This window comes from Dipodomys merriami, unplaced genomic scaffold (genome assembly GCF_024711535.1).
Source record: "Dipodomys merriami isolate MVZ:Mamm:240054 unplaced genomic scaffold, mDipMer1.0.p SCAF_75, whole genome shotgun sequence".
In the NCBI taxonomy this organism is placed as follows: Eukaryota; Metazoa; Chordata; class Mammalia; order Rodentia; family Heteromyidae; genus Dipodomys; species Dipodomys merriami.
In genome coordinates, this window is record NW_027206346.1 from 3,670,104 (window position 1) to 3,814,282 (window position 144,179).

The window sequence follows — 144,179 nt, forward strand, 5'->3', positions numbered from 1 at the left end:
TAACCCTAACCCTAACCATAACCCTCACCCTCAGCCTCAACCTCACACCAAACTTAACACTAACCAAAAAACTAACAATAACCCTAACCCTAACCTAACCCTAATCCTCACCTTAACCCTAACCCTAAACCTAAACCTAACCCTAACTCTAAGCCTAAACCTAATCTTCAGCCTCACACTCAACCAAAACCCAATACCTAACCCTAACCCTCACCCTAACCCTAAGCCTAACCCTAACCCTAAACCTAACCCTCACACTCTCCCACACCCTAACCCTAATCCTAAACCTAATCCGATCCCTAGCCCTAACCCTCACCCTATGCTTCACCCTAGCCCTCACCCTAACCCTAAATCTAAACCTAGACCTCACCCTCACCCTAACCCTAATCCTAACCCTAGCCCTAAACCTCACCCTAACCCTGACACTCAACCTCACCCTCACCCTCACCCTCACGTTAACTCTAACACTAACACTAACAATAACACTAATCCTAATCCTAAACCTAACCCTAACCCTAACCCTAACCCTAACCCTAATCCTAATACTCACCCTCACCCTAACACTAATTCTAACCCTAACCCCAAACCTAACCCTAACACTCATATCACCATAACCCTAACCTTCATCCTAACACTCACCCTAACCCTAACCCTAACCTAAACTTTACCCTAACACTAAACCTAACCCGCAACCTCACACTAGCCCTCACACTAACCATAATCCTAACCCTAATCCTCATCCTAAACCTCACACTAACCTTAACACTAACCGTCACATTAATCCTAATCCTCATCCTAACCCTCAACCTAACCCTAAATCTCATGCTCGCTGTAAGCCTAACCCTAACCCTCACCTTAACCCTAAACTTAATGCGAATCCTAACTCTCCCCCTAATCCTCACCCTAACCCTAACCCTCACTCTCACCCTCACCCTCAGCCTAACCCTAAGCCTAACTCTAACCTTAACCCTAACCCTCACCCTCACCCTAACCCTCAACCTAACCTTAAATCTAACACTCACCCTAACCCTAACCCTCCCCCTCAGCCTCACCGTAACCCTAACTCTAAACCTAAACCTCATACTCACCCTAACCCTAACCCTAACCCTAAACCTCATCCTAACCCTAACCCTAAACCTTATCCTCACTATAGCCCTCACCCTAACCCTAATCCTAAAACAAATCCTCAACCTAACCCTCATCATAAGTCTAACCCTCACACTCAACCTCACCCTAACCTTAAACCTAACCCTCAAACTAACCCTAAACCTCACCCTCAGCATAACCCTTACCCTAACCCTCACCCTAACCCTAAACGTAACCTGAACCCTAACCCTCACCCTAACCCTAACTCTCCCCCTCAACCTCCCCCTCAGCCTAACCCTAAGCCCAACCCTAAACCTGACCCTAACAATCACACTCACCCTCACCCTAACTCTAATCCTAACACTAACCCTAACCCTAACCCGCACCCTAACTCTCACCGTAAACCTAACCCGAACACTAACACTAACCCTAACCCTCAAACTAACCCTCACCAGAACACTAATTCTAACCCTAAACCTCACCCTCACCATAAACCTAACTCTAACCCTAACCCAAACCCTAAATCTCACAATAAAAATATCCCTCAACTGCTCCCTCACCCTCACCGTAACTCTAAACCTAACCCTAACAATAACACTAACCCTAACCCGAACTATCACCCTAACCCTAATCCTCACCACCTCCCTCACCCTCAGCCTAAACATAAGCCAAAGCCTAACCCTGACCCTAACCCTTACACTAACCCTCACCCTAACCCTAATCCTAACCCTAAACCTATCCCTAAACTCATCCTAACCCTCACCCTCATCCTAACTCTAACACTAACACTAACCCTAAACCTCACCCCCTAACCCACCTCCTAACCCTAACTCTAACCCTAAACCTCACCCTCACTCTAAACCTAATCCTAACCCTGAACCTCACCCTAAACCTCACCCTAACCCTCACCCTCACCCTCACCCTCAACCTCACCGTAACTCTAACCCTAACCCAAACAATAACACTAACCCTAACCCTAACCCTAAGTATAACCATAACCCTCACCATCAGCCTCACACTCACCGCAAACTTAACCCTAAATATAACACTAACAATAACCCTAACCGTAAACCTCACCCTAACCAAAACCCACACCCTAACACCCTAACCTTAACACTAACCCTAACCCTAACACTAACCCTCACACTAACCCTAAACCTAACCATAACCCTAAACTTCAACCTAACCCTCAACCTCACCCTAACCCTTACACTAACACTAAACGTAACCCTCACCCTAACCATACCCCTAACCCTATATCTAACCATAAACCTCACCCTCACACTAACCCTAACCCTAAAACTTAACCCCAACCTAATCCTAACCCTAAACCTCACCCGCAACCTCACCCTCACCATAACTCTAACCCTAACCCTAACAATAACCCTAAACCTAACCCTAACCCTAAGCCTAACCTTAACTCTTACCCTAATTCTAATCCTAACCCTAAACCTAACCCTCACCATCATCCTAATCCTCACCCTAACCCTAACTCTAACCCTAAATCTCACCTTCAACGTAACCCTAACCCTAACCTTAACCCTCAACCTAACCCTCACCCTAACCATACCCCTAACCCTATATCTAACCCTAAACCTCACCCTCACATTAACACTAACCCTAACACTTAACCCTACCCTAACACTAACCCTAAACCTCACCCGCAACCTCACCTTCACCATAACTCTAACCCTAACCCTAACAATAACCCTAATCCTAACCCTAACCCTAAGCCTAACCCTAACCCTTACCCTAATTCTAATCCTAACCCTAAACCTAACCCTCACCATCATCCTAACTCTCACCCTAACCCTAACTCTAACACTAACCCTAACCATAACCCTCACATTCAGCCTCACCCTAATCCTAACTCTAACCCTAAACCTCACCTTCAACATAACCCAAACCTAAACTTAACCCTCAACCTCACCCTAACCCTAAACCTAAACCTCACCCTCACAATACCCCTCACCCTAACCATTATCCTAAATCTAAAGCTCATCCAAACCCTCCTCATAACCCTAAAATTAGCCCTCAACCTAAACCTAACCCTAAACCTCAATCTCACCTTCAGCCTAAACCTAACCTTCACCCTAACCCTCACACTCACCCTAAAACTATCCCTAATCCTAAACCTAACCCTATCCCTAAACATCAACCTAAACCTCACGCTCACCCTAAACCTAACCCTCAACTTAACCCTAACCCTCACTCTCAGCGTAAACCTAACCCTAACCCTAACCCTCACCGTAACCATAAACCTAACCCTAATCCTAAACTTCACCCTAAACCTAACCCTCAACCTAACCCTAACCCTAACCTTATCCTCACCCCCACCCTCACCATCAGCCTAACCCTAAGGCAAACCCTAACCCTAACCCTAACCCTCACCATAACCCTAAAATTAACCCTAACCCTAACCTTAAACCTAAACTTAACTCTAACCCTAAACCTAAACCTAATACTCAGACTCACCCTCTCCTTAACTCAAACACTAATCCTAACGCCCATCCTAAACCTAAGCCTAACCCTAACCTTCACCCTAAACCTCACACTCACTCTCACTCTAACCCTAATCCTAAACCTAACCCTCTCCCTAACCCTAAACCTCACCCTAAGCCTCACCCTAGCCCTCACCCTAAACCTAACCCTAACCCTAAACCTCACTCTAACCCTCACCCTAACCCTAACCCTAACCCTCACACTCATGCTCGGCCTAAGCTTAAGCTTAAGCCTAAGCCTAGCCCTAACCCTAACCCTCATGCTAACCATAACTGGAACAGTAACACTAACACTAAACATAACCCTCACCCTAAGCCTCCTACTAATACCATATCTAAATCTAAACCGCACGCTCACCCTAACCCTAACCCTTAACCCCACCCTAACCCTAACCCTAACCCTCACCCGCACCCTAACCTCACCTTAACTCTAACCCTAACCCTAACAATAACACTAACACTAACCCTAACCCTCACCCTAACCGTAAACCTAACCCTCACCCTAACCCTCAGCCTAACCCCAAGCCTAACCCTAACCTTAACCCTTACCCTCAACCTCAGCCTAACCCTAACACTAATACTAACCATCACACTCACCCTAAATCTAACACTAACCCTAAACCTAACCCTCACGGTCAGCCTCACCATAACACTAACTCTATGCCTAATCCTCACCCTTACCCTAACCTTAACCCTAACACTAAACCTCACCCTAACACTAACCCTAAACCTCACCCAAAACCTAGCCCTCTCCCTAACCCTAATCCTAAAACTACCCCTCACCCTAACCCTCCCACTAACCCTAACCCTAACCCTCACCATAACCCTAACCATCATCCTCAACATCACCCTCAGCCTAAACCTAAGCCTAACCGTAAAACTAACCTAAACACAAATATTCATCTTCACCCTAACCCTAATCCTAACCCTATCCCTAACCCTAACACTCCGCCTAACTCTCACCCTAACACTAACCCTAACCATAACCCTCAAACTAACCCTCACCCTAACCCTATCCCTAACCCTAAACCTCACCCAACGCCTCACCCTAGCCCTCACCCTAAAACTAACCATAACCCTAAACTTAACCCAAACCGTCACCGTAACCCTACAACTAACCCTAACCCTCAACCTAACCCTAACCCTAAAACTAACAGTAATCCTGAGCATCATCCTCATCCTAACCCAAAACCTAAACCTAACCCTCACACTAACCCTAAACTTAACCCTAACCTTAACCCTCAACCTAACCCTCACACTAACCATAAACCTAACCATCACCCTAACCCTAACCGTCAACCTCAACCTCAAGCTCAGCCTATCCCTAAGCATAAGCCTAAGCCTATCCCTCACCCTCAAGCTCAGCATCACTGTAACTCTAACCCTAACCCAAACAATAAACTAATCCTAAGCCTAAACATAACCCTAACCCTAACCCTAACCCTAACCTAATCCTAATACTCACCCTCACTCTAAGCCTAATCCGAACCCTAATCCTCACCCTAATGCAAACCCTCACAGTTACAGTAACCTTAACTCTCATCCTATCCCTGACCCTAAGACTAAACCCAAACCTAAACCTCACCCTAACACTAACCCTAACCCTCACCCTCTCCCTAGCCCTCACCCTAACCCAAATCCTAACCCTAATCCTCATCCTAACCCTCACCCTAACACTAACACTAACCCACACCCTAACCATAACCCTAACACTAAACCTCACCCTAAACCTAACTCTCACCCTAACCCTTACCTTAACCCTCACACTCACCCTAACCTGTACCCTAAACCTAATCTTATCACTAAGCCTAATCCTCACACTCACCCTCACCCTCACTGTAACCCTAACTCTAACACTAACCCTAACCCTAACCCTCACCCTCAGCCTCACCCTAACCTTAACTCTAACCCTAAACCTGACCCTCACCCTAACCCTAACCCTAAACCTAACCCTAAACCTCACCCTAAATCTAACCCTAAACCTCACCCTCACCTTAGCCCTCACCCTAACCCTAATCCTAACCCTAACCCTCATTCTAACCCTCACCCTAACACTAACCCTCACCCTCACCCTCACGTTCACCCTAACCCTAACCCTAACCCTAACCCTAACTATCACCCTAACCCTAAACCTAACCCACACCCTCACCGTAACCCTCAACTTCACCCTCACATTCAGCCTAACACTAAGCCTAACCCTAACCCTAACACTAACCCTCACACTCACCGTAACTCTAACCCTAATCTTAATCCTAACAAAAACCATAACCCTCACACTAACCCTAAACATCACCCTAATCCTAAACCTCACCCAAACCCTAAACCTAACCCTAAACCTCACCCTCACCCTAACCCTGACCCTCATCCTCACCCTAAACCTCACACTACCCCTAACACTAAACCTCAATCTAACCCTTAACCTCACCCTAACCCTAACCCTAACCCTCATCCTAAACCTAACCCCCACCCTTAACATAACCCTCACCCTCAGCCTAACTCTCACCTTTACCCTTACCGTCACCCCCACCCTAGCCCTCACCCAAACCCTAATCCGCACGCTAACCCTAACCCTACTCCTAAACCTCACTCTCGTCCTAACCCTAACTTTAACACTAAACCTAACACTAAATCTCACACTATCCTTAACCCTAACACTCACCATCAACCTCATGCTCGGCCTAACCCTAAGCCTAAGCATAACACTTACCCTAACCCTCACCATCACCCTAGCCCTCACCCTAATCCTAAGCCTAACCCTAACCCTCATCCTAGCCCTCAACTTAACCTGAACCTGAACATCACGCTAACCCTAATCCTCACCCACTCACTCACCCTCAGCCTAACCCTCAGCCTAAGCCTAAGCCTAACCCTAACTCTCACACTCACCTCACCCTAACCCTAATCCTAACCCTAACCCTAAACCACATCCTAAACCTCACCATAACCTTAACCCTAACACTAACCCTAATATTAACGCTCGACCTAACCCTCCAGCTAAGTCTAAATCTAACCCTAAACTTCACACTCACCCTAACCCTAATCCTAACCCTAACCCTAAACCTCACCCTAACCCTAACCCTAACCCTCACCCTGACCCTCACCGTAACCATAAACCTAAACCTAACAATAACACTAACCCTAACCCTAACCCTAACTCTAACCATAACCATCACCCTCAGCCTCACCCTCGCTGCAAACTTAACCCAAACCATAACACTAACAATAACCCTAAAATTAAGCCTAACCTAACCCTAACTCTAATCCTAACCACCACCCTCACCCTCAGCTTAACCCTAAGCGTAACCATAACCCTAAACCTAACACTAATCTTCAGCCTCAGCCTCACCCTAACCCAAACTCTACCCCTAATCCTCACCCCAACTCTAAGCCTAACCCTAAACCTAACCCTAACCCTCACACTCACCCTCAACCTAACACTAATCCTAAACCCAAACCTATCCCTAACCCTAACCCTCCCCCTAGCACTCACTCTAACTCTAACCCTAACCCTCACCCTCAACCTAGCCCTCAACCTAAACCTAACCCTCACCCTCACTGTAACCCTTACCCTAACACTCACCCTAACCCTACACTTAAAGTGTACCCTAACTCGCACACTAAACCTAACCCTAAATGTCACCCTAACCCGAACCCTCAACCTTACCGTAATGGTCACCCTCAGCCTAAACCTCACGTTTACCCTTAACTTCACCCCTACCCTAACCCTCACCATAACCCTCACACTCACCATAACCCTCACCCTAAAACTAACTCTAGCCCTAAACCTCACCCTCACCCTAACCATAACTCTAACCATAACCCTAACACTAAACCTCATCCTAAACTTAACCTTACCCCTCAAACTAACCATAAACCTCACCCTCACGCAAACCCTCAGCCTAAACCTAAGGCTAACACTAACCCTAACCATAACCTTCACACTCACGCTAATCCTAAACCTAATCCTAATCCTAACCCTAAACCTAATCCTCACCCTCACGTTCAGACTCACCCTTAACCCTAATTCTCACCCTAAACCTCACACTCACCCTAACCCTAATACTGAAACTCACCCTCACCGTAACCGAAACCCTAAACCTAGCTCTAACCTTAAGCCTAACCCTAACCCTAACTGTACTCCTAACTCTCGCCCTAACCCTAACCCTAACACTAACCCTAACCCTAAACCTCACCCTAACCCTAACCCTAAACCTCACCCTCACGCTCACTGAAACCAAAAGCCTAAACCTAACCCTAACAATAACCTTAACACTAATCCTAACCCTCACCCTAACCATAACCCTCACCCTAACCCAAAATCTCACCCTAAAACTTACCCTCACCCTAACACTAACCCTAACCCTAACACTAACCCTCACACTAAACCTAACCATAACCATAACCCTAAATCTCAACCTAACCCTCACCCCCACCTTAACTCTAACACTAACCCTATCCCTAACCCTCACCCTAACCCTAATCATAACCCTAATTCTAACCCTAAACCTCACCCTCACACTAACCCAAACCCTAATCTGAAACGCCACCCTAACCCTAAGCCTAACGTTCACCCGCACCCTCACCCTCACCATAACTCTAACCCTAACCCTAACAATAACACTAACCCTAACCCAAACCATCAACGTAACCCTAATCCTCACCCCCACCCTCACCTTCAGCCTAACCCTAAGCCTATGCCTAACCCTCACCCTAACTGTCACACTCACCCTCACCCTACCCCTAATACTAAATCTACCCTATCCCTAAACCTCAACCTAACCCTCACCCTCCCCGTTAACCCTAACAATAATCCTAACCCTAAACCTCAACCTAACCATCCCCCTAACACTAACTCTAACCCTAAACCTCACCCTAACCCTAACCCTAAACCTCACCCTAAACCTCACCCTAACCCTAACCCTCACCCTAACCCTCAATCTCACCAAATATCTAACCCTAACCCTAAAAATAACACTAACCCTAACCCTAACCCTAACCATAAGCCTCAACTTCAGCCTCACCCTCAGTGCAAACTTAAACCTAACCATAACACTAACAATAACCCTAATCCTAACCCTTACCCTAATCCTCAACCCCAACCTCACACTCAGCCTAATCCTAAGACTAACCCTAACCCTAACCCTAACCCTAACTCTAAGCCTAAGCCTAAACCTAACACAAAACCTAATCCTAAACCTAACCCTAATCCTCAGCCTCACCCTCACCCTAACCAAAACCCTAACCCTAACTCTCACCCTAACCCTAAGCCTAACCGTAACCCTGACTCTCACAATGACGCTCAACCCAACCCTAATTCTAAACCTAAACCTATGCCTAAACCTAACCCAAACACTAACCCTCACCCTAGTCCTCACCCTAACACTAATCCAAAACCTAAACCTCATACTAACCCTCACCTTAACCCTAACCCCAACCATCACCCTCATGCTTGGCCTAAGCCTAAGCCTAAGCTTAACTCTAACCCAAACCCTCACCTTAACCCTAACCCTAACCATAACACTAACCCTAACTCTATCCCTAAACCTCACTCTCACACTAACCCTAACTCTAACACTTACTCTAAACCTAAACCTCATCCTAATCCTAAACCTAAACCTCACCCTCACCCTCACCATAATGGTAACACTAACCCTAATCCTAACAATAACCTTAACCCTAACTCTACCCCTCAACCTAAACATAACCCTCAACCTAACCCTAACCCTCAACTTAACACTTACCCTCACCCTAACACTAACACTAACCCTCACCCTCACCCTAACCCTAATCCTGACCCTAACCCTCAACCTAACCCTAACCCTCACCCTCACCATAACCCTTACGCTAACCCTCACCCTAACCCTAAACTTGACCCGAACCCTAACTCTCACCCTAACACTAACCCTAACCCTCACCCTAACCCTAACCCTCAACCTTACCGTAACCATCACCCTCAAGCCTAACCCTCACATTTACCCTTACCGTCACCCCTACCCTAACCCTCACCCTAACCCTAACACTCACCCTAAACCTCACCCTAAAACTAACTCTACGTCTAAATCTCACCCTCAACCTAAGCATAACTCTAACCCTAACCCTAACACTAAACTTCACCCTAACCTTAACCCTAACCCTCAAACTAACCCTAACTCTCATCCTCAGCCTAACCCTCAGCCTAAACTTACAGCTAACCGTAACCCTAACCATAACCCTCACACTCAAACTAAACATAACCCTAAACCTCATCCTAACCCTAACCCTAAACCTCACCCTCACCCTCAGCCTCACCATATCCCTAAGTCTAACCCTAAACCTCACCTTCACCCTAACCCTAATCCTAACCCTCACACTCACCGAAACTGAAACCCTAAACATAACCCTAACATTAACCTTTACCCTAATCCTCCAACTAACTTTCACCCTAACCCTAACCATAAGAGTAACCCAAACCCTAATCCTCACCCTGACCCTCACCCTAACCCTAAATCCAACCGTAAACCTCACCCTCATCCTAACCCTCACTCTAAACCTAACCCAAACCCTAAACCTCAACTTCACCCTCACCGTAACCAAAACCCTAAACCTAACCCTAACAATAACCTAACCTAATCCTATCCCTCACCCAAACCATAACGCTCACCCTAACCAAAACTCTCAACCTAAAACTTACCCTCACCCTAACACTAACCCTAACCCTAAACCTAACCATCACACTAACCCTAACCATAACCCTAAACCTCAACCTAACCCTCACCCTCACCCAAACCCGAACACTAACCCTATGCCTAACCCTAACCCTAACCCTCCCCCTAACCCTAAATCTAAACCTAAACCTCACCCTCACACTAACCCTAACCCTAACCCTAAACCCCACCTTAACCCTAAGCCTAACCCTGACCCGCACCCTCACCCTCACCGTAACTCTAACCCTAACCCTAACAATAACACTAACCCTAACCCGAACCATCACCCAAACCCTAATCCTCACCCCCACCCTCACCCTCAGCCTAAACCTAAGCCTAAGCCTAAACCTCACCCTAACCCTCACACTCACCCTCACCCTCACCCGAAACCTAATACTAAACCTAACCCTATCCCTAAACCTCAACCTATACCTCACCCTGCCCTTAACACTAACCCTAACCATAAACCTCAGCCTGACGCTCCCCTAACACTAACTCTAACCCTAAAACTCACCCTCACCCTAACCCTAACCCTAAACCTCACCCTAAACCTCACACTAACTCCAACCCTCAACCTCACCCTCAATCTCACCGTAACTCTAACCCTAACCCTAAAAATAACACTAACCCTAACCCTAACCATAACCATAACCCTCACCCTCAGCCTCACCCTCACTGCAAACTTAACCCTAACCATAACACTAACAATAATCGTAATCCTAACCCTAACTCTAAACCTCAACCCCAACCTCACCCTCAGCCTAACCCTAAGCCTAACCCTAACCCTAACGCTAACCCTAATTGGAACCCAATCCCTAACCCTAAACCTAACCCAAAACCTAACCCTAAACCTAACCCTAATCCTCAGCATCACCCTCACCCTAACCAAACCCCTAACCCTAACCTAAGCCTAACCCTAACCCTGACCTTCACACTCATCCTAAGCCTAACCCTAACCCTCCTAAACCAAACCGTCTCCCTAAACCTAACCCTCACCCTTACACAAATCCTAACCCTAAACCTCATCCTAACCCTCACCCTAACCCGAACCCTAAACCTCACCCTAACCATAAGCCTAACCCTGACCCTCATGCTTGGCATAAACCTAAGCCTAAGCCTAACTCTAACCCAAACAATCACCATAACCCTAACCCTAACATTAACCCTAACTCTAACCATAAACCTCACTCTCACCCTAACCCTAACTCTAAACCTAACGCTAAACCTAAACCTCATCCTAACCCTAACCCTAACCCTCACCCTCACCCTCACTATAACTGTAACCCTAACCCTAACAATAACCCTAATCCTAACCCTAACCCTCAACCTAACCATAACACTCACCCTAAACATAACACTCACCCTAACACTTACTCTCACCGTAACACTAACCCTAAGCCTAACACTAACCCTCAAACTAACCCTAATCATCACCCTAACCCGTAACCTCACCCTAAAGCTAAACCTAAGCCTCATCTCACCCTAGCCATCACCCTAACACTAACCCTCATCCTCACCCTAAACCTCACACTAACCCTAACTCTAATTCTCAATCTAACCTTAACCCACACCCTTCCCCTAACCCTAACCCTCACCCTAACCCTAACCCTCATCCCACTGTAAACCTCACCCTCAGCTTAACCCTCATGTTTACCCTTACCATCACCCCCATGATAACCCTTACCCTAACCTTAACCTTCACCCTAACACTCTTTCCAACAGAAAACCTCACCCTCACCATAAACCTAAAAATAATCCTAACCTAACCCTAACCCTCATCCTCACCATAAACCTTACACTAACCCTAACCCTAAATCTCAATTTAACCCTCACCCAAAGCCTAATCCTAACCCTCACCCTAACCGTAAACCTAACCCTAACACTCACCATTATCTTAAACCTCACCCTCAGCCTAAACCTCACCTTTACCCTTATCATCATCCTCCCCCTAAACCTCCCCCTAACCTAAACCTCATCCTAACCCTCACCCTTACCATAAACCTAACCATCACCAAAACCCTAACCCTCAACCTCTACCTCACGCTCAGCCTAACACTAAGCCAAAGCCTAAACCTTAACCTAACCCTAAACCTCACCCTAGCCCTCACCCTAACCCTAATCCTAACACTAAGCCTCATCCTAACCCTCACCCTAACCCTAATCCTGACCCTCAACCTCACCCTCACCCTAACCCTAATCCTAACCCTCACCCTCAACCTCACCTTCAGACTAATCCTAAGCCTAACCCTAAACCTAACCCTAACACACACACTCACCCGCATGCTAACCCTAATCCTAACCCTCACCCTAACCCTAACCCTAAACCTCGCCCTAATCTCACCCTAACACTAACCCTAACCCTAACCCTCAACCTAACCCTTACTCTAACCCTAAGTCTAACCCTAAACCTCACCCTCACACTAAAACTCACCCTAACCCTAACCCTAAACCTCACCCTCACCTGCACCATAACAGTAACCTTAAACTGAAACCTAACAACAACCCTAAACCTAATGCTAAACCTCACCCTAACCATAACCATCACCTTAACCCAAACCCTCACCCTAAGTCTTACCCTCACTGTAACACTAACCCTAACGCTAACACTAACCCTCACACTAACACTAACCCTAAATCTAACCCTAAACGTCAACCTCACCCGAACCCTAATCCAAACCCTAACCGTAAACCCCACCCTAACCCTAAACCTAACCCTCACCCGTATCCTCACCCTCACCGTAAATCTAACTCTAACCCTAACAATAATAATAACCCTAACACTAACCGTAACCCTAACACTATCCATAAACATAACCCTCACCCTCAGCCTCACCCTCACCACAAACTTAACCCTAACCATAACACTAACAATAACCCTAACCCTAAGCCTAACCCTAAGCCTAACTCTAATCATCACACCCACCCTTACCCTCAGCCTAACCCTAAGTCTAACCCTAACCCTACTCCTATTCCTAACCCTCAACATAATCCTAACACTAACCCTAACCCTAACACTAACCCTAAACCTAATCCTAACCCTAAACCTAATCCTCAGCTTCACCCTCACCCTAACCCAAAACCTAACCCTAACCCTCACACTAACTATAAGCCTAACCCTAACCTTAACACTAACCCTCACACTCAACCTCACCCTAACCCTAATCCTAAACCTAACCCTATCTCTAACCCTAACCCTCAACCTAACCCTCAGCCTAGCCTTCAGCCTTATCCAAATCCTAACCATAAACCTCATCCTAACCCTCAACCTACCCCTACCCCTAACCCTAACCCTCACCCCAAACCGAACCCTAACCCTCACCCTCAACCTCATCATCAGCCTAACCCTAAGCCTAACCCTAAACCTGACCCTAAAACACACACTCACCTGCACCCTAACCCTAATCCTATCCCTCACCCTAACCCTAACCCTAAACCTCCCCCTAACTCTCACGCTAACCCTACCCCTAACACTAACACTACCCTAAACCTCAACCTAACCTTCACCCTAACCCTAACTCTAACCCTAAACATCACCCTCACCCTTAACCTCACCCTAACTCTAACCCTAACCCTCACCCTCACCTGCACCCTCAGCCTCACCCTCACCACAAACTTAACCCTAAACATAACACTAACAATATCCCTAACCTTAATCCTAATCCTAACCCTAACTCTAATCCTCAAACCCACCCTCACCCTCAGCCTAAACCTAAACCTCACCCTCACCATAAACCTAACTGTAACCCTAAACCAAACCTCAAACCTCAACCTAAACCTAACCCTAACCCTAAAACTAACACACACACTCACCCTCACCCTAACCCTAATCCTAACAATAACACTCACACTCATCCTAACCCTAACCCTAACCCTAACACTTACCCTCAACCTCAGCCTAACCCTAAGCCTATCCCTAACCCTAACCCTAACCTTCACACTCACCCTAACCGTAACCCTAATCCTACTCCTAACCCTAACTCTAACCCTCACCCTCAACTTAACCCTCACCTTAAGCCTATCCCTAACATTAATCCTAACTCGAACCCTGACCCTCAGCCTCACCCAAACCGTAACTCTAACACTAAACATCAACCTGACCCTAACCCTAATCATAACCCTATCCCTAAAACACATCCTAGCCCTAAATGTAATCCTCATACTCACCATAACTGAAACCCTAACCCTAAAGATAACAATAATGCTAACCCTAACCTTAACCCTCACCCTAACCATAAAACTCACCCTAACCCTAACCCTCACCCTAACACTTACCCTCACCCTAACACTAACCCTAACCCTAACACTAACCCTCACACTAACACTAACCATAATCCTAACCCTAAAACTCACCCTAACACTAACCCTAAACCCGACCCTCTCCCAGCCCTCACCCTAACCCTAACCCTCATCCTCACCCTAAACTTCACACTAACCTTAACACTAATCCTCAATCTAACCCTCACCTTCACCTGAACCCTCACCCTAACCCTAACCCTCACCCTTACTGTAACCCTCAACTTCAGCCTAACCCTCACCTTTATCCTTACCATCAACGCCACCCTAACCCTCACTCTAATGCTAACCCTCACCCTAACCCTAACTCTACCCCTAAACCTCATCGTCACCCTAATCCTAACTGTAACGCTAACCCTAACACTATCCTTCACTATAAACTTAACCCTAAACATCACCCTAACCCTAATCCTCACCCTCAGCCTAACCCTAAGCATAAGCCTAACCCTAACCCTAAAACTCACACTAACCCTCACCCTAACCCTAATCCTAACCCTAAACCTAACCCTAACCCTAAATCTCAACCTAATGTCACCCTAACCTTAACCCTAACACTAACCCTAACCCTCACCGTCACCATAACTCTAACCCTAACCCTAACAAGAACACTAATCCTAACCCTAACCCTAAACCTAACCCTAACCCTAAACCTAATGCTAACACTCAACCTCACCCTAACCCTAATCCTAACCCTAACCCTCACCCTAACCCTAACCTTAACCCTAACCCTAACCCTAAACTTTACCCTAACCCTCACCCTCACATTAACACTCAACCTCAACGTAAACTTTACCCTTATCCTAACCATCATCCTCACCCTAACTCTCACCCTAACCCTAAACTTCATCCCAACCCTCACCCTAACCGAAAACCTAACCATCACCCTAACCCTAACCTCACCCTCAACCTCATGCTCAGCCTAACCCTAAGCTTAAGCCTAAACTTTACCCTAACCCTCACCCTAACCCTAGACCTCGACCTAACCATAATAGTAATCCTAACCCTCATCTTAAAACTCATCCTAGCCCTAATCCTAAACATCACCCTAAACCTAATCTTCACCTCCACCCTCACACTCAGCCTAACCTTAAGCCTAAGACTAACCCAAACCCTAACCCTCACACTCACCTTCACCCTCACCTTAATCCTAACCCTAACCTTAACCATAACCCTAAACCTCAACCTAACCTTCTCCCTAACCTTAACCCTAAAACTAACCCTAAACTTAACCCTCGATCTAACCCTCCTACTAACACTAAATCTAATCCTAAACCTCACCCTCACCCTAACCCTAATCCTAAACCTAATCCTAAACCTCACCCTAACCCTATCAGTAAGCCTCACCCTCACCCTCACCCTCACCACAACTCTCACCCTAACCCTAACAATAACACTAATCCTAACCCTAAACCTAACCCAAACCCTAACCCTAATCCTAACACTCACTCTCATGCTAACCCTAATCCTAACCCTAACCCTCACACTATCCATAATCCTCACTCTCACCGAAACCCTAACCCTCAACCTAACCCTCACCCTAACCGCAACCCTAACCCTAAACCTTAATCTAACTCTAACCCTAACCCTCACCCTCACCCTAACCCTCACCCTAACCCTAATCCTAACCCTAATCCTCATACTTACCCTCACCCTAACCCTAACCTAAACCCTCACCCTAGCCCTAACTCTAAGCGTAATCCTCAACGTAACCCTAAACCTCATGTTCAACGTAACCTTAACCCTAACCCTCACCCTATCCCTAAACATAATCGAACACTAACTCTCACCCTAACCCTTACCCTAACCCTCACCATAAACCTAACCCTCACCCTAAAACTAACCCTAATCCTAACCCTCAACCTAAACCTCACCCTAACCGTAAACCTCACCCTCACACTCACCCTCACCATAACTCTAATCCTACCCTAACAATAACACTAATCCTAACCCGAAACCTAACCCTAACCCTAACCCTAACGCTAATGCTAACACTCACCCTCACGCTAACCTTAATCCTAAACCCAACCCTCACCCTAACCCTAATCATCACCCTCACCGTAACCCTAAACCTCAACCTAACCCTCACCCTAACCCTAACCCTAAACCTAACCCTTAATCTAACACTAACCCTAACCCTCAACCTCATGCTAGCCCTCACCCTAACCCTAATCCTAACCCTAATCCTCATCCTTACCCTCACCCTAACCCTAAACTTAACCCTCACCCTAGCCCTAACCCTAACCGTAATCCTCAACGTAACCCTAAAGCTCAATCTCAGCTTGATCCTAACTCTAACCCTAACCCTAACTCTCACACTCACCCTAACCCTTACCCTAATCCTAATCCTAAACCTAACCCTAACCCTCACCCTCAGCCTCACCTTAACCCTAACTCTAACCCTAAACCTCATCCTCACCCTAACCCTAACACTAATCCTAACCCTAAAGCTCACCCTAACCTTAACCCTAAACCTCACCCTCACCCTAGCCCTCACCCTAACCCTAATGCTAATACTAACCCTCATCCTAACCCTCCCCCTAACCTTAACCCTAATCCTCACCCTAACCCTAACCCTTACACTTACCTTCACTCTAACCCTGACCCTTTCACTAACCCTAAACCTAACACTAACTGGAACCCTAACACTCACACTCAGCTTCACCCTAACCCTAAATCTAACCGTAAACCTCTCCAAAACCCTAACCCTAACCCTAATCCTAACCCTAACCCTCACCTTAACCCTAACCCTCACCCTCACCGTAACCCTAACCCTCATAATAACCCACACCTTATGCCTATCCCTTAACCTAAACCTTAACCTAACACAAACCCTAGTTCTCACCCTCTCCCTATCCCTCACCCTAACACTAATCGTAACCCTAGTCCTCATCCTAACCCTCAACCTAGCCCTAAAACTAACCCTAACTCTTACCCTAACCCAAACCCTCAACCTAACCCTAACCCTATCGCTCACCATAACCCTAACCCTAATCCTAACACTCACCCTAACCCTCACCCTAACACTAAACCAAACCGTCGCCCTCACTCTCACACTAACCCTAATCATAACCTTAAACTTCACCCTCAACCTCACCCTTTGCCTAACTCTTAGCCGAAACCTAAACCTAACCCGAACACCCACACTCACCCTCACCCTAACCCAAATCCTAACCTTAACCGTCACCATCACCCTAACTCTAACAGCAAACCTCACCTTCATCCTAACCCTCATTCTAACCCTAACCCTAACCCTAAACCTCACCCTAACACTAACCCTATAACTCACCCTCACTGTAACCAAAATCCTAAACCTAAGCCTAACAATAACCCTAACGCTAAGCCTAACACTCAACGTAACAGTAACCCTCACCCTAACCCAAACTCTCACCCTAAAACTTACCCTCACCCTAACAATAACCCTAACCGTAATACTAACCCTCACACTAACCCTCACCATAACACTAACCCTAAACCTCAACCTAACCCTCACTCTCACCATAATTCTAACACTAACCCTATCCCTAACCCTAACCCTAACCCTTACCCTAACCCTATATCTAACCCTAAACCTCACCCTAACACTAACCCTAACCCTAACCGTAAACCACACCCTAATCCGAACCCTAACCCTCACCTGCACCCTCACCCTCACCCTAACTCTAACCCTAACCCTAACAATAACACTAACCCTAACCCAAACCATCACCCTAACCCTAATTCTCACCCCCACCCTCACCCTCAGCCTAAGCCTAAGCCTAAGCCTAGCCCTCACCCTAACGGTCACCCTCACCCTCACCCTAACCCTAATACTAAACCTAACCCTATCCCTAAACCTCAACCTAACCCTCACCATCCCATAAACCTAAAAATAACAATAAGCATAAACCTCACCCTAACCATCCCCCTAAACCTAACTCTAACCCTAAACCTCACCCTAACCCCCACCCTAAAACTAATTCTAACCCTAAACCTCACCCTACACCAAACCGTAAACCTCACCCTCACCCTAGCCTCACACTAACCCTAACCCTAATCCTCAATCTAACCCTCAACCTAACCCTAACCCTAACCCCTACCATAACCCTAAACGAAACCCTAACCCTCACCCTTATCTTAACCCTCACCCTCAGACTAAACCTCACCTTATCCTTACCATTATCCTCACCCTAACCCTCACCCTAACCCTAAACCTCATCCTAACCCTCACCATAACCGTAAACCTAACCATCAAACTCACCCTAACTCTCACCCTCAACCACTCGCTCAGCATAACCCTAAGCCTAAGCTTAATCCTTACCCTAACCCTCACCCTCCCCCTAGCCCTCACCCTAACCCTTATCCTAACCCTCATCCTAACACTCACCCTATCCCCAAACCTAACCATCACCCTAAACCTAATCTTCACCACCACCCTCACCCTCAGCCTAACCCTAAGCCTAAGCCTAACCCTAATCTTAACCCTCACACTCACCCTCACCCTCATCCTGATCCTAACCCTAACCCTAACCATAAACCTAAACCTCAACCTAACCCTCACCCTAACCTTAACCCTAAAACTAACCCTAACTCTAAACCTCGACCTAACCCTCCAACTAACCCTAAATCTAACCCTAAACCTCACCCTCACACTAACCCTAATCCTAACCCTAACCGTAAACTTCACCCTAACCCTAACCCTAACCCTCAACCTCACCCTCACCCTTCCAATTACTCTAACCCTAACCCTAACAATAACACTAATCCTAACCATAAACCTAACCTGAACCCTAACCCTAACTGTAATCCTAACACTAACCCTCATGCTAACCCTAATCCTAACCCTAACCCTCACCCTAACCCTAATCCTCACCCTCACTGTAAACCTACACTCAACCTAACCCTTACCCTAACCCTATCCCTAAACCTTAATCTAACAGTAACCCTAACCCTCACCCTCACACTAGCCCTCACCCTAACCCTAATCCTAACCATAATCCTCATCCTTACCCTCACCCTAACCCTAACCTTAACCATCACCCTAGCCCTAAAACTAACCCGAATCCTCAACGTAACCCTAAACCTCATGCTCACCGTAACCCTCACCCTAACCCTAAACCTAGCAGTACCCTAACACTCACCCAATACCTCTAACCCTAAACCTTAATCTAACACTAACCCTAACCCTCACCCTCACCCTAGGCCTCACCCTAAACCTAATCCTAACCCTAGTCTTCATCCTTACCCTCACCCTAACCTAACCCTAACCCTCACCCTAGCCCTAACCCTAAGCCTAATCCTCAACGTAACCCTAAACCTCATGCTCACCTTAACCCTAACCCTAACACTCACCCTAACCCAAAACATAACCGTACACTGACTCTCACCCTAACTCTAACCCTAACCCTAAACCTTAATCTAACACTAACCCTAACACTCATCCTCACCATCACCCTCAGCCTAATCCTAAGCGAAACCCTAACCCTAGCCCTAATGCTCACACTCACCCTAACCCTTACCCTAACCTTAATCCTAAACCTATCCTAACCCTTACCCTCAACTTAACCCTCAGCCTAACCCTAAATCTAACACTAACCCTAACCCTAACCCTAAACCTTACCCTAACCCTAACCCTAACCCTAAAACTCACCCTCACCCTAGCCCTCACCCTAACAATAATCCTAACCCTAACCCTCATCCTGACCCTCACCCTAACACTAACCATAACCCTCACGATCACCCTAACCCTAATCCGAACCCTCACCCTCAACCTAACCCTAACCCCCACCCTCACCGTAACCGTTACCTTAACGTCAACCTAACCCTAAACTAAACCCGAACTCTAACTCTCACACTTACCATAATCCTAACCCTCAAGCTAACCCTAACCCTAAACCTCATTCTCACCCTAGCCTCACCCAACCCTAATCCTAACCCTATCCCTTTTCCTAACCCTCCCCCTAAACCTTATCCTAACACTCACCCTAAAACTAAACCTCAGCCTCAAGCTCACCTTCAGCCTAACCCTAAGCATAATCTTAAATGTAACCCTAACACACACATTCACCCTCAACCTAAACCTCACCCTAACCCTAACACTCATCCTAACCCTCACCATAACACTAACACTAATCCTAACACTAAACCTCACCCTCACCCTCAGCATAATCCTAAGCTTAAGCCTAACCCTAACCCTCACACTTACCCTAACCCTAACCCTAAACCTCACTCTAACCCTAAACTTCACCCTCAACCTCAGCCTAACCCTAAGCCTTTCCCTAACCCTAACCCTAATCCTCACCCTCACGCTAACCCTAATCCAACTCCTAACACTAATCCTAACCCTCACCCTAAACCTCAGCTTAAGCATAACCCTAACATTAATCCTAACCCTAACCCTCACCGTCAGCCTCACCCTAACACTAACTCTAACACTAAACCTCACCCTGACCCTAAACCTAAACCTCACCCTCACTCTAGCCCTCACCCTAACCTTAATCCTAACACTAAACCTCATCCTAACCCTCCCCCAACCCTTACCTTAACCCTCACCCTAACCCTAACCCTTACCCTCAACCTCAACATAAGCCTAACCCTAAGCCTAACCCTAAACCTAACTCTAACACAAACACTCACCTCACCATAACCCTAATCCTAACCCTAAACCTCACCCTCACCCTCATCCTCAGTGTAACCCTAAGCCTAACCCTAATCCTAAACCTAACCTCACACTCACCCTAACCCTTACCCTAATCCTAATCCTAAACCTAACCCTAACCCTCACCCTAAACCTCAGCTTAACCCTAATTCTAACCCTAAACCTCACCCTCACCCTAACCCTAACCCTAACCCTAAACCTTACCCTCACCCTAGCCATCACCCTAACCCTAATCCTTACCCTAACCCTCATCCTAACCCTGCCCCTAACCCTAACCCTAAACCTCACCCTAACAATAACCCTCATCCTCACCCTCACCCTAACTCTAATCCTAACCCTGACCATAAACCTCACACTAACCCTAAACCTAAACCTCACCCTCACTCTCCCCCTCACCATAACTCAAAACCTAAACCTAACAATAACACTAATCCTAATCCTAATCCTAACCTTAACTGTAATCCTAACACTCCCTCTCATGCTAACCCTAATCCTAACCCTAACCCTCACTCTAACCCTAATCCTTACCCGCACCATAACCCTAACCCTCAACCTAACCCTCACCCTAACCCAAACCCTAACCCTAAACCTTAATCTAACACTAACCCTAACCCTCACCCTCAGCCTAGCCCTCACCCTAACCCTAATCCTAAACCTAATCCTCATCCTTAAGCTCACCCTAACCGTAACCTTAACCCTCACACTAGCCTTAACCCTAAGCCTAATCCTCAACATAACCCTAAACCTCCTGGTCACCATAACCCTAACTCTAACCCTCACCCTAATCCTAAACATAACCGAACCCTAACTCTCACCCTAAACCTAACCCTAACACTCACCCTAACCCTAACCCTCACCCTCACCCTAACCCTAATCCTAACCCTAAACCTAAACCTCACCCTAAACCTAACCCTTACCCTCACCCTCACCCTCACCATAACTCTAACCCTAACCCTAACAAAAACACTAATCCTAACCCTAAACCTAACCCTAACCCTAACCCTAACACTAATCCTAACACTCATCCTCAGGCTAAATCTAATCCTAAACCTAACCCTCACCCTAACCATAATCATCACCCTGACTGGAACCCTAACCCTCAAACTTACCCTCACCCTACCCCTACCCCTAAACCTTAATCTAACACTAACCCTAACGCTCACCCTCACCCTAGCCCTCACCCTAACCCTAATCCTAACCCTAATCCTCATCCTTACACTCATCATCACCCTAAAATTAACCCTCAACCTAGCCCTAACCCTAAAGGTAATCCTCAAAGTAACCATAAACCTCATGCTCACCTTAACCCTAACCCTAACCCTCACCCTAACCATAAACATAACCAAACTCTAACCCTCACCCTCACCCTCAGCCTAACCCTAAGCCAAACCCTAACCCTAGCAGTAATGCTCTCACTCACCCTAACCCTTACCCTAAACCTAATCCTAACCCTAAGCCTAACCCTCACCCTGAACCTAACCCTCACATTAACCCTAAATCTAACACTAACCCTAACCCTAACGCTCAACCTCAGCCTCATCCTACCCCGAACTCTAACCTTAAACATCACCCTCACCCTAACAGTAACCCTACCTCTAAACCTAAAACTCACCCTAACTCTAACCCTAACCCTAAACCTCACCCTCACCCTAGCCCTCACCCTAACACTAATCCTAACCCTAACCCTCATCCAAACCCTCACCCTAACACTAACCATAACCCTCACACTCACCCTAACCCTAATCCGAACCCTAACCCTCAGTCTAACCCTAACCCTCACCCTCACTGTAAACCTTACCTTAACCCTCAACCTAACCCTAAACTTAACCCGAATACTAACTCTCACCTTTAAAATAATCCTAACCCTCAAGCTAACCCTAACCCTAAAACTCATTCTCACCCTAGCCCCACCCAACCCTAATCCTAACCCTATCCCTTTTCCTAACCCTCCCCCTAACCTTTACCCTAACTCTCAGCTTAACACTAACCCTCAGCCTCACCCTCACTCTCAGCCTTACCCTAAGCCTAAGCCTAAGCCTAACCCTAACCCTAACCTCACCCTCAGCCTAACCCTAAGCCTAACCCTAAACCTAACCCTAACACACACACTCACCCTCACCCTAAACCTCACCCTAACCCTAACCCTCATCCTAACCCTCCCCATAACCCTAACCCTAACACTAACACTAACCAACACCCTCAACCCCAGCATAATCCTAAGCCTAACCCTAACCCTAACCCTCACACTCACCCTAAACCTAATCCTAAACCTCACCCTAACCCTAACCTTCACCCTCAACCTCAGCCTAACCCTAAGCCTATCCCTAACCCTAATCCTACTACTAACCCTAATCCTAAACCTCACCCTCAACCTAAACCTCAACTTAAGGCTAAGCCTAACATTAATCCTAACCCTAACCCTCGCCTTCAGCCTCACCCTAACACTAACTATACCACTAAACCTCACACTGAACATAAACCTAAACCTCATCCTCACCCTAGCCCTCACCCTAACACTAACCCTAACCCTAAACCTCACCTTAAGCCTGACCCTAACAATATTTCTAACACGAATTCTCACCCTCAGCCTCACCCTAACCCTAACTCTAACGCTAAACCTCACCCTGACCCTAACCCTAAACCTAACCCTATCCCTAAACCTCATCCTAACCCTATCCCTAACCCTCACCCTCACCATAATTTTAACCCTAAACCTAACACTAACAATAACCCTAACACTAACCCTAACCCTCACCCTAACCCTAACCATCACCATAACGCTTACCCTCACCCTAATACTAACCCTAACCCTAACACTAAACCTCACACTAACCCTAAACATTACCCTAACCATAAACTTCACCCTAACACTAATCCTAAACCTCACCGTCTCGCTAGACCTCGCCCAACACTAATCCTCAATCTAACCCTCACCCTCACCCTATCCCTAACCCTAACCCTCACCCTAACCCTAAACGTCACCTTTCCCGTAACCCTCAACCTCAGCTTAAACCTCACCTTTACCCATACTGTCACCCACACCATAACCCTCACTCCAACCCTAACCCTCCCCCTACCCCTAACTCTACCACTAAACCTCACCCTCACCCTAACCCTAACTCTAACGCTGAGCCTAATACTAACCCTCACCCTAACCCTAACTGTAACCATCACCCTAACCCTAATCCTCACTCCCAACATCACACTCAGCCTAACCCTAAGCCTAAGCCTAAACCTAAACCTAAACCTCACACTCACCCTCACCCTAACCTAATCCTAACCCTAAACCTAACCCTAAACCTCAACCTAACCCTCACCTAACTTTAACCCTAACACTTAACCTAACCCTAACCCTCGACGTAACCCTCCAACTAAACCTAAATCTAACCCTAAACCTCAAGCTCAACCTAACGCTAATCCTAACCCTAACCCTAATCCTCACCCTAAACCTAACACTCACCCTCACCCTCACCCTCACCCTCACCATAACTCTAACCATAACCCTAACAATAACAGTAATCCTAAACCTAAACCTAACCCTAACCGTAACCTAAACCTAATGCTAACACTCAACCTCACCCTAACCCTAACCCTAACCCTAACCCTAAGCCTAACCCTTACCCTAACTCTCACTGTAACCCTAACCCTCATCCTAACCCTCACCCTAAACCTAACCCTAAAGCTAAACCTTACCCTAACACTAACCCTAATCCTCAAATTCACCATAGCCCTCACCCAAAACCCTAGTTGTAAACCTAATCCTTATCCTAACCCTCACCCTAACTCTAAGCCTAACCTTAATCCTAACCCCAACCCTCACTGTAACCCTAACACTGACCCTAACACTAACCCTAACCCTAAACCTAACCTTAAATTTAACACTAAACCTAATCCTAATCCTCAGCCTCACCCTCACCCTAATAGAAAGCGTTACCCTAACCGACATCCTAACTCTAAGATTAACCCTAACCCTAATCCTAACCCTCAAACTCACCCTAAACCTAACGATAATCCTAAACCTAACCCTATAAGTAACCCTAAACCTCACCCTAACCCTCAGCCTAGCCCTCACCCTCACACTTATCCTAACCCTTACTCTCACCATAACCATAAACCTCACCCTAACCCTAACCCTCACCCTAACACTTACCCTCACACTATCACTAAGCCTACCCCTAACACTAACTCTCACACTAACCCTAAACGTCACCCTAACCCTAACACTCAATCTAACACTAACCCTAACCCTCACCCTCACCCTAGCCTTCACCCTAAACCTAACCCTCACCCTCACACTCAACCTCAGCCTAACCCTAACCATAATCCTAATCCTAACCCTCACCCTCACCCTAACCCTCACCCTAAACCAAACCCTAAACCTAACAATAACCCTAACGCTAACCCTCACCCTAACCCTAACACTAACCCTAAACCTCACCCTCACCCTAACCCTAACCCTAAGCCTAACATTAAACTTCACCCTCACACTCACCCTAGCCCTTACCCAAAACCTAACCCTCACCCTAACACTCCCCCTAACCCTAAACCTCACCCTCAACCTCACCCTTAGCCTAACCCTCAGGCTAACCCTAAACCTAAACCTACCACACACACTCACGCTCACTCTAACCATAATCCTGTCCCTAAACCTAAGTCTAACCCTAACACTCTCCCTAACTCTGACCCCAACCCCAACCCTAAAACTAACCCTTACCCTAACCCTCAACCTAAACCTCACCCTAAGCCTAACTCTAACCCTAAACCTCACCCTCACCTTAACCCTAACTCTAACCCTAAACCAAAACCTAAACCTCACCTAACACTAACCCTAAACCTAACCCACACCTTCATGCTCAGCCTAACCCTAAACCTAACCCTCACACTCACCCAATCCCTAACCCTAAACCTCACCCTAACCCTAACCCTCACCCTCAACCTCAGCAAAACCCTAAGCCTATTCCTAAACCTAACCCTAACCCTCACACTCACACTTACACTAACCCTAATCCTACTAATAAAGCTAACCCTAAACCTCAACCTCATCCTAACCCAAACACTCACCCTCACCCTCACCCTCACCATAACTCTTACCCTAACCCTAACAATAACAGTAATCCTAACCCTAAAACAAACCCTAACCCTAACCCTAAACCTAATGCTAACACTCAACCTCACCCTAACCCTAATCCTAACCCTAACCTTAATCCTAACCCTAACCATCACCCTCACCCTAATCCTAAACCTATACCTTAGCCTAACATTTACCCTAAACCTCACCTTCACCCTAGCCCTCACCCTAACCCTAATTGTAACCTAATTCTCATCCTAACAATCACCCTAACTCTAAGCCTAACGTAAACCCTAACCCTAAGCCCAACCCTCACTGTAACACTAACACTAACGCTAACACTAACACTAACCCTAAACCTAAAACTAAACCTAACCCTAATCCTCAGCCTCACCCTCACCCTAACCCAAACCCTATCACTAACCCTCCTCTTAACTCTAAGCCTAACTCTAACCCTAATCCTAACCCTCACACTCAACCTAAACCTAATCCTAAACTTAAGCCTATCCCTAACCCTAACACTCACCCTAACCCTCAGCCTAGCCCTCACCCTTACACTTATCCTAACCCTAACCCTCACACTAACGATAAACCTCACCCTAACACTAACCCTCACATTAACGCTTACCCTCAACCTAACACTAACACTGACCTTAACACTAACACTCACACTAACCCTAAACATCACCCTAAACCTAAACCTCACCCTAACACTAAACCTAACCCTCACCCTCACCATAGCCTTCACACTAACCCTAATTCTCATCCTCACCATAAACCTCACACTAACCCTAACACTAATCCTCAATCTAACCGTCAAACTCACCCAAACACTAACACTAACCCTCACCCTAACCCTTACCCTCACCCTTACCGTAACCCTCACCCTCAGCCTAAACCTCAACTTTACCCTTACCGTCACCCCCACGATAACCCTCACTCTAACCCTAACCCTCACCCTAACCCTAACTCTACCCCGAAACCTCACCCTCAGCCTAACCCTAACTCTAACCCTAACTCTAACACTTACCCTCAACCTAACCCAAACCCTAACCATCACCCTAACCCTAATCCTCAACCCCAACCTCACACTCAGCCTAACCCTAAGCCTAAGCCTAACCCTAACCCTAAACCTCACACTCACCCTCACCCTAACCCTAATCCTAACCCTAAACCTAACGGAAAACCTAAACCTCAACCTAACCCTCACCCTAACCTTAACCCTAACCCTTACCCTAACCCTAACTCTCGACCTAACCCTCCAAATAACCTAAATCTACCCATAAACCTTACCCTCACACTAAGCCTAACCTAACCCTAAACCACAACCTAACCCTCACTCTAACCTTAACCCTAACACTTACCCTAACCCTAACTCTCGACCTAACCCTCCAAATAACCTAAATCTAACCATAAACCTCACCCTCACCCTAATCCTAAACCTAACCCTAACCCTAAACCTCACCCTAACCCTAACACTCACCCTCACCCTCACCCTCACCATAACTATAACCCTAACCCTAACAATAACAGTAATCCTAACCCTAACCCTATCCCTAACCCTAACCATAAAGCTAACACTCAACCTCACCCTAACCCTAACCCTCACCCTAACCCTAGCCATCACCCTCACTATAACCCTAACCCTCATCCTAACCCTTACCCTAACCCTAACCCTAACCCTAACCCTAAACCTTACCCTAACACTAACCCTAATCCTCACCTTCACCCTAGCCCTCACCTTAACCCTAATCATAAACCTAATCCTCATTCTCACCCTGTCCCTAACTCTAAGCCTAACCCTAACCCTAACCCTAACCCCAACCCTCACTGTAACGCTAACACTAACCCTAACACTAACACTAAACCTTAACTTAACCCTAATCCTCAGCCTCAGCCTCACCCTCACCCAAACCCTCACCCTAATCCTCATCCTAACTCTAAGCCTAATGCTAACCCGAATCCTAACCCTCACACTCACCCTCACCCTAAACCTAATCCTAAACCTCATCCTATCCCTAACCCTAACCCTCACCCTAACCCTTAGCCTAGCCCTCACCCTTACACTTATCCTAACCCTAACACTCACCCTAACTATAACACTCACCCTAACCCTAAAACTCACCCTAACACTTACCCTCAACCTAACACTAACCCTAATCCTAACATTAACCCTAACACTAACCCTAAACATCACCCTAACCCTAAACCTCACCCTAACACTAACCCTAACCCTCAACCTCACCCTAGCCTTCAGCCTAAACCTAACCCTCATCCTCACCATAAACCTCCCACTAACCATAACAGTAATCCTCAATCTAACCCTCACCCTCAGCCTAACGCTAACATTAACCCTAACCCTAACCCTAACCCTCACCCTTACCGTAACCCTCACCCTCAGCCTAAACGTCAACTTTACCCTTACAGTCACCCCGACGCTAACCCGCACCCTAACCCTAACCCTCACCCTAACTAAAATTGTACCCCTAAACCTCACCCTCAACCTAACCCTTACTCTTACCCTAACCCTAACACTAAACCTCACTGTAAACCTAAACCTAACGCTCACCCTCACCGTAACCGTAACCCTAACCCTAAACCTAACAGTAACCCTAAACCTAACCCAAACCCTCACCCTAAAGATAACACTCACCCTAAACCTAACCCTCTCCCTAACACAAACCTTCACCCTAACACTAACCCTAACCCTAACACTAACCCTCAAACTAACCCTAATCCTAACACTAATCCTAAAAGTCACCCTAAACCTAATCCTAACCCTAATCCTCACCCTCATCCTAACTCTCACCCTTACCCTAATCCTAACCCTCATCCTCACTGTATACCTCAGACTAACCCTAACCCTAATCCTCAATCTAACCCTCACACTAATCCTAACCCTGACCTTTACCCTAACCCTATACCTAACCCTAACACTCACCCTTATCTTAACCCTCACCCTCAGCCGAAACCTCACAATTACACTTACCATCATCCTCACCCTAACCCTCACCCTAATGCTAAACCTCATCCTAACCCTCACCCCAACCGTAAACCTAACCATCACCCTAACCTTAAACCTCACCCTCACCCTAGCCCTCACCCTAACCCTAATCCTAATCCTAAACCTCATCCTAAACTCAAACTAACCCTAACCCTAACCATCACCTTAAACGTAAACCTCACCCCCACCCTCACGCTCAGCCTTACCCTAAACCTAAGCCTAGCCATAAGCATAACCCTCAAACTCACCCTCACCCCAATCCTAACCCTAATCCTAACCATAACCCTAAACCTCACCCTAACCCTCACCCTATCCTTAAACCTAAAACTAACCCTAACCCTAACCCTCGACCTAACCATCCAACTAACCTAAATCTAACCCTAATCCTCACCCACACCCTAACCCTAATCCTAACCCTAACCCTAAACCTCACCCTAATCCTAACCCTAACCCTCATCCTAACCCTCACCATAACTCTAACCATACCACTAACAATAACACTAACCCTAACACGAAACCTAACCCTAACCCTAACCCTAATCCTAGCACACACCCTCATGCTAACCCTAATCCTAACCATAACCCTCAAACTCACCCTCACCCCAATCCTAACCCTAATCCTAACCATAACCCTAAACCTCACCCTAACCCTCACCCTATCCTTAAACCTAAAACTAACCCTAACCCTAACCCTCGACCTAACCATCCAACTAACCTAAATCTAACCCTAATCCTCACCCACACCCTAACCCAAATCCTAACCCTAACCCTAAACCTCACCCTAATCCTAACCCTAACCCTCATCCTAACCCTCACCATAACTCTAACCATACCCCTAACAATAACACTAACCCTAAACCGAAACCTAACCCTAACCCTAACCCTAATCCTAGCACACACCCTCATGCTAACCCTAATCCTAACCCTAACCCTCACACTAACCCTAATCCTCACCTTCACTGTAACCCTAACCCTCAACCTAACCCTCACCCTAACACTAACCCTAACCCTAAACCTTAATCTAACACTAACCCTAACCCTCAGCCTCACCCTAGCCCTCACCCTAACCGAAATCCTAACCCTAATCATCATCCTTACCCTCACCCTAACCCTAACCTTAAACCTCACCCAAACCCTAACCCTAACTCTAACTCTCAACCTAACCCTAAACCTCAAGCTCAGCCTAACACTAAGCCTAACCCTAATCCTAACGCTCACACCCACCCTAACCCTTACCCTAAAACTAATCCTTAACCTATGCCTAAACCTCACCCTCAACTTAACCCTAAAATTAACACTAACCCTAACCCTAACCATAAACCTCACCCTAACCCTAACTCTAAACCTCACCCTCACAATAGCCCTAACCCTAACCCTAATCCTAACCCTAAAGCTCAGCCTAACACTAAACCTAACCCACACGCTCACCCTCACCCTAACCCTAATCTGAACCCAAACCCTCAACCTAACCCTAAACTTAAACCGAACCCTAACTCTCACCCTTAACTTAACCCTAACCCTCACACTAACCCTAACCCTAAACCTTACCCTCACCCTAGCCCTCATCCTCAACCTCTCCCTCAGGCTAAACCTAATCCTAACCCTAAACATAACCATAACAGACACAGTCACCCTCACCCTAACCCTAATCCTAACGCAGACCTTCATCCTAACCCTCCCCATAACCCTAACCGTCACCCTAAACTTAAACCACACCCTCACCCTCAGCCTAATCCTAAGCGTAACCCTAACCCTAAACCTCACACTCACCCTAACCCTAACACTCAATCTCACCCTAAACCTAACCCTCACCATCAACCTCAGCCTAACACTAAGCCTATCCCTAACCCTAACAATAACTCGTACACTCACCCTAACACTAATCCTAATCCAACTCCTAACCCTTACCCTAACCCTCACCCTAAAACTAACCCTCACCTTAAGCCTAACCCTAACATTAATCCTAACCCTAACCCGCACCTTCAGCCTCACCCTAAACCTAACTCTAACACTAAACCTCACCCTGACCCTAACCCTAACACTAACCCTATCCCTAAACCTCATCCTAGCCCTAAACCTAACCCTCACCCTCACCCTCACCATAACTTTAACCCTAACACTAACGCTAACAATAACCCTAACCCTAACCCTAACCCTCACCCTAAACATAACCCTCACCCTAACCCTCACCCTAACCCTAACCCTCACCCTCACCCTAACCATCACTCTTACCATAACCCTCAACTTAACCCTAACTCTACGCCTAAACCTCACCCTCACACTAACCCTAACTCTAAACCTAACCCTAACACTATCCCTCACCCTAACCCTAACCCAAACCATCACCGTAACCCTTATCTTCACACCCACCCTCACCCTCAGCCTAAGCCTAAGCCTAACCCTAACCCTAACACTAAACCTCACACTCACCCTCACCCTAACCCTAATCCTAACCCTAAACCTAACCCTAAACCTCAACCTAACCCTCAACCTAACCTTAACCCTAACACTTACCCTAACCCTAACCCTCGACTTAACTTTCCAACTAAACCTAAATGTAACCATAAACCTCACCCTCACCCTAACCCTAATCCTAACCCTAACCCTAAACCTCAACCTCACCCTAGCCCTCACCCTAACCCTAATCCTAACCCTAACCCTCATCCTAACCCTCACCCTAACTCTAAGCCTAACCCTAATCCTCATCCTCAAACTAGCCCTCACCCTAACCCTAATTCTAACCCTAACCCTCACCCTAACACTAACCCTCATCCTCACCCTAAACCTCAAACTAACCCTAACCCTAATCCTCAATCTATCCCTCACGCTCACCCTAACCCTAACCCTAACACTTACCCTAACCCTAACCCTAACCCTAACCCTCACCCTTATCTTAACCCTCACCCTCAGCCTAAACCTAACCTTTACCCTTACCAACATCCTCACCCTAACACTCACCCTAACCCTAAACCTCATCCTAATCCTCACCCTAACTGTAAACCTAACCATCACCCTAACCCTAACACTAACCTCAACCTCATGCTCAGCCTAACCCTAAAACTAAGCCTAATCCTTACCCTAACCCTGACCCTCAACCTAGCCCTCCACCTAACACTAATCCTAAACCTAACCCTCATCCTAACCCTCACCCTAGCCCCAACCCTAACCATCACCCTAAACCTAATCTTCAACCCCACTGTCACCCTCAGCCTAACCTTAAGCCTAAGCTTAAGCCTAACCGGCACACTCACCTTCACCCTCACCCTCACCCTACTCTTAACCCTAACCCTAACCATAACCCAAAACCTCAACCTAACTCTCACCCTAACCTTAACCCTAAAACTAATCCTAACCCTAACCCTCAACCTCACCCTGCAACTAACCCTAAATCTAACCTAAACTTCACCCTCACCCTAACCCTAATCCTAATCCTAACCTAAACCTCACCCTAACCCTAAGCCTAACCCTCACCCTCACGCTCACCCTCATCATAACTCTAACCCTAACCCTAACAATAACACTAATCCTAACCCTAAACCTAACCCTAACCCTAACCCTAACTGTAATGCTAACACTCACGCTCATGCTAACCCTAATCCTAACCCTAACCCTCACCCTACCCCTAATCCTCACCCTCACCGTAACCCTAACCCTCAACCTAACCCTCACCCTCACCCTAAACCTAAACCTTAATCTAATACTAACCCTAACCCTCACCCTCAACCTTGCCCTCACCTTAACCCTAATCCTTACCCTAATCCTTATGCTTACCCTCAACCTATCCCTAAACTTAACCCTCACCCTAACCCTAACCCTAAACCTAACCCTCAACCTAACCCTAATCCTCACGCTCACCATAACCCTAACCCTCAACCTCACCCTCACTCTCAGCCTAACCTTAGAGCCTAACTGTAACCCTCACACTCACCCTAAACCTTACCCTAATCCTAATCCTAACCCTAACCCTAACCCTCACCCTCAGCTTCACCTAATCCTAAATCTAACCCTAAAGCTCACAATCTCCCTAACCCTAACCATAACCATAACCTTAAACCTCACCCTCACATTCACCCTAGCCCTTATCCTAACCCTAATCCTAACCCTAACCCTCCTCCTAACCCTCCACATAACCGTAAAGCTCAGCTTCAACCTCAACCTCTGCCTAATCCTAAGCCTAACCCTAAACCTAAACCTAACACACACCCTCCCCATCACTCTAGCCCTAATCCTATCCCTAAACCTAACCCTTATCCTAACCGTCCCCCTAACTCTTACCGTAACACTAACCCTAAAACTAACCCTTATCATAACCCTCTACCTAAACCTCACCCTAACACTAACTCTAACCCTAAACCTCACCCTCTCCCTAACCCTAAGTCTAACCCTAATCCAAACCATAAACCTCACCCTAACATTAACCCTAACCCTAACCCTCAACCTAAGCCTCCAAATAAACCTAAATCTAATCATAAACCTCACCCTCACCCTAACCTTAATCCTAATCCTAACCCTAAACCTCACCCTAACCGTAACCCTAACTGTCAAACTAACCCTCACCCTCACCCTAACTCTAACCCACACCCTCACCCTCATGCTAATCATAAACCTAACCCTAACCCTAACCCTCTCACTCACCCTAACCCTAACCCTAAAACTCACCCTAACCCTAAACCTAACCCTCAAACTTAGCCTAAACCTAAGCCTATCCCTAACCCTAACCCTAACCCTCACATTCACCCTAACCCTAACCCTAATCCTACTCCTCACCCTAACCCTAACAATCACCCTCAACCTAACCCTCACCTTAAGCCTAACCCTAACATTAATCCTAACCCTAATCCTCACCCTCAGCCTCACCCTACCCCTAAATCTAACACTAAACCTCACCCTGACCCTAACCCTAACCAGAACCCTATCCCTAAACTTCTTCCTAGCCCTAAACCTCACCTTCACCCTCACCCTCACGATAATCTTAACCCTAACCCTAATGCTATCAATAATCCTAACCCTAACCCTAACCCTCACCCTAAGCATAACCCTCACCCTAACCCTAACCCTCACCCTAACACTTACCTTCACCCTAACGCTAACCCTCACCCTAAGACTTAACCTCACCCTTACACTAACCCTAACCCTAACACTAACCCTAACTATCAACCTAACCCTAAACCTCACTCTAACCTGAACCCTAAACCTCACCCTCTCCCTAGCCCTCACCCTCATACTCACCCTAAACATCACACTAACCCTAACAGTATTCCTCAATCTAACCCTCACCCTCACCCTAACCCTCACCCTAACGCTCACCCTAACCCTCACACTCACCCTTACTGTACCCCTCACCCTCAGCCTAACACTCACCTTTACCGTTACCGTCACCCCCACCCTAACCCTCACTCTAACGCTAACCCTCACCCTAACCCTAACTCTACCCCTAAACCTCACCCACACCCTTACACTAACTCTAATCCTAACCCTAACACTAACCCTCACCATAACCCTAACCCTAACCATCACCCTAACCATAATCCTCACCCCAACCTTCACCCTCAGGCTAACCATAAGCCTAAGCCTAACCCTAACCCTAAACGTCACACTCAACCTCACCCTAACCCTAATCCTAACCCTAAACCAAACCCTAACCCTAAACCTCAACCTAACCCTGACCCTAACTTTAAACCTAACACTAACCCTAACCCTAACCCTCGACCTAACCCTCCAACTAAACCTAAATCTAACCTAAACCTCACCCTCACCCTCACCCTAATCCTAACCCTAACCCTAAACCTCACCCTAACCCTAACCCTAACCCTCACCCCAACCCTCACCCTCACCATAACTCTAACCGTAACCCTAATAATAACAATAATCCTAACCCTAAACTTAACCCTATCCCTAACCGTAACCCTAATGCTAACACTCAACCTCACACTAACCCTAATTCTAACCCTAACCCTCACCCTAACCCTAACTCTAAACCTGACCCTAACACTTACCATCACCCTAACCCTAACCCTCACCCCCACCCTCACCCTCAGCCTAACCCTAAGCCTAAGCCTAACGCTAAACCTCACCCTCACCCTCACCCTTACCCTAATTCTAAACCTAATTCTAAACCTAACCCTAAACCTCAACCTAACCCTCAACCTAAACTTAACCCTAACAATTACAATAACACTAACTCTCCACCTAAGCCTCCAACTAAACATAAATCTAATCATAAACCTCACCCTCACCCTAACCCTAATCCTAACCCTAACCCTAAACCTCACCCTAACCTTAACACTCACCCTCACCCTCACCCTCACCATAACTCTAACCCTAACCCTAACAATAACAGTAATCCTAACCCTAAACCTAACCCTAACCATAACCCTAACCCTAATGCTAACACTCAACCTCACCCTAACCCTAAACCTAACCCTAATCCTCACCCTCACCCTAACCCTCATCCTCACTGTAACCCTAACGCTCATCCTAACCCTCACCCTAACTCTAACACTAACCCTAAATCTTACCCTAACACTAACCCTAATCCTCACCTTCACCCTAGCCCTGACCCTAACCCTAATCGTAAGCCTAATCTTCATTTTAACCTTCACCCTAACTCGAAGCCTAAACCTAATCCTAACCCTAATCCCAACCCTCACTGGATCCCTAACACTAACCCTAACACTAACACTGACGCTAAACCTAACCCAAACCTAACCCTAAACCTAACCCTAATCCTCAGCCTCACCCTCACCCTAACCCAAACCCTAACCCTAAACCTCATCCTAACTCTAAGCCTAACCATAACCCTAGTCCTAACCCTCACCCTAACCCTAATCCTAAACCTATCCCTATCCCTAACCCTAACCATCAGTCTAACCCTTAGCCTAGTCCTCACCCTTAAACTTATATTAACCCTAACCCTCACCCTAACCATAAAACTCACCCTAACCCTAATCCTCACCCTAACACTTACCCTCACCCTAACACTAACCCTAATCCTAACACTAACTCTCACACTAACCCTAAATATCACCCTAAACCTAAACCTCACCCTAACACTAAACCTGACCCTCACACTCACACTAGACTTCAGGGTAACCCCAACCCTCATCCTCTCCATAAATCTCACACTAACCCTAACACTAATCCTCAATCGAACTCGCAACCTCACCATAACGCTAGCACTGACCCTCACCCTAACCCTAACACTCACAGTTACCGTAACCCTCAGCCTCAGCCTAACCCTCACCTTTACCTTTACCATCACCCCCACGTTAACCCGCACCCAAACCCTAACCCTCACCCTACCCTAAATGTACCCTATTCCTCACACTCTCCCTAACCCTAACACTTACCCTAACCCTAACACTAAACCTCACTTTAATCCTAATCCTAACCCTCACCCTCACCCTAACCATAACCCTCACCCTAACCCTAACACTCAACCTAACATTTAACCTCACTCTAACACTAACCATAACCCTAACACTAACCCTCACCCTAGCCCTCACCCTAACCCTAATCCTAAACCTCACCCTAACCCTAATCCTAAACCTCATCCTCACCCTAAACCTCTCACTAACCCCAACACTAATCCTCAATCTAAACCTCACCCTAACTCTAACCGTAACCCTAACCCTTACCCTAACCCTAAACCTAACCCTAACCCTCACCCTTATCTTAACCCTCAACCTCAGCCTAAACTTCATCTTTACCCTTACCATCATCATCACCCTAACACTCACCCTAACGCTAAACCTCATCCTAACACTCACCCTAACCGTAAACTTAAACATCACCCTAACCCTAACCCTCACCCTCAACCTCACGCTCAGCCTAACCCTAAGCCTAAGCCTAAGCCTAAGCCTAACCCTCAACCTCACCCTCACCCTCACCCTAATCCTAACCATAACCATAACCATAACCCTAAACCTCAACCTAAACCTCACTCTAACCATAAACCTAAAATTAATCCTAAACCTATCCCTCGATCTAACCCTGCAACTAACCCTAAATCTAACCCTAAACCTCACCCTCACCCTAACCCTAAACCTAACCCTAACCCTAAACCTCACCCTAACTGTAAACCTAACCCTCACCCTCACCCACACCCTCACCATAACTTTAACCATAACCCTAACAATAACACTACTCGTAACCCTCAACCTAAACCTAACCCTAACCATAACTGTAATCCTAACACTAACCCTCATGTTTACCCTAATCCTAACCCAAACCCTCACCCTAAACCTAATCCTCACCCTCACTCTAACCCTAACCCTCAACCTAACCCTCACCGTAACCCTAACCCTACCCCTAAACCTTAACCTAACACTAACCCTAACCCTCACCCTCAACCTAGCCCTCACCCTAACCATAATGCTAAACCTTCTCCTCATCCTTACCCTCACCGTAACCCTAACCTTAACCCTCACCCTAACCCTAATCCTAACCCAGACCCTCAACCAAACCCTAAACCTCACTCACACCGTAACTCTAACCCTCACCCTAACCCTAAACATAAATGAACCCTAACTCTCACCCTAACCCTAACCCTAACCCTCCCCCTAACCCTAAGTCTCACCCTCACCCTCACCCTCAGCCTGACCCTAAGTGTAACCGTAACCCTCACACTCACCCTAACCCTTACCCTAAACCTAATCCTAACCCTAACTCTAACCCTCACACTCAGCCTCACTGTAACCCTAACTCTAACCTAAACCTCACCCTCACCCTAACCCTAACCTTAAACCTCACCTTCACACTCACCCTAGACCTTACCCTAACCCTATTCCTAACGCTAACCCACATCCTAACCCTCCCCCTAACCCTAACCCTCAACCTCAACCTCACACTCAGCCTAACACTAAGCCTATTCCTAAACCTAAACCTAACACACACACTCTCCCTCACTCTAATCTTAATCCTATAACTAACCCTAAAAATATTCCTAACCCTTCCCCTAAATCTCACCCTAACCCTAACCCTAAAACTAACCCTTACCATAACCCTCAACCTAAACCTCACCCTAACCCTAACTCTAACCCTAAAACTCACCCTCAACCTAACCCTAACTCTAACCCTAATCCAAACCGTAAACCTCACCATAACACTAAGCCTAACCCTAATCCCCACCCTAACACTAAGCCTAATCCTAAGCCTAACCCTAACACTAATCCTCACACTCAACCTAACCCTAACCCTAAACCTCACCCTAACCCTAACCCTCACCCTCAACCTCAGCTTAACCCTAAGCCTGTCCATAACCCTAACCCTAACCCTAACCCTAACCCTCACCCTAACACTAAACCTAATCCTACTCCTAATCCTAACCATAACCCTCATTCTCAACCTAACCCTCACCTTAAGCCTAAACCTAACATTAATCCTAAACCTAACCCTCACCCGCAGCCTCACCCTAACCCAAACACTAACACTAAACCTCACCCTAACCCTAAGCTTAATCAAAACCCTATCCTTAAACCTCATCCTAGACTTAAACCTAACCCTCATCCTCACCCTCACCATAACCTTAACCCTAACCCTAACACTAACAATAACCCTAACACTAACCCTAAACTTCACCCTAAACATAACCCTCACCCTAACCGTAGCACTCACCCTCACCCTCACCCTCATCATAACTCTAACCCTAAACCTAACAATAACAGTAATCCTAACCCTCAACCTAACCCTAACCATAACCCTAACACTAATGCTAACACTCAACCTCACCCTAACCCTAATCCTAACACTAATCCTCACCCTAACCCTAATCCTCGCCCTCATCTTAAACCTAACCTTCATCCTAACCCTCACCCTCACCCTAACCCTAACCCTAAAGCTCACCCAAACACTAACCCTAACCATCACCCTCACCCTAGCCCTCACCCTAACCCTAATTCTAACCCTAATCCTCAACCTAACCCTCACCCTAACCCTAAAACTAACCCTCATGGTAATCCTAACCCTAACCCTCACCTTAACCCTAACCCTCACCCTCACCCTCATCCTAACCCTAAGCCTAACCCACATCCTAAACCGAATCCTCACACTCACCCTAAATCTAACCCTAATCCTCATCCTCACACTCATGATCACCCTAACCCTAAACCTACTCGTACCCCTAATCCTAACCCTCAACCTCAGCCTAACCCACATCTTTACACATACCGTCACCCCCACGTTAACCCGCACCCTAACCCTAACCCTCACCCTAACCCTAAATGTACCCCTAAACCTCACCCTCTCCCTAACCCTAACACTAACCATAACCCTAACACTAAACCTCACTCTAACCCTAATCCTAACCCTTACCCTCACCCTAACCATAACCCTCACCCTAACCCTAACCATCACCCTAACACTTACCCTCACCCTAATACTAACCCTAACCCTAACACTAACCCTCACACTAACCCTAACCCTCACCCTAATCCTAAACCTCACCCTAACCCTAAACCTAACTCTCATCCTATCCCTAAACCTCACATTAACCCTAACACTAATTCTCAATCTAACCCTCACCCTAAACCTAACCTAACACTAATCCTTACCCTAACCCTAAACCTAACCCTTACCCTCACCCTTATCTTAACCCTCAACCTCAGCCTAAACCTCATCTTTACCCTTACCATCATAATCACCCTAACCCTCACCCTAACGCTAAACCTCATCCTAACACTCACCCTAACCGTAACCCTAACCATCACCCTAACACTACTCCTCATCCCCACCCTCACCCTCACCCTCAGCCTAACCCTAAGCCTAAGCCTAAGCCTAAACCTAACCCTCAACCTCACCCTCACCCTCACCCTAATCCTAACCCTAACCCTAACCATAACCCTAAACCTCAACCTAAACCTCACTCTAACCTTAACCCTAAAACTAACCCTAACCCTAACCCTCGACCTAACCCTACAACTAACCTTAAAGCTAACCCTAAACCTCACCCTCACCCTAACCCTAATCCTAACCCTAACCCTAAACCTCACCCTAAACCTAACCCTCACCCTCACCGTCACCCTCACCCTCACCATGACTCTAACCATAACCCTAACAATAACTCTAATCCTAACCCTCAACCTAACCCTAACAATAACTATAATCCTAACACTCACCCTCTTGCTAACCCTAATCCTAACCCTCACCCTTACCCTAACCCTAATCCTCACTGTAGCTCTAACCCTCAACCTAACCCTCACCCCAACCCTAACCCTAACCCTAAAACGTAACCTAACACTAACCCTAATCCTCACCCTCAACCAAGCCCTCACTGTAACCCTAATGCTAAACCTAATCCTCATCCTTACCCTCACCCTAACCCTAAACTTAACCCTAACCATAACCATAACCATAACCCTAAACCTCACGCTCCCCTTAACTCTAAGCCTCACCCTCACCCTAAACATAAATGAACCCTAACTCTCACCCTAACCCTAAACCTAACCCTCCCCCTCCCCCTCCCCCTCACCCTCAGCCGGACCCTAAGCGTAACCGTAACCCTCAAACTCACCCTAACCCTTACCCTAAACCTAATTCTAACCCTAACTCTAACACTCACCCTCAGGCTCACCGAAACCCTAACTCTAACCTAAACCTCACCCGAACCCGAACCCTAACCCTAACCATAACCTTAAACCTCACTCTCACACTCACCCTAGACCTTAGCCTAATCCTAATCCTAACCCTAACAATCATCCTAACCCTCCCGCTAACCCTAACCCTCACCCTCAACCTCACCCTCAGCCTAACCTAAGCCTATCCCTAAACCTAAACATAACACACACAATCCCCCTCACTCTAACCTTAATCCTATACCTAACCCTAACCCTAAGCCTAACCCTTCCCCTAACTCTCACCCTAACCCTAAAACTATCCCTTACCATAACCCTCAACCTAAAACTCACCCTAAGCCTAACTCTAAAACTAAACCTCACCCTCACCCTAACCCTAACTCTAACCCTAATCCAAACCCTAAACCTCACCCCAACCCTAAGCCTAACCCTAATCCACACCCTAATACTAAGCCTAATCCTAAACCTAACCCTAACCCTAACTCTCACACTCACCCTAAATCTAACCCTAAACCTCACCCTAACCCTAACCCTCACCCTCAACCTCAGCTTGACCCTAAGCCTGTCCCTAACCCTAACCCTAACCCTAACCCTAAACTTCACCCTAACACTTACCCTAATCCTACTCCTAATCCTAACCCTAACCCTCACTCTCAACCTAACCCTCACCTTAAGCCTAACCCTAACATTAATCCTAACCCTAACCCTCACCCTCAGCCTCACCATAACCCTAACACTAACACTAAACCTCACACTAACCCTAACCCTATCCCTAAACCTCATCCTAGACCTAAACCTAACCCTCATCCTCACCCTCACCATAACCTTAACCCTAACCCTAACACTAACAATAACCCTAACACTAACACTAAAGTTCACCCTAAATATAACCCTTACCCTAACCCTAACCCTCAGCCTAACCCTTACCCTCACCCTAACACTAACCCTAAACCTAACACTAAACCTCACACTAAACCTAACCATCACCCTAACAATAAACCTCACCATAAATCTAACCCTAAACCTCAATCTCTCGCTAGACCTCGCCCTAACCCTAACCCTCATCCTCACCTTCAACTTCACTCTAACCCTAACGCTAATCCTCAATCTAACCCTCACCCTCACCCTAACCCTAACCTTAACCCGCGCCCTTACTGTAACACTTACCCTCAGCCTAATCCGGACCTTTACCCTTACCGTCACCCCCACGCTAACCCTCACTCTAACCCTAAACCTCACCCTAACCCTAACTCTACCCCTAAACCTCACCCTCACTCTAACCCTAACTCTAATCCTAACCCTAACACTAACCCTCACCATAACCCTAACCCTAACCATCACCCTAACCCTAATCCTCACCCCCACCATCACCCTCAGCCTAACCCTAAGCATAAGCCTAACCCTACCCCTAAAACTCACATTCACCCTCACCCTCACCCTAATCCTAAACCTAACGCTAACCCTAACCCTAAACCTCAACCTAACCCTCAACCTAACCTTAATCCTAACACTTACCCTAACCCTAACCTCGACTTAACCCTCCATCTAAACCTAAATCTAACCATAAACCTCACCCTCACACTAACCCTAATCCTAACCCTGACCCTAAACCTCACCATAACCGTAACACTCACCCTCACCCTCACCCTCATCATAACTCTAACCCTAAACCTAACAATAACAGTAATCCTAACCCTCAAACTAACCCTAACCATAACCCTAACACTAATGCTAACACTCAACCTCACCCTAACCCTAATCCTAACCCTAACCCTCACCCTAACCCTAATCCTCACCCTCATCTTAAACCTAACCTTCATCCTAACCCTCACCCTCACCCTAACCCTAACCCTAAAGCTCACCCAAACACTAACCCTAACCATCACCCTCACCCTAGCCCTCACCCTAACCCTAATTCTAACCCTAATCCTCAACCTAACCCTCACCCTAACCCTAAATCTAACCCTCATGGTAATCCTAACCCTAACCCTCACCTTAACCCTAACCCTCACCCTCACCCTCATCCTAACCTTAAGCCTAACCCACACCTTAACCCGAACACTCACACTCATCCTAAATCTAACCATAATCCTCATCCCCACACTCACGATCACCCTAACCCTAATCCTACTCCTACCCCTAATCCTAACCCTCAACCTCAGCCTAACCCACATCTTTACACATACCGTCACCCCCATGTTAACCCGCACCCTAACCCTCACCCTAACCCTAAATGTACCCCTAAACCTCACCCTCTAACTAACCCTAACTCTAACCCTAACCCTAACACTAAACCTCACTCTAACCCTAATCCTAACCCTTACCCTCACCCTAACCAGAACCCTCACCCTAACCCTAACCATCACCCTAACACTTACCCTCACCCTAATCCTAAACCTCACCCTAACCCTAACCCAAACCCTCATCCTGTCCCTAAACCTCACACTAAACCTAACACTAATTCTCAATCTAACCCTCACCCTAACCCTAACCTAACACTAATCCTTACCCTAACCCAAAACCTTAACCCTAACCCTTACCCTTATCTTAACCCTCAACCTCAGCCTAAACCTCATCTTTACCCTTACCATTATCATCACCCTAATCCTCACCCTAACGCTAAACCTCATCCTAACCCTCAACCTAACTGTAAACCTAACCATCACCCTAACACTAACCCTCACCCTCAACCTCATGCTCAGCCTAACCCTAAGCCTAAGCCTAAGCCTAACCCTAACCCTCAACCTCACCCTGATCCTAACCCTAATCCTAACCCTAACCCTAAACCTCAACCTAACCCTCATTCTAACCTTAAGCCTAAAACTAACCCTAACCATAACCCTCGACTTAACCCTCCAAATAACACTAAATCTAACCCTAAACCTCAATTTCACCCTAACCCTAATACTAATCCTAACCCTAAACCTCACCCTAACCCTAACCCTAACCCTCACCCTCACCCTCAACCTCACCCTCACCATAACTCTAACCCTAACCCTAACAATAACACTAATCCTAAACCTAAACCTAACCCTAACACTAACTCTAACTGTAATCCTAACAGTCACCCTCTTCCTAACCCTAATTTTAACCCTAACCCTCACCCTACCCCTAAAAATATCCCTCAACCAAACCCTAAACCTCACGCTCCCCGTAACTCTAACCCTCACCCTAACCCTAAACATAAACGAAACCTAACTCTCACTCTAACCCCAACCCTAAACCTCACCATCACCCTCACCCTCAGCCTGACCCAAAGCATAACCGTAACCCTCACACTCACCCTAACCCTTACCCTAAACCTAATCCTATCCTAACTCTAACCCTCACCCTCATCCTCACCCTAAACCTAAATCTAACCCTAACCCTAACCCTAACCCTAACCATAACCATAACCTTAAACTTCACCCTCACACTCACCCTAGACCTTACCCTAACCCTAATCCTAACCCTAACCCTCATCCTAACCTTCCCCCTAACTCTAACCCTCATCCTCAACCTCACCCTCAGCCTAACACTAAGCCTATCCCTAAACCAAAACCTAACAGACAACTCCCCCTCACTCTAACCCTAATCTTATCCCTACCCCTAACCCTAACCCTAACCCTTCCCTTAACTCTCACCCTAACCCTAACCCTAAAACTAACCCTTACCATAACCCTCAACCTAAACCTCACCCTAACCCTAACTCTAACCCTAAAACTCACCCTCACCCTAACCCTAACTCTAACCCTAACCCAAACCCTAAACCTCACCCTAACACTAACCCTAACCCTAATTCACACCCTAACTCTCAGCCTAATCCTAAGCCCAACCCTACCGCTAACCCTCACCCTCACCCTAACCCTTACCCTAAACCTCACCCTAACCCTAACCCTGACCCTCAAGCTCAGCTTAAACCTAAGCCTGTCCCTAACCCTAACACTCAGGCTTACCCTAACATTAACCCTAATCCTACTCCTAATCCTAACCCTAACCCTCACCCTCAACCTAAACCTCACCTTAAGCCTAACCCTAACATTAATCCTAACCCTAACTCTCACCCTCAGCCTCACTCTAACACTAACTCTAACACTGAACCTCACCCTGACCCTAACCCTAACCCTATCCCTAAACCTCATCCTAGACCTAACCCTAAGCCTCAACCTCACCCTCACCATAACCTTAACCCTAACACTAACACTAAAACTAACCCTAAACTTCACCCTAAACATAACCCTCACCCTCACCCTAACCCTCACCCTAACCCTTACCCTCACCCTAACACTAACCCTAACCCTAAGACTAAACCTCACACTAACCCTAACCATCACCCTAACCATAAACCTCACCCTAATACTAACCCTAAACCTCAAACTCTCCCTAGACCTCGCCCTAAACCCTAAAGCTCATCCTCACCCTAAATTTCACACTAAACCTAACACTAATCCTCAATCTAATCATCACGCTCGCCCTAACCCTAACCCTAACCCTCACCCTAACCTAACCCTCACCCTTACTGTAACCCTCACCCTCAGCCTAAACCTGACATTTACCCTTACAGTACCTCCAACCGTAACCCTCACTCTAACCCTAACCCTCACCCTAATCCTAACTTTACCCCGAAACCTCACCCTCACCCTAAGCCTAACTCTAACCCTAACCCTAACACTAACCCACACCATAACCCTAAACCTAACCATCACCCTAACCCTAATCCTCACCAAAACCCTCACCCTCAGCCTAACCCTAAACCTAAGCCTAACCCTAACCCTAAACCTCACACTCACCCTCACCCTAACGCTAACCCTAAACCTAAACCTCAACCTAACCCTCAACCTAACCTTAATCCTAACACTTACCCTAACCCAAACCCTCGACCTAATCCTCCAACTAAACCTAAACCTAACCATAAACCTCACCCTCACACTAACCCTAATCCTAACCCTGACCCTAAACCTCACCCTAACCATAACACTCACCCTCACCCTCAACCTCATCATAACTCTAACCCTGAACCTAACAATAACAGTAATCCTAACCCTCAACCTACCCCTAACCATAACCCTAACACTAATGCTAACACTCAACCTCACCCTAACCCTAATCCTAACACTAACCCTCACGGTAAACCTAATCCTCGCCCTCACTGTAACTCTAACCCTCATCCTAATCCTCACCCTAACCCTAACCCTAACCCTAAACCTCACCCAAACACTAACCCTAACCATCACCCTCACCCTAGCTCTCACCCTAACCCTAATTCTAACCCTAATACTCATCCTAATCCTCACCCTAACCCTAACCCTAACCCTCACCTTAACCTTAACCCTCACCCTCACCCTCATCCTAACCCTAAGCCTAACCCACTCCCTAACCCGAACCCTCACACTCAACCTAAATCTAACCCTAATCCTCATCCTCTCACTCACGATCACCCTAACCCTAATCCTACTCCTAACCCTAATCCTAACCCTCACCCTCAAACTAACCCTCATCTTAAGCCAAAGCCTAATATGAATCCTAACCCTAACCCTCAGACTCAGCCTCACCCTAACCTTAACTCTAACAATAAAACTCACCCTGAAACCTAACCCTAAACCTCGCCCTCAAACTAGCCCTCACCCTAACCAGAATCCTACCCCTAACCCTCACCCTAAACCTAAACATAACCCTCACCCTCAACCTAACCCTAACCCTCACCCTCAACCTCACCCTCAGCCTAACCCTAAGCCTAACCCTAAACCTAATTCTAACACACACATTCACCCTCACCCTAACCCTAAGAATAACCCTAACCCTCACCCTCACCGTCACCCTCAGTGTAACCCTAAGCCTAAACCTAACCCTATCCCTAACACTCACACTCAACCGAAACCTTACCCTAATCCTAATCCTAACCCTAACCCTAACCCTCAAACTCAGCCTCACCTTATCCCTAACTATAATCCTAAAACTCACCCTCACCCTAACCCTAAAGTAACCCTAACCATAAACCTCACTATAACCCTAACCCTAAGCCTCACCTCACCCTAGCCCTCACCCTAACACTAATCCTAACCCTAACCCTCATCCTAACCCTCCGCCTAACCCTAAACCTAACCCTCACCCTTGACGTAACCCTCACCCTAACCCTAAACCTCACCCTCACCCTCAGCCTAACACTAAGCCTAACCCTAACCCTATCCTTCACACTCAGCCTAACCCTACCCCTAATACTAATCCTAACCCTAACCTTCACCCTCATGCTAATGCAAATCCTAACCCTAACCTTAATCCTAACCCTCCCTCTAACTCTCACCCTAACCCTAACCCTAACACTAACCCTAACACTAAACCTCAACCTAACCCTCACCCTAACCCTACCTCTAACGCTAAACCTCACCCTCACCCTAACCCTATGCCTAACCCTCACCCATACCGTAACCTTAACCTTAAACCGAAACCTAAAAATAACCCTTACCTTAATCCTAACCCTCACCCTAGCCATAACCCTCATCCTAACCAAAACCCTCATCCTAAGACTTACCCTCACCCTAACACTAACCCTAACACTAACACTAACACTCACACTAACACTAACCCTAAATCTAACCCTAAGCATCTCCCTCACACTCACCGTAACTCTAACACTAACCCTAAAAATAACACTATCCCTAAACCAAACCATCACCCTAACCCTAATCCTCACACCCACCCTCACACTCAGCCTAATCCTAAGCCTAAGCCTAACCCTGACCCTAACACTCATACTCACCTTCACTCTAAATCTAATACTAAACGTAACCCTATCCCTAAACCTCTACCTAAGCCTCACCCTCACCCTAACCCTAACACTAACCCTAACCCGAAACCTCACCCTAACCCTTCCCCTAATCCTAACTCTAACCCTAAACCTCACCCTGACCCTAACCCTAACCCTAACCCTCAACCTCACAGTAAACCTCACCCTAACCCTAAACCTCACCCTTACCCTCAACCTCACTGTATCTCTAACCCTAACAATAACAATAACGCTAACCCTATCCCTAACCCTAATCTTAACCCTAACCATAACCCTCACCCTCAGCCATACCCTCACCGCAAACTTAACCCTAACAGTAACCCTAACCCGAATCTGCACCCCCACCCTTACCCTCAGCCTAACACTAAGCCTAACCCTAAACCTATCCCTAAACCTCAATGTAACCCTAACCCTAACCCTAAACCTAAACCTAACCCTAACTCTAACCCTAAAGCTAACACTAATCCTCTGCCTCACCCTGACCCTAAACCAAGCCCTAACCCTAACCCTCACCCTAACCCTAAGCCTAACCCCAACCCTAAAACTTACTCTCACTCTCACATTAACCCTAATCCTAAACCTAACCCTAAACCTAACCCTCACCCTAACCCTCACCCTAGTCCTCACCCTAACCCTAATCCTAACACTAAAACACATCCTAACACTCACCCTAACGCTAAACTTAACCATCACCTAACCCTAACCCTAACCCTCACCCTCATGCTCGGCCTAAGCCTAAGCCTAAGCCTAAGCCTAACCCTCATTCTCACCCTAACCCTAACACTAACCCTAAATCTAACCATAAACCTCACTCTCATCCTGACCCTAACTCTAACCCTAACCCTAAACCTAAACCTCATCCTAACCCTAAACCTAACCCTCAACCTAACCATAACCCTCACCCTAACCTTAACCCTCACCCTAACATTTACCCTCACCCTAACACTAACCCTAACCCTAACACTAACCCTCACCCTCACCCGCACCATAACCGTAACCGTAAACCTAACTAACCCTAACAATAATCCTAAACCTAACCCTTACCCTCAACCTAACCATAACCCGCACCCTAACCCTAACCCTAACCCTCACCCTAACATTTACCCTTACCCTAACACTAACCCTCACACTAACCCTAACCATCACCCTAACCCTAAACCTAAACCTAACCCTCACCCTCACCCTAGCCCTCACACTAACCGTAACCCTCATTCTCACCCTAAACCTCAAACTAACCCTAAAACTAATCCTCAATCTAAACCTCACCCACACCCTTCCCCTAACCCTAACCTCACCCTAACCCTAACCCTCACCTCAACATAACCCTCACATTCAGCCTAACCCTCACGTTTACACTTATAATCACCCCCACCCTAAAACCGTCACCCTAACCCTAAACCTCACCCTAACACTAACCCTAACCCTCACCATAACCATAACCCTCACCCTAACCCTAACCCTCACCCTAACCCTCATCCTCACTCTAAACCTCACACTAACCCTAACCCTAATCCTCAATCTAACACTAACCCTAACCCTAACCCTAACCCTTACCCTAACGCTAAACCTAAAGCTAAGTCTCACCCTTATCTTAAACATCACCCTAAGCCTAAACCTCACCATTACCCTTACAATAATCCTCACCCTAAACCTCCCCCTAAACATAAACATCATCCTAACCCAAACCGTAAACCTAACCATCACCCTAACCCTAACCCTCACACTCAACCTCACACTCAGCCTAAAACTAAGACTAAGCCTAACCCTTAATCTAAACGTCACCCTCACCTTAGCCCTCACCCTAACCCTAAACCTAATCCTCACCCTCACACTCACCCTAACCCTATTCCTAACCCTAATTCTCAACCTAACCCTAAACCTCACCCTCAACATAACCCTTACCCTAACCCTCACCCTAAACCTAAACTTAACCCGAACCCTAACTCTCACCCTAAATCTAACTTTAACCCTCACCCTAACCCTAACCCTTACCCTCACCCTCACTCTAACCCTCACCCTAACCCTAATCCTAAACTTATCCCTCACCCTAACCCTAACCCTAAACCTAAACCTCACCCTAACACTAACCCTCATCCTAAACCTCACACTCAGCCTAACCCTAAGCCTAAACCTAAACCTAAACATAACACACACACTCACCTTCACCTTCACCCTAACCCTAACCCTAACCTTAACTCTAACCCTCCCCCTAACTATCAGCCTAACCCTAACCTTAACCCTAACCCTCAACCTAACCCTCACCCTAATCCTAACACTAACCCTAAACCTCACACTCACCCTAAACCTCACCCTAAACCTAACCCTCATCCTCACCCTCACAGTAAACTTAACCTTAACCCGAACCCTAACAATAACCCTAACCTTCATCCTAACCCTCACCCTAACCATAACCCTCACCCTAACCCAAACCCTCACCCTAACTCTTAACCTAACCCTAACACTAACCCTAACCCTAACACTAACCCTCACCTAACACAAACCTTAAATCTAACCCTAAACCTCTCCCTCAACCTAACCCTAATCTTAACCCTAACTGTAAAGCCCACCCTAACCCTAACCCTATCACAAACCCTAACTCTAATCCTAAACATCACTATCAACCTAACCCTAATTCTAACCATAAACCTAAACCTAAACCTCATCCTAAACCTAACCCTAAACTTCACCCTCACCCTCACTAAAACCTAAACCCTAACGCTAAACCTAACAATAAACCAAACCCTAACACTTACCCTAACCCTAACCCTAACACTAAACCTCACACTAACCCTAACCATCACCCTAAATGCAAACCTCACGCTAACCATATCCCTAACCCTCACCCTCACCCTTGCCCTCACCCTCACCCTAATCCTCATCCTCACCCTAACCCTCACTCTCACCTTCACCCTCACCCTCAGCCTAACCTTAACCCTAATCCTAATCCTAAGCAAAATCCTCACCCTAACCTTAACCCTCACCCTAACTGTAACCCTTAACGTAACACTAACCCTAAACCTAACCCTCACCCTAACCCTAACCCTAAACCTAACACTAACCCTAACAATAACCCTCAAGCTCAGCCTCACCCTAACCCTAAATCTACCCCTAAACTTCACTCTCACCCTAACCGTAACCATAAACCTCACCCTAACACTCACCCTAAAACTCACCCTCAACCTAGCCCTTGCCCTAACCCTAATGCTAACCCTATCCCTCATCCTAACCCTAACCCTAACCCTCACCCTCAACTTCAGCCTCTGCCTAACCCTAAGCCTAACCCTAGACCTAACCCTAACACACACACTCACCTTCACACTAACCCTGATCCTATCCCTAAACCTAATCATAACCATAACACTCCCCCTAAATCTCAAACGAACACTAACCCTATCCTTCACCCTAACCCTAACTCTAACCCTAAACCTCAACCTCAGCCTAACCCTAACACTAACCCTAACCCAAACCCTAAACCTCAACCTAACCCTAAGCCTAACACTCAACCTCACCCTTACCGTAACCGTAAACCTAAACCTAAACCTAACAATCACCCTATTCCTAACCCTAACACTCACCCTAAACATAACTCGCACCCTAACCCATACCCGCACCCTAACACTTACTCTCACCCTAACACTAACCCTAACCCTAACACTAACCCTCACACTAACCCTGTTGTAGTGACCGCCTACTCGACCAGCGAGGAAAAACGACCACCACTCCAGGAGTCTTCTCAGATCACGCTTTATTGGAGAGCCTTTTAGTTGTAGGAGAGCTTGGGCGCGAGAGAGCGTGCACCCGAAACACAGCCGCTTATATAGGGAATTCGAACACGGGTCTTTTCTATTGTTGGTCGCCTGCCTTTTACCGTCACCAGGTGTCATGGGATTGGCTGGGGACACTACCTTGCTCGCGCACGCGCACAGCCCAGGCGTCCCGCCAAGCACCGTCTGGAGTGGTAATCCTCAAAACTGCAAGGGAGTGGGCGGAGTCTCACCTCGGCTCCCTACAGTTCCCCCTTCTTTGTTTTATGGCAACAGGTAAGAGTAGAGGTTGGGCCTCTGTCTAAGACATTAATGAGAGGACCTTGCACTGGCCTTCGCCTGAGGGGCGCCTTCCCCAGTGATGACCAGGCCCGTCCGATGCCTTTTTTGCAGAGGTGGGATCTTGGGCATCAACCCACTTGCAACCCAGCATGCTAACCATAGCCTTAGCACCCCGAGGGATCAGGGGATCCCATTGCACCGGGACAGGTATGCAATTTGCAATTTGGGACAGGGTGCAAGGCAAGTGCACTGCACTTGAGGAGGTGGTTCTCATCTCCTCAAGAAGAGCATGCTGGGTTAGACTCCGCCCACTCCCTTGCAGTTTTGAGGATTACCACTCCAGACGGTGCTTGGCGGGACGCCTGGGCTGTGCGCGTGCGCGAGCAAGGTAGTGTCCCCAGCCAATCCCATGACACCTGGTGACGGTAAAAGGCAGGCGACCAACAATAGAAAAGACCCGTGTTCGAATTCCCTATATAAGCGGCTGTATTTCGGGTGCACGCTCTCTCGCGCCCAAGCTCTCCTACAACTAAAAGGCTCTCCAATAAAGCGTGATCTGAGAAGACTCCTGGAGTGGTGGTCGTTTTTCCTCGCTGGTCGAGTAGGCGGTCACTACAACTGGACTTGCTCGCCATCCAGGAGCGGACCTTACATTCCAGCCTTTTAATAATCATGAAATAGGGCGAGGATTCTCTCTGGCTACTTCCTGCTGACAAGGGGCGTCGACAATAGGGGTAAAAGGCTGGAATTTGGTCTCCTCCCAGAGAAGGTAGTGAACAGCAGCTGTCCCTTGGTTGCGTGAGTCCTTAGATGAAATCTGGAGAAGTCTCATGAGCATTGAGGGGCTGGAAAAAAAAAATACTAGAGAGCAAATAAATGGCAAGAGGAAGGACTTGGGGCTGAAAATGTTGGTAGAAATGTCCCTAGTTACTTCTGACATCTGGCGACTAGGTAGAGAATTCAGGTGACAAAGGCAAGAATATAAATCCCTGTTCAGTTAATAGGTAGACAGGTATAGACATTGGATGGGCAGGCTTCTTACTTCTACTGACCTCCCGGCTCAGGTTAATTTTGAAAGGGCAGGCACAAAGTAGCTGATGTGACATCATCTCCTCTTACTCCTTTCCACGTTCCCTTGTTCCCTAGACTGGCTGAGTCTAGGTGCTCGTTGCTGGGATGGCTTGTCCCAGTTGGTATTCAAGATTTGAACTCAAGGCCTGGGCACTGTCCCTGAGCGCTTCCGCTCAAGGCTAGCACTCTACCACACTGAGTTATAGTACCACTTGCAGAGTTTAGCTGGGAGATGGAGTCTTAGGGATTTTTTAGCCCGAGCTGGCTTTGAACTGAAATCTTTGCCACAAAAGCCCTTTATTATTTTCAATTAAAGCAACATGGAGATCAAGTAGAATAAGTAGAGCTTACCTGGTTCTTATCAAGAATTGACCAACAAATATTCTGAAATGACAAAACTCATTAGATGTGATGAAAATTTTAGCATAGATATGCCCAGTATTTTAGAACCATTTAGTCAGTAGTAGAATACACAACACAAAACAAAAAAGGCAAAACTTAAAACCTAAAATTTCAACTCCAGTTGTAGTGACCGCCTACTCGACCAGCGAGGAAAAACGACCACCACTCCAGGAGTCTTCTCAGATCACGCTTTATTGGAGAGCCTTTTAGTTGTAGGAGAGCTTGGGCGCGAGAGAGCGTGCACCCGAAATACAGCCGCTTATATAGGGAATTCGAACACGGGTCTTTTCTATTGTTGGTCGCCTGCCTTTTACCGTCACCAGGTGTCATGGGATTGGCTGGGGACACTACCTTGCTCGCGCACGCACACAGCCCAGGCGTCCCGCCAAGCACCGTCTGGAGTGGTAATCCTCAAAACTGCAAGGGAGTGGGCGGAGTCTAACCCAGCATGCTCTTCTTGAGGAGATGAGAACCATCTCCTCAAGTGCAGTGCACTTGCCTTGCACCCTGTCCCAAATTGCAAATTGCATACCTGTCCCGGTGCAATGGGATCCCCTGATCCCTCGGGGTGCTAAGGCTATGCAGGATGGTAAGGCTTAACTGCCTCTCAGGGCCGACAGCCAAATCTGGGGTGAGGATCCACTCTCCAAAGCGGCTAATGCTTGCAAGATAACAACCTTGTCCCTTCTGGTTTGGGCTCGAAGGCGACAGACCAACCATAGGCAAACCACGCATCCTCCCAAGCAGCAGGCTAAAAACATTCCGACTCCCACCCGCTCTTTGACAAAGGACACCGCAGAGGCAATCCAGTCAGTAAATTGTGACAGCCCACAGCATCATCGGTTTAGCTATCACAGGGATTGCTATTAGCACTGTTGCTAACAGCAGGAAGATCAGCTGTATCAGGAGACGAGTGGATGGCATCTTCAAGATGGGGTTCTTCTGCAGTCTCCACTGGCCTGGTCAGTCTCGTTGGCACCCAGTGAGGTACTTCTTGACTCTGTGGAAAAACACAAACAGCTCCCCTGGATCTCGTTATTACCGGATCCGGTCCATACCATTTATTATTAATAACATCCTTCCACATAACCATGTCTTTAGTATCCATGGAGTCTCTTGTCATATGCCGATCTGCGGCAGACTGATCGTTGTCATTTAGAATTAAAAAATTAAGGGTAAAGAGCGCAAGAGAAAGTCTTTCCCTGGGGGACGCGGACTCAGCAACTCCCCCTTTTTGTTTTTGAAGCATTTCTTTTATGCTTCTATTAGCTCTTTCCACTATACCTTGTCCTTGAGGATTGTAGGGCAATCCGGTGGTGTGGGCAACCTGCATTTGTGCGCAAAAGGCGCGAAAACCATGGGAAGTATAAGCAGGGCCATTATCCGTCTTGAGTCTAAGGGGCTTTCCCCAAGCTGCCCAAGCTTCTAAGCAGTGTATTCTGACGTGAGACACCTTTTCTCCTGCCAAAGGTGTGGCATGAATGACACCGGAAAAGGTGTCCACAGACACATGTAAATATTTCAACTTACCAAATTCCGTCAGATGAGTAACATCCATTTGCCATAGGGCATTTGGTCTCAACCCCCTGGGGTTTACCCCCACATGGGGAGGATGAAGAAAGGTAACACAAGATTTACATGCTTTAACAATATCTCTTGCCACATGCCTGGACAAATTATATCTTTTCCTAAGGGTATTAGCAGGTACATGATACAATCTATGAAAGTCTTTTGCCAATTCTACAGGATCAGCAGCGACCAGAGCCATAGCCCGAGTTGCCTGGTCCACCAAATCATTACACTTTGCCATCGGGCCCGGCAACATAGAGTGGGCACGAATATGTCCAATATAAAAAGGATGTTTTCTGTTTAAGATAAGGGATTGAATCTGTAACAAAACATTAGAAATTGTACTGGCCTGCTTAACTGAAGCAGCAACTTCAAGAGAAGCAACGGCATTTACAACATATAATGAATCAGAAAATAAATTAAAAGGTTGATCAAATCTTTTAAAAACTTCAAGCACAATTAAACATTCAACAGCCTGTGGGACATTCGGCCGAAAATTAAAGACTACCGGCTGTTTGTGTCCTTGAACAAAAAAGGCACCTTGTCCAGATTTTGATCCATCCGTAAAGATGGTCAGAGCATCAGCCAAGGGCTCCTTTGAAGTGACAACAGGAAAATACACTAAATTTTTGTTAACTATGGCAAGCAGAGGATGCTTAGGATAATGATTATCAATTACATTTGGAAATGAGCAAACAAGAATTGCCCACATATCCATTGTGGCTGCTAAAATTTCAACTTGCTCACGGGTGTATGGAATAATTAATTTATCTGGAATTTTTGCAAAGTGCATTAAACAACACTTTATACCCAAAATTGCCTGCTTTTTTTATTTTTATTATTTTATTTTTTATTTTTATTTTTTTTTATTTTTATTTTTTTTTCAGATCAAAATTGCCTGTTTAGCCACTAATTCAGGAAAATATTGAACAGTTTTTGCTCCCACAGAATCATAGCATTAATAGTTAGCCTTTGAAGCAAGGCAGTGGTATAATTGGCCGTCACTCCATAAGTCCTGACTGCCTCAACTAAATCCTTAAGCTGGAAGTAGGAAACCGGCTCAAGAATTCTCTCATTAGTAATGGGATTTTCAAAAACTGGAAAAGCGGCCGCTAACGGCGACCAGGTGCTGCCTTTTATAAAGTGACTCTTCCCTGCCGGCGGGCACGGCGGGGGGGCCGACGGGTGAGGGCCAGCTCCGTTTCCTCTCCCTGGCTGTTGCGGTACTCCCACCCCTAGGGGGCGCCACCCTCCATATCTGTCTGCCACGTGTTCCGCCGCAGCCTCTTCTAAGTCTTCACTATCAGCTGGATCGAGCTGCTCTCCCTCCTCCTCTAACATTTCTTCCTCTGAGTCACTCACAAGATTACTATATTCTTGGTCCCGCCCTTCCACATGTAGGGCTGAGAACCGGTTTGCTTTTAAAGAAGGGCACGGAGGTCTCCTTGAGACCCCCTCCCTATAACCCTTCTCCTTTTGTGAGGGCTGCAGCCCCTCTCGCTTCAATTCTTTAGGATCCTTCTGTCTTTTTTCCCTTTTTCTTTTAGGCCTCTTTTCCTCCCCATTACTGTATACTGACTCTGATAGACTATCCTGATGCTGCGTTAGTACTTTGCGTCCTTCCTGGATTAAATCAAACCCTCCCTCCTCGAGGCAAGTGCGCACCATCAAAAAGACAAGCCACAAGGGAAGAAGCAATGCAAGCAACCAATAAATATCTAAATCTACAGTGGACAGCATACCGGGGGATATTTACCAACGTCTCCTCTCCGCGTGTTGAGTTCTGGCTCCAATTCGGCCTCTCGCGCGGGTCCCGTCCCAGGTTCGTTCCCGGGTTTCGGCACCAGTTGTAGTGACCGCCTACTCGACCAGCGAGGAAAAACGACCACCACTCCAGGAGTCTTCTCAGATCACGCTTTATTGGAGAGCCTTTTAGTTGTAGGAGAGCTTGGGCGCGAGAGAGCGTGCACCCGAAACACAGCCGCTTATATAGGGAATTCGAACACGGGTCTTTTCTATTGTTGGTCGCCTGCCTTTTACCGTCACCAGGTGTCATGGGATTGGCTGGGGACACTACCTTGCTCGCGCACGCGCACAGCCCAGGCGTCCCGCCAAGCACCGTCTGGAGTGGTAATCCTCAAAACTGCAAGGGAGTGGGCGGAGTCTCACCTCGGCTCCCTACACCCTAACACTAACCCTATACCTCAACATAACCCTCACCCTAACCCTAACCCTAACACTAACCCTAACCCTAAACCTAAGCGTAATCCTCAGCCTCAGCCTCACCATATCCCAAACCCTAACCCTAACCCTCACCCTATCTCTAAGCCTAAACCTAAGCCTAACCCTAACCCTCACACTCACCCTCACCCTAACCCTAATCCTAAAACTAACCCTATCCATAACCCTAGCCCTCTCCCTAACCCTCACCCTAGCCCTCACCCTTACCCTAATCCTAACCCTAAAACTCATCCTAACCCTCAACCTAACCCTATATCTAAACCTCACCCTCACCCTAACCCTAACCCTCATCCTAACCCTAACACTCATCCTAACCCTAACCCTCACCCTAAAACTTACCCTAACCCTAACACTAACCCTAACCCTAACACTAACACTCACACTAACCCTAATCATCACCCTAACGCCAAACCTCAAGCTAACCCTATCCCTAACCCTCACCCTCACCCTAGCCCTCAATCTAACCCTAACCCTCATCCTCACCCTAACTCTAACCCTCAATCTCACCCTCAGCCTAACCCTAACCCTAATCCTAGTCCTAACCCTAACCCTCAACCTAATTGTAACCCTCACCCTCATTGTAATCCTCACCCTAACCGTAAACCTAACCCAAACACTAACCCTAACCCTAAACCTAACCGTAATCCTCAGCCTCAGCCTCACCATATACCAAACCCTAACCCTAACCCTCACCCTAACTCTAAGCCTAAACCTAAGCCTAACCCTAACCCTCACACTCACCCTCACCCTAACCCTAATCCTAAAACTAACCCTATCCATAACCCTAGCCCTCTCCCTAACCCTCACCCTAGCCCTCACCCTTACCCTAATCCTAACCCTAAAACTCATCCTAACCCTCACCCTAACCTTAATTCTAACACTAACCCTAACTCTAACCCTCAACGTCAGCCTAACCCTAACCCTAAATCTAACCCTAAACCTGACCCTAACCCTAACCCTAACCCTAACCCTAACCCTAAACCTCACGCTAATCCTAACCCTAAATGTCACCCTTACCCTAGCCCTCACCTTAACCCTAATCCTAACCCTAAACCTCTTCCTAGCCCTCACCCTAACACTAACCCTAAACCTCACCATCACCCTAACCATAATCCTAACCCTAACCCTCAACCTAAACCTAACCGTCACCCTCACCCTAACACTTACTCTAACCCTCATCCTAACCCTAAACTTAACCCGAACCCTAACTCTAACCCTAACCCTAACATTAACCCACACTCTAACCCTAACCTTCAACCTTACCGTAACCCTCACCTTCAGCCAAACCCTCACTTTTACCCTTACCGTCACCCCTACCCTAATCCTCACCCTAACCCAAACACTCACCCTAACCCTCACCCTAAAACTAACTCTACGCCTAAACCTCACCCTCACCCAAACCATAACTCTAACCCTAACCCTAACACTAAACCTGACCTTAACCCTAAATCTAACCCTCAAACTAACCCTAACCTTCACCCTCAACCAAACCCTCAGCCTAAACCTAATGCTAACCCTAACCCTAAACTTAACCCTCACACTCACCCTAACACTAACCCTAATCCTAATCCTAACCCTAACCCTAACCCTCACCATCAGCCTCACCCTAACCCTAATTCAAACCCTAAACCTCATCTTCACCCTAACCCTAATCCTAACCCTCACCCTCACACTCACCGAAAACCTAAACCTAACCCTAACCCTAACCCTAACTCTAACCTCCCCCTAACTCTCAACCTAACCCTAACACTAACCCTAACCCTAAACCTCACTGTAACCCTAACTCTAACACTAACCCTCATCCTAACCCTCACCCTAACCCTTACTCCACCCTAAACCTCACCCTCACCCTAACCCTAACTCTAACCCTAATCCTAATACTGAACCTCACCCTAACCCTAACCCAAACCCTCAACCTAACAATACCTCTCACCCTAACCCTCACCCTCACCCTAACCCTCATCCTCACTCTAAACCTCACACTAACCCTAACCCTAATCCTCAATCTAACCCTCACCCTAACCCTAACTCTAGCCCTTAATCTAACCCTAAACCTAACCCTAACGCTCACCCTTATCTTAACCCTCACCCTCAGCCTAAACTTCACAATTACCCTTACGATCATCCTCACCCTAAAAATCCCCCTAACCCTAAACCTCATAGTAACTCTACCACTACTTGTAAACCTAACCATCACCCTAACCCTAACCCTCACCCTCAACCTCACACTCAGCCTAACACTAAGACTAAGCCTTACACTTACCCTAACCCTCACCCTCACCCTAGCCCTCCCCCAAACCCTAATGTTAACCCTAACCCTCATCCAAACCCTCACCCTAACCCTAACACTAAACCTCACCCACAACCTCACACTAACCCTAATCCTAACCCTAACCCTCAACTTAACCCTAAACCTCACCCTCACTGTAACCCTTACACTAACGCTCACCCTAACCCTAAACTTAACCCGAACCCTAACGCTCACCCTAAACAAAACCCTAACCCTCACCCTAACCCTTACCCTAAACCTTACCCTCACCATAGCCCTCACCCTAAACCTAATCCTAACCTTAACCCTCATCCTAACCCTCCCCCTAACCCTAATCCTAACATTAACCCTCACCCTCAACCTCATCCTCAGCCTAACCCTAAGCCTAACCCTAAACAAAACCCTAACACACACACTCACCCTCCTCCTAACCCTAAACTTAAACTTAACCCTAACCCTAACCCTCCCCCTAACTCTCACCCTAACCCTAACACTAAAACTAACTCTCATCCTAACCCTCACCCTAACCCTAACTCCACCCTAAACCTCAACCTCACCTTAATCCTAACTCTAACCCTAACCCTAACACTGAACCTCACCCTAACCCTAACCCAAACCTAACAATAACTCTCACCCTAACCCTCACCCTCACCCTAACCCTCATCCTCACTCTAAACCTCACATTAACCCTAACCTTAATCCTCAATCTAACCCTCACCCTAACCCTAACTCTAGCCCTTAATCTAACCCTAAACCTAACCATAACGCTCACCCTTATCTTAAGCCTCACCCTCAGCCTAAAGCTCACCATTACCGTTACCATCATCCTCACCCTAAAAGTCCTCCAAACACTAAACCTCATACTAACTCTAACACTAACTGTAAACCTAACCATCACCCTAACCCAGACCTTCAACCTCACACTCAGCCTAACACTAAGACTAAGCCTTACACTTACCCTAACCCTCACCCTCAACCTAGCCCTATCCCTAACCCTAATCTTAACCCGAACCCTCATCCTAACCCTCACCCTAAACTTAACCCTAACCCTCATCCACACCCTCACACTAACCCTAATCCTAACCCTAACCCTCAACCTAACCCTAAACCTCACCCTCAGTGTAACCCTTACCGTAACGCTCACCCTAATCCTATATTTAACCCAAACCCTAACGCTCACCCTAAACAAAACCCTAACCCTCACCCTAACATTAACCCTAAACCTTGCCCTCACCCTAGCCCCCACCCTAACCCTAATCCTAACCTTAACCCTCATCCTAACCCTCCCTCTAAACCTAATCCTAACCCTAACCCTAACACTAACCCTCACCCTCAACCTCACCCTCATCCTAAACCTAATCTTAAACTTAACTCTAACCCTAAACCTAACCCTAACTCTCACCCTAACCCTAACACTAACCCTAACCCAAACCCTCAACCTAACCCTCACACTGACTCTAAACCTAAAACTCACCCTCACACTAAACCTCACCCTAAGCCTAACCCTAACCCTCATCCTCACCCTCACTGTAACCGTAAAATTAAACCGAACCCTAACAATAACTCTAAACCAATTCCTAAACCTCAGCTTAACCATAACCCTCACCCTAACCCAAACCCTCACCATAACCCTTAGCCTCACCCTAAAACTAAACCTAACGCTAACACTAACCCTCAGCCTAACACTAACCCTAAATCTAACCCTAAACCTCACCCTCAACCTAACACTAACCCTAACCCTAACCGTAAACCCCACCCTAACCCTAACCCTAACCCTCACCTGCACCCTCAACCTCACTGTAACTCTAAACCTAACCCTAACAATTACACTAATCCTAACCAGAACCATCACCCTAACCCTAAAACTCACCCTGATGCTCGGCCTAAGCCTAAGCCTAAGCCTAACCCTAACCCTAAACCTCACCCTAACCCTAACCCTATCACAAACTCTAACTCTAATCCTAAAACTCACTGTCCCCCTAACCCTAATTCTAAGCCTAACCCTAAACCTTAAGCTCAAGTTAAACATAACCGTAACCCTCACCCTCACCTTAACCCTAAGCCTAACCCTAACCCTAACAATAACCTTAACCATAACCCTAACCCTCACCCTAACCTTAACCCTCAACCTAACCCTAACTCTCACCCTAACACTTTGCCTAACCCTAACAATAACCTTCACTTAACACTAATCCTCACCCTAACCGAAACCCTAACCCTAAACCTCACGATAACCCTAACGCTAACCCTAATCCTAAACCTCACACTCACCCTCACCCTAACCCTAATCCTAAACCTGACCCAATCCCTAATCCTAACCCTCACTCTAACCCTCAGCTTATCCCTCACCCTTAGAATTATACTAACCCTAAACCTCAACCTAACTCTCAACCTAACCCTAAACCTAACCCTAACCCTCACCGGAACCCTCACCCTCACCCCCACCCTCATGCTCGGCCTAAGGCTAAGCCTAACCCTAACCCTACCCCTCAAACTAACCCTAACTCTAACCCTAACCCTAAACCTAAACCTCATCCTAACCCTAACCCTAATCCTCGCGCTCACCCTCACAGTAACTGTAACCATACCCCTAAACCTAATAATAAATCTAACCCTAACCCTAACCCTCACCCTAACCATAACCCTCACCCAAACCTTAACTCTAACCCTAACAATTACCCGCACTCTAACCCTAACCCTAGGAACCTTCACACTCACCCTAGCTTTCAACCTAACCCTAACCCTCATCCTCACCCTAAACCTCACACTAACCCTAACACGAATCCTCAATCTAACCCTCAAACTCACCTTAACGCTAACACTAACCCTAACCATAACCATAACCTTCACCCTTACCAGAACCTTCACCCTCAGTCTAACCCTCAACTTTACCCTTACCGTCACCCCCAGGCTAACCTGCACCCTAACCCTAACTCTCATCCTAACCCTAACTGGACCCCTGAACCTCACCCTCACCATAAGCCTAAGTCTAACCCTAACCCTAACACTAAACCTCACCCTAACCCTCACTCTAAACCTAAAGCTCATCCTAACCCTCACCCTAACTGTAAACCTAACCATCACCCTAACCCTAACCCTCACCCTCAACCTCAAGCTCAGCCTAATCCTAAGCCTAAGCCTAACCCTTCCCTAACCCTAACCCTCACCATAGCCCTCACCCTAACATTAATCCTCATCCTAACCATCCTCCTAAACCTCACCCTAACCCTAACCTTAATCATCACCCTAAACCTAATCCTCAACGCCACCCTCACTCTCAGCCTAACCCTAATCCTAAGCCAAACCCTAATCCTATCCCTCACACTCAACCTCACCCTCACCCTAATCCTAACACTAACCCTAACCAAAAGCCTAAACCTCAACCTAACCCTCACCCTAACCTTAACCCTAAAAGTAACCCTAAACCTCACCCTAGGCCTAACCCTCCAACTAACCCTAAATCTAACCCTAAACCGCACCCTCACCCTAACCCTACTCCTAAACCTAACTATAAACCTCACCCTAACCCTAACCCTAACCCTCACCCTCACCCTCACCTCACCCTCACCATAACTCTAACCCTAACGCTAACAATAACACTAATCCTAACCCTAAACCTAACCCTATCCCTAACCCTAATGCTAACACTCACCCTCAGACTAACCCTAATCCTAACCCGAACCCTCATCCTAACCCTAATCCTCACCCTCACTATAACCCTAACCCTCAACCTAATCCTCACCCTAACCCTAACCCTAACCCTAAAGCTTAATCTAATACTAACCCTAACCCTCACTCTCACCCTAGCCCTCACCCTAACCATAATCCTAACCCTAATCCTCATACTTACCCTCACCCAAGCCCTAACCTTAACCCTCACCCTAACCTTAACACTAACCCTAAATCTCAACCTAACCTTAAAACTCACGCTCACCATAACCATAACCCTAACCCTGACCCTAACCCTAACCCTCACACTCACGCTATACCTAATCCTCACCCCCACCCTCACCCTCAGTCTAACCCTAACCCTAATCCTAACCCTAACCATATCGCTCACACTCACCCTAACCCTTAACCTAAACTTAATCCTAACCCTAAGCCTAACCCTCACACTCAAACTTACCCTCAACCTAACCCTAAATCTAACACTAACACTAAACCTAACCCTCAAACTCAGGCTCACCCTAACCCTAACTCTAACCCTAAACCTCTCCCTCTCCCTAACCCTAACACTAACCCTAACCCTAAACTTCAACCTAACCCTAACCCTAAACCTCACCCTCACCCTAGCCCTCACCCTAACCCTAATCCTAACCGTAACCTTCATCCTAACCCTCAACCTAACACTAAACCTAACCCTCACTGTCACCCTCACCCTAACCCTATTCCGAACCCTAACCCTCAATCTAACCCTAACCCTCACCCTCACCGTAACCCTTACCCTAACCCTCAACCTAACCCAAAACTTAAGCTGAACCCTAACTCTCACTCTTACCCTAACCCTAACCCTCACCCCAAACCTAACCCTAAACCTCACCCTCACCCTAGCCCTCACCCAACCCTAAACCTAACCATAACCCTCTTCCTAACCCTCCCCCTAACTCTTATAATAACGCTCACCCTAACCCTATCCTTATCCCTCAAACTCACACTCAGCCTAACCCTAAGCCTAATCCTAAACCTAACACTAACACACACACTCACCCTCACCCTAACCCTAATCCTAACCCTAACGCTCATCCTAACCCTCAACATAACCCTAACCCTCATCCTAACCCTAACCCACACCTTCATGCTCAGCCTAATCCTAATCCTAACCCTAAACCAAACTCTCACACTCACCCTAACCCTAACCCTATAACTCACCCTAACCCCAACCCTAACCCTCAACCTCAGCCTAAACCTAAGCCTATCCCTAACCCTAACCCTCACACTCACCATAAACCTAACACTAATCCAACTCCTAAAACTAACCCTAACTCTCACCCTCAACCTAACCCTCACCTTAAGCATAAACCTAACATTTATCCTAACGCTAAACCTCACCTCAGCCTCACCCTAACCCTAACTCTAAAACTAAACCTCACCCTAACACTAACCCTAAATCTAACCCTAAACCTCAACTTCAACCTAACCCTAACCCTAAACCTAAACGTCAACCCCACCCTCACCCTCACCGTAACCGTAACCCTAATGCTAACCCTAACAATAAACTTAACCATAACCCTAACCCTCACCCTAACCATAAACCTCACCCTAACCCTAACCCTCACCCTAACATTTAGCCTAACCCTAACAATAACCCTAACCATAACAGTAACCCTCACACTAGCCCTAACCATTACCCTAACCCTAAACCTCACGCTAACCCTATCCCTAACCCTCACCCAACACTAGCCCTCACCCTAAACCTAACCCTCATCCTCACCCTAACCCTCAGCCTCACCCTAACCTTCAGCCTAAACCTAATCCTAAATCTAACCATAACCCTCACCCTAACCCTCACCCTAACCCTATCACGAAACCTAACACTAACCCTAACACTAACCCTCACCCTCAGCCTCACCCTAACCCTAACTCTAACCCTAAACCTCACCCTCACCCTAACCCTAACCATAACCATAAATCTCACCTTAACGCTAACGCTAAACCTCACCCTCACCCTAGGCCTTGCCCTAACCCTAATCCTAATCCTAACCCTCATCCTAACCCTCCCCCTAACAAAACCCTAACCTAACTATCATCCTCCCCCTCAACTTAAATCTAAGCCTAACCCTAGACCTAACCCTAACAAACACACTGACCCTCACCCTAACCCTAACCCTAATCCTATCCCTAACCCTAACACTAACCCTTACCCTCCCCCTAACTCTCACCCTAACCCTAATCCTAACCGTCACCCTAACCCTAACTCTAACCCTAAACCTCACCCTCACCCTTACTCTAACTCTAACCCTATCCTAAACCCTAAACCTCAACCTAACCCTAACCCTAACCCTCACACTCACCTTCACCGTAACCGTAAACCTAAACTTAAACCTAACAATATACCTAACGCTAACCCTAACCCTCACCCTAAATATAACCATCACCCTAACCCATAACCTCACCCTAACACTTACCCTCACCCTAAAACTAACCCTAACAGTAACACTAACCCTCACACTGACCCTAAACCTAACCCTAACCCTAAACCTCAACCTAATCCTCACACTCAACCTAAACCTAACACTAACACTAACCCTAACCCTCACCCTAACCCTATATCTAAACCTCTCCCTCACCCTAACCCTAACCCTAACCCTAACACTAACACTAACCCTAAACCTAACCCTAAACCTAACATTAATCCTCAGCCTCAACATCACCCTAACCCAAACCATAAACCTAACCCTCATCCTAACTCTATGCCTAACCCTAACCCTAATCCTAACCCTCACAATCACCCTCACCCTAACCCTAATCCTAAACCTAACCCTATCCCTAACCCAAACCCTCACCCTAACCCTCAGCCTAGCCCTAACCCTTAAACTTATCCTAACAGTAAACCTCAACCTAACTCCCAACCTACCCCTAAACCTAACCCTAACCTCACCCGAAAACGAACACGAACCCTCACCCTCATGCTCGGCCTAAGCCTAAGCCTAAGCCTAACCCTAACCCTAACCCTGACTCTAACCCTAACTCTAACCCTAACCCTAAACCTAAACCTCATTCTAACCCTAACCCTAATCCTCACCCTCACCCTCACAGTAACCATAACCCTACCCCTAAAACTAACCATAAACCTAACCCTAACCCTAAACCTCACCCTCTCCCTCACACTCACAATAACTCTAACCCAAACCCTAACAACACTAATCCTAACCCTAAACCTAAACCTAACCCTCACCCTAAAACTAATGCTAATACTCACCCTCAAGCTAACCTTAATCCTAACCCTAACCCTAACCCTAATCCTCACCCTCACTGTAACCCTAATCCTCAACCTAATCCTCACACTAACCCTAACCCTAACCCTAAACCTTAATCTTACACGAACCCTAAACCTCAACCTCACCCTAGCCCTCACCCTAACCCTCATCCTAACCCTAATCCTGATCCTTACCCTCAACCTAACGCTAACCTTAACCCTCACCCTAACCCTAAGACTAACCCTAACTCTCAACCTAACCCTAACCCTCACGCTCACAGTAACCCTAACCCTAACCCTCACCCTAACCCTAACCCTCACACTCACCCTTATCCTAAGCCTCACCCCTGCCCTCACTCTCAGTCTAACCCTAAGCCTAACCCTAACCCTAAACATATCGCTCACACTCACCCTAACCCTTACCCTAAACCTAATCCTAACTCTAAGCCTAACCCTCACATTCAACTTAACCCTCAGCCTAACCCTAAATCTAACACTAACACTAACCCTAACCCTCAAACTCAGCCTCACCCTAACCCTAACACTAACCCTAAACCTTACACTCACCCTAACCCTAACACTAACCCTAACCCTAAACCTCACCATAACTCTAACCCTAAACCTCATCCTCACCCTAGCCCTCACCCTAACACTAATTCTAACCCTAACCCTCATCCTAACACTAAACTTAACCCTCACCGTCACTCTCACCCAACCCCTAATCCGAACCATAACCCTCACCCTCAGCCGCACGCTAACCCTAACTCTAACACTAAACTTCACCCTAAAACTAACCCTTAATCTAACCCTAAACCTCACCCTCAACCTAACCCTAACTCTAACGGTAAACACCACCCTAACCCTAACCCTAACCCTCACTTGAACCCTCACCCTCACTGTAACTCTAACCCTAACCCTAACAATAACACTAATCCTAACCAGAACCATCAACCTAACCCTAAACCTCACCCTCATGCTCAGCCTAAGCCTAAGCCTAAGACTAACCCTAATCCTCACCCTAACCCTAACCCTATCACAAAACCTAACTCTAACCCTAAACCTCACTGTCACCCGAACCCTAATTCTATGCTTAACCCTAAACCTAAACCTCATCCTAACCCTAACCGTAACCCTCACCCTCACCCTCAACATAACCATAAGCCTAACCCTAACAATAACCTTAACCATAACCCTAACCCTCACCCTAACTATAACCCTCACCCTAACCCTAAACCTCACCCTAACACTTACCCCAACCCTAACAATAACCCTAAACCTAACACTAACCCTCACACTAACCCTAAACATTACCCTAACCCTAAAACTCACGATAACCCTATCCTTAACCCTCACCCAACCCTAGCCCTCATCCTAACCCTAACCTTCATCCTCACCCTAACCCTCACCCTCACCCTCACCCTCAGCCTAAACCTAACCCTAAACCTAAGCCTAACCCTCACCCTAACACTCACCCTAACCCTAACCCTAAACCTAACACTAACACTAACCCTAACCCTCACCCTCAGCCTCACCCTAACCCTAACTCTAACCCTAAACCTCACCCTCACCTTAATCCTTACCCTAACCATAAACCTCACCCTAACTCTAACCCTAAACCTCAACCTCACCCTAGCCCTTACCCTAACCCTAATCCTAACCTTAACCGTCATCCTAACACTCCCCCTAACCCTAACACTAACCCAAACCCTAACCCTAACCATCACCCTCACCTTCAGCCTAACCTTAAGCCTAACCCCAGAACTAACCCTAACAAACACACGGACCCTCACACTAACCCTAACCGTAATCCTATCCCTAACCATAACACTAAGCCTTACCCTCCCCTTAACTCTCTCCCTACCTAACCCTAACCGTCACCCTAAACTTAACTCTCACCCTAAACCTCACCCTCACCCTAACCCTAACTATAACCCTAACCCAAACCCTAAACCTCAACCTAACCCTAACCCTAACCCTCACACTCACCCTCACTGTAACCGTAAACCTAAACCTAAACCTAAAAATAACCCTAACCCTATCCATAACCGTCAACCTAACCCATAGCCTCACCCGAAAACTTACCCTCACCCTAACACTAACACTAAAACTAACCCTCACAATGACCCTAACCTTAACCCTAACCCTAAACCTCAACCTAAACCTCACCCTCAACCTAAACCTAACACTACCCCTAACCCTAACCCTCACCCTAACCCACCCCCTAACCCTACATCTAAACCTCACCCTCACCCTAAACCTAACACTAAACCTAACACTAATCCTCAGCCTCAATATCACCCTAACCCAAACCCTAACCCTAACACTCATCCTAACTCTAAACCTAACCCTAACCCTAATCCTAACCCTCACACTCACCCTCACCCTAACCCTAATCCAAAACCTAACCCTATCTCTAACCCTAACCCTCACCCTAAACCTCAGCCTAGCCCTCACCCTTAAACTTATCCTAACCCTAAACCTCAACCTAATTCTCAACCTAACCCTAAACCTAACCCTAACCCTCACCCGAACCCGAACCCGAACCTTCAACCTCATGCTCGGCCCAAGACTAAGCCTAAGCCTAAGCCTAAGCCTAACCCTCACCCTAACCCTGACTCTAAACCTAACCCTAAACCTAAACCTCATCCTAACCCTAAACCTAATCCTCACCCTCACCCTCACAGTAACCGTAACCCTACCCCGAAACCTAACAATAAACCTAACCCTAACCCTAACCCTCACCCTAAGCATAACCCTCACCCTAACCTTAACCCTCACCCTAACACTTACCCTCACCCTAACCCTAACCCTAACCCTCACACTCACCCTAGCCTTCACCCTAACCCTAACACTCATCCTCACCCTAAACCTCACACTAACCCTAACACTAATCCTCAATCTAACCCTCACCCTCACCCTAATGTTAACACTAACCCTCACCCTAACCTTAACCTTCACCCTTACTGGAACCCTCACCCTCAGCCTAACCCTCACCTTTACCCTTACCGTCACCCCTAGACTAACCTGCACCCTAACCTTAACCCTCATCCTAACCCTAACTGTACCCCTGAACCTCATCCTCACCATAACCCTAAGTCTAACCCTAACCCTAACTATAAACCTCAACCTAACCCTCACCCTAACCCTAAACCTCATCCTAACCCTCACCCTAACTGTAAACCTAACCATCACCCTAACCTTAACACTCATCCTCAATCTCACGCTCAGCCTAATCCTAAGCCTAAGCCTACCCCTTACCCTCACCCTCACCTTCACCCTAGCCCTCACCCTAACCCTAATTCTAACCTTCACCCTCACCCTAACCCTAACCCTCATCCTCACTCTAAACCTCACACTAACGCTAACCCTAATCCTCAATCTAACAATCCAACTGACCCTAATACTACCCCTTACTCTAAACCTAAGCCTAAACCTAACCCTCACCCTTAACTTAACCCTCACCCTCACCCTACACCTCACCTTTACCCTTACCATCATCCTCACCCTAACCCTCACCCTAACCATAAACCTAAACCTAACCCTAATCCTAACACTCACTCTCACCCTAACCCTAATCCTAACCCTAACCCTCACTCTAACATTAACCCACAAACTCACTGTAACCCTAACCTCAACCTAACCCTCACCCTAAAGCGATCCCTAACCCTAAAGCTTAATCTAACACTAACCCTAACCCTCATCCTCATACTAGCCCTCACCATAATCCTAATCCTAACTCTAATCCTCATCCTTACCCTCACCCTAACCCTAAACTTAACCCTCACCCTATCCCTAATCCTAAACCTAACACTCAATCTAACCCTAACCCAAAACCTAACCCTAACCCTCAAACTAACCCTCACCCTCAGCCTAAACCTAATCCTAATGCTAAGCCTAACCCTCACCCACAACCTAACCCTTGCTCTAACCCTCACTCTAACACTAATCCTAACACTAAACCTCAACCTAACCCTAACCCTCAACCTCAGCCTCACCCTAACCCTAACTCTAATCCTAAACTCAACTTCACCCTAACTTTAACCCTAACCCTAACCTTAAACCTCACCGTAACCCTCACCGTAAACCTCACCTGCCACTAGCCCACACCCTAACCCTAATCCTAAACCTAACCCTCATCCTAACCCTCACCATAACACTAACCCTAACCCTAACCCTAATCCTCACCCTCAACCTCACCCTAAACCAAACCCTAACCCTAACCCTAACCCTCATCATAACCCTCACCCTAACCCTAATTCTCCCACTCACCGTAACACTAACCCTCACACCCACCCTCTCCCTCAGCCTAACCCTTAGCCTGAGCCTAAAACCTAACCCTAATCCTCACACTAACCCTCACCCTAACTCTATCCTTAAACCTCAACCTAAACCTCACCCACACCCTAAGACTAACACTAAACCTAAACCTAACCCTCTCCCTAACCCTCCCACTAACACTCACTCTAACTCTAACCCTCACCCTCAACATAACCCTAACCCTAAACCTCACCCTAAACATCCCCCTAACCCTCACCCTAACCCTAACCCTAACCCTCACCCTCACGCTGGGACTAAGCCTATTCCTAAGCCTAAACCTAACCCAAAGTCTAAACCTCACCCTAACCCGCACCCTAAACCTAACCCTAACAATCACCCTAACTCTAACCCTAAACCTCACCCTCACCCTAAGCCTAAGTCTAACCCTAACCCTAAACCTAAAACTCACCCTAACCCTAACCCTAACCTTCACCCTCACCCTCACCTTAACTGTAACCCTAACCTTAACCCTAACCCTAACCCTAACCCTAAACCTAACCTTCACCCTAACCATAACACTCAACATAACCCTAACCCTCAATCAAAGCCTCACCCTCACCCTAAACCTAACCCTAATCTTCACACTAATCCTAACCCTCACCCTTATTGTAACCCTCACCCTAACCCTAACCCTCATCCTAACCCTCACCCTAACCCTAACCCTAACCATCATGCTAACCCTAACCCTCATCCTCACCCTCAGCCTCAGCCTAACCCTAATCCTAAGCCTAACCCTCATCCTAACCCTCATCCTCACCTTAGCCCACACCGTAACCCTAATCCTAACCCTAACCCTCATCCTAATCCTCAATGTAACCATAACCCTAACCATCAGTCTAACATAATCTCATCACCACCCTCAACATCAGCCTAACCCTAAGCCTAACCCTAACCCTAACACTAACCCTCACCCTAAACCAAACCCTAACCCTAACCCTAACCCTAACCCTCATCCTAACCCTAACCCTAATCCTAATCCTCACCCTCACTGTAACAAACCCTCACCCCCACACTCACTCTCAGCCTAACCCTAACCCTAAGACTAACCCTAAACCTATCCCTAAACCCCAACCTAACCTCAACCTCACCCTAAGTCTAACACTAACCCTAAACCTAACCCTCACCCTAACCCTCCCACTAACCCTTACTCTAACCCTAAACCTCAACCTCAACCTCAACCTAACCCTAAACCTAAACCTCACCGTAAACCCCACCCTAATCCTAACACTCACCCTCACCCTCACCCTCACTGTAACTCTAAACCTAACCCTAACCATAACACTAACCCTAACCCTAACACTAAACCAAACGTAAACCTAACCATAACACTAACAATAACCCTAACCCTAACCCTAACCCTAACTCTAATCCTAACCCTAAACCTAACCCTAGTCCTCACCCCCACCTTCATCCTCAGCCTAACGCTAAGCCTAAACCTAAAACTAACCCTAACTCTAACCCTAAACCTCACCCTCACCCTTACCCTAAATCTAACCCTAACCCTAAACCTCACCCTAACCCTAACCCTAACCCTCACCCGCACCCTCACACTCAACATATCACTAAAGCTAACAATAACAATAATCCTAACCCTCACCCTAACCCTCATCCTAACTCTAACCCTAACCCTACCCCTCACCCTAACCTTAACACTAACCATAAACCTAACCCTCATATTAACCCTAACCCTCACCCTCACCCTCAACCTCACCTTCAGCCTAACCTTATCCCTAACCCTAATTTAAACCCTAGCCCTCACCCTCAACCTCATCTTAGCTCTAAACCTAACCCTAACCAAAACCCTCACCCTAATCCTAACCCTATCCCTAACCCTCATTCTAACCCTAAACTTAATCCTAAACCTAACCATCACCATCATCATAAACCTTATGCTCACTCTAACCCTAACCCTAACCCTCAGCCTAACGTTCCTCCTAAACCTAACCCTAAACCTAACCCTCACCCTAACATTAAACCTAAACCTAACTGTCACCCAAACCCTAACCCTCACCCTCACACTCAACCTCACCCTCAACCTCACCCTAACCTTCACCCTCACCCTCACCCTAACCCTAACCATAACCCTAACCCTCACCCTAAATCTACCTCTGACATTCACCCTCACCATCACCCTAAGCCTAACCCTATACCTAAGCCTAATCCTACACCTAACCCTCACCCTTACCCTCACCCTAAACCTAAAGCTTACCCTAACCATAATCCTAGCCCTCACCTAATCCTAACCCCAACCCTAACCCTAACCCTCACCCTCACATTAACCGTATCTCTAATGCTAGCCCTAACACTCACCCTCAACATAACCCTAAACTTAAGCCTCACCCTAAAACTAACCTTAACCCTAATACTATATGTAACCCTCACTCTCACCCTAAACCGCACTGTAACCCTTACCATAACCCTAACCCTCACCCTAACCCTAACCCTAACACTAACACTAAACCTCAACCTAACCCTCATCCTATCCCTAAACCTAAACCTAACCCTCAAGCTAACGCTCAACCTAACCCTCAACCTAAACCTAAACCACAACGTCACCCTAACCCTCACCCTAAAACTAACACTCACCCTAACCCTAACAATAACACTCACCCTAATCCTCACAGTAACCCTAAGCCTGAACATCACCCTAACCATCACTGTCACCTTAACCCTCACCCGAACCCGAACCATCACTCTCACCCTAAAACTCAACCTCTCCTGAACCCGAACCCTCACCTTAACCATACCCTAAACCTCACCCTAGCCCTAACCTTCACCCTAATCCGAACTATAAACCTCACCCTCATACTAACACAAACCCTCACCTTAAACCTCACCCTAACCCTCACCCTAACACTAAAGCTAACCCTAACTCTCACTCCCACCCTAAACCTCACCCTAACCCTTATCCTCACACTAACCATAACCCTAACCCTAATCCTCACATTAATGCTAACCCTCACCCTAACCCTAATCCTACCCCTCACCCTACACCTCACCATAACCCTAACCCTAACACTCACCCTCACCCTCTCCCTAACTGTAACTCTAAACTTAACCCTCACCCTCGCTCTCACAGTAATCCTAACCCTAAAACCCTAACCATAACAATAACACTAACCCTAACCCTAAACCTCACCCTCACCCTCACCCTAACCATAACCCTAACCTTATCCCTCACCCTCAACCTCACCCTCAACCTCACCCTGACCCTCAACCTCACCCTCAACCTAACCCTCACACTACCCCTAACCCTCACCCTAACCCTAACCCTAACACTCAGCCTCACCCTCAGCCTAACCCTTACACTAACCCTAATCCTAACCCTAACCCTTACCCTCACCCTAAACCTAACCTTAACCATAACTCTCATGGTCACCCTCACACTCACACTCACAGTCAACCTAACCCTCATGCTCAAGCTCTCCCTCACCCTAACCCTCACCGTCACCCTAAAAATCACCCTAACCCTAACCCTCACCCTCAGCCTAACTCTTACACTAACCCTAATCCTAACCCTAAACCTTACCCTCACCCTAAACTTAACCTTAAACATAACCCTCATCGTCATCCTCACACTCACACTCACACTCAACCTAACCTTCATGCTCAAGCTCACCCTCACCTTAACCCTCACCGTCACCCTAAAAATCACCCTCACCCTAACCCTAAACCTTACCCTAACCCTAAGCCTAACCCTAACCCTCACCTAACACTATCCCTAAGCCTCACCCTCACCCTAATGCTAACCCTAACCCTAAGCCTAAACCTAACCCTTACCCTAACCCTAACCCTAACCCTTAAACTAAAACTAACCCTAACCTTCACCCTAACCCTAATGCTAACCCTAACCCTCAACCTCACCCTAATCCTCACCCTAACCCTTATCCTCACACTAAACCTAACCCCCAGACTCACCCTCATCCTAACCGTAACCCTAAACCTAACCCTCAACCTAATCCTAATTCTTACCCTAATCATAAACCTAAACCTAATCCTCACCCTAACTGTAACCCTAACCCTAAAACTCACCCTCACCTTCACCCTAACCCTAATCCTCACCCTCACCCTAACCCTAACCCTAAATCTAATACTCACCCTAAACCTAACCCTTACCCTAACCCTAACCCTATCCCTCACCCTAAAACTCACATTCACCCTAACCCTAACACTTACCCTAAACCTAACCCTAACCCTAACCTTAACCCTAACCCTATCCCTAACCCTAAACCTCACCCTAACTTTTATCCTCATACTGAACCTAACTCTAACCGTAACCCTAACCCTCACACAAACCCTAACCCTCTCCCTAACCCTAACCCTACCCCTCGCCATAACCCTCACCCTAACCCTAACCCTCACCCTAAACCATAACCTAAATCTCACCCTCACACTAACCCTCACCTTAACACTAACCCTCACCCTAAAACAAACCATAACCCACACCCTAAATTTTACCCTCACCCTCACCCTCACCCTCAACCTAAACCTCACACTAACCCTAAACCTAACCCTCACCCTAAACCTAAACATAACCCTAAGCCACACCCTAAACCTCAACCTAACCCTAACGCTAACCCTCACCCTCTCCCTAATTCTTAACCTCACCCTAACCCTATCCCTTACCCTTACCCTAACTCTCACACTAATCCTAACATTCAGCCTAACACTAACCCTATCCCTTACCCTAACCCTCATCCTAACCCTAATCCTAACCCTAACCCTCACCCTAAAACTAATCCTCACGCTATCCCTAACCCTCAAAAACACTCTAACCCTCACCCTCACCCTATCCCTAACCCTAAATATAATCATAACCTTCACCCTCACCCTCACCCTCACTGTAACTCTAACCCCCACCCTATTCCTAATCCTCACCCTCACCCTAACCCTAACCCTCACCCTCACCCTAACCCTAACCCTAACACTCAACACTCACCAAAAACCACACCCTAACACTAACCCTAACCCTCATCCTCATCCTAGCGCACAAAATAAATCTAACTCTAACCCTAACCCTAACCCTAAACCTCACCTTCACCCTCACCCTCACCCTCAACCTCAGCCTAATCCTAACCCTAACGCTAATCCTAAACCTAACCCACACACTCACACTCACTCTAACCCTAACCCTAAACCTCACACTCACCCTAAGGCTAACCCTAACCCTCACACTCACCCACACCCTAACCATTAATCTCACCCTAACCCTAACCCTAACCCTAACCCTCACCCAACCCTAAAACTACCCCTCAGCCTAACCCTAACCCTCACCCACACCCCAACACTGATGCTAACACAAATGCTCATTTGCAACATAAGCCTCAGCCTAACCCTAACCCTGACCCTAACCCTTACCTTACCCCCACCCTCACTCTCACCCTAACCCTAACCCTTACCCTCACCATAACCCTATCCCTCACCCTCAACCTAACCCTCACACTAACCCTTACGCTCACCCTAACCCTCACCCAAACCTAACCAGAACGCTAACCGCCAACTTAACCTTCACCCTAACCCTAACTCTAACCCTAACCCTCAGTCTCAACCTAACACTCATCCTAACACTTATCCTCACACTAAACCTAACCTAACCGTAACTCTCACACTAAGCCTAACCCTCATCCTAACCCTAAGCTTAACCCTCACCCTAACCCTAATTCTAACACTAACCCTCACCCTGACCCTAATCCACACCCTAAACCTAACCCAAACCCTTCCCTAACCGAAAACCTCACCCTCACCCTACCCTCAGCCTAACTCTTACCCTAAACCTAATCCTAACAATAACTCTTATTCTCACCCTAAACCTAACCCTAACCCTCACTGTCACCCTCCAACTCACCCTCACCCTAACTCTCACGCTCAAGCTCACCCTCACCCTAACCCTCAACATCATCCTAAACATCACCCTAACCCTAAACCTAAGCCTAACCCTGACCCTAACCCTAACCATAACCCTAACCCTAAGCCTAACACTAACCCTTACCTTAACCCTAAACCTTACCCTAACCCTAACACTAACCCTATCCCTCACCCTAAACCTTATGCTAATCCTAACCCTCACCCTCACCCTAATCCTCACCCTAACCCTTATCCTCACACTAACCCTAACCCTAACCCTCAGCATCACCCTCACCCTAAACCTAAAACTAAAACTAATCCTCACCCTAAACCTAACCCTTACCCTAACCCTAACCCTAACCCTCACCCTCACCCTCACACTAACCCTAACCCTAAACCTAACCGTCACCCTAACCCTAACCCTTACCCTATCCCTAAACCTACCCCTCAACCTAACCCTCACCCTCGTTCTAATCCTAACCCTAAACCTCACCCTAAACCTAAACCTAACCCTCACCCTAACCCTAACCCTAACCCTTACCCTAAACGTAAACCTAATCCTAAACCTAACCCTAACCCTAACCCTCACCCTCACCCTCACCCTCATCCTCATCCTAAACCTAACCCTAACTCTCAACCTAACCCTAACCCGAATCCTAACCCTAACCCTCACCGTCATCATCACCCTCACCCTAACCCTGAACCTCAAACTCACCTTCACCCTAACACTCAAACTAACCCGAACCTTCACCCTAACCCTAACCCTCTTCCTAACCCTAACCCTACCCCTCACCCTAACACTCACCCTAAACCAATCCCTCACCCTAACCCCAATCCTAAACCTCACCCTCACCCTAACCCTCAGCGTCACCCTAACCCTCACCCTAAACCTAAACCTGACCCACACCCGAACCCTCAACCTCACCCGAACTCTCACACTCACCTGAACCCTCATGATCTCCCTCACCCTCACCCTCACCCTAACCCTCACCCTCAACTTAACACTCAACCTAAACCTCATCCTCAACCTAATCCTCACCCTAACCCTAACCGTAACCCTTATCTAACCAAAACCCTCAACCTCACCCTCACACTCACCTTAACACTCACCCTCACCAAAGCCCTCACCCTAAACCTAAACCTCACCCTAAACCTACCCTAACCCTCAGCCTAAACCTTAGCCTCAACCTAACCCTAACCCTAACCCTCACCGTAACCCTACAACTCACCCTAACCCTGATCCTCACACTAACCCTATCCCTAATCCTAACCCTAAGCCTCACCCTCACTCTCACCCTAACCCTAACAATAATTCTAACCCTAATCCTAACCATAACCCTTATGCTCACCCTCACCCTAATTCTAACCCAAACCCTAACCCTCATCCTCACTCTCACCTAATTCTAACCCTAACACTAATCCTAATTCTAACCCTCACCATCACCCTCATCCTAAATTTAAGCCTAACCCTAAACCTAACACAGATCCTCAACCTCACACTAACCCTAACCCACACGCTCACCCTAACCCTAACCCTAACACTCAACTCTCACCCTAAACCTCACCCTAAAACTAACGCTAACCCTAACCCTCACCCTCATCCTACCGCTCAACCTAACCCTAACTTTACCCCTAACCCTAACACTAAACCTCACCTTCACCCTCACCCTCACCCTCAACCTCAGCCTAATCCTAACCCTAACCCTAATACTAACCCTAAATCTAACCCTAACTTTACCTCTACCCCTAACCCTAGACCTCACCCTCACTCATAACCTCAACCTCAGCCTAACCCTAACGCTAACCCTAATCCTAAACCTAACCCTCACACTCACACTCACCCTAACCCTAAACCTAACCCTCATCCTCACCCTAAGTCTAGCATTAACCCTCACCCTCACCCACACCCTAACCCTTAACCTCAACCTAACCCTAACCCTAACCCTAACCCTCACCCTAAACCTAAAACTACCCCTCAGCCTAACACTAACCCTCAACCCAACCCTGATGCTAACACAAATGCTCATTCTCAACTTAAGCCTCAGCCTAAACCTTACCCTCACCATAACCCTATCCCTCACCCTCTCCCTAACCATCACCCTACTCCTTCTCACCTAACCCTCACCCTAACCCAAACCCTAAACCTAACCTTCACCCTAACCTTCACCCTAACCCTCACCCTAACCCTAAAACTAACCCTCACCCTAACACTCACCCTAATCCTCAACCTAACCTTAACCCTCACCCTCACCCTAACTGTCATCCTAACACTTACGCTCCCCCTAAACCTAACCGTTACCCTAACACTAACCATCACCCTAACCCTAACCCTCACCCGAACCCTCACTCTCACCTTCACCCTCAACCTAAACATCACCCTAACCCTAACCCTCACCCTAACCCTAACCCTCACCCTAACCCTAAACCTAACCCTCACCTTAAACCTCACCCCCACACTAATCCTCACGCTAAACCTAACCCTAGACCTATCCTAAACAAAAACATCACCCTCACCCTAGCCCTCACCCTAAATCTAACCCTAAACTTAACCCTCACCTTCACCCTCACCCTCAGCCTCACCTTCAGCCTCACCCTAACACTAAACCTAATCCAAACCCTAACCCTGACCCTCACCCTCACTCTAACCCTAACCTTAACCTGCACCCTAACCCTAAACTTAACACTCAATCTAACCCTAACCCTAACCCTAATGCAAACCCTAAACCTCACCCTCACCCTAACCCTGACCCTAACCCTAACCCTTACCCTCACCCTCACTCTCACCCTAACCCTAACCCTTACCCTCATCCTAAACCTCACCCAACCCTAACCCAAAACCTAACCCTCACCCTAACCCCCACTCTAACCTTCAAACTAACTCTAACGCTAACCCTAACAATCAGTCTCAACCTAACACTCACCCTAACCCTTATCCTCACACTAACCCTAAACCTAACCGGAACACTCACACTAAGCCTAACCCTCATCCTAACCTTAATCCTAACTCTCACCCTAACCCTCACCCTAACCCTAACCCTAAACCTCAACCTAACACTAACCCTCACCCTCACCCTAATCCTCACCCTAAACCTAACCCTAAAACTTACGTAACCTCACCCTCACCCTCAGCCTAACCCTTTCCCTAACCCTAATCCTAACCCTAAATCTTACCCTCACCCTAAACCTAACCCTCACCGTCACCCTCCCACTCACCCTCACCCTCACCCTAACCCTCAAGCTCAACCTCAACATCACCCTAACCCTCACAGTCACCCTAAACATCACCCTAACCCTAAACCTCATGCTAACCCTAACCTTACCCTAACCCTAAACTTAACCCTAACCCTCACCCTAACCCTAATCCTAAGCCTAACACTCAACCTAACACTAACCCTAACCCTAACCCTAACCCTTACCTAACCCTAATCCTTACCCTAACCCTAACCCTAAACCTCACCCTAAACCTTATGCTAACCCTAACCCTCACACTCACCCTAATCCTCACCCTAACCCTTATCCTCAAACTAACCCTAACCCTAACACTCAGCATCACGCTCACCCTAACCCTAAACGTCACCAACACCCTAACATTCACACTCACCCGAACCCGAATCCTCATCCTCACCCTAACCCTAACCCTAACCCTCACCTCAACCCTAACCCTCACCCTAAACCTAACTTTAACTCTCACCCTCACCGAACCCTCACCCTCACCTAAATCCTCACCCACACCCTAACCCTCAGCCTCAACTAACCTCACCCTAAACCTCACTCTCACCCTAATCCTCACCCTAACCATAACCCTAAACCTTACCTAACCGAAACCCTCACCTTCGCCCTCACACTCACACTCACACTCACCCTCACCCTAACACTTAACCTCACCCTAAAACTGACCCTAACGATAACCCTCACCCTCACCCTAATCCTCACCCTAACCCTAACCCTAACCCTTACATAACCGAAACCCTCACACTCACAATCACCCTAACCCTCACCCGCAACCTCACCCTAACCCTAACCCTAACCCTCACCCTCACCCTAACCCTTACCCTAACCCTAATCCTAACTCTAACCCTAACCTTCACCGTAACTCTAACCATTACACTAACCCTAACCCTAACCCTAAACCTCACCCTCACCCTAACACTTACCCTAACCCTAACTCTCACCATAACCCTAACCCTTACCCTATACGTAACCCTCAGCCTCAAACTAACCCTAACTCTTACACTATACCTAACCCTCAGCCTCAAACTAACCCTAACCCTTACCCTATACCTAACCCTCAGCCTCAACCTAACCCTAACCCTCACCGTAACTCTAACTCTCACCCTAACCCTGAGCCTCACCCTAACCCTCACCCTCACCCTAATCCTCACCCTAACCCTAAACATAACCCTTACCTAACCAAAACCCTCAACCTCACCCGCACACTCACCTTAAAACTCACCCGCACTGTAGCCCTCACCGTAAACCTAAACTTCATCCTAACTCTAAGCCTAAGCCTCACTCTCACCCTCACCGTAACCCTCACCATAACCCTAACCCTAATCTTAAACATAAACCTCATGCTCACCCTCACCCTAATTCTATCCCAAACCCTAACCCTCACCCTCAATCTCACCTTACTCTAACCCTAACCCTAATCTTAATTCTAATGCTCACCCTCAACCTCACCATAAATCTAACCCTAACCCTTACCCAGACCCTAACCCTCACACTAACCCTAATCATCAACCTATCCCTAACTGTAACCCTAAGCCTCACCAAAACCCTCACCCTCAAACTAACCCTCAAACTAACTCTCACTGTAATCCTTACCCTCACCCTTACCCTAACCGAAACATTAACCCTAAACCTCACTCTAACCCTCAACATAACCGTTACCCTCACTATCAACCTCAACCTGAACCTAATCCTAATCCTAACCCTCACCCTAACCCTAACCCTCACCATAACGCTAAACCTAACCCTAGCCCTCAGCCTTACCCTCACCCTAAACCTAACTGTAACCCTAATCCAAACTGTATCCCTAAGCATAACCATAACACTCAGCTTAACCCTCACCCTCCCAGTAACCCTAATGCTAACATTATTCCACAACCTCACCCTAAACCTCGCCCTAACCCTTACCCTCACTCTAAACCTCATCCTCACCCTAACCCTAACCCTAACCCTAATAGTAACATTAGCCCTCACCCTCACCCTAACCCTAATCCTAAGCCTAACCCTAATGCTAACCCTAAACCTCAACCTCTCCATAACCCTCACATTAACCCTAACCCTCACCCTCAACCTCACCCTAACCCTAACCCTAACATTAACCCACTCCCTAACCCTCACCCTAACACTAACCCTACCCCTAGCCCTCAGCCTAACTCTCACTCTAAACCTAACCCTAAACTTAATCTTCACCCTATCCCTAACCCTAACTCTAACCCTCACCCTAACCCTCACCCTCACCATACCCCTAATGCTAACATTAACGCTTAGCCTCACCCTAAACCTCGCCCTAACCCTTACCCTCACTTTAATATTATCCATCACCATCAACCTAACCCTAACCCTAACCCTTACCGTCACCCTAACCCTCACTCTAACCCTAACCCTAACACTAACACTAAACCTCACCCTAACCGGCACCCTAACCCTAAGCCTAAGCCTAACCCTCACTCTCACCCTAACCCTTACCCTTACCGAACCCTAAACCTAAACCTCAGCCTAACCCTCATCCTAACCCTAAACCTAACCGTCACCCTAACCATCACCCTCACCCTCAACCTCACCCTCAGCCTAACCCTAAACTTAACCCTAATACAAAACCTATCCCTTACCCTCACCCTCACCCTCACTCTAAACCTAACCCTAACCAAAACCCTCACCCTAACCCTAGCCCTATCCCATACCCTCACCATAACCATATCCATCATCCCCACACTAACCCTCACCCTAACACTTTCCCTCACCCAACCCTATCCCTAACCCTAAACCTCACCCTAACCCTCACCCTAAACCTCACCCTAACCCTCACCCTATCCCTAAGCTAACCCTAACCCTCACCCTCACCATAACCCTAACCTTAACCCTTATCCTCACCCTAACACTAATCATAACCCTCAGCCTAATCCTGATCCAAACCCTAACCCTAACCCTATCCCTCACCCTAACATTAACCCTAACCCTAACCCTAACTCTCAACCTAACCCTCAAACTCACCCTCACCCTTATCCTCACCCTCAGAGTAAACCTAAACCTAACCCTAATCCAAAACCTAATACTCACCCTCACTCTCATCTTAACTCTATACCTAACCCTAACCATCACCCTCACACTAACCCTCTCCCTCATCCTCACCCTCACCTTAACCTTCTCCCTAACCCTTACCCTCCCACTAACCCTAAACCTAAACCTACCCCTCACCCTTACCCTCACCCTAACCCTAATCCTCACCATAACATTAACCCTAAACCTACCCCTCACCTTAACCTTCACCCTCAGCCTAAACCTAACCCTAACCATCACACTAACCCTAACCTGAAGCCTAAACCTGTCCCTCACCATCACGCTAACCCTTACCCTCACCCTAAGCCTAAAACTAACAATCAGCATACCGATCATCCTAACCCTAACGCTAACCCTAACCCTCAACCTCACCTTAACCCTAACCATAACCCTAACCCTCACCCAAACCCTAAAACTCACCCTCACCCTCAACCTCACCCTCAGCATAACCCTAAACCTTACCCTAATTCAAACGCTAACCCTCAACCTCACCCTGATCCTAACTCTAACCCTAACCCTAACCCTCACCCAAACCCTAACCCTAACACTAAACCTCACCGTAACCATCATCCTAATACTAAACCTAACCCAAACCCTCAACCAATCGCTCACCTCACCCTAAACCTAACCCTAACCCTCACTCTCACCGTAAACAAAACCCTAACCCTAACCATCACACTAACACTAAGCCTCACCCTAACCCTAAACCTAACCCTCAGCCAAACCCTCATCCTAAACCTAACCCTAACAATCAACATAACCCTAACCCTAAACCTAACCCTAACCCTCACGCTAAACCTAACCCTCACCCTCAGCCTAACCATATACCTAATCCTAACCCTAACTCTAAACCTCACCCTCTCCCTAACTCTAACCCTACCCCTAACTCTGACCCTCACCCAAACCCTAACCCTATCCCTAGCCCTCACCCTAACCCTAAACCTCACCCTAACCCGAACCCTAACAGGCACCCTCACCCTAACCCTAACCCCCACCCTAAACCTCACCCTAACCCTAATGCTAACCCTAACCCTCACCCTCATCATAAACCTCACCCTAACCCGTACCCTCACCATAACCCTAACTCTAACCCTAATCCTCACATTTCGCCTAACCCTAACCCTAAACCTAACACTCACTCTCAACCTAACACTCAACATCACCTTAACGATCACCCTAACCCTAAACTTCACCCACATTATAAAACACACCCTCACCCTCACCCTCACCCTCACCCTCACCCTAACCCTCACCCTAAATCTCACCTTAACCGTAACGCTAACCCTCACCCGAACCCTTATCCTCACACTAACCATAACCCTAACCCTAACGTCACATTAAACCTAACCCTCACCCTAAACCTAACCCTCCCTCTCACCCTAATTCTTTCCCTAACCCTCACCCTAAACCTAACCGTAATCCTCACCTTCACCTTAAACCTCACTGTCCCCCTAACCCTAACCCTAATCCTCACCAACAACCTCACCCTCACCCTCACCCTCACCCTAACCCTCACCCTCACCCTAACCATCACCCTAAACCTAAATCTCACCCTAAACATAACCCTAATCCTCACCCTAACCCTAATCCTCTCCTTAAACCTCACCCTCACCCTAATCCTCACAGTAAACCGAACCCTAAGCTTTTCCTAACCTAAAACCTCACCCTCACCCTAGCCCACACCCTAAACCTAACCCTAACACTAATCCTCACCCTCATCCCAATAATCAGCCTAACCCTAACCTTAACCATAATCCTAACCCTACCCTAATCCTAACCCTCTAACTAAACCTAACCGTAACCCTAATGCTAACCCTAAATGTCACCCTCAACCTAACTCTAACACTAAACCTCACCTTAACCCTAACACTAAACCTAATGCTATCCCTAAACCTCACCCTCACCCTAACCCTCACCGTAACCTTTACCATCCCCCTTTCCCTCACTCTAACACTAATCCTACCCCTCAGTCTAACCCTCACCCTAACCCTATCTCTAACTCTAATCCAAACACTAACCCTCACAATGAACCTCACCCTAACTCTAAATCTAACCCTAACCCTCACCCTAAGCCTATCCCTAAACCTCACCCTAACCCTAACCCTAATCCTAAACCTAACCATCAACCTCACCCTCACCATAACCCTAACTCTCTCTCTAACCCTAAACCTAACCCTGGCCCTCACCCTAAAACTTACCCTCACCCTCAACCTAACCTTAACCCTCAACCTGAACCTAACCCTCACCCTAAGCCTTAACCATACCCTGACTCTAAACCTAAATCCAGCCCTAAATCTCACCCTAACCCTAACCCTATCCCTAACCCTCACCCTTATCCTAACACTCACACTAACCCTAACCCTAAACCTTACCCTCACCCTCACCCTAACACTAACCCTCACCCTAACCCTAACCCTCACCCTAACTCTAACACTAACACTCACACTCACCCTAAACCTTACCCTAGCACTTACCCTCACCATAACAGTAACACTAAACCTAACCTTAATCCTAACACTAACCCTAACACTAACCGGCACCCTCACCGTCACCCTAACACTAATCCTCACCCTCATCCTAAACCTTACCATCACTTAAACCCTAAACCTAACCGTCACCCACACACTCACCCTCACCCGAACCCGAACCCTCACCCGAACCCGAACTCTCACCCTAAGCCTAACCCGAACCCTCACCCAACCCTAACCCTAACTCTAACCCACACCCTCACCCTAACCCTAACCCTAACCCTAACCCTTACCCTGACCATTACCATAAACCTAACGCTAGCCCTACCCCTCATTCTCACCCTAACCCAAACCCTAACCCTTATCCTCACACAAACCCTAACCCTAAAACTAACCCTCACACTAACCCTAACCCTAACCCTAACCCTTACCCTAACCCTGACCCTAAACCTCACCCTAACCCAACCTAAAACAAACGATAACCCTAAACCTCACCCACAACCTAACCCTCATCCTAACCCTTATCCTCACACTAACCCTAACCCTAACGCTAACCCTAACCCTCACACTAAACCTAAACCTCACCCTAACCCTAACCCTACCCCTCACCCTAACCCTAACCCTGACATTCACCCTGACACTAACCCTCTATCTAACCCTCTCCCTTCCCTAATCCTCACCCTAACCCTAACCCTATCCCTTGCCTACCGAAACACTCACCCTCACACTCAACCTAAACCTCACCCTCACCCTAGCCCTCACACTATCCCTAACCATACCCCTCAACCTAACACTTACCCTCACCATAACCTTAACCCTCACACTAACCCTAACCCTCACCCTAACCCTAACCCTACCCCCTCACACTAACCCTCACCCTAACCCTCACCCTAAACCTAAACCTCACCCTCAACCTAACCCTAACCCTCCCATTCAACCTAACACTCACCGTCACCTTAACACTCAACTTAACCCTAACCCTCTCCCACACCCTAACCCTCACCCTCACCGGACCCCTAACCCCACCCTAACTCTAAACCACACTCTAAACATAACCCTAACACCAACACTCACCCAAATCCTAACCCTAACCCTCAACCTAACACTAACACTAACACTAACCCTCAAACTCAACCTAAGTCTCACCCTAAAATTAACTCTAAACCTTACCTAACCGAAACTCTCACCCTCACCCTCAGCCTAACCCTCATCCTCACCCTAGGCCTTAACCTAACCATAACCCTAACCCTCACCCTAAATCTCCCCATCCCACTCAGCCTAACCCTAAACCTAACCCTAATCCTAACCCTAACCCTCACCCCCATCCTCACCGTAACCCTAACACTAACGCTAATGCTGAACCTCACCCTCACCCTCACCCTAACCCTAACACTAACCCTAAAAATAACCCTAACCCTAACCGTAATGCCTCACCCACACCCTAACCCTAACCCTAACCATAAAACTCACCCTAACCCTAACCCTAAACCTAACCCTCACAATCACACTCACACTAACCGTCACCCTCACGCTCACCCTCAGCATCACACTAACCCTAACACTAAATCTAACCTGCACCCTAACACTCACCGTCACCCTACCCTCACTCTAACCCTAACTCTCAACCACAGCTTAACCCTCACGATCAAACAAACCCTCACCCTCACCCTGAAACTCACCCTCACCCTAACACTCACCCTCACAATAAACATCACCCTAATGCTAACCTTCACCCTAACCATAACCCTCACCCTAACCCTAACCCTCACCCTAAACAAAACCCTCAACCTCACTCTAACAATAACCCTAACACTAATCCTAACACTAAATCTCACCCTCACCTTCCAAATCACCCTAACCCTAACCCTAAACCTAACCCTCACCCTAACCATCATCCTAACTCTAATGCTAACCCTAACCATCATCTTCACCGTAACCCTCACAGTAAGCCTAATCCTCATCCTAACCCTAAGCCTACCTCTCACCCTAACCTTCACCTTAATCCTAACCCTAATCCTAATCCTCAGCCTAACCCTAACAATCGCACACACCTTAACCCTCACCATCACCCGAACCCAAATCCTGACCCTAACATTCACACTAAGCAAAACCCTAACCCTAATCATAAACCTAACCCTCATCCTCACGCTCACCCTAACCTTAACCCTAACCCTTAACCTAACCTTCACCCTAACCCACACCCTAACACTCACCTTCACCATAAATATCAACCTAACCCTAACCCTCAGCCTAAACCTAACCCTACCCTCACCCTGAACCTAACCCTCACCCTAACCCTCACCGTCACCTTATCCCTCAACCTAACCCTAACCGTCACCCACACCCTAACACTCACATTCACCCGAACCCTCACCCAACGCCTAAACCTAACCCTCAACCCAACCCTAACCCTCACCCTAACCCTAACTTTAACCCTCACACTCACCCTAACCCTAACCCTAACCCTAACCCTTACCCTAACCCTCACCCTAACCCTTAATCTAACCCTAACCCTCACTTCACCCTAATCCTCAACCTAACCCTTATCCTTACACCAACCCTAACCTAACCCTCACACTAACCCTAATCCTCACACTATCCCTAACCATATCCCTCACCCTAACCCTCACCCTAATCCTAACCCTAACCCTCATCCTAATCCTACCCTTAACCCTAACATTCACCGTCACCCTAACCCTCACCAACACACTAACTCTCACCCTCACCCGAACCCTCACTCTCAACCTAACCCTCACCATCACCCTAAGCCACACCATCAACCGAATCCTCACTCTCACCCTCACCCTCACCATAAACATCACCCTAACCCAAACCTAACCCTACCCCTCACCCTAACTGTCATCCTAACCCTTATCCTCACCCTAACCCTAACCCTAACCCTAACCCTCACCCTAACCCTAACCCTCACCTGAACCCTCACTCTCACCTTCACCCACACCCTAAACATCACCCTAACCCTAAACCTCACGCTAACCCTAACCCTAACCCTCACCCTAACCCTAACCCTCATCTTAAACCTCATCCTCACCCAAATCCTCACCCTAAACCTAAGAATAAACCTTTCCTAACCAAAAATATCACCCTCACCCTAGCCCTCACCCTAAACCTAACCCTAACCTTAACCCTCACCCTCACTCTCACCCTCATCCTCAGCCAAACCTAACCCTACCCTAACCCTAACCCTCACCCTCACCCTCACCCTCACCCGCAACCTAACACTAACAATAACCCTAACCCTAACCCTAACACTGAACCTCAACCTCACCCTCACCCTAACCCTAATCCTAACGGTAACTCTAATCCTAACCCTCACCCTCACCCTAACCCTCAACCTAACCCTTAACCTCACTTTTACCTAACCCTAACCCTAACCCTCACACTAACCCGAACCCTCACCCTAACCATACCACTAACCCTAACCCTTACCCTCACCCTAACCCTAACCGTAACAGTAACCCTAAACCTAAACCTAGTCCTCACACTAACCCTAAACCTCACCCACACATTAACCCAAACGCTCACCCGAACCCTCACCCTAACCTTAACCCTAAACCTAATCCTAACACTCCCACTAAACCTAACCCTCACCCTAACTGTAACCCTACACATCAGCCTAAACCTCACCCTAACACTAACCCTAACGCTAATCCTTACCCTATCCCTAAATAAAATCCTAACCCTCACACACACCTTAGCCCTCACCCTAACCCTACCCCAAACCCTAACCCTCACACTAAACCTAACCCTCATCCTATCCCTAACCCTTCACCTCAGCCTAAGACTGACCCTAACCCTAACCCTAACCCTAAACCTAATCCTCACCCTATCCCTAAACCTAACCCTAACCCACACACTCACCCTAGCCCTCACCCTAACCTCATCCTAACCCTATCCCTAAACTTAAACCTCACCCTCATCCTAACCCTCACCCTAACCCTTACCCCTAACCTAATCAAATCCCTGACCCTAACCTTAACCCTAAAACTCACACTAACCCTAACCCTCACCCTAACCCTAACCCTACTCCACAGCCTATCCCTCATCCTAACACTAACCCTAATCCTATCCCTCAACCTAACCCTAACCCTAACATTAACCCGAACCCTCACCCAAAACCTAACCCTCACCCTCACCCTCACACTGACCCTCAGCCTAATCCTAACACTAACCCTAATCCTAAACCTAACCCTCACCCACAGCCTCACCCTAACCCTAAACCCAACACTAACCATAAACCTCCCACTTCACCCAAACCCTCACCCTAACCCTAACCCTAACCCTCAACCTAACCCTAAACCTCACCCTCACCCTCAAACTCACGCTAACACTAAGCCTCACTTTTACCCTAAATCTCACCCTAACCCTTAACCTTACACTAACCCTAACCCTCACACTAAACCTAAGCCTCACCCTCACCCTTACCATAACCTTACCCTCACCCTAACCCTCAATCTAAACGTAACGCTAACCCTCACCCTACCCCTACCCCTAACCCTAAACCTCACCCTGACCCTAACCCTCACCCTCACCCTCAAACTCACACTAACCCTAACCCTCACACTAAACCTAACCCTCACCCTCATCCTAACCTTAACCCTACCCCTCACCCTACCCCTCACCCTCAACCTAGCCCTCACCCCTACTCTAATCCTAACCCTGATCCTAACACTCACCCTAAAGCTAACACTAAACCTAAACCTCACCCTCACCCTAACCCACACCATCACCCTAACCCTCACCCAAACATGAACCCTCACCTCAACCTAACCCTAACTCTCACCCTAACTGTTACCCTAAGCCTAATCCTCTCTCTAAACCTCAACCTCACCCTCACCTGAAGCCTAACCCTAACCCTAATCCTAAAACTAACCCGCACCCTCACCCTAACACTAACCCTAACCCTAATCCTAAACGGAACCCTCACCTTCACCCTAAACCTACCTCTAAACATCACCCTCACACTCACCCTTAACCTATCCCCAACCCTAAGCCTTAGCCTAAACCTAACCCTCACCCTAACCCTAAACATAACCCTCACCCTCACCCTCACCCTAACCCTAACAATAACCCTATCCCTCACACTAACCCTTATCCTCACACTTACCCTAAACCTAACCCTAAACCTCACACTAAACCTAAACCTCACCCCAACGCTGACCCTACCCCTCACCCTAAACCTCACCCTAATCCAAACCCTAACCCTAACCCACACCCTAAACCTAACTGTAAACCTCACACTCATGCTAACCCTCATCCACACCCTAATCCTCACCCTCACTCGAACCCTCACCCTCACCCTAACCCTCACCCTAAACATCACCCTAAACCTAACCCTCACTCTAACCCTAATCATAAACTTCAACCTCACCCTCACCCTCAGCCTAACCCTAGTCCTTAACCTAATCATAATACTCACCCTCACCCTAACTCTCACCCTAACCCTTACCCGATCCTTCACCTAACCCTAACCCTAATCCGCACACTAACCTGATCCCTCACCCTAAACATAAAACTAACCCTATCCCTTACCCTCACCCTAATCCTAACCCTAACAGTAATCCTAACCCTAAAGCTAGTCCTCACACTAACCCTAACCCTCATCCACACCTTAACCCAAACCCTCACCCGAACCCGAACCCTAACCCTAACCCTAAACCTAACCCTAACACTCCCACTAAACCTAACCCTAACCCTAACTGTAAACCCTACCCATCAGCCTAAACCTCAGCCTAACACTAACCCTAACCCTAATCCTAAACCTAATCCTCACACTCACACTCACCCTATCCCTAACCCTAATATTCACCCTCACCCTAAGGCTAACACTAACCCTCACCCTCACCCTCACCCAAACCCTTGACCTCACCTTAACCCTAACCGTAACCCTCACCCTAACCCTAAAACTACCCCTCAAACTAACACTAAAACTAACCCTCAACCCAACCATAATGCTAACACAAATGCTCACTCTCAACCTAACCCTTAGATTAAACTTTACCCTCAAAATAACCCTATCCCTCACACTCTCCTTAACCCTCACCCTACCCCATCCCCTCCCCCTAAACCTCACCCTACCCCAAACCATAACCCTAACCCTAAACTTCACCCTAACCCTCACCCTAACCCTAAACCTAACCCTCACCCTAACCCTCACCCTATCCCTAAACCTAACCCTAACCCTGACCCTCACCCTAGCTGTCATCCTAACTCTTACCCTCACCCTAACCCTAAACCTAACCCTCAGCATAACCCTAAAACTAGCCCTCAGCCTAACCCTAACCCTAACCCTCAACCCAACCCTGATGCTAACACAAATGCTCACTCTCAACCTAACATTTAGATTAACCCTTACCCTCAGCATAACCCTATCCCTCACCCTCTCCTTAACCCTCACCCTACCCCTTCCCCTCCCCCTAACCCTTACCCTACCCCAAACCCTAACCCTAACCCTAACCTTCACCCTAACCCTCACCCTAAACCTCACCCTAAACCTAACCCTAAACCTCACCCCAACCCTCACCCTAACCCTAACCCTAACCCTAAACCTCACCCTCACCCTACCTTTCATCATCATAACACTTACCCTCACCCTAAACCTAAACCTAACCCTAACCCTAAGCCTCACCCTAACCCTAACCCTCACCCGAACCCTCAATCTCACCTTCACCGTCACCCTAAACATCAACTTAACCCTAACCCTCCCCCGAACCCTAATCCTAACACTGACCCTATCCCTAACCCTCACCTTAAACCTCACCCTCACCCTAATCCTCACCATAAACCTAACCCTAAACTTTTCCTAAACAAAAACATCACCCTCACATTAGTCCTCACCCTAATCCTAACCCTAACCTTAATCCTCACCCTCACCCTCACCTTCACTATCAGCCACAGCCTCAGCCTCACCCTAACCCTAACCCTAACACTGACCCTCACCCTCATTCTAACCGTAACCCTAACCTGCACCCTAGCCCTAACCCTAACACTAACCCTAACCCTAACACTCAACCTAATCCTAAACCTAACCCTAATGGTAACCCTAACCTTCACCCTCACCCTAATTCTGACCCTAACACTTACCCTTACCTTCACCCTCACTCTCAACCTAACCCTAACCTTTACCCTCACGATAAACCTATCCCTTACCTTCAACCTAACCCTCACCCTAAACCTTATGCTCACCCTTACCCTCACCCAACCCTAACCCGAAACCTAACCCGAACCCTAACCCCCATACTAACCTTCACCCTAACCCTAACGCTAACCCTAACCCTCAGTATCAACCTAAACGTAACCCTAACACTTACGTAACCGAGACCCTCACCCTCACCCTCACCCTCACCCTCCCAATCAACCTAACCCTTACCATAACCCTAATAGTAACCCAAACACTTACCCTCACTCTAAACCTAACCCTAAATCTAACCCTCACCATCACTCTCCCACTCACCCTCACCCTCAACTTAACCCTCACGCTCAACCTCACCCTAAACATCACACTAACCCTAACCCTCACACTAACCCTTATCCTAACCCTAAACCTAACCCTAACCCGAACCTTCACACTAACCCTAACCCTCACCCTAACCCTATCCCGACACCTCACCCTGACTCTCATCCTAACCCAAACCCTCAACCATACCCTAATCCTCACCCTCACCCGAACACTCACCCTCACCCTAACACTCACTATCAACCGAACCCTCACCCGGACCCGAACCCTGATCCTCACACTAACCCTCACCCTCACTCTAAACATCACCTAAAAGCTAACCCTCACCCTAACCCTAACACAAAGCCGAATCCAAACCCTCACACTCATCCTAACGCTTACCCTAACCCTAACCCTTACCCTCACCTTAACTCTAACCATAAACCTCACACTAACCTTAACCCTCACTCTAAACCTAACCCTAAACTTGACCATAAACTTGACCCTCACCCTGACCCTCACCCTCAGTTTAACACTAACCCTAATCCTATTCCTAATCCTAACCCTCACCCTAAACCTAAACCTCACCGTCACCCTCACCCTCACCGTCACCCTCACCCTAACCCTCAACCTCACCCTAAACATCTCCCTAACCCTAACCCTTACCCTAACCCTATCACTAACCCTCACCCTGAACCTAACCTCAGCTTAATCCTCATCCTCACCCTAATCCTCACCCTAACCCTAACCTTTACCTAACCAAAACCCTCATCCTCACCCTCAGCCTAACCCTCACCCTCACACAAGCCCTAACCTTAACCCTAAACTTAACCCTAACACTCACCCTCAACCTCCCCTTCCCCATCAGCCTTACTCTAACCATAACCCTAAGCCTAACCCTAACCCTCAACCCCACCCTCACCCTCACCCTAACAATAAACCTAACAATAAACCTCACCCTCATCCTAACCTTAACCCTAACAATAATTCTAACCCTAGCCCTAACCCTAAAACTCACCCTAACCCTAATCCTAACCCTAACCCTCAACCTCACCCTCAACGTCATTCTAACCCTCACCTTCACCCCGACACTCACCATCACACTAACCCTCACACTAACCCTGACCCTCAACCTAGCCCTAACCCTAACCCTCACCCGAGCCCTAACCCTAACCCTCACCCTCACTTTCCCCCTCACCCTCAGCCTAACCCTAACTCTAATCGTTTTCCTAAATTAACCTCACCCTCACCCTAACCCTCACCCTCAGCCTCACCCTCACCCTCACCCTCAAACTAACACTCAACATCACACTAAACATCACCTTAACCCTAAACCTCACACTGAACCTAAACCTAACGCTCACTCTAACCCTCACCCTCAAACTAACCCTCACCCTAAATATTATCCTAACACTAACCCTAACCCTACCCCTAACTTTCACACTAACCCTAACCCTCAGTCTAACCGTATCCCGACACCTCACCCTAACTCTCACCCTAACCCTAACCCTAACCCTAACACTCAGCCTAACCCTAACTCTAAACCTAACCCTCACCCTCACCCTAACCCTCACCATCACCCTAACGCTCACCCTAACCCTAACCCTCACCCTAAACCTAACCCTCAACCTAAACCAAACCTTCACCCTGACCCTGACCCTCACCCTAACCCTAACCCTAAACCTAACTCTTACTTTAACCCTAACCCTCAACCTAAACCTAACACTCACCCTAACAATAACACTCACACTAACCCTAAACCTAGCCCTCACCCTCAACCTCACCCTCAACATAACCCTAACACTCTTCTTAACCCTAACCATAAACCTCACAGTAAAACTAAACCTCACCCTAACCCTAATCCTCAAACTAAACCTAACAATCACTCTAACCCTAACCCTACCCCTCATCCTAAACCTCACCCTAAACCTAACCCTAACCCTAATCCTCACCCTATCCCTAACCTTAACCCTAACCCTCAACCTAACCCTCACCCTCACCCTAACCCTAATGCTAACCCTAAGCCTCACCCTCACCATAACCCTCAACCGAACACTTACCCTCACCCTAACCCTTACCCTGACCCTAACACTAACCCTCACTCTCGCCCTAACCGTCACCCTAACATTTACCCACACCCTCACCCTATACCTAACCCTCACCCTTACCCTAACCCTAACCCTAGTCCTAACCCTCACCATAAACCTAACCCTCACTCTTACAGTCACCCTCAAACTCAGCCAAAACCTAATCCTTACCCTAATCCTAACCCTCCCCTCACCCTCACACTAACACTCACACTAACCCTAAACCTAACACTAACCTAAACTCTCACCCTAAACCTCACCCTCACCCTATCCCTAACCATCACCCTTCCCTCACCCAAACCCTAATCCTTACCCTCACCCTCACTCTAACCCTCACTCTAAACCTTACCCTCACCCTAACCCTAACCCTAACCCTCACCATAACCCTCACCTTAAACTTAACCCTAACCCTAACCCTCCCCATAACCCTCACCTAACACTAACCCTAAACCTAAACCTCAACCTAACCCTACCCCTCACCCTCACCCTAACCTTCAACCTCACCCTAACCTGCACCATAACCCTAACCGTCACACAAACGTTAACGCTCATGAGAAACCGAACCCTTACCCTTAGCCTCACCCTCACCCTAAACCTCACACTAACCCTAACCCTCACCCTAACCCTAAACCTAACACTCAGCCTATACCTAACGGTCACTCTAACCCAAAACTTCACCCTAATACTCAAACTAACCCTAACCCTAGCCCTAACCCTAACCCTAACCTTCACCCTCACCCTAACCCTAACCTTCAACCTCACCCTCACCCTAACCCTAACCCTGACCCTCACCTTCACCATCAGCCTCAACCTAAACCTACCCCTAAACCTAAACCTCAACCTAAACCTAACACTCACCATAACCCTAAACCTAACCCTCACCCTCACCCTCACCCTAACTCTAACTCTAAACCTCACCTTCACCCTCACCCTCACCCTCACCCTCACCCACAGCCTGAACATTACCCTAAACTTAACCCTAAACCTACCTCTATCCCTCACCCTAAACCTAACTCTCACCTTAACCCTCAAACTAACCCTTACCCTCACCCTCACCCTAAAACTCACATTAATCCTAACACAAAAACTAACCCTAACCCTAACCCTAACCCTCACCCTCACCCTCACCATAACACTAACCATCACCCACACCCTCACCCTAACCCTAACCCTAACCCTTACCCTAACCCTAAACCTAAACCTAAACCTCACTCTCACCCTCACCCTCACCCTCACCCTAAACCTCACCCTCACCCTCACCCTCACCCTCACCCTAATCCTAACCCTAACACTAACCCTCACCCTAAACCTAACACTCAACATAACCCTAAACCTAACCCTCACCCTCACCCTCACCCTAACCCTAACCATAACCCTCACCATAACCCTCAACCTAACCCTAATGCAAACCCAAAACCTCACCTCACCAAAAAACAAAAGCTAACCCAAACTGTCACCCTCACCCTAAACCTCACAGTAACCCTTACCCTCACCCTAACTCTAACCCTAACCCTCACACTAACCCTAACGCTCAACCTAACCCTAAACCTACCTGTGACCCTAACCCTCACCCTATCCCTCACCCTAACCCTATCCCTCTCCCTAACCCTAACCCTAACCCTCATCCTAAACCTAACCCTAAACCTCACCCTAACCCTAACCCTCACACTCACCATCTGCCTACCACTAACCATAACCCTAATCCTAACCCTAAAGCTCACCCTAATACTCACCCTAACTCAAACCGTAACCCTAACCCTAACCCTCACAATAACGCTAACCCTATCCCTAAACCTCATCCTAACCCTAAACCTCATCCTAACCCTAATCCTAACACTCATCCTAAACTTAACCCTAACCCTAATTCTAACCCTAACCCTCACCCTCACCTTCACCCTAACTCGAAACCTAAACCTAAACCTAACACTCACCCTCACCCTCACCCTAACCTAAAACTAACCCTAACCCTCACCCTAACCTTAAACCTCACCGTATACCACACACTCACCCTAACGCTAACCTAAACTCTAACTCTCACCCTAACCCTCACCCTCTCCCTAAACCTCACCCTAACCCTCACCCTAACCCTAACCCTAAACCTCACCCTAACCGTAACCCTCACGCTCACTCTCTGCCTAACACTAACCCTAACCCTAATCCTAACCCTAAAGCTCATCCTCATACTCACGCTAACTCAAATCGTAACCCTATCCCTAACCCTCACAATAACCCTAACCCTATCCCTAACCCTCACCCTAACCCTAAACCTCATCCTAACACTAATACTAACCCTCATCCTAACCCTAACCCTAATCCTAATTCTAACCCTAACCCTCACCCTCACCCTCACCCTAACTCTAAACCTAAACCTAAACCTAACACTCACCCTCACCCTCACCCTCACCTAAAAATATCCCTACCTCATACCCTAAACTTAAAACTCACCCTATACTTCACACTCACCCTAACGCTAACCCTAACTCTAACCCTCACCCTAACCCTCACCCTAACCCTAACAATAACCCTAACACTCATCCACACACTAAACCTCACCCTAACACTTACCCTCAACATAACCTTAACCCTAAGCCTAAACCTAAACCTAACCCTCACCCTCAAACTCAACCCACCCCTAACTCTAACCCTAACCCTCACCCTAACTCTAACCCTCAACCTAACCCTAACCCTCACAATCACCCTAAACCTCACCCGAACCCTAACATTACCCCTCTCCCTAACCCTCACCCTCACCCTCACCCTAACCCTAATCTTTACCCTAACCCTCACCCTAACACTAACCCTTACCCTATCCCTAACCCTGCCCCTCAACCTCAACCTAACCCTCATCCTCACCCTTATCCTAACACTAACCCTCACCCCAACTAAAACTAACCCCAACACTCACCGTAAACCTAAACCTAACCCTCACCCTAACGCTATCCCTTACCCTAAACCTCACCTTAATCCTAAACCTAACCCTAACCCTAATCCTCACCCTCACCCTCACCCTCACCCTCACCCTCATCCTAACCTAACCATAACCCTCACCATCACCCTAACGCTGACGCTAACCCTAACCTGTAACCTCAACCTAACCCTCTCACCAACCCTAACCCTCAACCTAAACTTAAACCTCACATGAAAGGTAACCCTCACCGTAACACAAACCCTCACCCTAACCCTAAATCTAATGCTCACCCTAAACCTCACCCTCACCTTCGCCCTAATAATAACCTTCACCCTAACCCTAATGCTATACCTAAACCTAAACCTCACCCTAAGAATGATGCTAAGCCTAATACTCAACCTCAGCCTAAACCTCACCCAAAACCTCACCCTAACACTTACCGTCAGCCTAACATTTACCCTAACACTATCCCTAAGCCTAAACCTAACCCTCAGCCTAAACATTATGCTAACCCTAAACCTAAAGCTAACCCTCATCCTAACCCTAACCCTAACACTAATCCTAACCCTCACCCTCACCCTCACCCTAACTCTAAACCTAAACCTAAACCTAACACTCACCCTCACTCTCACCCTAACCTTACACTATCCCTAACCCTCACCCTGACCCTAAACCTCACCCTATACCTCACCCTCACCCTAATGCTAACCCTCACCCTAACCGTCACCCTAGCCCTAATAATAACCCTAACCCTCATCCACACACTAAACCTCACCCTAACACTTACCCTCACCATAACCTTAACCCTAAGCCTAAACCTAAACCTAAGCCTCAACCTCAAACTCATCTTACCCCTAAATCTAACCCTAACCCTCACCCTAACCCTAACCCTAAACCTAACCCTCAACCTAACCCTAACCCTCACACTCATCCTAAACTTAACCCTAACCCTAACATTACCCCTCTCCCTAACCATCACCCTAAATGTAACCCTAACACTCAACCTAACCCTACCCCTACCCCTCACGCTCACTGTCACACTAACCCTAAACCTAATGCTAACACTCACCATAACCTAATCCCACCCACACCCTAACCCGATCCCTCACCCTCACCCAAATCCTCATCCTCACCCTAACCCTCATCCTCACCCTAAACATCACCCAAACCCTCACCCTCACCCTAACCCTGACTCTCACTCTCAGCCTAACCCTAACCCTAACCCTATTCCTAATCCTAACTCTCACCCTCACACTCACCCTAAACCTAACCCTAACACTCACCCTCATCCTCACCCTAACTCTAACCCTATCCCTAACCGTCACCCTAACACTAACCCTCACCCTATACCTCACCCTCACCCTAACCCAAACCCTAACCCTAACCCTCACCTTATCACTCACCCTAACACTCACACTAACCCTAATCCTCATCCTCAAACTAAACCTCACCTCAACCCTCACCCTCACCCTAACTCTAATGCTAACCCTAACCCTCACCTTCACACTCACTCTCAACCTAACCCTTACCCTTACCCTAACCCTAACCCTCATCCTCAACCTAAACCTCACCCTAACCTTTACCCTCACCATAACCCGCAAACTAACCCTAACGCTAAACCTACCGCTCACCCTAACCCTCACCCTAAACATAACACTAAACCTAACCCTAACGCTCACCCTAACCCTAAATTTGACCCTCACCCTAACACTAACCCTAACACTTACCCTCACACTAAACTTACCCCTGACCCTAACCCTAATCCTAATTCTCAGAAGAACACTCACCCTCATCATAACTCTCACACGGACCCTAAACATCACCCTAAAGTTAACCCTCACCCTAATGCTAAACCTAACCCTCACCCTCACCCTAAACCTCACCATAATCCTAACCCTCACAGTAAGCCTAACCCTAACGCTCACCCTACCCCTCACCCCTACCCTCATCCTAACTCTAACCTTCACCCTCACCCTCACCCTAACCCTAAACCTAACCCTAACACTCATCCTAAACCTAACGCTAAAACTAATGCTAACCCTAAAACTCACACTCACCCTAACCCTCACACTAACCCTTACCATCACCCTAAACCTAACCCTAACCCTCACACTAAACCTAACCTTCACCCTAACCCTAAACCTAATGCTAACCCTAAACCTCACCCTCACCTTAGACCTAATCCTTACCCTCACCCTAATCCTAACCCTAACCCTAATGCTATACCTAAACCTAAACCTCACCCAAAGAATGATGCTAAGCCTAATACTCAACCTCACACTAAATCTCACCCTAACACTTACTGTCAGCCTAACCCTCATCCTAACCCTATCCCTAAGCCTAACCCTAAACCTCAGCCTAAACATTATGCTAACCCTAACCCTAATCCTCAGCCTAACCCTCATCCTAACCCTAACCCTAAAACTAATCCTAACCCTCACCCTCACCCTCACCCTAACTCTAAACCTAAACCTAAACCTAACACTCACCCTCACTTAAAACTATCCCTAACTCTCACCCTAATCCTAAACCATACCCTATACCTCACCCTCACCCTAACACTAACCCTAACCCTAACCCTCCCCCTAACCCTCACCCTAGCCCTAATAATAACCCTAACCCTCATCCACACACTAAACCTCACCCTAACACTTACCGTCACCATAACCTTAACCCTAAGCCTAAACCTAAACCTAACCCTCACCCTCAAATTCACCTTACCCCTAAATCTAACCCTAACCCTCACCCTAACCCTAACCCTAAACCTAACCCTCAACCTAACCCTAACCCTCACACTCATCCTAAACCTCACCCTAACCCTAACATTACCCCTCTCCCTAACCCTAACCCTAACACTCAACATAACCCTACCCCTACCCCTCACCCTCACTGTCACACTAACCCTAAACCTAATGCTAACCCTCAACATAACCCTAATCCCACCCACACCCTAACCCGATCCCTCACCCTCACCCAAACCCTCATCCTCACCCTAGCCCTCACCCTCACCCTAAACATCACCCAAACCCTCACCCTCACCCTAACCCTGACTCTCACTCTCTGCCTAACCCTAACCCTAACCCTATTCCTAATCCTAACTCTCACCCTCACACTCACCCTAAACCTAACCCTAACACTCACCCTCATCCTCACCCTAACTCTAACCCTATCCCTAACCGTCACCTTAACACTAACCCTCACCCTATACCTCACCCTCACCCTAACCCAAACCCTAACCCTAACCCTCACCCTATCACTCACCCTAACACTCACACTAACCCTAATCCTCATCCTCAAACTAAACCTCACCTTAACCCTCACCCTCACCCTAACTCTAATGCTAACCCTAACCCTCACCTTCACACTCACTCTCAACCTAACCCTTACCCTTACCCTAACCCTAACCCTCATCCTCAACCTAAACCTCACCCTAACCTTTACCCTCACCATAACCCGCAAACTAACCCTAACGCTAAACCTACCGCTCACCCTAACCCTCACCCTAAACATAACACTAAACCTAACCCTAACGCTCACCCTAACCCTAAATTTGACCCTCACCCTAACACTCACCCTAACGGTTACCCTCACACTAAACTTATCCCTGACCCTAACTCTAATCCTAACTCTCAGCAGAACACTCTCCCTCATCCTAACCCTCACTCGGACACTAACCATCACCCTAAAGCTAACCCTCACCCTAATGCTAAACCTAACCATCACCCTCACCCTAAACCTCACCATAATCCTAACCCTCACAGTAAGCCTAACCCTAACGCTCACCCTACCCCTCACCCCTACCCTCATCCTAACTCTAACCTTCACCCTCACCCTCACCCTAACCCTAAACTAACCCTAACACTCATCCTAAACCTAACGCTAAAACTAATGCTAACCCTAAAACTCACACTCACCCTAACCCTCACACTAACCCTTACCATCACCCTAAACCTAACCCTAACCCTCACACTAAACCTAACCTTCACCCTAACCCTAAACCTAATGCTAACCCTAAACCTCACCCTCACCTTAGACCTAATCCTTACCCTCACCCTAATCCTAACCCTAACCCTAATGCTATACCTAAACCTAAACCTCACCCAGAGAATGATGCTAAGCCTAATACTCAACCTCACCCTAAATCTCACCCTAACACTTACTGTCAGACTAACCCTCATCCTAACCCTATCCCTAAGCCTAACCCTAAACCTCAGCCTAAACATTATGCTAACCCTAACCCTAACCCTAATCCTCAGCCTAACCCTCATCCTAACCCTAACCCTAACACTAATCCTAACCCTCACCCTCACCCTCACCCTAACTCTAAACCTAAACCTAAACCTAACACTCACCCTCACTTAACAATATCCCTAACCCTCACCCTAACCCTAAACCTCACCCTATACCTCACCCTCACCCTAACACTAACCCTAACCCTAGCCCTCCCCCTAACCCTCACCCTAGCCCTAATAATAACCCTAACCCTCATCCACACACCAAACCTCACCCTAACACTTACCCTCACCATAACCTTAACCCTAAGCCTAAACCTAAACCTAACCCTCACCCTCAAATTCACCTTACCCCTAAATCTAACCCTAACCCTCACCCTAACCCTAACCCTAAACCTAACCCTCAACCTAACCCTAACCCTCACACTCATCCTAAACCTCACCCTAACCCTAACATTACCCCTCTCCCTAACCATTACCCTAACCCTAACCTTAACACTCAACCTAACCCTACCCCTACCCCTCACCCTCAGTGTCACACTAAACCTAAACCTAATGCTAACCCTCAACATAACCCTAATCCCACCCACACCCTAACCCGATCCCTCACCCTCACCCAAACCCTCATCCTCACCCTAACCCTCACCCTCACCCTAAACATCACCCAAACCCTAACCCTCACCCTAACCCTGACTCTCACTCTCAGCCTAACCCAAACCCTAACCCTATTCCTAATCCTAACTCTCACCCTCACACTCACCCTAAACCTAACCCTAACACTCACCCTCATCCTCACCCTAACTCTAACCCTATCCCTAACCGTCACCCTAACACTAACCCTCACCCTATACCTCACCCTCACCCTAACCCAAACCCTAACCCTAACCCTCACCCTATCACTCACCCTAACACTCACACTAACCCTAATCCTCATCTTCAAAATAAACCTCACCTTAACCCTCACCCTCACCCTAACTCTAATGCTAACCCTAACCCTCACCTTCACACTCACTCTCAACCTAACCCTTACCCTTACCCTAACCCTAACCCTCATCCTCATCCTAAACCTCACCCTAACCTTTACCCTCACCATAACCCGCAAACTAACCCTAACGCTAAACCTACCGCTCACCCTAACCCTCACCCTTAACATAACCCTAACCCTAACCCTAACGTTCACCCTAACCCTAAATTTGACCCTCAACCTAACACTCACCCTAACCCTTACCCTCACACTAAACTTATCCCTGACCCTAACCCTAATCCAAACTCTCAGCAGAACACTCTCCCTCATCCTAACCCTCACCCGGACACTAAACTTCACCCTAAAGTTAACCCTCACCCTAATGCTAAACCTAACCCTCCCCTCACCCTAAACCTCACCATAATCCTAACCCTCACAGTAAGCATAACCCTAACGCTCACCCTACCCCTCACCCCTACCCTTATCCTAACTCTAACCTTCACCCTCACCCTCAACCTAACCCTAAACCTAACCCTAACACCAATCCTAAACCTAATGCTAAAACTAATGCTAACCCAAAACCTCACACTCACCCTAAACCTCACACTAACCCTTAACATCACCCTAACCCTAACCCTAACCCTAACCCTCACACTAAACCTAACCTTCACCCTAACCCTAAACCTAATGCTAACCTTAAACCTAACCCTCACCTTAGACCTAATCCTTACACTCACCCTAATCCTAACCCTAACCCTAATGCTAAAACTAATGCTAACCCAAAACCTCACACTCACCCTAAACCTCACACTATACCTTACCATCACCCTAACCCTAACCCTAACTCTCACACTAAACCTAAATTTCACCCTAACCCTAAGCCTTCCCCTCTTCCTAACCTCCAACTTAAACCTAACCCTAAAGCTTATCCTCACCCTATCTTTAAACTTAACCCAAACCCTCACCTTAACCCTCACCCTCACCCTAAACTTAATGCTAACCCTAATCCTAACCCTCACCCTAACCCTCACCCTTACACTAACCCAAACTCTAACTTTCACCCTAACCCTAACCATAAACCTAACCTTCACCCTAACCCTCACCCTAACCCTAACCCTCACACTCACCCTAACCCTCACCTTAAACATTAGACTTACCCTAACCCTACACCTAACCCTCAGACTAAATCTAACCTTAACCCTCAGCCTAACCCTTATGCTAACCCTAAATAAAATCCTAACCCTCACCCGAAACATAAACCTAACCCTAACCCACACACTAAGCTTAACCCTCACTCTAACTATAACCCTAACTCGTACCTTCACCCTCACCCTGACCCTCACCTCAGCCTGACCCTAACACTAACCCTATTCCTAATCCTAACTCTCAGCCCCACCCTCACCCTAACCATCACCCTAACCCTAACCCACACCCTAACCCTAACCCTAACCTTCAGGCTAAACCTAACCTCAGGTTAACCCTCAACCTCACCCTAATCCTCACACTAACTCTAACACTTACATAACTGAAACACTCACCCTCACCCTCACCCAAACCTCACACTCACCCTAGCCCTCACCCTAACTCTAACACTAATCCTAACCCTAACCCTCAACCGACCCTCACCCTAACCCTATACCTACCCCTAATGCTGAACCTCACCCTGACCCTCACCCTAAACCTAACCATAAACCTCACCCTAAACCTAACCCTCACCCTTAAGCTCACCCTATCCCTAACACTAACCCAACACCACACCCTCACTCTAACCCTCACCCTAACCCTTATCCTCACAATAAACTTAATCCTAACCCTCACACTAACCCTAATCCTCACCCTATCCCTAACCCTGACCCGAAACCTCACCCTAACCCTCACCCTAACCCTTACCCTCACCCTAACCATAACCCTCACCCTAAAGCTAAAATTCACCCTAATCCTTATCCTCGCCCGAACTCACAAAATAAGCCTAACGGTAAACCTACAGCTCACCCTAAACCTCACCTTAAGCATAAACCTAACCCTAACCATCACCCTAACCTTAACCCTCACCCTCACCCTAACCCTCACCCTAACACTTATCCTCACACTAACACTAATCCTAACCCTCACCCTAACACTCACACTAACACTAATCCTTACCCTATCACTAACCCTAAAACTAACCCTCACCCTAACCCTCACCCTAAACCTTACCCTCACCCTAAACCTAAAACTCACCCTCACCCTTAACCTCACCCTAACCCTTACCCTCACCCTAACCCGCAAACTAACCCTAACCCTAAACCTACGGCTCACCCTAACCCTCACCCTCATCATAACCCTAAACCTAACACTCAACCTCACCCTAAACCTCACCCTCACCCTAACCCTCACCCTAACACTTACCCTCACACTAACCCAATCCCTAACCCTAACCCTAATTTTCAACAGAACACAAACCCTCACCCTAACCTTCACCCTCACACAAAACATCACCCAACCCTAACCCTCACCGTAACCCTAACCCTACTCCTCACCCTAACCCTAACCCTCACCGTAACCCTAAATCTCACACTAACCCTAACCCTAAACCTTACCCTCACCCTCACCCTAACCCTAACCCTAATCCTCATCCTAACACTAACATTGACCCTCAGCCTCACCCTAACCCTAACCCTAACCCCAACCCACACTCTCACCCTACACCTCACCCTAACTCTAACCCTAACACTTACTTAAATGAAAACCTCACCCTAACCCTCACCCTCACCCTTGCACTCACACTAAAACTAACCCTAACCCTAAACCTAACCCTAACCCTCACCCTCACCTTAACCCTAACCCTAAACATAACCCTAACATTCATCCTAACCCTAACTCTAAACCTAATGCTAACCATAAACCACACAATCACCCTAACCTTCACCCTAACAGTTACCGTCACCCTAAACCTAACCCTAAACCTAACAATAAACCTCACCCTGACCCTCACACTAAACCTAACCATAACACTAACCCTCACCCTAACACTTACCCTGACCCTAACCATCACCCTAAACCTAACCCGAACCCTCACCTTAAACCTAACCCTCATCCTAAACATCAGCCTCACCCTCACCCTCACCCTAACCCTAACCCTAACCCTCATCCTAACCTTAAACCTAAACCTAACGCTAACCCTAAGCCTCACCCTCACCCTAAAACTCACCCTAACCCTTACCCTCACCCTAACACTAACCCTAACCCTCACACTAAACCTAAACCTCACCCTAAACCTAACCCTAATCCTCACACTAAACATAACCCTCACCTTAAACCTAACACTACCCCTCAGCCTAACCCTCAACCTATTCCTAACTCTAATCCTATTCCTCACCTTTCCCTAACCTTAACACTAACCCTCACCTTAACCCTCACCCTAAACCTAACCCACACCCTCACCCTAACCCTAATGCTAACACTAGCCCTCACCCTCCTCCTAACCCTCACCCTCACCCTAACCCTCACTCTAACACTTACCCACACCCTAACCCACACCCGAAGCCTATCCCTAAACCTAACCTTCACCCAAACCCTCACGCTACCCCTAACCATAACCCTAACCCTAACCCTCACCCGAACCCTCACGGTAACCCTAACCCTCATCCTCTCCATAAACCTTACTCTAAACTTTACCCTCAACCTAACCCAAACCCTTTCCCTAAACCTAACACTCACACTAACCCTAACCTTTACCCTCAGCCTAGCCCTTATACTAACCCTAAACCTAACAGTAACCCTCACCCTAACCGTAACCCTAACCCAAAACCTCACACTCAACCTCCACTTCCCCCTCAGCCTTACCCTTTACATAATCCTAACCCTAACCCTGAACCCCACCCTCACCCTAACCCTAACCCTAACCCTAACGCTAACCCTCACCCTCACCCTCACCTAACCTAAACCCTAAACCTAACAATAAACCTAACCCTAACCCTCACCGTACAACTCACCTTAATCTAGTCCTAACCCTAACCCTCACCCTCAACCTCAACCTCATTGTAACACTCACCCTCAGCCTGACTCTCACCATCACACTAACCCTCACACTAACTCGTATCCTCACCCTAAACCTAACCCTAACCCTCACCCTCACCCTCACTTTCATCCTCACCCTCAGCCTAACACTAACACTTATCCTAACCCTAACCCTCACCCTCACCCTAAACCTAACACTAACCCTCACCCTCACCCGCACCCTCACACTAACACTCACCCTCACTCTCACCCTCACACTAACCCTCAACCTCACCCTAAACATCACCTTAACACTAACCCTAATCCTAACCCTCACCCTAACCCTAAACCTCACCATAATGCTCACCCTAACCCTAACGCTAACCCTAACCCTCAACCTCACACTAACCCACACCCTAACTCTTATCCTCACACTAACGCTAAACCTAACCCTAACTCTAACCTTCACACTAACCCTAACCCTCACTTTAACCCTATACCTACACTTCACCCTGACTCTCATACTAACCCTAACCCTCAACCACACCCTAATCCTCACCCTCACCCCAACACTCACCCTCACCCGAACACTCACACTCACCCTAACACTCACCCTCACACTAAATATCACCTTAACCCAAAATCTCACCCTAACCCAAACCCTAAACCTCACCCTATATCTAATCCTCAACCTAAATCTATCCCTCACCCTGACCCTCACCCTCACCCTAACCCTAACCCTAACCCTAACCCTCACCCTTCCCCTAACCCTAATACTCACCCTAAACCTAACCCTCACCCTCACACTAAACCTAATCCTCACCCTCACACTAAACCTAACACTCATCCTAACCCTTATCCTCACCCTCACCCTCTCCCTCACCTTAATCCTCATCCTAACCCTAACCTTAAATCTAATGCTAACCCTAAACCTCACCCTCACCCTAACCCTTACCCTCAACCTAACCCTAACCCTAACCAACACACTAAACCTAACCCTCACTCTAACCCTAACCCTAAACCTCACACTAAACCTAACCCTCAACCTAACCCTAAACATACCCCTGAGCCTAACCCTCACCCTAAATCTAACCTTAACCCGAATCCTCACCCTATCAGTAACCTTAACCCTAACGCTCACCTTCAACCTCTCCTTCCCCCTCAGCCTTACCCTAACCATAACCACAATCCTAACACTCAACCTAACCCTCACCATAAACCTATCCCTCAGCCTCACCCTAACCCTCACCCTAACCATTACCCTCAACCTAACCTAAACCTAACACTCATATTAACCGTAACCCTAACCCTCACCCTATCCCTTATACTAACCCAAAACCTAAATCCAACCCTCACCCTAACCTGAACCCTCACACTAACCCTAAACCTAACCCTAACCCTCAGCCTAAACCTCATCTTAACCCTAAACCTAACCCTAAAACTCAAGCTAACCCTAATCATCACCCTCACCCTAAACTTTAGCTAAACCCTAACCCTATCCCTAACCCTAACCCTAACCCTAACTCTACCTGAACACTCACCCACACCCTAATCCTCAACCTCACACTAAACATCAACCTAACACTAACCCTCAACCTAACCCTAACCCTAACCCTCACCCTAACCATAACCCTCACCGTAACCCTAAAACTCACACTAACCCTAAGCCTAACACTCACCCTCAACCGCAACCTCACCCTAAACCTATCCCTAACCCTCATCCTAACACTAACCCTGACCCTCACCCTCACCCTCACCCTAACCCTAACCCACAACCTCACCCCAATCCTCACCCTATTCCTAACACTAAAACTTACCTAACCAAAAACCTCACACTCAATCTCACCCTCAACCTAACCCTCAACCTAGCCCTCCCCCTAAAACTAACCCTCACCCTAACCCTAACACTCAAACTGAGCCTAACTCTCACCCTAAACCTAACCCTAACTCTCAGATTAACCCTCACCTTTACCCTAACTCTAACCCTCACCCTAACCCTAACCCTATCACTAACCCTCACAATAACCCTAACCTTAATACTGAACCTAACCCTCACCATAACCCTAACACTCACCCTAATCCTAAACCTAACACTAGTCCTCATGCTAACACTTACCCTCACCCTCATCCTAAACCTAATTCTCATCCTCACCCTAACCCTCACCCGAAGCCTTACCGTCACCCTAACTCTAATCCATACCCTAACCCTAACCCTCACCCTAAACCTAAACCTATCCCTAAACCTCACCCTAACCCTAACCCTCATCCTCCGTCACACTCAACCTAACCGTCACCCTAACCCTTACCGTCACCCTAAAACAACCCTAACCCTCACAGTAAACCTAACCCTCACCCAAACTCTAATGTTACCCCTAACCCTAACCCTCACCCTCAAACTAACCCTAACCCTAATCCTCACCGTATCCTTAACCTTTACCCAAAGCTACACCCTAAGCCTCACCCTCACCCTAAGGCTAACCATAACCCTCAGCCTCACCGTAACTCTCTCCCTAACACTTTACCCTCACCCTTACCCTCACCCTCACCCTAAAACTCACCCTAACACTCACCCAAACCCTAACTCTCACCTTAACCCTAATCCTAATCTTAACCTTGACGCTAACCCTCACCCTCACTCTAAACCTCACCCTAACACTTACCCACAACCTTACCCTCACTCTAACCCTAACCCTAAACCTAAAATTGACCCTAACCCTCACCCTAACCCTAAACCTCACCCTCACCCTAACCCTCACCCTAAACTTTACCCTCACCCTAACTCTTACCCTAACACTAAACCTAACTCTCACACTAACCCGAACCCTAATCCTCAGCCTAATCCTTATCCTAACCCTAAACCTAGCCCTAAACCTCACCCTAACCCTAACCCCAACCCTTAGCGTAACCCTCATCCTAACCATAACCCTAATCCTAACCCTCACCCATCCCAAACCGGAAACCTAAACCTCACCCTAACGCTAACCCTCACCCTCATCCTCTCGATCAACCTCAGCCTAACCCTAAATCTAACCTAATCCTAACCCTCACCCTCACCCTCACCCTAACTCTATCCCTAAAAGTAAACCTAACACTCACCCTCACCCTTACCCTAACCCTAACACTATCTCTAACCCTTAAGCTAACCCTAACACTCACCCTAATCCTAAACCTAACCCTCACCCTCCAACTCACCCTAAGTCTAACGCAAACCCTAACCCTAACCCTCACCCTCACCCTCAACCTAACCCTCACACTCACCCTAAACCTCACCCTAAACCTGACCCTACCCCTGTCCCTACCCCTCACCCTAACCCTAACCCTAACCCTCAACCTAACCCTAAAACTACCCCTAATGCTAACCCTCACCCTAAACCTAATCCTCACCCACACCCTAACCCGAACCCTCAACCGAACCCTCACCCTCACCCTAACAATCATCCTCACCCTAACCCTCACGCTCATTCTAAACATCACCCAAATCCTAACCCTCACCCTAACTCTAACACAAACCCTAATCCAAACCCTCACACTCACCCTAACCCTCACCCTAATCTTTACTCTCACCCTAATCCTTACCCTCACCTTAACCCTAACCATTACCATCACACTAACCATAACCCTCACTCTAACCCTAATCCTAACCCTGACCATAACTTTCACCCTCACCCTGACCCTCAGCATCAGCTTAACCCTAACCTTAATCCTATTCCTAATCCTAACCCTCACAATCACCCTCAACCTAAACCTAACCCTAACACTAACCCTCACCCTCACCCTCACCCTCACCGTACACTCACCCTCACAATCAACATCACCCTAACCCTAACCATCACCCTAACCCTAACCTCAGCTTAACCCTCACCCTCAACCTAATCCTCACCCTAACCTTAACACTAATGTAAAGGAAACCCTCACCCTCAAACTAACCCTCACACTAACCCTCACCCTCACCCTAGCCCTATCCCTAACCCTAACCATAACACTTAACCACACTCTAACCCTCACCCTCATCCTCACTCTAACCCTAATCCTAACCCTAATGCTCACCCTGCCCCTCTCCCTAATCCTAACTGTAACCCTAACCCTCAACCTCATCCTAACCCTCATGCTCACCAGAAAACTCACCCTCACCCTAAACGATACTGTCACAATAAACATCACCCTAACCCTAACCCTTAATCTAACCCTAACCCTAACCCCCACCCTAACCCTAAACTTCACGCTAACCCTCACCCTAACCCTTACCCACAACATAATCCTATCCCTCACCCTCAACCTTACCATCACCCTAACCCTTACCCTCACCCTAACCCTTATCCCAACCCTCACCCTAACCCTCACCCTAACCCTAGCCCTCACCCTCGCCCTAACCCTCACACTAACCTTTACCCTCACCCTCACCCTAAACCTCACCCTAACTTTACCCTGACCCTAACCCTACCCTAACCCTTAACTTAACCCTCACACTAACCCTAAACCTAACCCTCAACCTAACCCTGATCCTAACCCTAAACGTAAACCTAACCCTCGACCTAACCCTAACCCTAACCCTCACACTAAGCCTAACCCTCACCCTCACCCTCAGGCTAACTCTAATACTAACCCTAACCCTCACCCTCAACCTAACTCTAACCCTAAACCTAACCCTAACCCTCACCCTCACCCTCAACCTAACCCTAAAACTATCCCTAACCCTCACCCTAACTGTAACCCAAAACCTATACCTCACCCTCACCCTAACCCTAACCCTAACCCTCACACTAAACCTCACCCTAAACCTTACCCTCAACATAAACCTAACTCTAACCCTAATCTTCACCCTAAACCTAACATTCACCCGCACCCTAACCCTAACCCTATTCCTAAACCTAAACCTCACCCTTAAACTCACCCTAAACCTACACCTAACATTATCCCTAACCCACACCCTCACCCTATCCCTGACCCTCACCCTAAACCTCACCCAAACCCTAAACATACCATTCACCCTCACCCTCAGACTCACCCTAACCCTAATCCAAACCCTCCACCTAAACCTAATGCTACCCATAACCCTCACCCTCACACTAAACCTAAACCTAACACTAACACTCTACCTAACCCTAATCCTCATCCACCCCCTGACCCTCACCCTCACCTTCACCCTCACCCCCATGCTAAACATCACCCAAACCCTAACCCTCACCCTAACCCTAGCCCTAACCCTCATCCTAACCCTAACCCAAAACATAATTCTCAACCTCACCCTATTCCTTACCATAACCCAAATCCTTGGCTAAAATAAACCCTCAACCTAAAACTCACACTAACACTCACCCTCACCCTAGCCTTCACCCTTACCCTAACCCTAACCCTAACCATAAGCTTCACAGTAACCATTACCCTCACCCTAATCCTAAACCTAACATTAACCCTAACCCTAACCCTCAGCCTCAACCTCACCCTAATCCTCACTTTCAGCCCAACCCTAACCCTAACCTATTCCCAATCCAAACCCTCACCATGACACTTACCCTAACCCTCACCCTCACCCTAACCTTCACCCTCACCCTAAACATCACACTAACCGTAAACCTCAGCTGAACCCTTACCCTAACCCTGACCCTAACCCTAATGTCATCTTAACCCTAAACCTCACGTAAACAAAAACCTCACCCTCACCCTCACCCTCACCCCAACCCTAACCCTAACCCTATGACTCACCCCAACCCTAACCTTCACCCTAACACTAACCCTCACCCTCAACCTCACCCTAATCTTAACCCTAACTCTAATCCTAACCCTCACCCTCACCGTAAACCTCACCCTAACCGTTACCCTCACCCTCACGCTTAGCGTAACCCTAAACCTCACAGTAAAACTTACCCTAACCCTAACCCTTACCCTCACCTTAACCCTCAACCTCACCCTAATCCTCAACCTAACCTTACTTTAACCTTTACATAAACTAAACCCTCACCCTCACCCTCAACCGTCACAATAATCCTAACCATAAGACTCAGGATAAAACTTATCCTAATCCTAAACCTAAAACAAAACGTCACCCTAACTAAACCCTAATCCTAACCCTAACCCTAATCCTAACCCTCACACTAAACCTAACCCTAACCCTCAGCCTAACGCTCATCCTAACCCTAACCCAAACACTAAACCTCACCCTAAACCTAATCCTAACCCTAACCCTCACCCTAACCCTGAACCTCACACTCAACCTCACCCTCACCCTCAGCCTAAACCTAGTTCTAACCCTACTACTAACCCTCAAACTCACCCTAACTCTAACCCTAAACCAAACCCTCACACTCCCCCTCACCCTCACCCTAACCCTCACACTAACCCTCACCCTAACCCTAACCCTCACCCTCACCCTAACACTCACCCAAACATTTACCCTGACCCTAAACCTAACTCTAACCCTAAACCTAACACTCACACTAACACTAAACCTAACCCTCAAACTACCCTTATCCTAATCCTAAACCTAACCCCAGCCCTCACCCTAACCCTAACCCTAACCCTAATTCTTAACCCTCAAACTAACCCTAAACATAAACCTCAGCCTAACGCTCATCCTAAACCTAACCCTAACCCTAACCCTCACCCTAAACGTACCCCTAACCCTAACACTTACCCTAAACCTAACCCTCACCCTAACCCTCAGGCTAACTCAAATATTAACCCTAATACTAACCCTCACCTTCACCCTAACTCTAACCTTAAACCTTACCCTAACCCTCACCCTCACTCCTAACCGTAAACCTATCGCTAACCCTCACCCTAACCCTAACCCAAAACCTATACCTCACCCTCACCCTCACCCTAACCCTAACCCTAACCCTAAGCCTCACACTAAACCTCACCCTAAACCTTACCCTCACCATTAACCTAACTCTAACCCTAATCCTTACCCTAAACCTAACCCTCACCCATACCCTTACCCTGATCCTCACCCTAACACTCACCGACACCCTAACACTCATCCTAACACTAACCCTAACCCTACCCTTCACCCTAACAATCCTACTAAACCTAACCCTAATCCTAACCGTCAACCCAAACCTAATCCTAGCCCTAACCCTCACCCTCACACTAACCCTAAATCTAATGCTAATACTCAACCTAACACTAATCCTCAACCACACCCTAACTCTTACCCTCACTCGAACCCTGACACTCACCCGAAAACTCATCCTCACCATAACCCTCACCCTTATGCTAAACATCACCCAAACCATAACCCTCACTCTAACCCTTGCCCTAACCCTCACCCTAAACCTAACCCTCAACCTAACCCTCACCCTCACCCTAATCCTCACCATAACACTAAACTCTGTCTAAAGGAACACCTCACCCTTAACTTACACTAACCCTCACCCTCACACAAGCCCTCACCCTAAATCTAACCCTAACCCTAAAACTCACCCTCACCCTAAACCTCACTCGAACCCTTCCCCTCACCCTAACCCTAACCCTAACCATAACCATAACCCTCACAGAAACCGTAACCCTCACCCTAACCCTAAACCTAACCTATCCCAAACCCTCACCCTCACCCTCACCCTCAACTTCAGTCTAACCCTAACCCTAACCGTATTCCCAATCTTAACCCTCACCCTCACCCATACCGTAATCCTCACCCTCACCCTAACCCTCACCCTTACCCTAAACATCACCTAACACTAAACCTCACCTTACCTCTAAACCTAACACTCACCCTAAACCTAACCTCAGATTAACCCTATCCTTGACATAAACGAAAACCTCACCCTCATCCTCACAATAACCATCACCCTCACCCTATCCCTCACCATCACTCTAACCATAACCCTAACACTCAACGTCACCCTCAACCTCACCTTCAGCCTATACCTAACACTAAACCTAACCCTAAACCTCACCCTCACCCTAACCCTAACACTAACCCTAACCTTCACCCCAACCCTAACCCTCACCCTAACACTAACACTAATCCTCTACCTCACCTTAATCCTAACCGTAACTCTAATCCTAAACAGCACCCTCACCCTAACCCTCACACTAACACTTACCCTCACCCTCACCCTAACCCTAATCCTAACCCTCACATTAACCCTACCCTGCACCCTAACCCTAACCCTCACCTTAACCCTCAACCTCACCATAATCCTCACCCTAACCTAATCTTAACACTTACCTAAACTAAACCTTCACCCTCATCCTCACCCTAACCCTCACCATCAGCCTAGCCCACACCCTAACTCTAACCCTAAACCTAACCCTCACACTAACCCTAACCCTAAACCTCAGCCTAAACCTTAATCTAAGCCTAAACCTAAAATTAACCTTCACCCTAACCAAACCCTAACTCTAACCCTAACCCTAAACCTCACCCTAAAACTAACCCTAACCCTAAACCTCACCCTAAACCTAAACCTCACCCTCAACCTCACCCTCACCCTCCGCCTAAACCTAGTGCTAACCCTAATCCTAACCCTTACCCTCAACCTAACTCTAACCTTAAACCAAAATCTCCCCCTCTTTCTAACCCTTAATCTAACCCTCACTCTAAACCTAACCCTCAACCTCAACCTCACCCTCACCCTCAGCCTAACCCCTAGTCCTTAACCTAATCCTAACCCTTAACCTACCCCTGAACCTAACCATAACCCTAACACTAACCCTAACCCTCACCCTCACCATAGTCCACACCCTAAACCTAACCCTAAACCTATCCCTCACACTAACCCGTACCCTAACCCTCAGCCTAAACCTTATGCTAACCCTAAACCTAAAACTAACCTTCACCCTAAACAAACCATAACCCTAACCCTAACCTAAACCTAACCCTCACACTAACCCTAAACCTAACCCTCAGCCTAACGCTCATCCTAACCCTAAACCTAACCCTAACCCTAAACCTCAACCTAACATTCATCCTAACCCTAACCCTAACACTAACCCTAACCCTGACCCTCAATTTAACCCTCCCTATAACCCTAACTCTAACACTAAACCTCACCCTCAACCTAACCCTAATCCTAACACTAACCCTAAACCTCACCCTAACTCTCACCCTAACCCTCACCCTCACCCTAAACATCACAATAACCTTAACCCACACCTTAACCCTAACCCTAACCCTCACTGTAACCCTAACCTCACTTAACCCTAACCTGATGTAAACGAAACCCTCACCCTCACCCTCACCCTAATCCTCACCTTAACCCGAAACCTGACATAAACGAAACCCTCACCCTCACCCTCACACTAACTCTCACCCTCACCCTAGCCCTCACCCTTACCCGAACACTATCCATCAACCTCACCCTCAGCCTAAACCTAACCCTACCCTAACCCTAACCCTCACCCTCACCCGCACCCTCACCAGCACCCTAACCCTAACAATACCCCTAACCCTCACCCTAAAACTAAACCTCAAGTTCACCCTAACCCTAATCCTAACCCTAATTCTAATCCTAACCTTCACCCTCACCCTAACCCTCACCCTAACCCTTACCCTCACCTTCACCTAACCCTAACCCTAACCCTCACACTAACCCAAACACTCACCCTAACCGTAACACTAACCCTAACCCTTACCCTCAAAATCACGCTAACCCTAACCCTTACCCTCAGACTAACCCTAACCTTAACAGTATCCCTAACCCTAAAACTAGTCCTCACACTAACCCTAATCCTCAACCACACCTTAACCTGAACCCTCACCCGAACCCTCACCCTAATACTAACCCTAAACCTAAACCTAACCCTCCCACTAAACCTATCCCTCACACTAACTGTATCCCTACCCATCAGCCTAAACCTCACCCTAACCCTAAACCTAACCCTAATCCTCACCCTATCCCTAAACCTAACCCTCACCCTCACACTCACCCTAGCCCTCACCCTAACCCTACACCAAACCCTAACCATCACACTAAACTTAACCCTCACCCTATACCTAACCCTACCCCTCAGCCTAAGACTCACCCTAACCTTAACCCTAACCCTAAACCTAATCCTAGCCCTATCCCTAACCCTAACCCTAACCCTCACACTCACCCTAGCTCTCACCTTAACCACACCCTAACCCTACCCCTAACCCTAAACCTCACCCTCAATGTAACCCTCAAGCTAACCCTTACCCTCACCCTAATCCTAACCCTGACCCTAACCTTAACCCTAAAACTCACAATGAACCTAACCCACACCCTAACCCTAACCCTACCCCACAGCCTAACCCTCATCCTAAACCTAACCCTAACCCTATCCCTCAACTTAACACTAACCCTGACATTAACCATAACCCTCAACCTAACCCTAAACCTCACCCTCACCCTCACACTCAAACTCAGCCTAACCCTAACCCTAACACTAATCCTAAACCTAACCTTCACCTGCACCCTCACCCTAACTCTAACCCGAACCCAAACCATAACCCTTCCCCTACCCCTCACCCTCAACTGAACCCTCACTCTCACCCTAATGCTCACCCTCACCCTAAACCTAACCCTAACCATTACCCTCAATCTCACGCTCATGCTCACACTAACCCTAATCCTCACACTAACCCTCACCCTCACCCTAACCCTAACCCAAACACTAAACCTAACCCTCACCCTCACCCTAACCATAAACCTACCCCTCACCCTAACCCTCACGCTCACCCTACCTCTAACCCTAACCCTAACCCTCCCTCTCACCCGAACCTTCACACTCAACCTCACCCTAAACATGACCCTAACACTAAACCTAATCATAACCCTAATACTCACCCTAACCCTAACCCTAACCTTAACCCTCAACCTCACGCTAATCCTCACCCTAACATAACCTTTACCCTTACCTAAACTAAACCCTCAACTTAACCTTCACCCTCACACTAGCCCACACCCTAACCCTAACGCTAAACATATCCCTCACACTAACCCTAACCCTAACCGTCAGCCTAAACCTTATCCTAACCCTAAACCTAAAACTAACCTTCACCCTATACAAACCCTAACCCTAACCCTAACCCTAAACCTCACCCTAATCCTAACCCTCAACCTCAACCTCAACCTCACCATCAGCCTAAACCTAGTCCTAACCTAATCCTAACCTTCAACCTCACCCTTACTCTAACCCTAAACCTAACCCTCACCCTCTGACTCCCACTCACCCTAACCCTCACCCTAACCCTAAACCTCACCCTAAACCTCATCCTCATACTCAGCCTAATCCTCGTCCTAACCCTCACCCTATACCTCACACTCAAACTAACCCTAACCCTAACCCTAACCCTCACCCTCACCCTCACCCTCACCTTACCATAACTCTATCCGTCACCCTCAACCTAAACCTGACCCTAACACTTGCCGTCACCCTAACCCTCACCCTAAACCTAAACATGAACCTAACAGTCACCCAAATGCTCAGACTAACCCTAACACTAAACCTAACCCTCACCCTCAGTCTAACCCTCACCCTAACGCTTACCCTCACACTAAACCTAATCCTCAAACTAACCCTAAACCTAACCCTAACCTTAACCCTCAACTTAACCCTCACCTTAATATTAACCCTGACCCTAACCGTTACCCTAACTCTAACACTAAACCTAAACCTCACCCACACCTAACCCTCACCGTCACCCTAACCCTCACCCTAAACCTAACCCTCACCCACACGCTAAACCTCAGCTTCACCCTCACCCTTACCCTTACCCTAAACCCAAACCTAACCCTCAGCCTAACCCTAACCCTCACCCTAACCCTCAAACTCCCCCTCACCCTAACCCTAATGATAACCCTAACCCTCACCCTAAACCTCACCCTAACCCTAACCCTAACCCTAACCCACACCCTAAACCTAACCCTACCCTAAACCTCACCCTCACCCTAACCTTCACCCTCACACGAAACCTCACCCTCACCCTACCCTTCACCCTCAAACGAAACCTCACCCTCATCCTAACCCTCACCCTCACCGTAAACATCACCCTAACCCTAACTCTCACCCTAACCCTAAACATAACTCTCACCCTCACCCAAACACTAACCCTAACCCTAACCCTCCCGCTCAAACTCATGCTAACCCTAAACCTCAATCTTACCTTAAACCTCACCCTAACCCTTAAACTTACCATAACCCTAAAACTAAACATGAGCCTCACACTAAACCTAACCCTCACCCTCACACAAACCCTAACCCTACCCCTCACCCTAAACCTCAGCCTATCCCTAAACTCAACCTAAACCTAGCCCTCACCCTTACCCTAATCCTAACACTTACCCTAACCCTAACCATAAACCTAACCCTCACCCTCATCCTCACCCTAAATATAACCCTAACCCTAACCCTCACCCTCACCCTAACCCTAACCCTAACCCTAACCCTCACCTTAACCCTCCCCCTAATCCTAAACCTGATCCTAACCATCACCCTAAAGCTAACATTAAACCTAAACCTCACCCTCACCCTAACCGTCACCGTCACACTAACCCTCACTCAAACCTGAACCCTCACCTCAACCTAATCTTCACACTCACCCTAACCATAAACCTAACCCTAATCCTCTCCCTAACCCTCAACCTCACCCTCACCTCACCTAAAGCCTAACCCCTAAACCTAATCCTAATCCAACCCTCACCCTCACCATAAAACTAACCCTAACCCTAATCCTATACCGAACCCTCACCTTCAACATAACCTAACAGTAACCATCACCCTCACACGCACCCTTACCCTAACCCTAACCCTAAGCCTTACTCTAACCCTAACCCTCACCCGAACCCTTACCCTAACCATAACCCTCACCCTCATTCTCACCCTATCCCTAACAATAACCCTATCCCTCACCCTAACCATTATCCTCACACTTACCCTAAACCTAACCCTAAACCTCACACTAACCCTAAACCTCACCCTAACCCTGACCCTACACCTCACCCTAAACCTCACCCTAATCCTAACCCTAACCTTAACCCACACCCTAAACCTAACCCTAACCCTCACCCTCACCCTAACCCTCATCCACACCCTAATCTGAAACCAAACCCGAACCCTCACAGTCACCCTAACACTCACCTCTCTCTGAAAATCACCCTAACCATAACCTGCACCCTAACCCTAAACATAACCCTCACCCTCACCCCAACCCTAATCCTAACTCAAACACGAACCCTCACCGTATCCCTCACCGCACACTCACACTAACCCTAACCCTCACTCTCATCCTAAACTTCACCCTAAACATTACCCTAACTCTACCCCTCACAATAACACTTACCATAACCCTAACCCAAACCCTAATCTTCACCCTCACCCTAGCCCTCATCCATACGCTCAACCTAACCTTAACAATCACCCTATCGCTCACCCTCACCCTAACCCTAACCCTAACGCTTACCCTCACCCTAACCCTAACCCTCACACTAAATCTAACCCTCACCCGAACCATAACCATAATCCTCACTGTATCCCTCATCCTAACCTTAAACATAACCCTCAACTTAAATCTAAACCTAAACATTAACCTAACCCTAACCCCCACCCTCACCCTCACCCTCAACCTCAGCCTAACACTAACCCTAACCCTAATCCTAAACCTAACACTCACCCTCACACTCACCCTAATTGGAACCTAACCATAAACCTAACCATCACCCTAACCATAAACCTATCCCTAACCTACACCCTAAACCTAAACATCACCCTAACACTAACCCTAACCCTATCCCTCACCCTCACCCTAACCCTAACTCTCAACCTAACTGTCATCTTAACACTAATGCTAACCCTAACCCTCACCCTAACTCTAACCCTCACCCAAACCCTCACCATAAACCTCACCCTAACCCTAACCCTCAAACCGACCCTAACCCTTACCCTAACTCTTGTCCTCAACCTAAATGTAAACCTAACCCTAAGACTCACACTAACCCTAACTCTAACCCTCAGGCTAACCCTCATCCTAAACCTAACCCTAACACTAATCCTAAACCTAACCCTCACCCTCACCCTAACTCTAACCATAACCCTAACCCTAACCCACATGTTAACCCTCAACCTCACACTCACCCTAAACCTAACATTAACAATAAAACTAAGCCTAACCCTAACCATCACCCTCACCCTAACCCTAACCCTAACCCTAACACTAACCCTAAACCTAACCCTAATTCTTATACTCACCCTAAACCTAACCCTAACCGTCAAACTCACACTCAACCTCACCCTCACCCTAACACTCACGCTCAAACTCACCCTCACCCTAAACCTCACCTTCACCCTAAAAATCACCCTACCCCTAACCCTCACCCTAACCCTAACCCTTACCCTAACCCTAACCCTACCCCTCAACCTAAACATCACCCTGACCCAAAACCTAACCCTGACCCTCACGCTAAACCTAACCCTAACCCTAATGCTAACCCTAAAACTAACCCTCACCATAACCCTAACACTTACCCTAAACGTAACCCTAACCCTAACCCAAACGTTAGTCCAAACCCTAACCCTCACCCTACCCCTCATCCTAAACTTTATCCTCATAGTCACCTTAACTCTAACCCTAACCCTAACCCTCACACAAACCGTAACTCTCTCCCTAAACTTAACCCTACCCCGCACTCTAACCCTCACCCTAACCCTTATCCTAAACCTCACCTTCAACCTAACGCTCACCGTCACCCTAACCCTCACACTAAACTGAACCCTAAACAACACCCTAACCCTCAACATCACCCTCACCCTCACCCTCACCCTCACCCTCAACCTCACCCTCAACCTCACCCTCACCCTAATCCTAAACCGAACCCTAACCCTCACCCTCACACTAATCCTTAACCTCACCCTAACCCTAACCCTTACCTTGACCCTAACCCTCACCCTAATCCTAACATTTAGCCTATCCCTAACTCTACCCCTTTCCCTAACACTCATCCTAACCCTCACTCTCACCCTAACACTAACCCTCAAAAACAACCTATCCCTCATCCTCAACCTGATCCTATCCCTAAGCCTAACCCTAATCCTAACCTTCATCCTCACCCTCACCCTCACTGTAACTCTAACACCCAGCCTCACCCTAATCCTAACCCTCATCCTAACCTTAAACCTAAACTTAATGCTAACCCTAAACCTCAGGCTCACCCTAAACCTCTACCTAACCCTTACCCTCACCATAACCCTAACCCTAACCCTCACACTAAACCTAACCCTCACCGTAAATCTAACCCTAACCCTCAGCCCTGACCTCACCCTATACATAACCCTAACCCTAATCCACACCCTATCCCTAAACTCAACCCTAATCCTCAACCTAACCCTCACTCTCACCCTAATCCTAATGCTAACACTAACCCTCCCCCTCCCGCTAACACTAACCTCACCCTAACCCTCACTCTAACACTTACTGACACCCTAACCGTCACCCTAACCCTAAAAATAAACCTAACCTTCCCCTTACCCTCACGCTAACCCTAAAAATAACCCTAATCCTAACCATAACCCGAACCCTCACCATAACTCTAATCCTCACCCTTTCCCTAACCCTCACCCTAACCTTTACCCTCAACATAACCCAAACCCTAACCCTAAACCTAACACTCAAACTAACCCTAAGCCTTACCCTCAGCCTAACCCATATACAAAGCCTAAACCTAACAGTAACCCTCACCCTAACCCTAACCCTCAACCTAGCCCTCCCTCTAACACTAATGCTCACCCTAACCCTAACCCTCACACTCACCCTCACCCTAACCCTAAACGTAACCCTAAGCCTCACCCTAACCCTAACCCTCACACTAAGCCTAACCCTCACCCTAACCCTAACCCTACCTCTCAGACTAACCCTCACCTTAACCCTAACTCTAACCCTCACCCTAAGCCTAACCATATCACTAACCCTCACACTAACCCTAACCCTAATACTGAACCTAACCCTCACCCTCACCCTCACCATAGCACTAAAACTCACCCTAATCCAAACCCTAACCGTAGTCCTCACGCTAACAATTACCCTCAAACTCACCCTAACCCTAACCCTCAACCTCACCCTAACACTCACCCTAAGCCTTACCCTCAACCTAACTCTAATCCTAACCCTAACCCTCACCCTCACCCTAATGCTAAACCTAACCAGCAGACTCACACTAACCCTCACCCTAACACTTACCCTCACCCTAAACCTAACCCTCACTCTCACCCTAAACCTCACCCTAACACTTACCCAAACCCTAACACTCACCCTAACCCTAACCCTAAAACTAATCTTGACGCTAACCCTCACCCTCACCCTAAACCTCACCCTAACACTTACCCAAACACTTACCCTCACCCTAAACCTAACCCTAAACCTAAACTTGACCCTAACCCTCACCCTAACTCTCACCCTAATGTTTACCCTCTCCCTAACTCTTACCCTAACCCTAAACCTAACCCTCACACTAACCCTAACCATAACCCTCAGCCTAACACTTATCCTAACACTAAACCTAGCCCTCAACCTCACCTTAAACCTAACCCTAACCCTCAGCCTAACCCTCATCCCAACCCTAACCCTAATCCTAACCCTCATCCTAAACCTAACCGTAAACCTAAACCTCACCCTAACCCTAACCCTCACCCTCACACTCCCCATAACCGTCAGCCAAACCTAATCCCAACTCTAACCCTAAACCTAACCCTAACACTCACCCTCACCCTTACCCTAAGCCCTCCCCTCTCCCTACCCCTCACCCTAACCCTAAGACTAACCCTAACCATCAACCTAACCCTAACCCTACCCCTAACGCTAACCCTCAACCTAACCTAATCCTCACCCACAAGCTAACCCTCACCCTCAACAGAAACCTCACCCTCACCCAAACACTCATCCTCACCCTAACCCTCACACTCACTCTAAATGTCACCCAAACACTAACCCTCAACCTAACCCTAACCCAAACCCTAATCCAAATCCTCCCCCTCACCCTTACCCTCACCCTAACCCTTACCCTCACCCTAACCCTAACCATAATCCTCACAATAACCGTAACCCTCACTCTAACCCTAATCCTCACCCTAACCTTCATCCACACCCTGATCCTCACACTCAGCTTAACCCTAACCCTAAACCTAACCCTCACCCTAAACCCTAAACCTAACACTAACCCTAAACCTCACCCTCACCCTCACCCTAACCCTAACCCTCACCCTAAACATCACCCTAATCCAAACACTCACCCTAACCCTAACCCGAAGCTGTACCCTGAACCTAAACTCAGCATAATCTTTAACCTAACCCTAACCTTTACCTAACCGAAACCCTCACCCTCACCCATAGCCTAAACCTCACCCTCACCGAAGAATTCACCCTAACCCTAACCTTAACCCTAACCCTCGCCCTCAAACTCCCCTACACCCTCAGCCTTACCCTAACCATAACCCTAATCGTAACACTAATGCTCAACCCCAACCTCACCCTAACCCTAACCCTAACCCTAACTATAACCCTCACCCTCATCCTAACCCTAACCCTAACCCTAACAATAACTCTAACCCTAACCCTAACCCTAAAACTCATCCTAACCCTAATCCTAACCCTAAATCTCAACCTCATCCTCACCCTCACACTAACCCTCAACCTCACCCTAAATATCACCTTAACCCTAACCTTCACAATGAACCTAACCCTAAAGCTCACCCTAACTCTCACCCACAAACTAACCCTCAGCCTAAACATTATCCTCACACTAAACCAAACCCTAACCCTAACCTTCACACTAACCCTAACCCTCAAGCTAACCGTATCCTGATACCTCACCCTAACTCTCACCCTAACCCTAACTCTAAACCTAACCCTCACCCTCACCCTAACCCTCACCATCACCCTAATGCTCACCCTAACCCTAACCCTCACCCTAAACCTAACCCTCAACCAAAACATAACCCTCACCCTGACCCTCGCCCTAACCCTAACCCTAACGCTAACCCTTACCCTAACCCTTACTTTAACCCTAACCCTCACCATAAACCTAATGCTCACCCTAACAATAACCCTCACACTAACCCTAACCCTAGCCCTCACCCTCACCCTCACCCTCAACCTAACCTTAACACTCATCCTAACCCTAACCCTAAACCTAAACCTCACACTAAACTTAAACTTCACCTTAACCCTAATCCTCACACTAAACCTAACAGTCACTCTATCCCTAACCCTAACCCTAGCTTAACCCTCACCCTAAACCTAACCTTAACCCTAATCCTCACCCTATCCCTAACCTTAACCCTAACCCTAATCCTAACACTCACCCTCACCTTAACTCTAAACCTAACCCTCAACTTCACCCTAACCATATACCTAACCCTCACCCTAACACTAACACGCACCCTATACCTCACCCTCACCCTAACCCTAAACCAAACCCTAACCCTAACGCTAAACCTAATCCTATCGGTAAACCTGACCCTCACCCTCACTCTAAACCTAATCCTAAACTGCACCCTAAGCATAACCCTAACCCTAATGCTAACCCTAACCCTCAACCTCACCCTAAACCTAACACTAACACTCAAACTAAACCTAACCCCAACCCTAATGTTAACCCTAACCCTCACCCTAACTCTAACCCTGAACCTAACCCTTATCCTAACCCTCACCCTCACCCTATCTATAACACTAACACTCACCCTAACCCTAACTCTAATCCTAACCCTAATCCTACCACTCAGCCTAACCCTTACCCTCACTCTAACCCTCACCCTCTCCCTAACATTAATGCCAACCCTAAATATCAACCTCACCCTAACAGTCGCCCTAAACCTTACCCTCACCATAACCCTATCCCTCCCCTCAACCTAACCCTCACCCTAACCCTTACACTCACCCTAACCCTCACCCAAACCTAACCCTAACACTAACCCTCACCCTAACCCCCACCCTAGCCTTCACCCTAACCCTAATGCTAACCCTAACCCTCAGTCTCACCCTAAACCTCACCCTAACTCTTATCCTCACACGAACCCTAACAATAACCCTAAGCGTAACCCTCACACTAAGACTAACCCTCATCCTAACCCTAACCCTACCTCTCACCCTAACACTCACCCTAACCCTAACCTTAACCCTAACCTGAACCCTAACCCTAACCCTAATTCGCCCCCGAACCCGAACCCTCACCTACACCCTAACCCTTCCCCTTCCCTGAACCCTAACTCTCACCCTAAAACTCACCCTCACCCTAAACATCACCCTAACACTTACCCTCAACCTAAAACTCAACCTCACCACAACCTAACCCTGCCCCCCACCATAATCCTCGCCCTAAACCTAACCCAAAAACTTACCTAACTGAAACCCTCACCCACAACCTCATCCTCTCTTTCAACCTCAGCCTAAACCTTACCCTAACCCTAAACCTAACCCTAACTCTTACCCTCACCCTAAACCTAACCTAACCCTAATCCTCACCGTCACCCTCCCACTCACCCTCACCCTCACCCTAACCCTCACCTTCACACTCACCCTCACCCTAACCCTCACCGTCACCCTAAACATCACTCTAAACCTAACCCTCACGCTAACCTAACCCCTACCCTAACCCTAACCCTAAACCAAACTCTCACCCTAACATTAACCCTCACCCTAACACTTACCCTCAACCTAACCCCAACCTTAAACTTAACACTAAACCTCACCCGAACCCTCACTCTAACCCTAATTCTAACCCTAACCCTAACTTTTACCCTAAATCTAACTCTTACACAAACCCTAAGCCTAACCCTAAACCTCACCCTAACCCTAAACTTAACCCTCATCCTCACCCTAACACTTGCCCTAACCCTAACCCTCACCATAACCCGAACCCTTAACCGATACCTAAACCTCATCCTCAAGCTAACCCTAACCCTAACCCTCACTGTAACCCTAACCCTCACCCTAAACCTCAGCCTCACCCTAACCCTCAACCTAAACCTAACCCTCAGCCTAAACCTCACCTTCACCCTAAGCCTCACGCTAACCCTAACCCTAAATCTTACCTAACCGAAACACTCAACCTCACCCTCACCCTCTCCCTAACCCTCATTCTCACCATAGCCCTCACCCTAACCCTCACCCTCACCCTCAGCCTAACCCTTACACTAACCCTAATCCTAACCCTAACCCTTATCCTCACCCTAAACCTAACCCTAGCCGTCACGTTCACACTCACCCTCACCCTCACCCTAACCCTCATGCTCAATCTCACCCTCACCCTAACCCTAAACTTAACCCTAACCCTCACCCTAACACTCATGCTCAATCTCACCCTCACCCTAACGCTCACCATCACCCTAAAAATCACCCTAACCCTAATGCCAACCCTAACCCTCAACCTCACCCTAAACCTCACCCTAATCCTTATCCTCAAACTAACCCTAACCCTAAACCTCGACCTCACCCTTACTCTAACCCTAACCATAAACATAACCCTCACTCTAACCGTAATCCTTACTCTAAGCCTGAACCTAACTTTTACCCTCACACTAACTGTAACCCAAACCCTAACCCTCACCCTCACCCTAAACCTAACCCTAAACATAACCCTCACCCTAACCCTGTCCCTTACCCTAACCCTAACCCTACCCCTCACCCTAAACCTCACACTCAACCAAACTCTAACTATGACACTCACCCTAAACCCAACCCTAACCTTAACCCTAACGCTAACCTAAACCTAACCCTCACCCTAACCCTAACACTTACCCTAAACCTAACCCTAACCCTAACCCTAACCCTAACCCTCACACTAAGCCTAACCCTCACCCTAACCTTTATCCTCATACTAAAGCTAACTCTAACCCTAACCCTAACCCTCACACAAACCCTAACCCTCTCCTTAACCTTAACCCTACTCCTCGCCCTAACCCTCACCCTAACCTTAACCCTCACCCTAAAAATTATCCTAAACCTCACCCTCACCCTAACCATCACCGTCACCTTAACCCTCACCCTAAACCGAACTTTAACCCACACCCTAACCCTCACCCTCACCCTCACCCTCACCCTCACTCTAACCCTAAACCGAACCCTCATCCTAACACTAACCCTCACCCTCACCCTCACACTAACCCTAACCCAAAGCCTCACACTAACCCTAACCCTAAACCTTACCTAACCGAAAACCTCACCCTCACCCAAACCCTAACCCTCTACCTAGCCCCCCCAACACTAACCCTCACCCTAACCCTAACCCTCACCCTCACACTCACCCTCACCCTAACCCTAAACCTAACCCTAACCCTAATGCTAACCCTAAACCTACCTCTCAGACTAACGCTCACCCTAACCCTAACCCTATCACTAACCCTCACACTAACCCTAACCCTAATACTGAACCTAACCCTCACCCTCACCATAACCCTAACACTTACCCTAATCCAAACCCTATCCGTAGTCCTCACCCTAACACTTACCCTCACCCTCAACATCACCCTAACCCTCACCCTAAGCTATACCCTCACCTTAACTCTAACCCTAACCCTAACCCTCACCCTCACCTTCACCCTAATGCTAACCATAACCCTCACACTCACCCTAACCCTCACACTAACACTTACCCTCACCCTAACCCTAACCCTCACCCTCACCTAAACCTCACCCTAACACTTTCCCAAACCCTAAACCTCACCCTAACCCTAACCCTAAACCCAACCTTGACGCTAACCCTCACCCTCATTTTAAAATTCACCCTAACACTTACCAACACCCTTACACTCACGCTAACCCTAACCCTAAACCTAAACTTGACCCTAACCCTCACCCTAACCCTAAACCTCACCTTCACCCTAACTCTCACCCTAACATTTACCCTCACCCTAACTCTTACCCTAACTCTAAACCTAACGCTCACACTAACCCTAACCCTAACCCTCAGCTCAACCCTTATCCTAACCCTAAACCTTACCCAAACACTAACCCTAAGCCTCAGCCTAACCCTCATCCTAACCCTAACCCTAATACTAACTCTCACCCTAAACCTAAACCTCACCATCATCCTAACGCTCACCCTAACCCTCACCCTAAACCTAACCCTCACCCTAAACCTAACCCTCAACCTAAACATAACCCTCACCCTGACCCTCACCCTAACCCTAACCCTAACGCTAACCCGCACCCTAACCCTTACTTTAACCCTAACACTCACCTTCAACCTATCGCTCACCCTAACACTAACGCTCAAACTAACCCTACAAATAGCCCTCACCCTCACCCTCACCCTCAACCTAAACCTCACCCTAACCCTAATCCTCACACTAAACCTAACAGTCACTCTATCCCTAACCCTACCCCTCAGCCTAACCCTCACCCTAAACCTAACCCTAAGCCTAAACCTCACCCTAACCCTAACACTAACCGTAACCATAAGCCTAACCCTAACCCTAACACTAACACTAACCATAACAATAAGACTAACCCTAACCCTTACCCTCACCCTAACCCTAACCCTAACCCTCACCCTAAACCTTATGCTAAACCTAACACTCACCCTCACCCTAATCCTCACCCTAACCCTTATCCTCACACTAACTCTAACCCTATCCCTCAGCATCAACCTCACCCTAACCCTAAACCTGAAACTAACCCTCACCATAAACCTAACCCTTACCCTAAACGTAAACCTAACCCTAGCCCTAACCCTAATCCTCACCCTCACCCTCATCTTAACCCTGACCCTAAACCTAACCCTCACCCTAACCCTAACCCTTACCCTATCCCTAAACCTACCCCTCAACCTAACCCTCACGCTCACCCTAATCCTAACCCTAACCCTCACCCTAAACCTAAACCAAACCCTAACCCTCACCCTAACCCTAAACCTAACCCTCAACCTGACCCTAACCCTTACCCTAAACCTAAACCTAATCCTATCCCCAAACCAAACCCTAACCCTCATCCTCAACCTCACCCTCACCCTAACACTCACCGTCACCGAAACCCTCACACTAAACCGAACCTTAACCCATACCCTAACCCTCACCCGAACCCTCACCCGAACCCTCACACTCACCCTAAACCTAACCCACAACCTCACCCTAATCCTCACCCTAACCCTAACCCTAAACATTACCTAACCGAAATCCTCACCATCAGCCAAACCCTTACCCTCAACCTAGCCCTCCCCCAACACTAACCCTCACCCTAACCCAAACCCTCACCCTCAAACTCACCCTCACCCTAATCCTAAACCTAAACCTAATCCTCACACTAAGCCTAACCCTCACCCTAACCCTAACCCTACCTCTCAGACTAACCCTCACCTTAACCCTAACTAGGACCCTCACCCTAACCCTAACCCTATCACAAACCCTCACACTAACCCTAAACCTAATACTGAACCTAACCCACACCCTCACCCTCACAATAACCCTAACACTCACCCTAATCTTAACCCTAAAATTAGTCCTCACCATAACACTTACCCTCCCACTCACCCTAACACTAACCCTCAACCTCACCCTAACCCTCACACTAAGCTTTACTCTCACCCTAACTCTAATCCTAACCCTAACCCTCACCCTCACCCTAATGCTAACCCTAACCCTCAGACTCACACTAACCCTCACCCTAACACTCTCACCCTAACCCTAACCCTCACCCTCACCCTAAACCGCACCCTAACACTTACCCAAACCCTAACTATCACGCTAAACCTTACCTTGACGCTAACCCTCATCCTCACCCTAAACCTCACCCTAACACTTACTCACACCCTTACACTCACCCTAACCCTAACCCTAAACCTATATTTTACCCTAACCCTAAACCTCACCCTCACTCTAACTCTCACCCTAACCTTGACCCTCACCCTAACTCTTACCCTAACCCTAAGCCTATCCCTCAAACTAACCCTAACCCTAACCCTCAGCCTACCCTTATCCTAACCCTAAACCTAGCCCTAAACCTCACCCTAATCCTAACCCTAACCCTCAGCATAACCCTCATCCCAAGCCTAACCCTAATCCTAACCCTCACCCTAACCCTAACCGTAAACCTAAACCTCACCCTAAACCTAACCCTCACCCTCACCCTCTCCTTCACCTTCAGCCTAACCCTAATCCTAACCTAATCCTAACACTCACCCTCACACTCACCCTAACTCTAACCCTAAACCTAACCCTAACACCCACCCTCACCCTTACCTTAACCCTAACAATATACCTAACCCTCAACCTAAACCTAACCCTCTCCCGAATCCTAAACCTAACCCTCACTCTCAAATTCACCCTATCTCTAACCCTCTCCCTAACCCGAACCCTAAACCTAACCTTGATGCTAACACTCACCCTCACCCTAAACCTTACTCTAACACTTACCCACATCCTTACCCTCACCCTCACCCTAACTTTAAACTTCCCCCTTCTCCTGACTCTCACCCTTACTTTTACCCTCACCCTAACTCTTACCCTAACCCTAAACCTAACCCTAACCCTACCCCTAACGCTTACCCTCACCCTAAGCCTATTCCTCACCCACACCCTAACCCTCACAGTCAACTGAACCCTCACGCTCACCCAAACCCTCATCCTCACCCTAACACTCACCCTCACTCAAAAAATCACCCAAACACTAACCCTCACCCTAACCCTAACACAAACCCTAATCCAAACCCTCACACTCACCCTAACCCTCACCCTAACCTTTACCCTCACCCTAACCCTTACCCTCACCCTAACCCTAACCATAACACTCACAATAACCGTAACCCTCACTCTAATCCTAACCCTAACCCTGAGCCTAACGTTCTCCCTCACCCTGATCCTCACACTAAGCTTAACCCTAACCCTAATCCTAGCCCTCACGCTCACCCTAACCCTCACCCTCAGCTTAAACATCACCCTAAACTTAACCCTCACCCTAACCCTAACCCGAACCCAAACCCTGAACCTAAACTCAACTTAATCCTCACCCTAATCCTGACCCTAAACCTAACCTTTATGTAACATAAAACCTCACCCTCACCCTCACCCTAACCCTCACCCTCACTCAAGCCCTCAACTTAACCCTAACCTTAACCCTAACCCTCACCCTCAAAATCCCCTTCCCCCTCAGCCTTACCTTAACCATAACCCTAATCCTAACACTAACCCTCAACATCACCCGAACCCTAACCCTAACCCTAACCCTAACAATTACCCTCACCCTCATCCTAACCCTAACCCTAACAATAACTCTAACCCTAACCCGAACCCTAAAACTCACCCTAATCCTAATCCTAACCCTAATCCTCACCCTCACCCTCACACTAACCCTCAACCTCACCCCAAACATCATCTTAACCCTAACTCTAAACCTAACCCTCACCCTCACCCTAACCCTCAACATCACCCTAACGCTCACCCTAACCCTAACCCTCACCCTAAACCTAACCCTCACCCTAAACCTAACCCTCACCCTGACCCTCACCCTAACCCTAATCCTAACTCTAACCCTCACCCTAACCCTTTCTTTAACCCTAACCCTCACGCAAAACCTAACGCTCACCCTAACACTAAACCTCACACTAACTCTAACCCTAGCCCTCACCCTCACCCTCACCCTTAACCTAACCCTAACACTCATCCTTACCCTAACCCTAATCCTAAACCTTACACTAAACCTAAACCTCACCCTAACCCTAATCCTCACACTAAACCTAACAGTCACTCTATCCTTAACCCTACCTCTCAGCCTAACCCACACCCTAAACCTCATCCTAAACCAAACACTAACACTAACCCTCACAATAAACCTCACCCTATACCGTACCCTCAACATAACCCTAAACCTAACTCTAACCCTAATCCTCTAACACACCCTAACCTTCACCCTCACCCTAAACATCACCCAAACCTTAACTCTCACCCTAACCCTAACCCTAACCCTTACCCTAAATCTAACCCTCACCCTCAAGCTAATCCTCACCATAAACCTAACTATGACCTAAAAGAAACCCTCACACTAACCCTAACCCGAACCCAAACCCTGAACCTAAACTCAACTTAATCCTCACCCTAATCCTGACCCTAAACCTAACCTTTATGTAACATAAAACCTCACCCTTACCCTCACCCTAACCCTCACCCTCACTCAAGCCCTCAACTTAACCCTAACCTTAACCCTAACCCTCACCCTGAAACTCCCCTTCCCCCTCAGCCTTACCTTAACCATAACCCTAATCCTAGCCCTCACCCTAACCCTAACCCGAACCCTAACACTCACCTTCACCCTAACCCTTACCCTTACGGTAACCCTAAACCTAACCATAATCATAACCCTCACACTAACCGTAACCTTCACACTAACCATAACCCTAACCCTAACCCTAAGCTTCACCCTCACACTGACCCTCACACAAACCCTAACCCTTTTCCTAATCCTAATCCTCACAATCACCCTCAACCTAAACTTAACCCTAACACTAACCCTCATCCTCAACCTCACGGAACACTCACCCTCACCCTAAATATCACCCTAACCCTAACCCTCACCCTAAACCTAACCTCAGCTTAACCCTCACCCTCAACCTAATCCTCACCCTATCTCTAACCCTAACTTAAACAAAACCCTCACCCACACACTAACACTCACCCTCACCCTAGCCCTAACACTAACCCTAACCATAACACTTACCCACACACTAACTCTCACACTCATCCTCACTCTAACCCTAATCGTAACCCTAATCCTAACCCTAATGCTCACCCTAACCCTGTCCCTAACCCTAACTGTAAACCTAACGCTCACTCTCATCCTAAACCTCATGCTGACCCGAGCACTCTCCCTAACCCCAAACCATACTCTCACATTAAACATCACCTTAACCCTAACCCTCAACCTAACCCTAACCCTAACCACCACTCTAACCCAAACCCTCACCCTAACCCTTACCCACAACATAATCCTATCCCTCAAACTCAATCTTACCATCACCCTAACCCTTACCCTCACCCTAACCCTCACAATAACCCTCACCCTAAACCTAACCCTCAGCCTAGCCCTAACCCTCACACTAAACTTTATCCTCACCTTCACCCTAACGCTCACCTTCACCCGAGCCATCACCTTCACCCTAACCCTAACTATAACCCTCAACCTCACCCTCAACCTCAGCCTAAACCAAATCCTAACCCTAACCCTAAACCTCACCCTCACCCTCACCCCAACCCTAACCCTCACCCCAACACTAAACCTCACCCTAACACTAACCCTCACCCTCACCCTCACCCTAATCCTAACCTTAACTCTAATCCTAACTCTCAACCTCACCATAACCCTCACCCTAACCCTTACCCTCACCCTCACCCTAAGCGTAACCCTAAACCTCACAGTAACCCTGACCCTCACCCTAACCCTAACCCTCACCTTAACCCTCATCCTCACCCTAAACCTCAACCTAACCTTACCTTAACCCTTACCTAAACTAAACCGTCGCCCTTACCCTCACCCTAACACTCACCCCCACCCTAGCCCACACCCTAACCCTAACACTAAACCTAACCCTCACACTAAATCAAACCATAACCCTCAGAATAAACCTTATCCTAACCCTAAACCTAAAACAAATCTTCACACTAACCAAACCCTAAACCTCACCCTAACCCTAACCCTCACACTAAACCTAACCCTAACCCTCAGCCTAATGCTCATCCTAATCCTAACCCTAACCCTCACCCTAAACCTAATCCTAACCCTAACCCTCACACTAACCCTAAACCTCACCCTCAACCTCAACCTCACCCTCACGCTAAACCTAGTGCTAACCCTCATCCTAACCCTCACACTCACCCTAACTCTAACCCAAAACCAAACCCTCACACTCCCCCTCACACTCACCCTGACCCTCACCCTGACCCTAAGCCTCACCATAATCTTTACCCTCACCATCACCCTAACCCTCACCCTAACCTTTACCCTGACCCTAACCCTAACCCTAAACCTAAACCTAACCCTCACACTAAACCTAAACCTAACCCTCAACCTAACCCTTCTCCTAAACCTAAACCTAACCCTAACCCTCACCCTAACCCTAACCCTAACCCTAAACCTCACACTAACTCAAACCCTAAACCTCAGCCTAACGCTCATCCTAACCCTTACCCTAATCCTAACCCTCACCTTAACTGTAACCCTAACCCTAACACTCACACTAAACCTAAACCTTACCCTCACGCTCAGGCTAACTCTAATACTAACCCTAATACTAACCCTCACCCTCACCCTAACTCTAACACTAAACCTAACCCTAAACCTCACCCTCACCCTCACCCTCACCCTATCCCTAAATCTATCCCTAAACCTCACCCTAACCCTAACCCAAACCCTATACCTCACCCTCACCATCACCCTAACCCTAACCCTAACCCTCACCCTAACCCTTATCCTCACCATAAACATAACTCTAACATTAATGCTCACCCTAAACCTAACCCTCACCCACACCTTAACCCAGACCCTCACCCGAACCCTCACCGACACCCAAACTCTCTTCCTAACCCTAACCATAATCCTAATCCTAAACCTAAGCCTCACCCTCAAATTCACCCAAACCCTACACCTAACCCTAAACCTCACCAACACCCTCACCCTAATCTTCACACTCACCCTAACCCTCACCCTCACACTAACCCTACCCTTCCCCCTAACCCTCATACTAAGCCTAACCCTAATCCTAACCGTCAACCTAACCCTATCCCTAGCCCTAACCCTCACCCTAACACTAATCCTAAACCTAACCCTAACACTCAACCTAACACTAATCCTCACCCACACCCTAACTCTCACCCTCACTCGAACCCTTACCCTCACTCGAACCCTCATCCGCACCCTCACACTAAACATCACCCAAACCCTAACCCTCAACCTAACCCTTGCCCTAACTCTCACCATAACCTTAACCCTAACCCTAAACCTCACCCTCACCCTAATCCTCACCATAACACTAAACCTTGGCTAAAAGAAACCCTCACCCTAACCCTCACACTAACCTTCACCCTCACCCTAGCCCTCACCCTAATCCTAACCCTAACCCTAAAACTCACCCTCAGCCTAAAGCTCACTCTAACCCTTCCCCTCACCCTTACCCTAACCCTAAACCTAACCATAACCCAAACCCACAACCTCACCCTACCCCTCACCCTCACCTTATCCTAAACCTTATCCTAACCCTAAACCTAAAAGCAACCTTCACCCTAACCAAACCCTAACCCTAACCCTCAGTCTAATGCTCATCCTAACCCTAACACTTACCCTAAAACTAACCCTAACCCTAACCCTCACACTAACCCTAAACCTCACCCTCAAACTCACCCTAACCCTCAGCCTAAACCTAGTGCTAACCCTAATCCTAACACTCACCCTAAACCTAACTCTAACCCTAAACCAAACACTCCCACTCCCCCTCACCCACACTCTAACCCTCACTCTAACAGTAACCCTCACCCTCAACCTCACCCTCAACTTCAGCCTAACCCTAGTCTATACCCTAATCCTAACCCTCAGCCTACCCCTGACTCTAAACTCAGCCCTAACCCTAACCCTCACCCTAACCCTCACCCTCAACATAGTCCACACCCTAACCCTAAACCTAACCCTCACACTAAACCTAAACCTAACCCTCAGCCTAAACCTTATCCTAACCCTAAACCTAAAACTAACCTTCACCCTAACCAAACCGTAATCCTAACCCTAACCTAACCCTAACCCTCACACTAACCGTAACCCTAATCCTCAGCCTAACCCTCATCCTAACCCTAACCCTAACACTAACATAAACCCTGACCCTCAATTTAACCCTCCCCATAACCCTAACTCTAACCCTAAACCTCACCCTCACCCTAACCCTAATCCTAACACTAACCCTAAACTTCATCCTAACTCTGACCCTAATACTCACCCTCACACTAAACATCACCCTAAACTTAACCCATACCATAACCCTAAACCTAACCCTCACCCTAACCCTAACCTCAGCTTAATCCTAACCCTGATGTAAACGAAACCCTCACCCTCACCCTCACCCTAATCCTCACGCTAACCCGAACCCTGACTTAAACGAAAGCATCATCCTCAATCTCACACTAACCCTCACCCTCACCTTATGCCTAACCCTCACCCTAACCCTAACACTAACCATCAACCTCACCCTCACCCTCACCCTCAGCCTAAACCTAACCCTACCCTAACCCTAACCCTCACCCTCCCTTGCACCCTAACCCTAACAATAACCCTAACCCTCGCCGTAACACTAAACCTCAACCTCACCCTAACCCTAATTCTAACCCTAAATCTAATCCTAACCCTCACACTCACCCTAACCCTTACCCTCACCTTGACCTAACCCTAACCCTAACCCTCACACTAATGCGAACCCTCACCCTAACGGTAACACTAACCCTAACCCTTACCCTCACAATCACCCTAACCCTAACCCTTACCCTCACCCTAAACCTAAACCTAAGAGTAACCCTAACCCTAAAACTAGTCCTCACACTAACCCTAACCCTCATCCACACCTTAACCCAAACCCTCACCCGAACCCGAACCCTAACCCTAACGCTAAACCTAACCCAGAACTCCTACTAAACCTAACCCTCACCCTAAATGTAACCCTACCCATCAGCCTAAACCTCACCTGAAGCCTAACCCTAAATCTAAACCTCACCCTATCCCTAAATCTAACACTAACCCTCACACTCACGCTAGCCCTCACCCTAACCCTATCCTAAACCCTAAACCTCACACTAAACATAACCCTCACCCTATCCCTAACCCTAAACCTCAGCCTATGACTGACCCTAACCCTAACCCTAACCCTAACCCTAAACCTCACCCTATCCCTAACCCTAACCCTAACCCTCACACTCACTCTAGCCCTCAACCTAACCTCACCCTAATCCTATACCTAACCCTAAACCTCACCCTCAACCTAACCCTCACCCTAACCCTTCTCCTCACACTAATCCTAACTCGACCCTAACCTTTACCCTAAAACTCACACTAAACCTAACCCTTACTCTAAACCTAACCCTACCCCACAGCCTAACCCTCATCCTAACCCTAACCCTAACCCTAACCCTCACCCTAACCCTCACCCTCACCCTCACCCTCACACTCACCCTCAGCCTTACCATAACCCTAACCATAATCCTAAACCTAACCCTCACCCACACCCTCACCCTAACTCTAAACCGAACCCTAACCCTAACCCTCCCCCTCAACCGCACCCTACCCTGAACCCTCACTCTCACCCTAATGCTCACCCTCACTCTAACCCTCACCCTAACTCTCATACTAATCCTCACCCTCAACCTCACACTCACCCTAACCCTTACCATCACCCTAACCATAACCATAACCCTCACGCTAACCCTAACCCTAAGCCTCCCCCTCACCCGAACCTTCACCCTCACCCTCACCATAAACATCACCCTAACAATAACCCTCACCCTAATCCTAATCCTAACGCTCACCCTAACCGAAACCCTCACCTTAACCCTCAACCTCATCCTAAACGTCACCCTAATCTTACCCTAAACGTTACCTAAACTAAACCCTCACCTTCACCCTAACCTTAACCCTAAACCTAACCTGCACACTAACCCTAACCCTAACCCTCAGCATAACGCTGATCCTAACCCTAACCATACCCATAATCCTCACCCTAACCCTAACCCTAACCCTACCCTCACCCTAACCCTAACCCCCACCCACATCCTCACCCTCACCCTCACACTAAGCCTAACCCTAACCCTAATCCTAAACCAAAACATCACCCTCACTCTAAACCTTACACTAACCATTACTCTGATCCTCACCCTCAACTTAACCCTAACACTAACCCTCACCATCACCCTAAACCTCACCCAAACCCGAACCCTCACCTCAACCTAACCCTCACTCTCACCCTAACCCTAAACCTAACCTTAATCCTCTGCCTAACCCTAACTATAACCCTATCCCTCACCCTAACCGTTATCCTCAGACTTACCCTAAACCTAACCCTAAACCTCACACTAACCCCAAAACTCATCCTATCCCTGACTTTACCCCTCACCCTAATCCTAACCCTAACCCTAACCCACACCCTAAATCTAACCCTAACCCTCACCCTCACCCTAACCCTCATCCACACCCTAATCCTCACCCTCAGCCAAACCATCACTGTCACCCTAACCCTCACCCTCACCCTAAACATCACCCTAAACCTAACCCTCACCCTAACCCTAAACATAATCCTCACCCTCCCCCCAACCCTAATCCTAACCCTAGCACGAACCCTCACCCTAACCCTAACCCTCACCCTCACCCTAAACCTAACCCTACCCCTCACACTACCCCTCACCCTAACACTTAACCTCACCCTAACACAAACCCTAAACGTCACCCTCACCCTAGCCCTCACCTTAACACTAATCCTAACCCTAACCCTAACCCTAAACCTTACCCTCACCCTAACCCTCACCTTGACCCTCACCCTAACCCTAAACCTAACCCTAACCCTAACCCTCACCCTCAGCCTCACCCTAACCCTAACTCTAATTCAAACCCTAATATTCACCCAGACCCTAAACCTCACTCTAATCCTTAGCCTCACCCTCACCCTAACCAAAACCTACACCTTAATCTTAACCCTCACTCTACCCCTAACCCTAAACCTCAACCTCACACTCACACTAACCCTAACCCCAAACCTCACCCTCACCCTAACCCTAAACCTAATGCTAACCCTAACCCTCATCCTGACCCTAACATTAACCCTACCCCTCATCCTAACCAAAACCTAACCCTAATGCTAAACCAAACCCTCACCCTCACCATAACCCTCACCCTAACCCTTACCCTCAACCTCTCCCTAACCCTTACCTTAAATATACACATGAGCCTAAACCTCACCTTAACCCTTACCCTCACTATAAACCTAACACTAACCCTAATCCTCACACTAACCCTAAACCTAAGCCTAACCCAAACCCTCACTTTAACCCTCACCCTAATCCTAACCCTGACCCTCACCCTCACTGTAACACTAACACTAAACCTAAACCTCACCCTCACCCTAACCCCCACTGTCACCCTAACCCTCAATGTCAACCTAACCCTAACCCTCACCCTAAACCTCACCCTAACCCTTACCCTAACCATAAACTTAACCCTAACCCACAGCCTAAACCTCACCCGAAACCTCACCGTCACCCTCACCCTCACCCTAACTCTAAGCCTAAGACTCACCCCAACCCTAACCCTCACTCTAACCCTAAGTCTAACCCTCACCCTCAACCTAACCGTAACCCGAACTCTAACCCTATACCTCACCCTAACCCTAAGGCTAAACCTAACCCTAACTCTTACTCTCATCCTAATCCTCACCCTAACCCTTTTCCTCACACTAACCCTAATCCTAACCCTCACACTAAACCTAACCCTCAACCTAAACCTCAGCATCACCCTAACCCTCACCCTAACCCTAACCCTCACCGACACCCTAAACCTCTCCCTCACCCTTACCCTCACCCTCACCCTAAACATCACCTTAACCCTAACCCTCAGCCTAACCCTAACCTTAAACCTCACCTTAACCCTAACCCTCACCTTCAACCTCACTTTCAGCCTAATCCTCACCCTAAACTTAAACCTAACCCTTTCCTACCCGAAAACCGCACCCTCAACCTAACCCTCACCCTAACCCTCGCCCTCACCCTAGCCCTCACCCTAAGCCAAACCCTAACCCTAACCCTCAAACTCAACCTCATCCTCAACTTCAGCCTCACCCTAACCCTAAACATATTCCTAACCCTAACCCTCACCCTCACCCTCACTCTAACCCTAACTGTAAACCTAATGCTGACCCTAAACCTCACGCTCACCTTAACCCTAATTCTAACCCTCAACCTACCCTAACCCTAACCATAATGCTATACCCAACCCTAACCCTCACAATAAGACTAATGCTAATCCTAATACTCAACCACAACCTAAACCTCACCCTAACCCTTACCCTCATCTTAACCCTCAACCTAACCCTAAACCTAAAGCTAAATCTCACCCTAACACTCACCCTAAACTTTACCCTAAACCTCACCCTCACCCTGACCCTCACCCTAACCTTTACCCACACCCTCACCCTAAACATAACCATAACCCTCACACTAAACCTAACCCACACACTAACCCTAACCATAATCCTCACCCTAAACCTCATCCTAACCCTAAACCTAACCCTCAAACTAACCCTAACCTAAAACATTACCCTAACCCTAACCCTCACACTCACCCTCAGCCTAACACTAACCCGAACCATAATCCTAACCCTAACACTCACCCTCACACTCACCTTAACCGTAAACCTAACCCTCACCCTAACCATAAACCTATCCCTAACGCACACCCTAACCCTAAACATTACCCTAACCCTAACCCTAACCCTCACCCTCACCCTAACGCTAACTCTCACCCTAAAATTCACCTTTATCCTAATGCTAACCCTAAACGTCACCCTCATCCTAAACCTCACCCTAACCCAAACCCTCACCATAGCCCTGAGTAACCCTAACCCTAATGCTCACACTCACCCTAACCCTAACCTTCACCTTATCGCTCACCCTAACCCTAAACCTCACCCTCACCCTAAACCTCACCCTCACCTTAACCCTCACCCTAATCCTAACTCTAACCCTCACCCCAACCCTAACACTCACGCTAACCCTAACTTTAACCCTCACCCTAAAACTTAATCTAACCCTAACCATCACTTTCACCCTAATCCTCAACCTAACCCTGATCCTTACACTAACCCTAACACTAACCCTCACACTAAACTTATTCCTCACCCTAAACCTAAATATAAACCTCATTCTAACCCTAACCATAACACTCACCCTAATCCTAACCCTAAACCTAACCCTCTCCATAACCCTAAACCTACCCCTCACCCTACCCTTCACCTTAAACCTAACCCTCACTCTTACCCTTATCCTAACCCTCAACCTGACCGTAACCCTCACCTTCACCCTAAACCTCACCCTAACCCTACCCCTCCCCAACACCCTAACTCTCACCCTCACCCGAACCCTCACTCTCACCCTAAGCTACACCAACACCCTTAGCCACACCCTCAAACGAATCCTCACTCTCATCCTCACCCTCACCCTAAACATCACCCCAACCCTAACCCTCAACTTAACCCTAACCCTAACCCATCCCCTAACCCTAACCCTAAACTTAAACCTCACCCTCTCCCTAATCCGCACCCTAAACCTAAATCTAAACCTTTCCTAACCGAAAACCTCACCTTCACCCTAAACCTCACCTTAGCCCTGACCCTCACCCTAGCCTTGACCCTAAACCTAACGCTAAACTTAACCCTCACCCTCATGCTCACCCTCACCCTCACCCTCACCCTCAGCCTCACCCTAACCCTAAACCTAATCCTAACCCTAACCCTGACCCTCACCCTCACTCTAAACCTAACCCTAACCTGCAACATAAGCCTAACCCTAACAGTAATGCTAACCCTAACCCTCAAACTCACCCTCACCCTAACCCTAACCCTAACCCTAACACTGAACCTAACCCTAACCCTAACCTTAATGGTAACCCTAACCCTCTCCCTCATCCTAACCCTGACCCTAACCGTTTCCCTAACCCTCACCCTCACCCTATCCGTAACCCTAACACTCACCTTAACCCTACCTCTAACCCTAACCCTAATCCTACCCCTCAGCCTAACACTCATCCTCACCCTAAACCTCACCATCTCCCTAACATTAATGATAAGCCTAAACATCAACCTCACACGAACCGTCGTCCTAACCCTTACCCTCACCATAACCCTATCCCTCAACCTCAACCTAACTGTTACCCTAAACCTTACACTCACCCTAACCCTCACCCAACCCTAATCCTAAACATAACCCTCACCCTAACCCCCACCCTAACATTCACCCTAACAGTAAGGCTAACCCTACACCTCAGTCTCACCCTAACCCTCACCCTAACTCTTATCCTCACACTAACCCTAACCATAAACCTAACCGTAACCCTCACACTAAGCCTAAACCTAATCCTAAGCCTAACCCTACCTCTCACCCTAATACTCACCCTAACCCTAACCTTAACCCTAACCCGAACCCTAACATTAACCCTAATCCTCCCCTGAACGCTAAAACTCATGGTCACCCTAAGCCTCACCCTCACCCTAACCCTCACCTACACCCTATCCCTTCCCATTCCCTGAAGCCTAACTCTCACCCTGAACCTCACCCTCAACCTAAACATCACCCTAACCCAAACCCTCACCCAAACCCAAACCCTCAATCTCACCCACAACCTAACCCTCACCCCCACCCGAAACCTCTCACTCTCCCTAATTTTCACTTTCACCTTAAACATCACCCTAACCCTAACACTCACCCTAACCCTAACCATAACCCTCACCCTCACCCTAACCCTAACCCTAACCATTACCCTAACCCACAACGTAACACTTAGGCTAAACTTAACCCTCACTCTCACCCTAACCCACACCCTAACAATTACCATCACCCTAACCCTTACTCAAAACCTAACCCTCACACTAAACTTAAGCCTCACCCTAACTCTAACCCTAAATCTACCCCTCACCCTAACCCTAGCCGTGAGGGCTAGCGTGAGCCTCACTCATACCCTCAACCTCAGCCTAAACCTAACCCTAACCCTAATGCTAAAACTAACCCTCACACTCACACTCACCCTAAACCTAACCCTAACCCTCATCCTCACACTAAGGCTAACCCTAAACAACCCTTACCCTCACCCTCACCCTAACCCTCACACTAACCCGAAATGTCACCCTAACCCTAACACTAACCCTAACCCTTACCCTCACAATCACCCTAACCGTAACCCTTACCCTCACTCTAACCCTAACCCTAACAGTAACCCTAACCCTAAGCCTAGTCCTCACACTAACCCTAATCCTCACCCACACTTTAATCTGAACCCTCAACCGAACCCTCACCCTAACCCTAACACTAAACCTAACCCAAACACTCCTACTAAACCTAACCCTCACCTTAACTGTAACCCTAGCCATCAGCCTAAACCTCACCCTAACCCAAACCCTAACCCTACCCCAAACCCTAACCCTCACACTAAACCTAACCATCACCCTATCACTAACCCTACCCCTCAGCCTAAGACTCAGTCAAACCCTAACCCTAACCCTAACCCTAAACCTCACACCCACGCTAGCACTCACCCTAAACTTACCCTAACCCTATCCCAAACCCTAAACCTCACCCTCATCCTAACCCTCACCCTAAACCTTCTCCTCACCATAAACCTAACCCTGAACCTAAACTTAACCCTAAAACTCACACTAAACCTAACGCTCACCCTAACCCTAACCCTACCCCACAGCCTAAACCTCATCCTAACCCTAACCCTAACCCGATCCCTCAGCCTAGACCTAACCCTAACATTAACCTAACTCTCCCCCTAACCCGAACCCTAACCTCACCCTCACACTCACCCTCAACCTAACCCTAAACCTAACCCTAATCCTAAACCTAACCCTCAGCCCC